At 59.1% G+C, this 106,219-nt stretch overlaps 1 protein-coding gene across 1 annotated transcript; it reads left to right on the top strand.

Moving 5' to 3' along the window:
• Positions 1-12,065: 12,065 nt before the first annotated feature.
• LOC125345310 (cilia- and flagella-associated protein 46-like) lies at positions 12,066-97,981 on the top strand. Its single transcript, XM_048337537.1, has 60 exons — positions 12,066-12,126; positions 13,531-13,655; positions 13,917-14,048; positions 14,436-14,500; positions 15,441-15,605; positions 16,415-16,538; positions 16,784-16,878; positions 17,487-17,597; positions 20,033-20,132; positions 26,033-26,131; positions 27,689-27,879; positions 29,140-29,368; positions 30,165-30,285; positions 32,974-33,097; positions 36,015-36,145; positions 37,896-38,023; positions 41,272-41,405; positions 42,615-42,827; positions 44,887-45,043; positions 46,093-46,242; positions 46,827-46,934; positions 47,224-47,390; positions 50,803-50,934; positions 53,418-53,580; positions 54,121-54,205; positions 55,629-55,767; positions 56,434-56,617; positions 56,901-57,083; positions 58,103-58,126; positions 59,343-59,507; positions 60,821-61,006; positions 61,500-61,649; positions 62,977-63,125; positions 63,778-63,876; positions 65,456-65,588; positions 67,433-67,579; positions 69,306-69,506; positions 69,676-69,782; positions 70,700-70,879; positions 71,884-72,019; positions 75,911-76,096; positions 76,544-76,732; positions 78,833-78,967; positions 79,046-79,225; positions 79,504-79,674; positions 82,998-83,095; positions 83,560-83,636; positions 83,834-83,934; positions 84,246-84,340; positions 84,740-84,819; positions 86,110-86,268; positions 88,276-88,340; positions 88,493-88,553; positions 88,623-88,658; positions 88,747-88,849; positions 89,945-90,057; positions 90,586-90,667; positions 91,032-91,168; positions 91,278-91,358; positions 97,708-97,981. The coding sequence occupies exons 1-60, from the start codon at positions 12,078-12,080 to the stop codon at positions 97,830-97,832; spliced, it is 7,755 nt and encodes a 2,584-aa protein (XP_048193494.1). The 5' UTR covers positions 12,066-12,077; the 3' UTR covers positions 97,833-97,981.
• The last annotated feature ends 8,238 nt before the right edge of the window (positions 97,982-106,219 follow it).

The raw sequence follows: 106,219 nt of genomic DNA, 5'->3' as shown, positions 1-106,219 counted from the left end.
GATGGCTGTGCATGTTGAGTGTGTGTCTCAGCTCGTGGTGTGGGACGGCTGTGCATGTTGAGTGTGTGTCTCAGCCTGTGGTGTGGGTGTGGGACAGCTGTGCATGTTGAGTGTGTGTCTCAGCCCGTGGTGTGGGTGTGGGACGGCTGTGCATGTTGAGTGTGTGTCTCAGCCCGTGGTGTGGGACGGCTGTGCATGTTGAGTGTGTGTGTCAGCTCGTGGTGTGGGACGGCTGTGCATGTTGAGTGTGTGTCTCAGCTTGTGGTGTGTGTGTGGGACAGCTGTGCATGTTGAGTGTGTGTCTCAGCCCGTGGTGTGGGACGGCTGTGCATGTTGAGTGTGTCTCAGCTTGTGGTGTGGGACGGCTGTGCATGTTGAGTGTGTGTCTCAGCCTGTGGTGTGGGACGGCTGTGCATGTTGAGTGTGTGTCTCAGCCCGTGGTGTGGGACGGCTGTGCATGTTGAGTGTGTGTCTCAGCTCGTGGTGTGGGTGTGGGACGGCTGTGAATGGTGAGTGTGTGTCTCAGCCCGTGGTTTGGGTGTGGGACAGCTGTGCATGTTGAGTGTGTGTCTCAGCTCGTGGTGTGGGATGGCTGTGCTTGTTGAGTGTGTGTCTCAGCTCATGGTGTGGGTGTGGGACGGCTGTGCATGTTGAGTGTGTGTCTCAGCCTGTGGTGGGGGACGGCTGTGCATGTTGAGTGTGTGTCTCAGCCCGTGGGGTGGGACGGCTGTGCATGTTGAGTGTGTGTCTCAGCCTGTGGTGTGGGTGTGGGACGGCTGTGCATGGTGAGTGTGTCTCAGCCCTTGGTGTGGGATGGCTGTGCATGTTGAGTGTGTGTCTCAGCTCATGGTGTGGGTGTGGGGACGGCTGTGCATGTTGAGTGTGTGTCTCAGCCCGTGGTGTGGGACGGCTGTGCATGGTGAGTGTGTGTCTCAGCTCGTGTTGTGGACGGTTGTGCATGTTGAGTGTGTGTCTCAGCCTGTGGTGTGGGTGTGGGACGGCTGTGCATGTTGAGTGTGTGTCTCAGCCCGTGGTGTGGATGTGGGACGGCTGTGCATGTTGAGTGTGTGTCTCAGCCCGTGGTGTGGGACGGCTGTGCATGTTGAGTGTGTGTGTCAGCTCGTGGTGTGGGACGGCTGTGCATGTTGAGTGTGTGTCTCAGCTTGTGGTGTGTGTGGGACAGCTGTGCATGTTGAGTGTGTGTCTCAGCCCATGGTGTGGGACGGCTGTGCATGTTGAGTGTGTGGCTCAGCCCATGGTGTGGGTGTGGGATGGCTGTGCATGTTGAGTGTGTGTCTCAGCTCGTGGTGTGGGACGGCTGTGCATGTTGAGTGTGTCTCAGCTTGTGGTGTGGGACGGATGTGCATGTTGAGTGTGTGTCTCAGCCTGTGGTGTGGGATGGCTGTGCATGTTGAGTGTGTGTCTCAGCCCGTGGTGTGGGACGGCTGTGCATGTTGAGTGTGTGTCTCAGCTCCTGGTGTGGGTGTGGGACGGCTGTGCATGGTGAGTGTGTGTCTCAGCCCGTGGTGTGGGACGGCTGTGCATGTTGAGTGTGTGTCTCAGCCCGTGGTGTGGGTGTGGGACGGCTGTGCATGTTGAGTGTGTGTCTCAGCCTGTGGTGTGGGACGGCTGTGCATGTTGAGTGTGTGTCTCAGCCCGTGGTGTGGGTGTGGGACAGCTGTGCATGTTGAGTGTGTGTCTCAGCCCGTGGTGTGGGACGGCTGTGAATGTTGAGTGTGTGTCTCAGCCTGTGGTGTGGTTGTGGGACGGCTGTGCATGGTGAGTGTGTGTCTCAGCCCTTGGTGTGGGATGGCTGTGCATGTTGAGTGTGTGTCTCAGCTCGTGGTGTGGGACGGCTGTGCATGTTGAGTGTGTGTCTCAGCCTGTGGTGTGGGACAGCTGTGCATGTTGAGTGTGTGTCTCAGCCCATGGTGTGGGTGTGGGATGGCTGTGCATGTTGAGTGTGTGTCTCAGCTCATGGTGTGGGTGTGGGACGGCTGTGCATGTTGAGTGTGTGTCTCAGCCGTGGTGTGGGACGGCTGTGAATGTTGAGTGTGTGTCTCAGCCTGTGGTGTGGGACGGCTGTGCATGTTGAGTGTGTATCTCTGCCGGTGGTGTGGGACGGCTGTGCATGTTGAGTGTGTGTCTCAGTCGGTGGTGTGGGACGGCTGTGCATGTTGAGTGTGTGTCTCAGCCCGTGGTGTGGGACGGCTGTGCATGTTGAGTGTGTGTCTCAGTCTGTGGTGTGGGACGGCTGTGCATGTTGAGTGTGTGTCTCAGCCCATGGTGTGGGACGGCTGTGCATGTTGAGTGTGTGTCTCAGCCTGTGGTGTGGGTGTGGGACGGCTGTGCATGTTGAGTGTGTGTCTCAGCCCGTGGTGTGGGACGGCTGTGCATGTTGAGTGTGTGTGTCAGCTCGTGGTGTGGGACGGCTGTGCATGTTGAGTGTGTGTCTCAGCTTGTGGTGTGTGTGTGGGACAGCTGTGCATGTTGAGTGTGTGTCTCAGCCCGTGGTGTGGGACGGCTGTGCATGTTGAGTGTGTCTCAGCTTGTGGTGTGGGACGGCTGTGCATGTTGAGTGTGTGTCTCAGCCTGTGGTGTGGGATGGCTGTGCATGTTGAGTGTGTGTCTCAGCCCGTGGTGTGCGACGGCTGTGCATGTTGAGTGTGTTTCTCAGCTCGTGGTGTGGGTGTGGGACGGCTGTGCATGGTGAGTGTGTGTTTCAGCCCGTGGTGTGGGACGGCTGTGCATGTTGAGTGTGTGTCTCAGCCCGTGGTGTGGGTGTGGGACGGCTGTGCATGTTGAGTGTGTGTCTCAGCTTGTGGTGTGTGTGTAGGACGGCTGTGCATGTTGAGTGTGTGTCTCAGCCCGTGGTGTGGGACGGCTGTGCATGTTGAGTGTGTGTCTCAGCCGTGGTGTGGGACGGCTGTGCATGTTGAGTGTGTGTCTCAGCCTGTGGTGTAGGTCGGCTGTGCATGTTGAGTGTGTGTCTCAGTCGGTGGTGTGGGACGGCTGTGCATGTTGAGTGTATGTCTCAGCCCGTGGTGTAGGACGGCTGTGCATGTTGAGTGTGTGTCTCAGCCCGTGGTGTGGGTGTGGGATGGCTGTGCATGTTGAGTGTGTGTCTCAGCTCGTGGTGTGGGACGGCTGTGCATGTTGAGTGTGTGTCTCAGCTCGTGGTGTGGGTGTGGGTTGGCTGTGCATGTTGAGTGTGTGTCTCAGCTCATGGTGTGGGTGTGGGTCGGCTGTGCATGTTGAGTGTGTGTCTCAGCCTGTGGTGGGGGACGGCTGTGCATGTTGAGTGTGTGTCTCAGCCCGTGGGGTGGGACGGCTGTGCATGTTGAGTGTGTGTCTCAGCCTGTGGTGTGGGTGTGGGACGGCTGTGCATGGTGAGTGTGTGTCTCAGCCCTTGGTGTGGGATGGCTGTGCATGTTGAGTGTGTGTCTCAGCTCATGGTGTGGGTGTGGGACGGCTGTGCATGTTGAGTGTGTGTCTCAGCCCGTGGTGTGGGACGGCTGTGCATGTTGAGTGTGTGTCTCAGCTCGTGGTGTGGGACGGCTGTGCATGTGGAGTGTGTGTCTCAGCCCTTGGTGTGGGACGGCCGTGCATCTTGAGTGTGTGTCTCAGCTCGTGGTGTGGGATGGCTGTGCATGTTGAGTGTGTGTCTCAGCTCATGTTGTGGGTGTTGAACGGCTGTGCATGTTGAGTGTGTGTCTCAGCCCGTGTGTGGGACGGCTGTGCATGTTGAGTGTGTGTCTCAGCCCGTGGTGTGGTGTGGGACGGCTGTGCATGTTGAGTGTGTGTCTCAGCCCACTGGGAGGCACAACAAATCTTTCCGGCTCTCAATGTACTATGGCCAGAAAGTAAACCAACAGGATAAAAAAAGACATCTCCACCTGGATCTTTTTAACGCTCTGGCGAATTACAGAGGCAGGGGTTACACCCGGTGCCCAGGAAATCCCGCAAGCATGGCGAGGAGAGCGGCACTGCTCAGGAAGTGGTCTACAGGGACATAGGGCAAAGGAAAGGCATGGGGTGGCCAGCATGGTGTTGGAGGGGGCGTCCTGAGCAGATGTCGCTCTGCTGCTGCTTGCTGCTGAGAACCCACAGGTGGGAAGCCCCTGGCAGATGGGTGGTGCCAGGCAGGGGCTCCGGGAGCCTGGCAGGGAGAGATCTGTGGGCACGCAGGGCAGCATGTCCCATGGTGCTGTCTCGGGCTGTGGGCCAGGCCTGGACCCCACGCAGGTTATTTCATCAGCTCTTTCCCATGACATTCCAAATCTCAAATGCTGACAGGCCCTCTGCTTATTTCCTCAGGGGACTCTGGCGAGGACTTCATCATGTGGTCTGCAGCCACGATCTTTAGCCTTTCATTGGCATAAAAACACTCCAGCAACCTGAGCCTCAGATGCTGCCTCACAGGCCAGGAACGCGAGAGAACAGCTAAGGCCGACGGCCAGCTCCAGCTCAGCCCCGCCAACACACAGGCACTTCATAAGAATGAAACAAGTGAAATTAGTGAGCCGGAAAACAGAAAATTATAGGATTGAGCTGAGCACCACTGGCTCCCGCCTATAGGCCTCCCTACTCTGAGGCTGAGATCTGATGACTGTGGTCCAAAGCCAGCCTAGGAAGGAAAGTCTATAAGACTTATCTCCAATAAAATCTCTAAGAAGGCTGAAGTGGCACTGTGGCTCAAGTGGTAGAGAGTTAGACTTGAGCTAAAGAAGCTCAGGGACAGCCTCTAGGCCCCGAGTTCTATCCCCAGCCTGGGCATAAGAAAAGAAAAAGAAAATGATAGGATCAACAAACAACTCCAAATCCAAAAGCTGATTCTTAAAACAATAAAATAGAAATCATTAGGAAATCTAACCAAGGAAGAGATATACAAAATAAGAAAATCAGGTAGAAGAAAAACCCAAACTGTTCCTCTGAGGTTTCTTCTTGGGATTCTGCAAATAAAACTGACAAAAGACAGATTAACAAGAGAAAGAAGAAGTTTGTTCACACACCCCTCACACACGCACACATGCACACACATGCCATGCACACACGTGCATGTGTGTATACACACATACCATCTGCACAAACACGAACACACACGTACACGCATACATGCACACATCTACACATGCCACATACACAATGCCATGCGTGAACACACATTTGTGCACGCATGCAGATATGCACATGCACACGCGCACACACACATGCACTTGTGCACGCACACACAGCTCATACAAACTTAGAATCAACGTCTTTGCCATCAGGCATAGCGGAAGAGATGAGACTTTGCAGACAGCAACTGCGGGGCGGGGCAACGATTGAGGGTGTTTTGGAAATGACTCGGGACATTGCCAGCTTGAAAGGTTGATTTTCCTTCTGCCGAGGGGCCTCTTGCAGCAAGAAGCCAGTAAGCAAACCCTGGGCCAGCAGCCGGCCCAACTTTTACGCCATTCATTCCATTGGTCAGAACTTAGGCTCACAATCTCGTGCAACTGGCTACTCTGAAAGGGGTTAAAAGTTGATCCAAGCAGTCAACCCAAACCAGGATAACACAGGAACTTGTTAGAACAACTATTCTCACTTAGCTAGTGTTCTACCACTTGAGCCACACCTCTAGCCCCCAGAAAAATAATTGACATGATGTGATTTTAACTAAAGTAACTTTGTGTAAGATGGCGGCTGCACTTAAAATGGTGAAGCTTAGGAAGCAACCATTCCCACAGGGAGGCCTCGTGAAAGACAGGCTGGCTTCTGCCCACACAATCTCTCTCATCTCAGCTGGAGGCACCCTTGCTTTCCCTGAGTGCTGAGGCATCCCTCGAAGGTGCTCATGGTAGCAGATGTGTTCTTGAATTGTTGACTGTCACCTCAGCACCTGCTGCTGTAGCATACACTGTGTCCATACACAAGCACATATCCAGACCTATGCACACATCCACACCCACACGCACATGCTTACACACAAAACCCATGCATACATGCACATGTGCACACAGACATAGACCCAGGAATCTGCTCCAAACAACAATGAATAGATGCAGTCCAGTTTCACAGGTCCTGACCCACCCAGACTATGGAAGCAGTACAACAGCGTAGGTATTTCTCAGACCGTGGTGTGCCCTCCCCCACCCCCTCCACGTTAGAGGCCTATCCATATCAATAAGCCTCACTTACCCATATGGAGACACAAATTCCAAGTCAATATCATCAACGAGAAGAACAAGGAAACTGAAGGGGAGATCACACCACGTCTGGACGGCGCACTGCACTGTCTGAGAGATGTCAGTCTCTCTAAAGTCATCTATACTTTGAATACAATCCCAGTAACAATGCCGACAGGATGTTTTCTGCTTTCTGGTTTGTGTGTGTGTGTGTTTTCTTATCTAGACCAGATTCACATAGAAATAAACATGCAAATACAGTCTTGAACGATGCAATGAACACAGGCTTCAAAGAGAGGAATGGCCTGACACAGCAGATGCTGAAACATATTGTAAATTGGAACAACCAAAACAGTACTGTGAGCTCTGCAGAGACAGCTTAAGCGCACGGGATGGCCCGAGCCAGGGGCTGACGGGATCTCCTAACAAGCAGGCCCATCAAAGATGGCCGTGCTGGAAAGTGAGACCAGGACGGCTAGACCCTCTCGGGAGCCAAGGCGGTGCTGCTAGGCGTGGCGTAGAGACAGCCTGAGAACTCAGCTGCATTTGACTGTGAAAATTCTTCTGACCAAGATCAAAGACAGCAACAGAAGTATGAGCTATAACTTCGGTATAAATCACAAAGTGGTAATTTCCTTAACATATAAAGTGTCAGACAAATCTACCTGACACCGCCAAGAGCTGGCTAAAGACCGTTTGTAAAAATTATGATGGCCAGCTGACAAGAAGGAAATGAAGTTGAGCCCTGCAGTTAAGACGCCTAAATTAGCTCCTAATAAAACACACTCACGTTAGAACTACAGAGGAAAGCTGTCCTCTCATCACGCTGGCCAATATTCAGCGAGTCTGACGGCAGCCTGTGTAGGCATGGTGTGAAGATACTCGGTGCTTGTTCTTGTCAGTAGACATGTAAATCAATACATCATCAGCAGAGAGTTCAACGATATTTGCAAATTGCTAGACACACAAGAACCTTACTGCTGTAACTCCAAGTGCAGGATCCTTGACAGACGGGCAGACAGACGGGCAGACTGTCGTGCAGATTGATGAGCAGTCAGGCTAACAGGCAGGCAGGCAGGCAGATGGTCAAGTACACAGACAGGCAGGCAGGCTGGCAGGCTGGCAGAGGGCAGGCAGATAGAGGGGCAGACAGATAGATGGACAGGCAGAGATAAGCAGGCAGATGTACAGACAGACAAGAAGGTAAGCAGACAGGCAGACAGACACTGATGATCAAAATGCACCCTTTGGCATGAGGACTACTTTGAGTGGAAGAAAATTGGGAGCTGTGGGGAAAGTGCTCAAAGTGCCCAGCCCACTTCCTGTCCACCAAGGCACAGAGGAAAAGCCTCGTCACCTGGCTGTCGGCGCAGGCGCGGTGGCTTCTTCACAGTGCTTAGGATAGGCACCGTCTGTCTTTCTGGGTTCCGTGAGCTCCTCCGGCAGGCAGTCCACACACAGGGGAGAGAAGTGTGGGCTCCTTGGGACTGGCAGTGGGGGAGGGGGGAGCGGAGTGGGGCAGCAAGGGTGGGAAAGCAGGGAGGGGCAGCAGTGGGGGAGGGGGTCAGAGGGAGCAGCGGGGAGGGGCAGCAGGGGACATGGGGGGGTAGGTACTGCTGGCCAGGGGGAGCCTGGGAACTCCTGCAAAGGACATGGACTTCTGGGGTTATGCATAACACCCTACAACCTCCATATTCAGTTCTCAGGCAAGCAAAGTAGGTTGGAGTGACTGGAGTGAAATACATCTAGCAAGAAAAATAGACATAACTTGTGTCCCAGTACTTGGTATTTATGACTATTGTATAATAAGAAAAAATGAGTTTTAATATTTAATGGTCTCAGATTCAGAAACTCTCTCACTGTATAATGTTTGGGAGATACTTCCTTGACAGAAGTAAATATTTAATCACATGGTGCTGAGAATCTTTATGAATAAACAAAGACCCACTTGAGAGCTGTCTTTGTGAATGAACAGATGCTGCATTAGTAGGGATTTGGGCATCGATCTTCAGGTTGGTGTGTTGCTCCAGAACCTGAAGCAAAGGGGACATACAGGTTTGAAAATGATACCAAGGACGACCCTGTTTTCTGACGTGTGCCACAGCACCACACTTCAGAAGGCAATCTTGACCTTTTCCCTGACCATAGCGTGCAGCTAGGCACGCGGGACATGTTGGAGGGCTCAGGCCACATCCCAGGCCAGCCCCCAGGTCAGTCCCAAGGCCAGACCCAGCTCATCCCCCAGGCCAGACCCCAGGTCAGTCCCAAGGCCAGCCCCCAGCTCATCCCCCAGGCCAGACCCCAGGTCTTCCCCCAGGCCAGCCCCCAGGTCAGTCCCAAGGCCAGACCCCAGGTCTTCCCCCAGCTTGGGGGGTGGGGGTGGGAGGGAGCTGGACACCACTGTGAGAGTCGAGGGTCAGGTGGAATCAGTATTTTGACTCATGATGCGTTCATCCAGATGTGAGCCCCTGTGGGTCACAGAATACCTACGCATGTAGCACATTATGTAGTATCCTGGTCACCCAGGACTCCAACTCCTGACAATCAAATCACCAGCACTCAGTCCAGCGGGTGAGGAGTCTTAAGCTGTGCACAGCGTCTGCTCCCCACCATCAGGAGGGTAAAGAACAGCAGGGAGCCACCGCAGGGCTGGGCAGGGCTGGGCTTTTAAAGGTAGAAGCTATGCATTCTACAGCAGGTGGCCACATAGCACAGACGCAGGGGGTCAATGTAGGGGGTCAGAGCAAGTCACAAACCGGTTAAGCAAGCCGGTCACGGAAGCACAGAAGCAGAATGTCTGCGGTCAGGCTGACCTAGTATCAACTTTAACAATTGTTAGCATGTTTGCCTAATATCAACTAAGCAAGCATGAGCAGGCTAAAACAATCCAGTACTCAGTCATAAGTGGACCAACCCGACAGTCACCGTGGCATTTTTATAACTACTATGATTACTTCTATAATCTATTACTATGATCATTTTCACAATCCACCACTACGGTTGCTACCTAGATACAGAGAGGAACAAGGGCTACATGTATTTCTAAATGTCAAACTACAAGGAACTAGTCTCACAGGTGGGGGTGCAGCCCTCTAGCATGGAGTCACCAAAATGGAGTTATGGAAGCCAAGAGCAAACTCTAATAAGACAGTGAAATTTTACAAGCCCTGTTTTTTCTAGGAGCTCGGGAAGAAGCTATACTTTTCCCTCGTTCTCACAATTTGTCACAAGTATACACGTGAATACATTTATATCTACATTACATCATGCATCACGTTTTTAGGAATTTAAGAGATTTTAAATGTAATAATCATCAGAGATCTGTTCTCCTCATTCCTGTGGGCTGCGTCTCAGGCTGTGACCTTCCTCATTGTCAGGGAAACATTCCTGCGGGAGCCCGGTAAGGGTCTCCACAGGAAGTCTTCCAGGAGACAGAAAGTGACCAAGGGGCTAACAAGATGAACATGGAGCTGGGTGTGGTGGGACATGCCTGTACTCCCCACACGTGGGAGGCTGAGATGGTGTGAAGTCAGCCGAAGCTACACAGAGAGTTTGAGAAACAGAGAAAAACAAGAGAGAGGGCAGGGAGTGACAGGAAGAGAAGAGTTTGTTTCTTCCTACATATAAGCATTTAGAACTAAACAGCTGCTGCATAGAAAGGGGACATAGATCCTTCATTCACACCATAGGAAGTTTCTAGGGGAAACAGATCCTTCATTCATATCATAGGAAGTTTGAGGGGACAGAGATCCTTCATTCACACCATAGGAAGTTTCTAGGACAAACTACAATATGTCCAGGATATTCTTAGGAGATAAAGTCACTTCTAAAGCTCATATGGACTTCAAGCAGCCAAAACAAACTTGACAGAAAACAATGCTGGAGGTATCACACTATCTGACTTCAAATTATGCCTCAGAGCCATGGGAACAAAACCAACATGGCACAAAAACAAACACATGAAATAGAAGGTCCAGAAATAACTCTGCACAGCTACAAATATTTCACTTTCAATAAATGTGCCAAAAAAACCAAAACCCTCTATGATGAAGAAAAGCTAGCCTCTGAAACCAATGCTGTTGGAAAGGCTAGATATCCAAATGGAAAGAAGACTGAAGAGAAACCCCTGTTTTCATCCTGTAGAAAAACCTCACTCAAACCAGGTCAAAGATCTTAGTGTAAAGGCTAAAACTCTGACACTACTATAAGAAAACATGGGAAGATCTCTGAAGGGAAGACAGAGGACCCCAATTGCCCAGGAAATAAGGGCAAGTCTGTGACAAGTGGAATGCATCAAATTAAAGAGCTTCTCCACAGTAAAGGAGGTTATCAGATTCAACCCCCAGAACGGGAGGCGATGCTCAGCAACAGTTAACAATTATGAAGGTTAGGGGCTCTGGAACATGGCCTAGGGGCCAGAGTGCTCGACTCGAATACATGAAGCCCTGGGTTCAATTCCTCAGCACCACATATGTAGAAAAAGCCAGAGTGGCGCTGTGGCTCAAGTGGCAGAGCAAAAGAAGTCAGGGACGGTGCTCAGGCCCTGAGTTCAAGCCCCAGGACTGGCAAAAAAAACCCCGAAAAACCCAAACCCCATAAAACAATTATTAGGGTTATAGCAATTGACAATCTATAGACACCCCCCCACAAGGCCACACCCCTTCCCAGCCACAGGCCCCGCCCCAGCCTCCCCCCACACAAGGCCACACCCCTTCCCAGCCACAGGCCCCGCCCCATCCTCCCCCCAAGGCCACACCCCTTCCCAGCCGCAGGCCCCGCCCCAGCCTCCCCCCCACAAGGCTACACCCCTTCCCAGCCGCAGGCCCCGCCCCAGGCTCCCCCCACAAGGCCACAGCCCTTCACAGATGCAGGCCCCGCCCCAGCCTCCCCCCCACAAGGCCACAGCCCTTCACAGCCACAGGCCCCGCCCCAGCCTCCCCCTACAAGGCCACACCCCTTCACAGATGCAGGCCCCGCCCCAGCCTCCCCCGACAAGGCCACACCCCTTCACAGTCGCAGGCCACGCCCCAGCCTCCCCCCCAGACAAGGCCACACCCCTTCACAGCCACAGGCACCGCCCCAGCCTCCCCAACCACAAGGCCACACCCCTTCACAGATGCAGGCCCTGCCCAGCCTCCCCCACCACAAGGCCACACCCCTTCACAGCCACAGGCCCCGCCCCAGCCTCCCCCCACAAGGCCACACCCCTTCACAGCCACAGGCCCTGCCCAGCCTCCCCCCCACAAGGCCACACCCCTTCACAGCCGCAGGCCCCGCCCCAGCCTCCCCCCCCACAAGGCCACACCCCTTCCCAGCCGCAGGCCCCGCCCCAGCCTCCCCCCCCCACAAGGCCACACCCCTTCCCAGCCGCAGGCCCCGCCCCAGCCTCCCCCCCACAAGGCCACACCCCTTCACAGCCGCAGGCCCCGCCCCAGCCTCCCCCACCACAAGGCCACACCCCTTAATAGCCGCAGGCCCCGCCCCAGCCTCCCCCCACAAGGCCACACCCCTTCACAGCCGCAGGCCCCGCCCCAGCCTCCCCCCCACAAGGCCACACCCCTTCACAGCCGCAGGCCCCGCCCCAGCCTCCCTGCACCAGCTTCCTCTCTTTACAGCCAAGGGCTGGGTGCCGGGCGCCCTGAGGCAGTGCTCACCTGGGTGGCTTTGTGTGGCTGCCACTCCTTTGCCAGCAGGCGGGAGAATGGAGGGAGGGTGAGTGGATGGAGGACGGCCTTCCCCAGCAGAGCCGGCCCCAGCCGGTTCACTCCCCTGATCTCCCGCCTCTTTCCGGCCAGCCGGCCAGGAGCTGCCAGTGTGGCCCCGCCCACCCGCGGTCCGCGTCCCGCTGGTCGCTAGGCAACCGCCGTTGGTCCACAGGGCAGTGGTGGACTGATCTTGGACAGAGGCGCCATGGACCTGGTCATCACACAGGAGCTGGCCCGCGCAGAAAGCCACCAAGGTATCCTTGGCACTGCTGTCCTCCTCCTCTTCAGAGGCCGGGGCCCTCTGACCCCAAATGGGAGGCCTAGGCCCCGTCCCCTACGCAGGCAAAGGGAGCCCTCTTTGAGGGCCGTATTTGATCAGAGCAGAGGGGAACCTGAGGCCTCCAGGGCTGCCAAGGCTAGACATTTGTCTAAGGACAGGCAGGGGGCTCCACAATGCCCCAGCTGGGTGGGACAGGCCGTGGGGTGGGGGGGCTCCACCAGGCCCCAGCTGGGTGGGACAGGCCGTGGGGGGGGGGCTCCACAGTGCCTCAGCTGGGTGGGACAGGCCATGGGGTGGGGGGGCTCCACCAGGCCCCAGCTGGGTGGGACAGGCCATGGGGGGGGGCTCCACCAGGCCCCAGCTGGGTGGGACAGGCCGTGGGGGGGTGGCTCCACCAGGCCCCAGCTGGGTGGGACAGGCCATGGGGGGACGCCATCAGGCCCCAGTTGGATGGCACTGTAATAACCCGAGGGGCAGGGACATCCCACCCCCTGCTGTGTCACTGTGTAGGAGGGGGCATGGCACTAGGCTGGATCAGGAGTTAGGGAGAGGCAGCCTAGGGAGCCCCGCCCCCCACAGCCATGGTGGCACTTTTAATTGGTCCAGACAGCCATGGTGGCACTCCAAATTGGTCTGGCGATTGGAGGGGGATGGGGCTAGAGAGCTCCCAGGGTGTATATAGGCTGCCTGCAAGGGGGGGGGGAGGAGAGGAGGGAAAGGGGAGGGGAGGAGAGGGGAGGAGAGAAGAGGAGGAGAGGAGGAGAAAAGCAACAGGAGAAGAGGAGAGGAGGAGGAGAAGAGCAAGGGGAATGGAGCGGAACAGAGCCCCCAAGAGGAGTGGAGCAGAGCCTGAGGCCTGAGAAGATTCCGGAGCCTGAGGACTGTGGGAGAGTCCAGAGCCTGAGGCCTGAGGAGGAGTCAGAAGCCCAAGGCCTGCTTGAGGCCCGCAGAGAAGCCTAAGGCCTGTGGGGAGGCTTGAGGCTTAGAGCTTGGGGAGAGGCCAGGCCTGCTGGAAGGAAGCTGCTCCTCTGGAGGTTTGGAGGTTTGGAGGCTGAGGTGGTTGGAGATAAAGGTGTGGAGGTTCCGAGTTCAGGTCAAGACAGGTCTCAGGTCTGGGTTCTGGGTAACTAGCCTAGGACAAGGAAGTCACGGGCTAGCATTTGGAGGTGGAGAGCTGCTCTGGTTCCAGGTTTTAGGTTGTAGATAAAATCCCTTTGTAAATAAGACCCCTTCCCACCTTAGATTGTGGGAGGCACATGGATTATTCTCGCTCTCGGAATATAACAGACACCTGCCGTGGGGCGGGGGGGGGGCTCCACAATGCCCCAGGTGGGTGGGGCCTTGGTCCCGACACCTAGCACCATCTCTGCCCTGATAGATGGGGAGGCCCTGGAACGAGCCTACCAGCTGATCAAATCTGCCAACCTGGGAAAGTCTGAGTTCGACCCTTCAGAAAGCTTCAGCCCAGACCTGTTTGTGCTGTGTGCAGAGCAGGCCCTTAAGGTGATGGGGCCCAGGGTCCAGGGTGGGAGGGCAACAGGTCCTGAGCGCATCCCTGCCCTTGGATGAGTCTAGCTGAAGAGGCCAGTGGGGGGGTGGGAGGAAGTGACCCATTGGGGGAAGGGAGGGGTCAGTGAATCTGTGAGGGAGGTAGGGGTGGGTGGGGGACAGGTGGGGGACTCTGTGGGGGCAGAGGGCCTGCACTTGGGCGGCCCCATCTGAAGAGTACCTTTCTGGCTCTTTTCCGGTCGTGCTGTCTTGCAGATGGGACGGCTCGAGGAAAGCGAGGACTGCATCCAGATGTACTTCAAGGTGAAGGGACCCATCACCCAGTTTCTGGGCAGAGCACACCTGTGCAGGGCCCAATTATGCGCCCCACAGTCGGCGGACAACCTGGTGAGAGCAGCTGGACCCCTCCTCAATCCTCCACGGGGGTGGCGGTGTGCATAGGTCTCAGAGTTGAATGGTGTTTTCACGGTGACTGCAGTCACTGCTCGTCGGATGAGTGACGTGTGTCCACGTGACCCTCCCGCCTTCCCATGCAGTGTGTTCCTGCCCTCTGTCCCTGCAGCTGTTTCCGAGGGAGCGAAAGGGAGCGAGGGAAGGCCGGTACCCTGGTGCAGACAGCTGGGTTTCGTGATCTCCTCACTCAGGCTTTCCCCACAGCACCCCCTCTGTGTGTAAACACCCCATCTTCAGTATGAGCGTCAACAGAAATGACAGCAGTGGCGGGTACTTAGGTGGCAAGGTCATTTTACTTGTGTGTTCTTTATGCTGTTTTAGGAGGAATTTGAAAATTGTGTGACTCAGTACATGAAGGCTATAAACTTTGCAAAAGGAGAGCCAAGGTAGGCCCTGGCAAGTTGCTGTCTCTAACTGGGTTTGTGCCAACACTTGCCGAGTGGCCCTATCTACGTGGTTTGATTTGTTTTAGTTTCTTTTGTCTTCTTTTCTTTTTTTGCCAGTCCTGGGGCTTGGTCTCAGGGCCTGAGCACTGTCCCTGGCTTCTTTTTTGCTCAAGGCTAGCACTCTACCACTTGAGCCACAGCGCCACTTCTGGCTGTTTTCTATATAGGTGGTGCTGGGGAATCGAACCCAGGGCTTCATTATGCGAGGCCAGCATTCTACCACTAGGCCATATTCCCAGCCCCTGTTTGTTTGTAAGGGTGTTTGTTTGTTTGTGTTTGTTTTTGGTTTTTTTGCCAGTCCTGGGCCTTGAACTCAAGGCCTGAGCACTGTCCCTGGCTTCTTTTGCTCAAGGCTAGCACTCTGCCACTTGAGCCACAGCGCCACTTCTGGCCATTTTCTATATATGTGGTGCTGGGGAATCGAACCCAGGGCTTCATGTATAGGAGGCAAGCACTCTTGCCACTAGGCCATATTCCCAGCCCCTGTAAGGGTGTTTGATCACAGGGGTGTCTTGTTAGAAGGGGAAATGACTCTGCTCACACAGATGCTCATGAGCCACACCTCCCTAAGGGCTTTCAAGGGGCTGACAACTCTGTAGAATGAATGAGAGCGGCCCAGTCCAGACTTGGGAGCCATGACAGGGTCATCACCCCAGGGGACACCACAGCTCAGGCAGCACGGGGTGGGGCGCAGGGTCAGGGGTGGGGCCAGGGTCAGGGGCGGGGCTAGGTCCTGTGCATGCTGGGTAGGTAAAGTACTTGAGACTGGACTCCACCTCTTTTGGCTGTGGGAGGCACCTGCTCTTTCTTGCGGGCAGGGCTGGGCTCTGGAGCCCCCGTGGGTGCCGCTCCTGACCCTGACCTGACTCCCTGCCCACAGGTATTACTTCCTGGTGTACAATGCATCGGTGCTGTACTGGCACATGGTGAGGCCATTCCTTAAGCCAGGCTATCATCACTTTGTGATCCCCAGCCTCTCTCAGATTGTCAACGTGTTAAATCAGACAGAGGAGGAAGACAAGGAGTGGCGAGCGGAGCTGATGATGTAAGTGGGGTACCCTGCCCTGGCCACTCAGGGAGAAAGGCCTTGTGCACCCCCTGGACTGCGATCTCGCAGGGTCAGGTTGTAGGTCCCCTGCTGTCTCTCCCACAGTGTCTTGTCAGAGGTGGTTGTTTCTTGGTGGAACCCCTGGCTGCCTCTCACTGTGACTCTTCTATAGACAAGAGAGCTGTGTCCGGTCTCCACGGAAAGGAATTGTAGCTCCATCTCTAGACCCAGCCCCCAGTTTGAGAATCTTAGTGCAGTGAATTCCTAGCTTAGTGGGCACGTTAGCAAATAGCTACGCCATGAGACAACATGGAGTGCCTGCATGCTCAGGAGGAGCTGAGCTTGCAGAGTTGCAGCCCTGAGAAGCCACAGCCTACACAGATAGAGCATCAGCACTGGCCTGGTCACTGTGGGCCAGCCTGGAAGGAGAGCTGTTCATGCAGGCCAGGGACCTGGCCAGTGTTAGCAAGAAGGGTCCCGTAGCACCCAAACCAGGCTCCACTCTTGAATCTCCCTCCATACTGTGGGCTCGTGGCCATTCAGAGAGCCTTTAAATGAAGTTGTCATGGATTAAAAAAAAAAAAGTTCCTTCAGGTTTCCTTTTTGAATGTCCCTCCTCATTAAGATGAGTCTTTTCCTCTCCTGCTGGTCCTTCCCGGGGAGCAGTCTGTCTTAGGGTCCTCGGGGCTCTTTCTAAAGATTGTGAACCACAGGACGGCACCTGCACAAGCCTGGCACTCGCGCTTGCCCCGGGAGGCTCCGGGAGGGTCCTGGGAGACTTGGCACTTGGGTCTTTGTGTTGCCAGGGAGCTTCTGGAGTGCTACCTGGAGGCAGGGAGAAAGGAGGATGCAGCCAAGTTCTGCACCATGGCGGCGCCATTCATCAAGGCCAGCGTGCCGCACAAGTACCGGCAGATCTACTCCCTCATGGTGAGAAGCAGCTGCTCAGAGACCGCTAACACACACACACACACACACACAGACACGCACACACACACGCATGCACTCATGCAAGCACCCACAAACAAAAGGAAGCCACACGAAGCCAGGCCGGGGCTTTCGCTGCCCTGCTATTGCAAATGTGCAATGTTACCATTTCTATCCACTTTACCTTACAGCTCTCTATCTAACTCCTCATTTGGCTCCAAATCAATACTCTGCTTATTTTATGTCAGGTTCGTCATGAGTTAATGGATGAACTCCAATTAAAGGAAGAAAAGAAAAGTTCCATTAACCTGTCTGTTTCCTTCCACATTAACACACTGAAGGCGTAAGTGGCCTGGGGACTGTCACCTCCCCTGGGGAGCTTAGGACTGTGGGGACAGGGACTCTGGGGGTCTGAAGCCACCCCACTTGCTCTGCCTCCCTGCTGACTGTGGAGAGGGGCCAATGAGGCCTCCAGCAGGAAGAGCGGGTCCTGGGGGGGTAGCGGGAGCCCCGGCTGAGCCTGGTGCTTCCTAGTGCATCTCGCCAGGTCAGGCTCCCGACAGATCACGCACTAACAAGTCCAGACTGCTCCCTGTGAGGCAGGGGTCATGAGTGGGGTCGGACCTCCCGGAGGACAGAGTGTGGCCTGTACAAGCGGGCTGTGGCCTGCGGCAGCCCTGCTCAGGCAGGAGGGGTCAGCACGGTGGAGGTCTGCGTGTTTGCTGAGGAGGGGTGAGGAGACTTCAGGGACTGCAGAGGCTGAGGGGACCGCGGAGGCCGCGGCGTGGAGGCCGAGGGCCTGAGTGGGAAGAACCCGAGGCAGGATGGGCCGTGGGGGAGCGGAAGGGAGCTGGGGAGGAAACTCTCTTGAGGAAGGCAGATTCACAGATTTAGCTTCCTTAGAATACTATGAACAAATCTGTCCGTTTGTTTTGTTTGAATTAATTCTAGAAAACTGGATAAAAATGAAGTTCCAGAAAACTTCAATGAAATTCTAGTAAGAGCCTATACAAATTTAAGCCACTACAATCACCAGCGCTTTCCTGCCGTCAAGGAAGAGAAGTGAGTGTGTTTCCACTTGACCATATAGAAAGTGCCAGAAGGTGTGAGATGATGCAGAACTTGGGGCCGTGGCCCTGTCTGGTGACTCTGTGACTCTGTCCATCAGGGGCCTGTGGTCATTTCTGCTGGCTTCATGAGCCTGCCCCTGGGGTCCCATGGCCCCGTCTGTCTGGAGGCTCCGTGGCCTGCCCCTGGGGTCCTGTGGCCCTGTCTGGAGGCTCCGTGGCCTGCCCCTGGGGTCCCGTGGCCCCGTCTGTCTCAAGGCTCTGTGGCCTGCCCCTGGGGTCCCGTGGTCCCGTCTGTCTGGAGGCTCTGTGGCCTGCCCCTGGGGTCCCGTGGCCCCGTCTGTCTGGAGGCTCTGTGGCCTGCCCCTGTGGTCCCGTCTGTCTGGAGGCTCTGTGGCCTGCCCCTGGGGTCCCGTGGCCCCGTCTGTCTGGAGGCTCTGTGGCCTGCCCATGGGGTCCCGTGGTCCCATCTGTCTGGAGGCTCTGTGGCCTGCCCCTGGGGTCCCGTGGCCCCGTCTGTCTGGAGGCTCTGTGGCCTGCCCCTGGGGTCCCGTGGCCCCGTCTGTCTGGAGGCTCTGTGGCAGCTTCTGCTGTGAATGGCTGCCAGCACATGGTGGATTTTCAAACCAGATGCTATGGGACAGTCTCCACAGGCACGGAGGCCAGGCACGGAGGCCAGGAGGCCCAGCCTAGTCTGTGCACAGCACACTCTCAGTTCAGCCTCACAGCCTGTTAGGAATCTTCATCTACAACTTGGTTCCTTCTCAAAGTTGGTTGGCCATACAGGCCTTTGGGCTCCCATATGCTCTTAGCGTAAGCCTGCCAGTTGCCGCTGAAAGCAATTGATGACATCTCGGATGTCGCAGGCACTGTCCAGGCAGAAGGCTGTCCCTCCCTGTGCTGTCTAGCCCCTCACCCGGCTGTCAGCATGGGTGCTGTGCAGGGCAGCATCCTGATGAACTTGTGTGGCCTCGTGCCACCCAGGGGTCCAGCAGGTGGTGGCCCAGCACGGAGGGGAGGGTGCAGAGCAGCCAGGCCTGCCCCAGAAGGAGGGTGGCCAGCACGACGGGCCCGGAAACTGGTCGGCTCATCTTATGTTGTTATTTCATGTCATCTTGTCACTCCTGCTTGAGTCCTGACAGAGCAGGGCTGTGTGTGAAGAGACAGGCTGTGTGTGCAGAGATGGGCAGTGTCCACAGAGATGGGCAGTGTGTGCCGAGATGGTTGTGTGTGCAGATGGGCTGTGTGTGTAGAGATGGGCAGTGTGTGCAGATGGGCTGTGTGTGAAGAGACAGGCTGTGTGTGCAGAGATGGCTGTGTGCACAGAGATGGGCTGTGTGCACAGAGAAGGGCTGTGTGCACAGAGACGGGCTGTGTGCACAGAGATGGGCTGTGTGCACAGAGACGGGCTGTGTGCACAGAGACGGGCTGTGTGCACAGAGACGGGCTGTGTGCACAGACGTGTTGTGTGCACAGAGACGGGCTGTGTGCACAGAGACAGGCTGTGTGCACAGAGACGGGTTGTGTACACAGAGATGGGCTGTGTGCACAGAGACGGGCTGTGTGCACAGATGGGTTGTGTGCACAGAGACGGGCTGTGTGCACAGACGGGTTGTGTGCACAGAGACGGGCTGTGTGCACAGAGACGGGTTGTGTGCATAGAGACAGGCTGTGTGCACAGAGACGGGCTGTGTGCACAGAGACGGGTTGTGTGCATAGAGACAGGCTGTGTGCACAGACACGGGCTGTGTGCACAGACGGGTTGTGTGCACAGAGATGGGCTGTGTGCACAGAGATGGGCTGTGTGCACAGAGATGGGCTGTGTGCACAGAGACGGGCTGTGTGCACAGAGACGGGCTGTGTGCACAGAGACGTGTTGTGTGCACAGAGACGGGCTGTGTGCACAGAGACGGGTTGTGTGCACAGAGACGGGCTGTGTGCACAGAGACGTGTTGTGTGCACAGAGACGGGCTGTGTGCACAGAGACAGGCTGTGTGCACAGAGACGGGTTGTGTACACAGAGATGGGCTGTGTGCACAGAGACGGGCTGTGTGCACAGATGGGTTGTGTGCACAGAGACGGGCTGTGTGCACAGACGGGTTGTGTGCACAGAGACGGGCTGTGTGCACAGAGACGGGTTGTGTGCACAGAGACGGGCTGTGTGCACAGAGACGGGCTGTGTGCACAGAGACGGGTTGTGTGCATAGAGACAGGCTGTGTGCACAGACACGGGCTGTGTGCACAGACGGGTTGTGTGCACAGAGATGGGCTGTGTGCACAGAGATGGGCTGTGTGCACAGATGGGCTGTGTGCACAGAGATGGCTGTGTGCACAGAGATGGGCTGTGTGCACAGATGGGCTGTGTGAGCAGCCATGCAGACTTCTTTCCTGAATCCTGCTGAGCCGGTGCCTTTTGTTGTTTCTTTCCAGGATATTTTTGCTTTTCGAATTAGCTCATCTTTCTCTGACCTTGAAATGTGAGGAAATAGCCTCTGACTGCATCTCAGACCTGAAGAAAATCGAAAACCAAGTAAGTGGCTTAATGGCAGATCATATGGGTAACACGTGGGAGCAGACACGCCAGCCCTCTTCACGTGTGTTGTGTGTGGTCATGTGTGCACTGTGTGTGGTCATCCAGCCCTCTTCACGTGTGTTGTGTGTGGTCACGTGTGCACTGTGCGTGGTCATCCCAGCCCTCTTCATGTGTGTTGTGTGTGGACACGTGTGCACTGTGTAGTCATCCAGCCCTCTTCACGTGCACCGTGTATGGTCACGTGTGCACTGTGCGTGGTCATCCCAGCCCTCTTCACGTGTGTTGTGTGTGGTCACGTGTGCACTGTGTGGTCATCCCAGCCCTCTTCACGTGTGTTGTGTGTGGACACGTGTGCACTGTGTGATCATCCAGTCCTCTTCACGTGCACCGTGTGTGGTCATGTGTGCACTGTGCGTGGTCATCCAGCCCTCTTCACGTGTGTTGTGTGTGGACACGTGTGCACTGTGTGATCATCCAGTCCTCTTCACGTGCACCGTGTGTGGTCACGTGTGCACTGTGTGATCATCCAGCCCTCTTCATGTGTGTTGTGTGTGGTCACGTGTGCACTGTGCGTGGTCATCCCAGCCCTCTTCACGTGTGTTGTGTGTGGTCACGTGTGCACTGTGTTGTCATCCAGCCCTCTTCATGTGTGTTGTGTGTGGTCACGTGTGCACTGTGTAGTCATCCAGCCCTCTTCACATGCGTTGTGTGTGGTCACGTGTACACTGTGTGGTCATTCAGTCCTCTTCACGTGCATTGTGCATGGTCACATGTTCACTGTGTGTGGTCATCCAACCCTCTTCACATGTGTTGTGTGTGGTCACGTGTGCACTGTGTGATCATCCAGTCCTCTTCACGTGTGTTGTGTGTGGTCACGTGTGCACTGTGCGTGGTCATCCCAGCCCTCTTCACGTGTGTTGTGTGTGGTCACATGTGCACTGTGTGGTCATCCAGCCCTCTTCACGTGCACCGTGTGTGGTCACGTGTGCACTGTGCGTGGTCATCCAGCCCTCTTCACATGCGTTGTGTGTGGTCACGTGTACACTGTGTGGTCATCCAGCCCTCTTCACGTGCACCGTGTGTGGTCACATGTACACTGTGTAGTCATCCAGCCCTCTTCATGTGTGTTGTGTGTGGTCACGTGTGCACTGTGTAGTCATCCAGCCCTCTTCACATGCGTTGTGTGTGGTCACGTGTACACTGTGTGGTCATTCAGTCCTCTTCACGTGCATTGTGCATGGTCACATGTTCACTGTGTGTGGTCATCCAACCCTCTTCATGTGTGTTGTGTGTGGTCACGTGTGCACTGTGTGATCATCCAGTCCTCTTCACGTGTGTTGTGTGTGGTCACGTGTGCACTGTGCGTGGTCATCCCAGCCCTCTTCATGTGTGTTGTGTATGGTCACGTGTGCACTGTGTGGTCATCCAGCCCTTTTCACGTGTGTTGTGTGTGGTCACGTGTGCACTGGTGTGTTGTGTGTGGTCACGTGTGCACTGTGTGGTCATCCAGCCCTCTTCACGTGTGTTGTGTGTGGACACGTGTGCACTGTGTGATCATCCAGTCCTCTTCACGTGCACCGTGTGTGGTCACGTGTGCACTGTGCGTGGTCATCCAGCCCTCTTCACGTGTGTTGTGTGTGGTCACGTGTGCACTGTGTGTGGTCATCCAGCCCTCTTCACGTGTGTTGTGTGTGGTCACGTGTGCATTGTGTGGTCATCCCAGCCCTCTTTACGTGCGTTGTGTGTGGTCACGTGTGCACTGTGTGGTCATCCAGCCCTCTTCACGTGTGTTGTGTGTGGACACGTGTGCACTGTGTGGTCATCCAGCCCTCTTCACGTGTGTTGTGTGTGGTCACGTGTGCACTGTGTGGTCATCCAGCCCTCTTCACGTGTGTTGTGTGTGGTCACGTGTGCACTGTGTGGTCATCCAGCCCTCTTCACGTGTTGTGTGTGGTCACGTGTGCATTGTGTGGTCATCCAGTCCTCTTCACATGCACCGTGTGTGGTCACGTGTGCACTGTGCGTGGTCATCCAGTCCTCTTCACGTGTGTTGTGTGTGGTCACGTGTGCACTGTGTGATCATCCAGCCCTCTTCACGTGTGTTGTGTGTGGTCACGTGTGCACTGTGTGATCATCCAGCCCTCTTCACGTGCGTTGTGTGTGGTCACGTGTGCACTGTGCGTGGTCATCCCAGTCCTCTTCACGTGCGTTGTGTGTGGTCACGTGTGCACTGTGTGATCATCCAGTCCTCTTCACGTGTGTTGTGTGTGGTCACGTGTGCACTGTGTGGTCATCCAGCCCTCTTCACGTGTGTTGTGTGTGGTCACGTGTGCACTGTGTGGTCATCCAGCCCTCTTCATGTGTGTTGTGTGTGGTCACGTGTGCACTGTGTGGTCATCCAGCCCTCTTCACGTGCACCGTGTGTGGTCACGTGTGCATTGTGTGGTCATCCAGTCCTCTTCACATGCACCATGTGTGGTCACGTGTGCACTGTGAGTGGTCATCCAGCCCTCTTCACGTGTGTTGTGTGTGGACACGTGTGCACTGTGTGATCATCCAGTCCTCTTCACGTGCACCATGTGTGGTCATGTGTGCACTGTGCGTGGTCATCCAGCCCTCTTCACGTGTGTTGTGTGTGGTCATGTGTGCACTGTGCGTGGTCATCCAGCCCTCTTCACATGCGTTGTGTGTGGTCACGTGTACACTGTGTGGTCATCCAGTCCTCTTCACGTGCGTTGTGTGTGGTCACGTGTGCACTGTGCGTGGTCATCCAGTCCTCTTCACGTGCGTTGTGTGTGGTCACGTGTGCACTGTGTAGTCATCCAGTCCTCTTCACATGTGTTGTGTGTGGTCACGTGTGCACTGTGTGGTCATCCAGCCCTCTTCACGTGTGTTGTGTGTGGTCACGTGTGCACTGTGTGGTCATCCAGCCCTCTTCACGTGTGTTGTGTGTGGTCACGTGTGCACTGTGTGGTCATCCAGCCCTCTTCACGTGTGTTGTGTGTGGTCACGTGTGCATTGTGTGGTCATCCAGTCCTCTTCACATGCACTGTGTGTGGTCACGTGTGCACTGTGCGTGGTCATCCAGTCCTCTTCACGTGTGTTGTGTGTGGTCACGTGTGCACTGTGTGATCATCCAGTCCTCTTCACGTGTGTTGTGTGTGGTCACGTGTGCACTGTGTGGTCATCCAGCCCTCTTCACGTGTGTTGTGTGTGGTCACGTGTGCACTGTGTGGTCATCCAGCCCTCTTCATGTGTGTTGTGTGTGGTCACATGTGCACTGTGTGATCATCCAGTCCTCTTCACATGCACCGTGTGTGGTCACGTGTGCACTGTGCGTGGTCATCCAGCCCTTTCACGTGTGTTGTGTGTGGACACGTGTGCACTGTGTGATCATCCAGTCCTCTTCACGTGCACCGTGTGTGGTCATGTGTGCACTGTGCGTGGTCATCCAGCCCTCTTCACGTGTGTTGTGTGTGGTCATGTGTGCACTGTGCGTGGTCATCCAGCCCTCTTCACATGCGTTGTGTGTGGTCACGTGTACACTGTGTGGTCATCCAGTCCTCTTCACGTGCGTTGTGTGTGGTCACGTGTTCACTGTGTGTGGCCATCCAGCCCTCTTCACGTGCGTTGTGTGTGGTCACGTGTGCACTGTGAGTGGTCATCCAGCCCTCTTCACGTGTGTTGTGTGTGGTCACGTGTGCACTGCGTGGTCATCCAGCCCTCTTCACGTGCGTTGTGTGTGGTCATGTGTGCACTGTGAGTGGTCATCCAGCCCTCTTCACGTGTGTTGTGTGTGGACACGTGTGCACTGTGTGATCATCCAGTCCTCTTCACGTGCACCGTGTGTGGTCATGTGTGCACTGTGCGTGGTCATCCAGCCCTCTTCACGTGTGTTGTGTGTGGTCACGTGTTCACTGTGTGTGGCCATCCAGCCCTCTTCACGTGCGTTGTATGTGGTCACGTGTGCACTGTGTGTGGCCATCCAGCCCTCTTCACGTGTGTTGTGCGTGGTCATGTGTGCATTGTGTGGTCATTCAGTCCTCTTCACATGCATTGTGCATGGTCATGTGTGCACTGTGTGGTCACACCAGTCCTTTTCACTTGAGATGCATGATCACATATGGTGTATGTAGTCATCTAGTCCTCTTCACGTGCATTGTGTGTGGTCACATGTGTTGTGCGTGGTCATCCAGTCCTCTTCCTGTGTGATGTGTGGTCACGTGTGGTGTATGTAGTCATCTAGCCCTCTTCACGTGCGTGGTGTGTAGTCAAGTGTGGTGTGTGTGTGGTCATTCCGACCTCAGCTGTGTTGTGCATGGTCACACGGAGGGGATGTCTGCCAGTTCCCATCTGCCCGTCCTGTGTTCCTGCATCACCAGCCCCCGCCCATGCCACCAGTGGCTCCTCTCGCTCACATCGGGGCATCGGAGGCTGAGTGCTCTTCCACAGAAGTGATGTATCACTAGCTCTCTAGCCTTGGTAACTGGACACTTCATTCCTATTTAACTTCTGCGTATCGCAGAAGGTTACGTTCAGTGCCGAGCTTTGAACTCAAGGCTTCAGGTTTGCTAGGCAGGCTCTCTACGACTTGAACCATACCCCCAGCCCTTTGGCTTTTTGGGTTGTCTTTGAGAAGGTCCAGTTCTCGCTGTCCAGGCTGCCCTTCTCTGTTGCTGCAATTACAAGCGCATGTCATCAGATCTGGGCCTCCCTGTGAAGAATCTCACCTACACAAACAACACTGCTCTCCAGAGGACATTTGAGAGCTTGCACCCCAAGTATTCAGAGCGCTCGCTTGCCTTGCCTGTAGCTTAGGAAGCCACGAGAGGCTCCTTGGAGTGCCGCGTGCTGCTCTGAGCAGGGGTGGAGAGGTCTCGAAGGCTGCAGCCCTCTTTCTGCTGTGCTCACTGGCCACCCGCAATGTGCCCAGTCCCGCATGTTGGGGGGGGGGGCGGAATACCAACAGGCCTGCAGAATCTGCTGCAGGCCAGCACGGGGGCTTGACACACAAGAAGCAGTGCACTCGGCAAGAGGGAGACCACTAGACCATCTGAGTGTGAACGAACGTATTGTTTCCATGGAAATGAAACTGTCTCTACCCTGGCCATCAGATAACACGTGGGCAGGGATGGACAGTGGCTCAGGGGAGGCCTGGAACAGTGCCCAGGCCCTGAGTTCAAGCCCCAGCACAAGCAAAGGAATTTAGAAACAAAGAAAGAAAATGTTATATTTTGCTGTATGTAATGTATATTTTAATGAAGCTATTTAAAAAAAGACTCACCCCCCCCAAAAAAAAAACTATCATTAGGTGAAAACTTCTGGTTGAAAGGTGGATGAAAGGGGTTGTGTTGATAAATGCAGGCAGCCTGTGGCGGGGCCCAGGGGTGCCTCACACTGGGTCAGAGTGCGAGCGGGGCCCGTCTTCCTGGGTGGCCCTCGCGATGGCTGGACATCAGGTCTGCTCCAGGAGTCCTTGGTGTTGGTGTTGAGCTGGGGCCCTCCCTGCCACTCCCTTATCGGGGGAGGGGGGGTGGCAGGAGCTGAAGGACTCCAGGCTTAGTTCCACAGCCCCCAGGGCCCCAGGCAGGAATTAAAAGGAGACATGCTGGCAAAATTGCTAGAAGGACTTTATCTGAGTCGTTTAAATTATTTAAAACTTCAAGGTCCATGGCAATCAACGGGCTTTCCCCTCCTATTGAAAAGGTAAAACAGTAACTACAAATTAGCTTTCTCACTGAAGTCTTTTGCGTCTTTTGGAAACCTTGAGCAATGCTCCTAAGTGTCTTTTCTCTCTCTCTTGAACTTCTGCCTCGTGCACCACCATGGTTTATGTGGTCCTTGTGTCAATGGACGCGTGGTGGCTTTCATGACAAGTCTCCTCCTTGCATCCACAGGACTCTGGGAAGCCAATTGAAATCGAATGTCTAGAATGCGAATTCGAGGCTCTGATCATCGAAAGCAGAGTTAAACTCTACATGCGAGGAGCTATTGAGGTAAAGCCGCAGACGCAAGAGTCTCTGTGTGCGGGGCACTGCTCTGCAGTTGCCCTGCGGCCTGCTTGCGGGGGGGGGGGGGGCGGGGGAGTACTGCATTGATGACAGGCTGAATGTGTCGCCAATAGAGCCTTGGCCCTGCTGCTGGATGTGGCCTGGCGCGCTGGTGCCCAGGACAGGGGCTGTGGGAGCGGGTGAGACCCGGTCCCCGGGCAGAGGCCTGGGTCACAGGGCCTCAGGAGGTCTCTGACGGCTCCAAGGCCACTGTGTTTTCTTAGTAGGTCGGGCTCATCCTCCTGCAGACTGACCAGAGCCTTCCACCCTTCCCGGTCCCTCCCTACCCCTGGCAACACTTGCTTGCTCTTGGGTGACCTTGGCCAGCCTGGCTCATGTTGAGAGGGAGCCCTCTGTGAGGCACAGGGCCCCTGGGCTGGTGGAGGGGGGGGGCTCCTGCTGCCCCGCCCCGGCTAGACATAGCGCTGCTCAGGGGGCCTGCGGCTGTCTCTGAACACACAGCCTCCTTGGGGAGACTAGGTTAAAGACAGGGTATGAAATTGCAAGCGCTGGTGAAAGTGGGTCTAGAAATCCCTGTAGACTCTTCTTCGATAAGAATTTGGCAGTCCACAAAAGGAAAGGCAAGGCTGTGGGAACGGAGAGTGCCTGGCAGCTCTGAGGTGGGCGGAGGCTGCTTTCCTGAGATGGCTGGGGGTTGGCACCAGACCCCCAAGCCACTGCTGCTGCCAGCTGCTGCTGCAGCCAGGGCAGCTGTCCCGCAGGTCCCCCGCACAGGAGGCAGGGGCCGGCCCACACCCAGCTTGCTCTCTTCTGGGCATCTGCCATCCCCTGGTGGGTTTGCCTGGGTCCACCTACTCCGGGCTGACTCCGCCAGGGTGACCACTGAGGGCTGGGGCTACCTGTGCTGCAGCCTGGCAGGCAGTGGGCCAAACTTGGGCTTGGTTTATGAAGCGCACAGGCTGCAACTGAGGCTGGCTGTGGATTGCGTGGTCGTGTCCACCACACCTCTGCTCACAAGGACTCTGAAGGGGCCCTGGCTTTGGTCTGCAGGCTTTGACAGACTCCTGGTCTGTCCAGACAGGCCATGAATCCCCAGCGTGAGCTCCACCCTGGGGCTCACAAGCAGCGAGAGGGAGAAGCAGAGGGGGGGCGCGTTGGGCGTTCATCTAGGGAAGGCCTGGAGCATGGCGAGCCTGTCCAGGTCCTGACACCCAGCCCACAGCCTCTCTATTGAGAAGGGCACAAAGCACAAACCAGAGTGGTTGTTACCTGGGTAATAACACAAGGAGAAGGCCCCAGTTAGACAAGATTAAGAAAGAGAGACTGTCTGTTCTCACGGGAGAGACACATTCAAGCCGTTGGGCAGGTGTCCTGGAAAGCATCTGTTCCCCGCCATGCAGGCTAGCTCGGACCTTGCCCAGGAGACCAGGGATCTGGTCTGACGCGTGCGGGCCCTGTGGGCGTGCACCTGCCCCTGCCCGCCGTCCAGGCCCCAGCACACGCGCGCTCGGCCCTGGCATCCAGCCTCGCTGTCCCCCGCAGGACCAGCTGAGCATCATCAAGAGGCTGGACTTCCTGCTGCAGCACGCCATCCGCCTGGGGGACCCCCAGGTCATCCAGGTGGTCTGCACCACCCAGTGGAACGTCTGCCTGCCCCTGCTGCAGCACAGCCTGCGGCACCACCTCCGGAAGCCGCTCACCAACGTCGCCGAGATCCTAGAGAAGGTGGACAGGTGGGGCGCGCCGACCTCGCGCTGTTCCCAGGGGCCCGTGGCCGGGGAGGGAGGGGCGGAGCCGCCGCCCTGAGCGTCATCTGCGGCCCGCACAGCATCCCCGGAGCCCCCGGGCTCACACGGCCGGCCTGGGGTCCTCTCCTCCCGTGGTCGTAGGCCCCTGGGGTGGGCATCTGCTCCGGGCCTGCAGTTGCCGTGGGACCTGCTGGGCGGGGTCCCTGCGCCCCGGGCCCCACGAGTCCCCACGCTCCGTGTCCTGGGAGAGTGTAGCCTCCCCTGGGAGGGCGCGTCTGTGTCTGGCGGTGGATGCTCCTCATCTCCCTCAGACCCGGGGTGAGCATCTTCCACCCTCTTAGCACGCTCACCTGTCTCCCTGCACAACATGCCTGCCGCAAAGCTCCCTTCTCCGTCAGGCTTGACACCAAGGCCGTGCTGCCTCTATAAAATGAGCTGTAACACGTCTTTCCGAAATCATTTTCCAACGTTCGTGGTCTACTTGTGGTTTTTCCCTTCGACATTGGGTAGAATTCAACAACAGAGCTGCCAGGGCGTTGGGTGTCGAGCCTCTTCATCCTCTTCCGTGGGGAATTGCTCAGGGGCTCCTAGCACACGGGCCCCTCCCTGAGTGCAGAGCCTGCCTTCTTCTGTGCCCTGGTTTTTGTCTGGTAGCTGTCACAACTAGCGACGCAGATGGGGGCGTTCTGTCCTTCCTCCCCTCGGCCCCTCTCTGGCTGTGACCCACACCCCAGCCACCTCTGGGCCCTCAGCTCTGGGGGCAGGGGCGGGGGGCAGCTGCATGGGGTGGTGTTAGGGTTCACGCTCCACACCCCTGCTGCTGCTCTGTGCTGTGCACGGGCTGCACGCGAGCTGCACATCCACCCTAGCTGGCTCCTCTGCCCTGAACACGGATGGGGCTCTTGGCCGGAGGTGGGGGGAAAGGGCTGCACTGCTCCCTCGTGGCGAGGATGTTGAGGGCCTTCCACAGCAGCTAGATGGTCCACGATGGCCCAGGCCCACTCGCTGCTTTTCAGCCCAAACCCAGGGCCCAGGGATCCTGCAGGGTGGGCTCTGTGTGTTCCAGTGGTCTGCAGAGACCATCTCTGCCCCTCTCCCCCAACTTGTGGCCCCTCAAGGCAGGGCGATGACAAGAAGGAGGCTAGCAAGCAGGAAGGCACTGGGTGCCACCCTCAGGAGGGCTGCTGGTCACAGCGCATGCCTGGTGCGCCCCCGAGGGCCTGCTAACACCTGTCTCCACCCCAGTCTGATGACCCTGCTGCGCTGCCAAGTCCACATGGAGCTGGGGCACATCGAGGAGGACGCAGACCAGCTGGAGACTGCCATGGAGCACCTGCGCAAGGCCTCCTCCCTGGACACCATGGGCCTCTACCAGGACAAGATCAGGATGGGCTTCAACCGGATACACCTTTGCACCATGCTGTACCAGTCCCCTGAGCGTGCCGAGGACAAGGCCAATATGGCCATCCAGCAGGTCAGGGCTCATCCCCAGGGTTGCAGACCCCAGAATCAGGCCAAGGGGCACCTGGGGGCCAGGCAGACCCAAGAACAGGGCCAAGGGGGGCCCAGGAGCCATTCAGATCCAAGAACAAGGCCAAGGGGGACTTGAGGGCCATGCAGACCCAAGAATCAGCCAAGGAGAACCCGGGGGCCATGCAGACCCAAGAACAGGGCCAAGGGGGACCCAGGGGCCATGCAGACCCAAGAACAAGGCCAAGGAGAACCCGGGGGCCATGCAGACCCAAGAACAGGGCCAAGGGGGACCCGGGGGCCATGCAGACCCAAGAACAGGGCCAAGGGGGACTTGAGGGCCATGCAGACCCAAGAACAGGGCCAAGGAGAACCCGGGGGCCATGCAGACCCAAGAACAGGGCCAAGAGGGACCCGGGGGCCATTCAGACCCGAAAACAAATCCAAGGAGGACCAGGGAGCCATGCAGACCCAAGAGCCAGACCAAGGGGCACCTGGGGGCCATGCAGATCCACGAACAAGGCCAAAGAGGACCAGGGAGCCTTTGTAGACCAAGAACGAGGCCAAGGGGACTCTGGAGTACAGGCACCTCAAGAACAAGGAGCAGGCTAGGCTGCAAGGCTAGGACTGAGAAGGGATCTGGAAGGACCCACCCACCAGGAGGCCCACAGTTAACTGTTGTGCCTGCCGAGGAGGAGCCACAGCCCCTCCTCCAAAAGTCAAAGGCTCAGAGTTCTCACAGGTCCCTGGAAGAGCCACTGTACACAGCTTGCTCCCCATATCAAAACTTCTTTCTGCAGGCAAAAAAAGCCATCCCAAAAGACAGTGTGAGGAAGAAGCGGGCACTCCTGGTGAATGCAGGGCTGGCCCTCGCCCCCGACACCTTCCAGATTGTGCTGGACAGCGAGAACGAGGCAAGAGGTGAGCAGTGCCCGGTGCCCTCAGAGGAGCCTCCTCAGCTCCAGAGCCTCTGTGCACTGGTGCTGTCTTGAGCCTGCCCTTCCCTCGTCAGCCTTTCCTCTCCAGACTCCACCTCCTCCCAAGTAAGGCTGCTGGCTGAGGGCCTGGAAGCATAGCCACTCTCAAGATGGGGTTCAGCCACGGCACGGCCTTGGGCTTCCCATCCAAGGTGGTTATCGCCTGGATCATCTAAGTGCTCCGCTCTGTCCCAGACCATTGCACACCCATTCACCCAGACCATTGCACACTCACCCACCCAGACCATTGCACACTCACCCACCCAGACCATTGCACACCCACTCACCCAGACCATTGCACACCCACCCGGACCATTGCACACTCACCCACCCAGACCATTGCACACTCATTCACCCAGACCATTGCACACCCACCCAGACCATTGCACACCCACTTACCCAGACCATTGCACACCCACCCAGACCATTGCACACTCACCTACCTCATTGTACACCCATTCACCAAGACCATTGCACACCCACCCACCCAGACCATTGCACACCCACCCAGACCATTGCACACCCACCCACTCAGACCATTGCACACTCACCCACCTCATTGAACACCCACCCGGACCATTGCACACCCACTCACCCAAACGATTGCACACTCACCCATCTCATTGAACACCCACCCAGATCATTGCACACCCACTCACCCAAACCATTGCACATTCACCAATATCATTGAATACCCACCCACCCAGACCATTGCACATCCGCTCACCCAGACCATTGCACACTCACCCACCTCATTGAACATCCACCCGGACCATTGCACACTCACCCATATCATTGAATACCCACCCATCCAGACCATTGCACATCTGCTCACCCAGACCATTGCACAGTCACTCACCCAGACCATTGCACACCCACCCAGACTATCACACACCCGCTCACCTAGCTCATCGCACACCCACTTACCCAGACCATTGCACACCCACCCAGACCATTGCACACTCACCTACCTCATTGCACACCCATTCACCAAGACCATTGCACACCCAATCACCCAGACCATTGCACACCCATTCATCAGTACCATTGCACACCCACCCAGACCATTGCACACCCAGACCATCACACACACACACACCCAGACCATTGCACACTCATCTACCTCATTGCATACCCATTCACCAAGACCATTGCACACCCACTCACCCAGGCCATTGCACACCCATTCACCAGGACCATTACACACCCATTCACCAGTACCATTGCACACTCACTCACCAAGACCATTGCACATCCACCCAGACCATTGCTCATCTGCTCACCCAGACCATTGCACACCCACCCAGACCATTGCACACTCACCTACCTCATAGCGCACCCACCCATCCAGAGCATTGCACACTTGCTCACCTACCTCATTGCACACTTATGCCCAGGTCATTGCATAACTACTTACCCAGGTCATTACTCACCCACTCCACCCAATCCATCGTATACCCACTCACCCAGGCCATTGTATACTTGCTTACACAGGTCATTGTGTGCCCACTCACCCAGACTATCACACACCCGCTCACCTAGCTCATCGCACACCCACTCACCCAGACCATTGCACACCTGCTCACCTAGGCCATATACATTTTTCCAGGGAGGTTCTAAAGAAGTGCTGGCATGGAATCGAGGGCCACACCATCCCTTGCCTGTGGCTTTGGAGCCCGGCTGTCCAGGACAAGCCAGCAGCTGGGGCGGTGGGATGGGGCTGCACCGAGCCGGGGTGTCATCTCCTCTAGCTCGTCTCTGACCTCATATGTGGATGGTCTGAAACAGAGCAGCCTCAGTCCATGTCATAGATCCGGCTGAGGGCAAGGAGCGGGGTGGGGGGGGGGGTGGGAGGGAGGTGGATGGGTCCCCGCAACCCCTCCCTGCTCCTGGAAGGCTCATGCCATGGTGGCAGCCCGGGAGGGCTGGGCCCGTTGTGCTGTGTCACCTCCTTGGTCCTTTCATCCTAAGGTGCCAGAGGATCCCCTGTAGATCTGTTGGCATCACCCCGATGCACGATGCATATATTTTTCCTTATTTTAGTCAAGAGGCAGGGCCTTACATCCCCTGTGCCCTGCAGGTGATCGTAGAGGTGCCGACGCATGGTGGATCTGCACCCTGTAGACGCTGGAGCCCAGCAAGGTCGGGGCTCCCAGAGGGGCTCTCGGAGCTGGTCAGCAGTGAACACTGGTGCTGCCTGGGACCGAGAGGAGGGCGTGAGGCTGGCCTGGGCCCTCTGTCCACAGCAGCGGCACCAGGCTGCTGGCCCTTGGTGAGGGGGAGAGCTCTGGGAGCTTGTTCTCTATCTAGAAAACAGGAGCAGCGGGTTCAGCAGGCGAGACTGAGTCTGCAGATGGTGATGGGTGTTGCCAGGGGCAGCGAGAGACAAGTCAGAGCCTGGTGCTTGTGATGGGAAGATGCCGGGCTGCTCTGTGAGGTGGTGGGAGCCAGGAGGTGCCGGCGTCGGTACAGGGACGCGGCAGGCCAGGGTGCCACACCTCACCAGCTCACTCTGATCACTGCCCAACGACACAGGCCCTGGGCGCCACTCACGCCTCGGGGACGTGCCCACCTCCCGGGACAGAGGCCCTCCCACCCCAGGTCCTCTGGTGTACGTTGTTTCTGCTTTCAGTTTCCACTGGGAAAATCAAGGGCCGGTTTTCCAGCCTGTGTGCGAAGGCCCGGCACCACATCATCAGCGTGGACAAGGCGGTTGGGCACCTGCGGCGTCTGGGAAATGAGAACGACAAGGAGAGGTGAGAGGGACTGTGGCTTCTCTGCAGAGGACAAGCCCAAGAGCCTGCCCATTGGGAGCCCTGGGGTCCTGCCGCTGTGTCCGCACCGAGTTGGTTCTTCATGCCCATCAGGACCTGAGCCCGTGAGGGCGACAGTGGCTCTCCCCAGACACACGCAGCGCCACTTTCCAGGCCGTAGAATCCCCAACCAGGCGCCTGCGGCACCACACCTTACCTGGGAAGGGAGCTGGGAGGGGCCTCTTCCTCAGGAGGAGGGGACAAAGCCACTGACACCAGACCTGAGGACCACCCAGCCCTGAGCACCTGGCCCCGACCCGGGGGACCACCCAGCCCTGAGCACTGAGCCCCGACCCAGGGGACCACCCAGCCCTGAGCACTGAGCCGTGAGCTAGGGATCACCCAGCCCTGAGCACCAGGCCCTGACCCTGAGGACCACCCAGCCCTGAGCACCAGGCCCTGACCCGGGGGACCACCCAGCCCTGAGCACTGAGCCCTGACCCTGAGGACCACCCAGCCCTGAGCACTGAGCCCTGACCCTGGGCACCACCCAGCCCTGAGCACTGAGCCCTGACCCGGGGGACCACCTAGCCCTGAGCACTGAGCCCCGACCCGGGGGACCACCCAGCCCTGAGCACTGAGCCCTGACCCTGAGGACCACCCAGCCCTGAGCACCAGGCCCTGACCCTGAGGACCACCCAGCCCTGAGCACTGAGCCCTGACCCTGAGGACCACCCAGCCCTGAGCACTGAGCCGTGAGCTAGGGATCACCCAGCCCTGAGCACTGAGCCATGAGCTAGGGATCACCCAGCCCTGAGCACTGAGCCGTGAGCTAGGGATCACCCAGCCCAGAGCACTGAGCCCTGGCCCGGGGGACCACCCAGCCCTGAGCACCAGGCCCTGACGCTGAGGACCACCCAGCCCTGAGCACCAGGCCCTGACCCGGGGGACCACCCAGCCCTGAGCACTGAGCCCTGACCCTGAGGACCACCCAGCCCTGAGCACTGAGCCCCGACCCGGGGGACCACCCAGCCCTGAGCACTGAGCCCTGACCCTGAGGATCACCTAGCCCTGAGCACTGAGCCCTGACCGGAGGACCACCCAGCCCTGAGCACCTGGCCCCGACCCGGGGGACCACCCAGCCCTGAGCACTGAGCCCTGACCCTGAGGACCACCCAGCCCTGAGCACTGAGCCCTGACCTGAGGGACCACCCAGCCCTGAGCACTGAGCCCTGACCCTGAGGACCACCCAGCCCTGAGCACTGAGCCCTGACCATGGGGATCACCCAGCCATGAGCACTGAGCCCTGACCCTGAGGACCACCCAGTCCTGAGCACTGAGCCCTGACCCTGAGGACCACCCAGCCCTGAGCACCAGGCCCTGACCCTGAGGACCACCCAGCCCTGAGCACTGAGCCCTGACCCTGAGGACCACCCAGCCCTGAGCACTGAGCCCTGACCATGGGGATCACCCAGCCCTGAGCACTGAGCCCTGACCCTGAGGACCACCCAGCCCTGAGCACTGAGCCCTGACCCTGAGGACCACCCAGCCCTGAGCACTGAGCCCTGACCCTGAGGACCACCCAGCCCTGAGCACCAGGCCCTGACCCTGAGGACCACCCAGCCCTGAGCACTGAGCCCTGACCCTGAGGACCACCCAGCCCTGAGCACCAGGCCCTGACCCTGAGGACCACCCAGCCCTGAGCACTGAGCCCTGACCCTGAGGACCACCCAGCCCTGAGCACTGAGCCCTGACCTGAGGACCACCCAGCCCTGAGCACTGAGCCCTGACCCTGGGGATCACCCAGCCCTGAGCACTGAGCCCTGACCTGAGGGACCACCCAGCCCTGAGCACTGAGCCCTGACCTGAGGGACCACCCAGCCCTGAGCACTGAGCCCTGACCATGGGGATCACCCAGCTCTGAGCACTGAGCCCTGACCCTGAGGACCACCCAGCCCTGAGCACTGAGCCCTGACCCTGAGGACCACCCAGCCCTGAGCACTGAGCCCTGACCATGGGGATCACCCAGCCCTGAGCACTGAGCCCTGACCCTGAGGACCACCCAGCCCTGAGCACCAGGCCCTGACCCTGAGGACCACCCAGCCCTGAGCACTGAGCCCTGACCCTGAGGACCACCCAGCCCTGAGCACCAGGCCCTGACCCTGAGGACCACCCAGCCCTGAGCACTGAGCCCTGACCCTGGGGATCACCCAGCCCTGAGCACTGAGCCCTGACCCTGAGGACCACCCAGCCCTGAGCACTGAGCCCTGACCATGAGGACCACCCAGCCCTGAGCACTGAGCCCTGACCCTGAGGACCACCCAGCCCTGAGCACTGAGCCCTGAGCTAGGGATCACCCAGCCCTGAGCACCAGGCCCTGACCCTGAGGACCACCCAGCCCTGAGCACCAGGCCCTGACCCTGAGGACCACCCAGCCCTGAGCACTGAGCCCTGACCTGAGGACCACCCAGCCCTGAGCACTGAGCCCTGACCTTGGGGATCACCCAGCCCTGAGCACTGAGCCCTGACCTGAGGGACCACCCAGCCCTGAGCACTGAGCCCTGACCTGAGGGACCACCCAGCCCTGAGCACTGAGCCCTGACCATGGGGATCACCCAGCCCTGAGCACTGAGCCCTGACCCTGAGGACCACCCAGCCCTGAGCACTGAGCCCTGACCCTGAGGACCACCCAGCCCTGAGCACCAGGCCCTGACCCTGGGCACCACCCAGCCTTGCCGTCTGTGCCCACCCCACCCACCAGGCTTTCCCACCTCAGCCCCAGGACAGCAGCACTGTGTCCAAGGTCGCTCTCGGGAACCGTCAGCCTGCCCTGCCGTTGTTGTTCCTTCCATGCAGTCCTGTAGCTGCTTTCTGATTTCTCCTCTGCTTGCTTTCCTCCTGTGTGGATTGTGGTGAGCAGAATTCAGATCTGGACAGACTTGGCCAAAGTTTCTCGGAAGCAGGGCGTGTGGGATGTTTGCCGGGCTGCCTGCCGCTTCTGCCTCCTCTACGACAATATGAAGTCCCGGAAGCCGATGAAGCTGAGGCGAGGTTGGACTCCCCACCCTGGCCCCCAGGTCTCACTGGCCCCCGGGGAGGGTCAGGCTGGGCCCCAGAGTCTCACTGGCCCCCGGGGAGGGGAAAGCAGGGCCTCGGAGTCCCACTGGCCCCCAGGGAAGGGCAGGCTGGGCTTTGGGGGTTCCACTGGCCCCCAGGGAAGGGCAGGCTGGGCTTTGGGGGTTCCACTGGCCCCCAGGGAAGGGCAGGCTGGGCTTTGGGGGTTCCACTGGCCCCCAGGGAAGGGCAGGCTGGGCTTTGGGGGTCCCACTGGCCCTCAGGGAAGGCAGGCTGGGCTTTGGGGGTCCCACTGTCTCCCAGGGAGGGGCAGGCTGGGCTTTGGGGGTCCCACTGGCCCTCAGGGAAGGCAGGCTGGGCTTTGGGGGTCCCACTGGCCCTCAGGGAAGGCAGGCTGGGCTTTGGGGGTCCCACTGGCCCTCAGGGAAGGCAGGCTGGGCTTTGGGGGTCCCACTGGCCCCCAGGGAGGGGCAGGCTGGGCTTTGGGGGTCCCACTGTCCCCCAGGGAGGGGCAGGCTGGGCTTTGGGGGGGTCCCACTGGCCCCCCTGGAGGGCAGGCTGGGCTTTGGGGGGGGGTCCCACTGGCCCCCAGAGATGGGCAGGCTGGGCCTCGAAGTCCCACTGGCCCCCAGGGAGGGCAGGCTGGGCTTTGGGGGTCCCACTGGCCCCCAGGGAGGGGCAGGCTGGGCTTTGGGGGTCCCACTGTCCCCCCGGGAGGGCAGGCTGGGCTTTGGGGGTCCCGCTGGCCCCCCGGGAGGGCAGGCTGGGCTTTGGGGGTCCCGCTGGCCCCCAGGGAGGGGCAGGCTGGGCCTCAGGGTCCCACCCTTGGGGGTTTCTTGCAGCTCTGAGAGTCTGTGGGGGCTGTGGCCCCCTGAGGTCTGCTCTGCAGAAGGGCACCCAGCAGAGCCTGTGTCACCCCCACGCCTGCGGCCCCCAGCAGAGGTCGGGACTGACCCTGACCTGCCCTAGCGGGCAGGGCCTCTGGCCTTGCACTTGGCTTCAGAGCCCCCTCTAGTGGAAATCAGGATTACACACCAACACCGTGTTCACCTCAGGAAGGGGAGGCTGTGCAGATCCTGTGGCGTTTTATCAAAGGGGCGTGGGCACTCTGGGCCTGGGGATCTTTGGGGCCCTGGGCCCAGCTCAGAAGGCTGACCCTCCATGGCACTTGTAGGTGACTCCAAATAGCAGGCCACAGTGACCATGACGACAGCAGTCACCACTGTTTCTCACCATTGCTACCCACTGCTGTGCTGCTTTGGCCCTGGGCTGCCAGCTTACTACGCTCCAACCATGATCACATCTGAGGGCCTCACGCTGTCCTTCTGAGTCCATCCGCACAGCGCTGGGCCAGGAATTCTTGGTTTTTGTGGGCTTGAAAAGAGGTCATCTTGATGGCCACGTAGAGTGGCTCAAGCCTGTCGTTGTAGCTGTTTGAGGCTTGGAGAGAGGGAGCTCTCAGTTCAAGGCCAAGCAGGGCAAAACGTTTCCAAGACTCCATGGCTCGGGGTGGCTGTTCACACACTATCGTCCTGGCTGCTTAGAGAAGCACAAATAGGATGGGAGTCTAGGCTGGCTCAGACTTTAATAGTCAATGCACGGAGGGCTGATGGAGGAGCTCAAATGGCAGGGCTCCTGCCTAGCAAGTGTGAGGCCCTGAGTTCAAACCCTAGTGCTGCCAAAAGGAGAAGAGAGAAGCATGATCTTCCCAATTGCTGCTCCGCAGGACGGAGGAAAAGAGGCACGGACAGCTCCATGCACGACATCTTGGGCCAGGCTGACGTGAGTCCCCAGAGGCAAATTTCCCAGGACCTGCTGAGAAAGTTCGCGGAGGTGGGGTTCATCAATGCTGAGGTACGTCCGTGGGTGGGGTCCATGGATGGGGAGGCGGGTTCCATGGATGGGAAGGTGGGGTTCATGGATGTGAGGTGGGGTTCAATGAGAGAAGGTGGGATCCATGGGTGGGAGGTTGGGTTCATGGATGGGAGGTGGGGTTCATGGATGAGGAGGTGGGGTTCATGGATGAGAGGTGGGGTTCATGGATGGGAGGCGGGGTTCATTGGTGGGTAGATTGGGATTCAATGAGAGGCGGTTAGTGTCATGGGTGGGAGGTGGGGTTCATGGATGGGAGGCGGGGTTCATGGATGGGTAGGCGGGGTTCATGGATGGGTAGGCGGGGTTCATGGATGGGAGGTGGGGTTCATGCATGGGAGGTGGGGTTCATGGATGGGGAGGTTGGGTTCATGGGTGGGAGGTAGGGTTCATGGATGCGGAGGCGGGGTTCACGGATGGGAGGTTTGCGGTTTATGGACAGAGGCTGGGGGTCACAGAGAGGAGGTGGGCTTCACCCATGCTGAGAGGAGTGTTCTTGTATCTGCAGGGCTAGGGCAGTTGCTGGTGGCAGATTCAGTTCCCACACCATCCGTGTCACCATGAACACTTCACAAACATTTATCCTAGAGCCTTACATTTTGCTTCCCAAGCAAAACTGTAATTGGAAGATTTCTGAGGAGAAAAATCCATCAACATGAAACATGATGTGTGTTGATATAAATTTTTAAATCAATTTACTTTGTTGTTGTTATAGAGCTGTTGTACACAGGGATTACACTCACATGTGTCGGGTAATGAGTACATTTCCTTTCCTGCAGTGTCTTCTCTTCCCTCACTCTCTCGCAGTCCCTCCCTCCCAGCTCCACCCTCCAGTTGTATAGTTTGCTTTCACCTATGTCCAGTGAGCTCCACTGCTGAAATATTCACCCTTTTCTCCCCAAATTTTGTACCCTCCCCCCACCCTCCCGAAGATATACACGTGAATATACCATACATACGGCAAAGAAAAGAATCATCAAAAATAAGAATATAAAAAGTAAAAGATAAAAAAGCAGCAAAAAGAAGATCCCTGGTTTCCATATCTTGGAGTTTGTTTCACCTTTGGTTTCTCTCCTAAGACTATCCTCTTTTGGTTTCTCTGTGTGTGAGTCTCTAGAATCCTGTATAATTTATCATATCCCAATGTATTTTAGATCTAATTTCTGCATATCAGAGAGAACATGCGCTGTCTCTCTGAGCTTGGCTTACCTCACTTGACATGATTTGTCGAGTTCCATTCATTTCCCGGAGAATGACATTACTTTATTCTTTCTGATGGCTATGTAAAATTCCACCGTGTATGGGTTCCACATGTTTTGGATCCTTTCATCTGTGGTGGGGCATCTGGTCTGCTTTCATGTCTGGGCTATTGTGACTAGTGCGGCAATGCGCGTGGATGTAGGTGTCCTTATAGCGTCCTGGCGCATGGTGTTCAGGGTAGAGGCCCAGGGGTGGTATGGCTGGGTCATGGGGAAGATCTGTGTTTAGTTTTTGAGGAACCTCCAGACTGCCGTCTAGAGTCGTTGTGTTAGTTTCCGTTCCCGCCAACAGTGGAGTAGGGTTCCTTTTTCCTCACATCTCCACCAACATTTGTTGTTTGAATTCACAATGTGGGCCAGTCTAACTGGGGTGAGGTGGAATCTCAGTTGTTTTGACTTGCATATCCGTTATGGCCAGGGTTGATGGCATATCCTCGTCTGTTTCTTTGCCATTCTTACCTCTTCTGAAAAATCTCTTAGCTTCTTTGCCCATTTGGTTTATTAGGTTTGGGAGGGGCTAGTTTCTTGAGCTCCTTACTGTATATATTAGATATTAGGCCTTTGTCTGACATATTGCTGGTAAAGATCTTTTCCCAGTTTGTTGACTGTCTTCTAGTGTAGTAATTATGTCCTTGGCTGTGCAGAAACTGTTTATTTTGATGTAGTCCCACTTGTTAAGTCTCTCTCCTATCTGTTGTGCCCCTGGGACTATTCAAGAAGCTTCTACCTCTATCTATAAGTTCTAGTGTTTCTCCTACTCTCTCTTGCAGTCCTTTCAAACTTTAGGGTCTGACCTTGAGGTCTTTGATCCACTTTGAGTTGATATTAGTGAATGATGTAAATTTTTTGTTAGAAATAATTTCTAAGCTGGGCACCCATGGGTCACATCTGCAATCCTAGCTACGGATGAGGCCCAGATCTGAGTCTCAGATTAAGGCCAGACAGGGCAGACAAGATGTCAAGATGCTTATCTCAAATAGCCAACAAAAACATGCAAGTGGAGGCATGGCTCACATGGTAGAATGCTAGCTATGAGAGAAGAAACGGAGCAAGAGTGCAAGGCCCTGAGTTCAAGTCTCCATATTGACAGAAAAAAGACAGACAGACAATTTCTGACCTGTGAGACCAAAGTCACTTGAGTGGAGCAGGCTTCACCCCCTCCCAGGGAGGAGGAAGTTGGAGCCAATGAGTGGTATCTAAAGGAGGGGCCCTGAGGACCTGGGTGACCTTTGACACCTCTGGATTCTTGGAGCCACTGGAGGTTGTTCCTCAGGGCTCAGTCCAGGGCACCAGGCCTAGGCTTGGGTCTCACCCAGCGGGAGTCCCTCGGGTCACAGGTATGACCGGGCCACCCCTGTGCCCTGTGCCCAGGAGATCAGGGTTGGAGCTGATACAAAAGAGCCATGAGGGAGACAAGGGTCTGTGAGTACAAGGGTCACCCACCCAGGGGCTGCCTGACCCTTAGCCTCTCAGTCCATCCACGGCAGGCGTGGAGGCTTCGGTGCTGCAGCACAGGTGTCTGAGGCCGTCCAGGACAACAGAGACAGCATGGAGGGGGGTGACGGCCACAGGCCGTGCTTGCAAGATTAGCCTCTCCCGAGACATTCACTCCTGAGATACCAGGAGCACTGTGATGAAGAGACAGGCCTTGGGGGGAGGGAGGGATTGGTGGGGGGGGCAGGCCTTGGGAGGAGGGAGGGGTTGGTGGTGGGGGGACAGGCCTTGGGGGGAGGGAAGGGTTGGTGGGGGGGGACAGGCCTTGGGGGGAGGGAGGGGTTGGTTGTGGGGGCACAGTCCGTGAGTGGAGGGAGGGGTTGACCACAGCATGGAGTTGGGGCTCACCATGTAGGCCTCTCTGCCTTGTATTAGCCATTCCAAAGGAAGACGTGAGGAAAGGCGCGTGGGCTCCGCGTGCGCTCCGCGTGGGCTCCGCGTGGGCAGACTCACCTCCTTCTGCCCACCATCCTGCAGGCCACTGTCCACTTGCTGCGTTCGGAAGGCGTGGAGCTGAATGACCCAGCGATTCCGCCGGAGGACACCAGTCAGCACCCAGCTGGCTATGTACCCGAGCCCCCAGACAGCAACCCGGAATGGATCACCTACAGGTGTGCCTGGCCAGCGGCCTCCACATGAGGCCTGGCTGTTCCTGTGCTCCTCCCTCAAGCTAAAGTTGGCTTTGATAATTCAAACACATATTATTAAAATAGAAAGCAGAAAAAAGTAATGCAACAAACACTATAATAGCGCACCAGGTCTACAGTTCTTAGTATCTTACCCTTGACAGAAAACGTTTGCCTGGCCTGGGGCAGATCTGTCCCCAAACCCTCAAACACTGCATGACGGTGCCTGGTCCCACCTGGAGAGTGGCCTGGAGCCTGCGTGTGAGGAGAAGGTGGCAGGCGCACCCCAGGGTGCCAAGGAAGCTGTGGCTAGGGTGGCTGCCAGGTAGATGGTGTGGGGTTAGCCCTGGCAGGGCCTCGGGCCAGCAGCTCCTCAGAAGAGGTGAGTAACAGGACAAAAGCTCAGGCCATGGACGGAGCTGAGGGACAAGGAGGAGTCTCAGTAGGAGGAGGACCTGGTACAGGGGAGAAAACGCAGAGACGGCCACAGAGGAGGAAACGCAGGGATGGCCACAGAGGAGGAGGAGACGCAGGGATGGCCACAGAGGAGGAGGAGACGCAGGCATGGCCACAGAGGAGGAGGAGACGCAGGCATGGCCACAGAGGAGGAGGAGACGCAGGGATGGCCACAGAGGAGGAGGAGACGCAGGGATGGCCACAGAGGAGGAGGAGACGCAGGGATGGCCACAGAGGAGGAAGTGCAGGGATGGCCACAGAGGCAGAGGAGACGCAGGGATGGCCACAGAGGCAGAGGAGACGCAGGGATGGCCACAGAGGCGGAGGAGACGCAGGGATGGCCACAGAGGAGGAGGAGACGCAGGGATGGCCACAGAGGAGGAGGAAGTGCAGGGATGGCCACAGAGGCAGAGGAGACGCAGGGATGGCCACAGAGGCAGAGGAGACGCAGGGATGGCCACAGAGGAGGAGGAGACGCAGGGATGGCCACAGAGGAGGAGGAAGTGCAGGGATGGCCACAGAGGAGGAGGAGACGCAGGGATGGCCACAGAGCAGTAGCCAGCCCAGATGTGGCCAGGGCAGTGCCCGGGGCACCTCCCCAGGCACTGTCTGAATCCCGGGCTGCACAGTAGACAGCACAGGGCAGATGGCCTCCAGGAGAGCCCACAGCACTAATGCCAAGGCTCATCTTGGAGAGGCGTGCCTCCAAGCTGAGGCCTGGTGGTGGTGTGTTTGCAGAACGTGGATAGAAAGCTTGTCACAGTATGCCATGAGTAGCTGGCTGCGCTCTGCGGACATCGGGCAGGAGATTGGGGAGGCCTGGATTGTGCAGAATGCTGCGGTCTACATCTTGAACCACAACCACCATCTCATCACCGCTAGGAGGCAGAAGGAATTGGTTGACGCCCTGACCCACCTCCTGGGTGCCATCAAGGTCACCGGCCACAATGGGTGGGTGTTGGTGCCACGCTTATCACAGGCAGGGGTCACTGTGGGTGGAGGGAGGCCCGCCCTGGCCTCGCACTGGGCTCCCTGTTGCTCCCGGGAGTTCAGTACGGTCTGTCCCAGGCCAGGCCTCCTGGTGAGCTGGCAGGAGAGAGAAGACACTGCCTGTTCTCAGCCTGGGTTTTGGTGGAGAGGCAGGGTCGGAATGGATCCGAGGGCTTCTTCTCCAGATCCGTGGGCAGTTGGGAGAGACCGATACGTATGCAGCTCTAACTAGGACTCAGTCTATGCCAAGTTGAATCAAAAATGAACTTCTAATGTGTCTTTTGTTGGTTTTCAGTCTGAACAAGGGGATTTAATTGTTTGACCTCACATCCCCAAGTAGGGGCTAGAATGGTGAGCAGCAGGGCCTTGTGGAGCTGCCCGCCATCCAGAACTTAGGAGGTGGAGAGGCCAAGTTTGAAGTTACCCTGAGCCACATAGCAGGATCTGGTCTTAAAACACAAACACCCCAGACAGAGTGCACTCATGTGCTCACTGTGCTGTGCTAAGGAAAAGGGACTCTGCCTTAAGTAACTGCTGGAACCTCCCCTCCCCGGGCGCGGTGGGGAGGGATGCTCCCTTTGCGGGCACGGTGGGGAGGGGTGCTCCCCCTCATGGGCGCGGTGGGGAGGGGTGCTCCCTTTGCAGGCACGGTGGGGGGGATGCTCCCTTTGCAGGCACGGTGGGGAGGGGTGCTCCTTTTGTGGCACAGTGGGGAGGGGTGCTCCCTTTGCAGGCACGGTGGGGAGGGGTGCTCACCCTCACAGGCGTGGTGGGGAGGGTTGCTCCCCATCATGGGCGCAGTGGGGAGGGGTGCTCCCTTTGCGGGCACGGTGGGGAGGGGTGCTCACCCTCACAGGCGTGGTGGGGAGGGGTGCTCCCCCTCGTGGGCGTGGTGGGAAGGGGTGCTCCCCCTGTGGGCCTGTTCGGGAGAGGTGCTCCCTTGCAGGCACGGTGGGCACAGTGGGGAGGGGTGCTCCCCTTGCAGGCACGGTGGGGAGGGGTGCTCACCCTCACAGGCGTGGTGGGGAGGGGTGCTCCCCCTCGTGGGCGTGGTGGGGAGGGTTGCTCCCCATCATGGGCACAGTGGGGAGGGGTGCTCCCTTTGCGGGCACGGTGGGGAGGGGTGCTCACCCTCACAGGCATGGTGGGGAGGGTTGCTTCCCCTCGTGGGCCTGGTCGGGAGGGGTACTCCCCCTCGCGGGCGCGGTGGGAAGGGGTGCTCCCCCTGTGGGCCTGGTCGGGAGGGGTACTCCCCCTCGCGGGCGCGGTGGGAAGGGGTGCTCCCCCTGTGGGCCTGTTCGGGAGAGGTGCTCCCTTGCAGGCACGGTGGGCACAGTGGGGAGGGGTGCTCCCCTTGCAGGCACGGTGGGGCGGGGTGCTCCCCCTCGCGGGCGCGGTGGGGAAGGTTGCTCCCCCTCGTGGGCACGGTGGGGAGGGTTGTTCCCCCTCTCAGGCGCGGTGGGGAGGGGTGCTCCCCCTGTGGGCCTGGTCGGGAGGGGTACTCCCCCTCGCGGGCGCGGTGGGGAGGGGTGCTCCCCCTGTGGGCCTGGTCGGGAGGGGTACTCCCCCTCTCGGGCATGGTGGGGAGGGGTGCTCCCCCTGTGGGCCTGGTCGGGAGGGGTACTCCCCCTCGCGGGCGCGGTGGGGAGGGGTGCTCCCCCTGTGGGCCTGGTCAGGAGGGGTACTCCCTTGCAGGCACGGTGGGCAAGGTGGGGAGGGGTGCTCCCCCTTGCAGGCGCGGTGGGGAGGGGTGCTCCCCCTGTGGGCCTGGTCGGGAGGGGTGCTCCCTTGCAGGCACGGTGGTCACGGTGGGGCGGGGTGCTCCCCCTCGCGGGCGCGGTGGGGAGGGCTGCTTCCCCTCGCGGGCGCGGTGGGGAGAGGTGCTCCCTTGCAGGCACGGTGGGCACGGTGGGGAGGGGTGCTCCCTTTGTGGGCGCGGTGGGAGGGGTGCTCCCCCTCGCGGGCGCGGTGGGGTCCACAGGCCCTCTTGCTGCGGGGTGCTCAGGAGTGGCTCCTCCAGGGACCCCGTCATGCTCACCATGCTCTGCAACACCCTGGCCCGAGGCCTCATCATCCACTGGATTCCCACCCATGCACACGAGAAGTCCAAGAAGTTTGTGCGTCCGGTGGCGGTTCACGCTCCGTTGGACTCCTCTGAGATCAGAACGGCCTTGGAGGTGCCGCCCCGGGGGCCTTGGGGATGGGACAGGGCGGGGAGGGCAGGTCACCCGGGTCCCGGGCGTTGTGTGGTGAGGCCGGGCCAGCCCCGGGACAGGGTGGGCTGAGGGCTGGGAATGGCGTGGGCCTGGGCCTGGGGTGGGGGGAGGCGAGGGGGGAGGAGCAGATGGGTTCGAGCCCCGGGTCTTGCTGGCCGCGCTGGGGCTGGGGCACAGTGATGATCACCCCTACATAAGGGGTGCTGGGGCACAGTGATGATCGCCCCTGGGTAAGGGGTGCTGGGGCACAGTGATGATCACCCCTGGGTAAGGGTTGCTGGGGCATAGTGACGATCGCCCCTACATAAGGGGTGCTGGGGCACAGTGATGATCGCCCCTGGGTAAGGGGTGCTGGGGCACAGTGACGATCACCCCTGGGTAAGGGTTGCTGGGGCATAGTGACGATCGCCCCTACATAAGGGGTGCTGGGGCACAGTGATGATCGCCCCTGGGTAAGGGGTGCTGGGGCACAGTGATGATCACCCCTGGGTAAGGGTTGCTGGGGCATAGTGACGATCGCCCCTACATAAGGGGTGCTGGGGCACAGTGATGATCGCCCCTGGGTAAGGGGTGCTGGGGCACAGTGATGATCGCCCCTACATAAGGGGTGCTGGGGCACAGTGATGATCGCCCCTGGGTAAGGGGTGCTGGGGCACAGTGATGATTGCCCCTGGGTAAGGGGTACTGGGGCACAGTGACGATCGCCCCTGGGTAAGGGGTGCTGGGGCACAGTGCTGAGATTCTCGTCCCCACAGCGCGTGAAGAGGTTCTGGGGCCCTGGGGCCCCATCCGCACCCCTTGCTGTTGCACACACGAGGGGCCGGGCCCCATGTGCGGAGCCCTGCTTCTTCCCACGTGCACCGGGGAGGGAGCACCGCACAAGGAGCGTGGGAGACCCTGCTCAGCACCTTGGCTGGCGCTTGGGGGGTTTGTGACCGGCATCCTGGGTGCTGGCGATGAGTCCCCGAGCCCCGCGGCAGCCCAGGACGGGAGTGGCCCTGCCGTTGCAGGTCTGCGAGTTTGCGCTGAACCTGGGGAACGGGACGGTGCCCGAGGAGGTGGTCCCCATCAACATGCGGCAGCAGGTCATCGCCACCTGGGTGAAGGCCAAGCAGCTGCTGCAGCAGCAGATCGGGCAGCGGCTGGGCACGGAGGAGCCGGTGAGGGGGGGCCCTGGGCGCTGGCCTGGGTCCTCCTCCACCCTCTGGGGGTCAGGCGCCTTCCCGGCTGCCCCAGACCTCGTGGGGGCGCAACACCTAGTCCCACGCACCCACCCAGGGCGGCCTCCTTGGCAAGGCGTCAGGGCCCCACGCTGCCTCGGAGTGGGGACCGGAAGAGCAAGCGCCAAGAGTGCCCCTGGTTCTCCAAGACTGAGCCCGGAGCCACAGCGGGGTCTGCAGGGGAGGGAGCTGCGGGAGGGAGCAGTGCGGGGGGGGGGGGGGGGAGTCAGGTGGTTCATGGGATTAGGGGCAGGGCTTGTGAACGGGCATAGGCCGGGGCCTCCGTGCCAGGGCCCGAGGCCCCCCTCACGCCTGCCCCACCCCAGCAGCCTGAAGATGCCCCCTTCATGCCTGAGGCCTCTGCTCCTTTGTTATATGAGAGGATAATACGGAAGTCAACTCCCAGAAATAGCCTGGCGCGTCAGTGCCTTCTCCGGCCAGCTCCCGCCGCACAGGGCTGAGGGGGGGCTCCCGTCTCTCTCCCCGTGGTGGGGGCCGATCTCGGTGTCTTTCCTGCCCTCCAGAGCACCGACGAGGACATCACCGGCATGACCAGAGTCCTCGTGGCCATCGAGATGTACTCGTGCAACGGGCTGGGCCTCATGGACTTCACCGTGCCCCCCCTGGCCCAGGTGGGTGCCGGAGGCACGCCGGGCCGTGGGCAGGGAGCCTTCACCCCGGGGGTCAGGGCTGGGGCGCCCCACCCACACCAGAGCTCCCCCGCCCCGGGTGGTTTCTTCCTGGGGTCTCGCCCCGGGGCGTGCAACCCCTCCCCCGCCACGGCCCCATGTGTCAGGGACGTTAGGACACTGGGGGGCCCCGGGGCCACTGCTGCCCATGGGCTTCGTGGGAGCACGGCTTGCTGGCGGCTGCGGCCACCCCAACACACCGCCCTTCTCGCCTGCCCCTGGCCGCTGGAAGGTGGTGAAGATGGCTTCCGAGTGCGACTGGTCGGACCCCCTGGTGGAGCTGCAGACCCTGACGCGCCTGACCCACTTTGCCCATGCCTCCCGAGACCACGACATCACCATGGCCTGCGCCCAGTTGGCCACGCAGATGGGCATCCGATACCTGAGGACGCGCGACAAGTAAGTGAACTGAACAGCGACGCCCACCAGCTACGGAGAGCGTCCTCGGAAGTACGCGGGGGCTGACCCTCTTGCCAGACATGCTGAGCGGGGCTGGTGAGCAGGTGCCTGGCTTGGCCCCAGGCCCCTGGCCGTCTCCACACTGCCATCCCCGGGCACAGACGGCCCTTGCCTGCTAGCTCCGCCCCCAGGGCCATGTGATCAGCAGGGCCGCGAGGCCACCCCCCCCCCCACCCCCGCAAGGTGCAAGGTTGAGACTCTCGGGCCCTGGGTGTGACCAGCACAGAAGGGGGGGGGGGGGTTCTGTGGTGAAATGCCACAGGCGGGGAGACCCCAACAACAGGAATGCGTGGTTCCTGGTGCCTGGGTCTTCTCCATGAGAACACCTCGGCCTGGCAGCCTCTCCTCCCCGGGTGGCCATGATAGGAAGACCATGGCGTCCGGTCCCACTGAAAACGGCACTGGTCCCGTTACCAGAACCACCCTTGCACCCTCCTCACTTCCCCAAGGCCCTACCTGGGGAGTTCGGGCTCAGCACCCCCCCCCAAAGTTGAGGGACACACAGCGGCTCTTGGATCGACATCTTCCTCTCCTGGCCCAGACAGCTTTGTTAAGCAGTTCTGAGTAGCACAGGACACACCCTGAGTCAGTCTAAAGTAACTGAAAGCATCGGTGGAGAAGGATGGTGGCCACCTGCTTGTTGTTGGGGGACGGGGTGCTCACCCAAGTGTCGGGACGCCCACAGACTGTGTCCTCAGGGCAGCACCGAGACATTCCCTCTTTCCTTTGCAGTTTCTACATTCTCAATTTTAGTGGTTTGCACTATTCCATGAATTGAGTCAATAGCTGTATGCTTAGTCTCCCCCCTTCACGAGTCTGAGTCTGTTTAACGTGAAGTGCTGTTGTAAACAGCACTGTTTTCTTGGGTGTCTCTCCCTCGGGCTGCTTCCCCGAGTCTCGTGATCCTGAAGGGTGGTATCACACCCTTGGGCTGAGAGCACGGGTTTTTTGTAGCCAGTGGCCAGTTTGATCAGCGGTCCCCAGGTCCGAGGAGCGCCTAGCCACGTTCTCCACCTGGGGCCATGCCCGGCACCGCGTCTCTGAGGCCCCCTGGTGCTTCCAACCAGCAGGACTTGGGTTTGGCGGTGTCTGGGCTAGGTTGGAAGATCGGCCGACAGGCGGCAGTGTGCTCGCCTCACTCCAAATGGCCGCCCGGCGGCTGTGCGCCGCTGGCCAGACAAACTGCCGCCGCCGCCGAGGCTGGAGGAAGCCAGGCTGCCGTGCTGTGGTGAGGGGCAGAGGTGGTGGGGACGGAGAGCAGAGCGGGAGCCAGGTGCCAGCATGAGCCGCCGATGGGGTTCCACGCCGGCCGGCCGGCCGGCCCGCCATCTCTGGAGCCCGCCGGGAACACGGCCAGCTGGGTGGGCTGGGTGGGCGGGAGGAGCTGCCCCCGGTGAGGATCTCTCCCCGAAGAGAAGAGGGTCCTGGGGGTGGGGGGGAAGGGGAAGGGGAGGGGCCAGTGGGGATCTGGGGGAGGCAGCCATTCTGGAAGCCATTGCTCAAAATTGCTCTTAGACCGGAACAGGCAGACATCTTCTCAGCCACCAAAGGGCGGGGGCGGGGCGGCTGGCCAGGCGGTGCGCGGGCGCGCCTGGCGGGTCCTGCAGCCTCGCTCGGTCCTCAGTCTCAGCTTGACTTCTGAGAGGAAATTCCCATAATAAATAAGGTAACTTTGTAGGTGGGCACTGGGGGATGGCGCCCCGGCTAGGGGCTTTGGAGATCATGTGTAGGCCGTCACTGCCTCCTGGTGGTCAGGGTTGAGATTGCACCTCCAGATCCTGGTCACCTGTTTTTATGTAGCGTTTCCTGTGGCTCAGCTCCCAGCCAATTGCTCAGAAAGTGGCCACCAATAGCACGGAAGTTTCCCCCTCGTGGTGGCCATCACACAGCCTCGTTTCCCCTTCAGACCACGGGTGCTGGTGGGCCAGCGGGTTCGGGCAGGCCAGGGCCAGCACCTTTGTCTTGTGGCTCGGCTGTCTGCCCCTGGCTTCCAGGCCCCCAGGCCCTGAAGGGGGCCTCCCCTCAGGCAGTGTCTTTACCACGGAGCATAGGCAGCTCCCCTCTGAGCTAAGTGTCAGGTAGGTGACCCCAGAACACAGGAAATGGGGGAGGGAGCCTGCTGGGGGCTGATGGCATGTACTGGTGTGTGGGGTTTGCCTGTGTCCAAACCATGACTGTGTGGTATCGGGACCCAGAGGGGCTGGGAGGAGCAGCCCCACCCCCCAGCTGCAGGCACAGACAGATGGCTGGCGCCGCCTGGCCATTGCTATATAACAAGCCACACAGTGAAAATTGGTAAAGAAAAAAACACAGTTAGTAGCTTGACATGGTGTTTCATGCCCGTAATCCCAGCTACCAGGGAGGCAGAGACTGGGGAGATTATGCTTCAAGGACAGGAAGGACAAAACACATGAGACCTTATCTGAAAAGTAAAGCAAAACAAGCATGGCTTAAGGGGCAGGGCACCTTTCCAGCAACAAAAAGACTCTGAATTCAAACCCTAGTGTTGCCAAAATTAAGATAAACTATTCATGATTGGGTGGACTGGACTCAGCCAGTTAGTTCTGGTTCAGGTCTTCCAAGGTCTCTGTCGGGACCAGTCCTGGAGGGCCACCAGTAACTTCCAATGTCCCAGGGCTCCATCCCGGAGCAGGCTCCGGCCCCGCCACAAGGCTATCCCGGCACCAGGGCTCTGATGAGCCTCCCTCACTTCTAGTGTCTCCTACCTTGTCCAGACACCCAGGCAGCTCCTGGGCCTTCAGCCAATGCTGCAGGCTTCTGGGGACCAGGGGCAAGTGTCCACGCGGGACGGGGAGGCCCCGTGGCCAGCCACAGACAGAGGGAAGTGAAGGACTGCTGGGGATGGATGGAGATGTGCCACCATCTTTTTTTTTTCTTTGCCAGTCGTGGGTCTTGGGACTCAGGACCTGGGCACTGCGTCTGGCTTCTTTTTGCTCAAGGCTAGCACCCTACCTCTTAAGACACAGCACCACCTCCAGCTTTTTCTGTTTATATGGTGCTGAGGAATCTAATCCAGGGCTTCATGCATGCATGCAGGGCAAGCACTCTACCGCTAAGCCACCTTCCCAGGCCCCTGCCACCATCTCTGTGTGCGCCTTGCAGGCCAGCAAGCTCTGATCCACTCCTCTAGGCTGTGTAGCCCTGTGTGTGTGTGTGTGTGTGTGTGTGTGTGTGAGAGAGAGAGAGAGAGAGAGAGAGAGAGAGAGAAAGCTCTGCTCCATTCCCCTGGGCTGTGGAGCACACTGTGTGTGTGCACGTGCACACACGCGTGTGCATGTACAGCGGCAGCGTGTGCTCTGCTCCCCCCACTAAGCCGTCCCCTGCCCTGCAGAGTTGAGATACCGCTGGTGGCTGAGATGCTGTGCACCGCCACCTGCATCCAGGGCCGGAGCATCATGGAGAACCTGAAAGGGCGGAAGCAGATGCGGCTGGCCGCAGCCAAGGCCTTCGTGGAGAGCGCCAGGTGGGTGGCTGTGCGGCTCAGGTCTGGAGCACAGTGAACATCGTGGGGTTGACACTCAGGTGCTGGGTGACCCCGGTGCCCGCCTCTGCTTACAGAGGCGGGCAGACCTGCAGGGGGCGCCACGGGGGCGGGGGCCGGCTGGAAGGGGCTCCTACGCAGCCAGAGCCTCAATAGGGGCAGGCGGATACCGCCAGGCCTAGGCCGGGGCCTGGCCTTCAGAAGGGCAGCAAGCCCTGTGGGGGTGGCCTCAGGGTGGGGGAAGGCCTCAGCAGGCCCCATGAAAGGTTCTCTCTGGCAGAGACCCATGGCACTCACTCCACTACCCTGACCTTGTCAGTGCCTCCTAAGCCCTTAACATTCCAGGCCCAGCCCTGCTGCCTCTGGAGCAGCCTGGGCCTGCATCCCTGTGGATGAGGAGTGCCTGGGGCAGCCTGGGGCAGCCGGGGCAGCCTGAGCCTGCATCCCTGTGGATGAGCAGTGCCTGGGGCAGCCTGGGGCAGCCTGAGCCTGCATCCCTGCAGATGAGCAGTGCCTGGGGCAGCCTGAGCCTGCATCCCTGTGGATGAGCAGTGCCTGGGGCAGCCTGAGCCTGCATCCCTGTGGATGAGCAGTGCCTGGGGCAGCCTGAGCCTGCATCCCTGTGGATGAGCAGTGCCTGGGGCAGCCTGGGGCAGCCTGAGCCTGCATCCCTGCAGATGAGCAGTGCCTGGGGCAGCCTGAGCCTGCATCCCTGTGGATGAGCAGTGCCTGGGGCAGCCTGAGCCTGCATCCCTGTGGATGAGCAGTGCCTGGGGCAGCCTGAGCCTGCATCCCTGTGGATGAGCAGTGCCTGGGGCAGCCTGAGCCTGCATCCCTGTGGATGAGCAGTGCCTGGGGCAGCCTGGGGCAGCCTGAGCCTGCATCCCTGTGGATGAGCAGTGCCTGGGGCAGCCTGGGGCAGCCTGAGCCTGCATCCCTGTGGATGAGCAGTGCCTGGGGCAGCCTGAGCCTGCATCCCTGTGGATGAGCAGTGCCTGGGGCAGCCTGAGCCTGCATCCCTGTGGATGTGGAGTGCCTGGGGCAGCCTGAGCCTGCATCCCTGTGGATGTGGAGTGCCTGGGGCAGCCTGGGCCTGCATCCCTGCGGATGAGCAGTGCCTGGGGCAGCCTGGGCCTGCATCCCTGTGGATGAGCAGTGCCTGGGGCAGCCTGAGCCTGCATCCCTGTGGATGTGGAGTGCCTGGGGCAGCCTGAGCCTGCATCCCTGTGGATGTGGAGTGCCTGGGGCAGCCTGAGCCTGCATCCCTGTGGATGAGCAGTGCCTGGGGCAGCCTGGGGCAGCCTGAGCCTGCATCCCTGTGGATGAGCAGTGCCTGGGGCAGCCTGAGCCTGCATCCCTGTGGATGAGCAGTGCCTGGGGCAGCCTGAGCCTGCATCCCTGTGGATGAGCAGTGCCTGGGGCAGCCTGAGCCTGCATCCCTGTGGATGTGGAGTGCCTGGGGCAGCCTGAGCCTGCATCCCTGCGGATGAGCAGTGCCTCGGGCAGCCTGGGGCAGCCTGGGCCTGCATCCCTGTGGATGAGCAGTGCCTGGGGCAGCCTGAGCCTGCATCCCTGTGGATGAGCAGTGCCTGGGGCAGCCTGAGCCTGCATCCCTGTGGATGTGGAGTGCCTGGGGCAGCCTGAGCCTGCATCCCTGTGGATGAGCAGTGCCCAGGGCAGCCTGGGCCTGCATCCCTGTGGATGAGCAGTGCCTGGTGCAGCCTGAGCCTGCATCCCTGTGGATAAGCAGTGCCTGGGGCAGCCTGGGCCTGCATCCCTGCGGATGAGGAGTGCTTGAGCCTGCATCCCTGTGGATGAGCAGTGCCTGGGGCAGCCTGGGGCAGCCTGAGCCTGCATCCCTGTGGATGAGCAGTGCCTGGGGCAGCCTGGGGCAGCCTGAGCCTGCATCCCTGTGGATGAGCAGTGCCTGGGGCAGCCTGGGGCAGCCTGAGCCTGCATCCCTGTGGATGAGCAGTGCCTGGGGCAGCCTGGGGCAGCCTGAGCCTGCATCCCTGTGGATGAGCAGTGCCTGGGGCAGCCTGGGCCTGCATCCCTGTGGATGAGGAGTGCCTGGGGCAGCCTGGGGCAGCCGGGGCAGCCTGAGCCTGCATCCCTGTGGATGAGCAGTGCCTGGGGCAGCCTGGGGCAGCCTGAGCCTGCATCCCTGTGGATAAGCAGTGCCTGGGGCAGCCTGGGCCTGCATCCCTGTGGATGAGCAGTGCCTGGGGCAGCCTGAGCCTGCATCCCTGTGGATGAGCAGTGCCTGGGGCAGCCTGGGGCAGCCTGGGCCTGCATCCCTGTGGATGAGCAGTGCCTGGGGCAGCCTGGGGCAGCCTGGGCCTGCATCCCTGTGGATGAGCAGTGCCTGGGGCAGCCTGGGGCAGCCTGGGCCTGCATCCCTGTGGATGAACAGTGCCTGGGGCAGCCTGGGCCTGCATCTCTCTAGTTGAGGAATGTCCTTTCAGGTTTGGGGGCGTGGCCGGCAGCAGTGCTCTGGTGATGTTGGCGGCACGACACTACTGGAATGCCTGGCTCCCTCTCCTGTCCTCCGCAGCCAACAGGAAGAAGGCCAAGAGTTCTGTCCAGAAGGTGATCAGCATCATCAACAGGACAGAGACCAGAAAGCGGGTATGTCCAGAGCAGTGGGGACATGAATGCTCAAGGACACTCCCACCGGCTGCAGTGTAGTATCCCAAGATCCCAGCAGGGTTGGGGCTCTGGGTGACCACAGTGCTGGCCTCTGACCTCACTGCCCCTGGTCAGAACCTCTCCCTTCCTGCCCCCTTTAACCAACTTTTAAACAGTAGGATTTCCTGGCTGGTCCTCCAGTCTTTCCCCTTCCCTTCCTCCAGCAACTCAGAGTTTGTTTGTCCTCCCGCCTGATGTCTTGAATGTTTAAGTTGACCCTTGCTGTGTAGTCTGTCCTGTGGTCCCAGGGACCTGGGGCTGGCCTTGAGCAGCTGTCCCCACCTCCCCAGTGACGGGTGTGCACGCCACAGCTAGCCCGGGAGCTTGTTCTCACGAGTAGAATGTGAGAAAACTTTTTGTGACTTTGCATTTTGGAAATGTTGCTACAATTCCTGAAGCTCATTAGAGACAGAGGAGAGGCAGCAGGGTGACGGAACTCTGGGCCACCTCTGACAAAGCCGCTGTCGGTTTTCACCTCAGGACAAAGGGAAGACCCTGCTCCTGCACCAGTGGCCCACAGCCGACTTCCAGGCTGGGTCCATGGCCGAGGGCCACTTTCTCCCAGGTTGGTGGCTGCGGGTTCGTGGGGCCCGGAGGGCTGGGGGCTGAAAGCTGCCTTCCAGGACACGGGGCGAGGGTTCCCACGGCGCTTCCGTGAGCAGGGCGCACGGCCCAGCACTCTGTGCCTGCCATGCACCCTTCCCGGGCACGGAGCTGCCCCGGTCTTTGCAAAGCTGCTTTCCTGGATTTCTGACAGAGCAATGCTGTTTCTCTACCGAATCGGCTTTCCTCTCACTACAGAGCACCCACGTAGAGGCGTGCTTGTGGGGCCACAGGAACCCGGCAGCACCAGAGCCGTCATCATCCTGTTGATGTTCACTGGGGGAAGATCATTGTCCCGTAGAGTAGCCCGCCCTGCTGCCCCAGAGCCCCTGCGCCCCACAGGTCCTCAGACGCGGGGGGCGGGGAGAGACAAGAGGCCCTGGCCCCGAAGACTGTGTCGTCCATTTAGAGATAAGGGGACTTAACTCAAGAATAAAAATACAGCAGTCGGAGTCAGTGAAAGTTGAGCAAGAGACCCCCACCCCGAGTCCAGTCGGGGCACTGCAGGCAGCACGCGAAGAGTGCAGAGCCCAGGCCCCAGGCGGGGTGGGCCGGCCCGTCCCGCGGGACAGGGTCGCTGGGGGGCTGCTGGCCGATAACCAGAGCTGGGGGCTGGAGCTCATGCTGCACTCCGCTCACCAAAATAAATGTCAGATAGGCTAGCCGTTTTTAGAAAAGTGTCCTGGAACTGGTCACCAGTGGCCCTCAAGAGGCTGAGATCTGAGGGCGGTGGCAGGGGAGGAGGGAGAGGCCCAGCAGAGCTAGCAGGCTGGACAGGTCTGGAGGGACAGTGGAGAGAGGGGAGCTGCTGGGCCTGCTGCCCAGAGGTGGTGTGGGTAGCTAGGCCGGGGCCTGAGGCATGAGGGAGCCCAGGGTTGGAAGGACCTGATAGACAGAGGGCAGGCTCACACCGTCCACGGAGCCGACCACTGAACCACGGCTGGGCACCTCCAGCCACACAGCGCTGCCTAGTGTCGTGGAGGCAGGATGTGTGCTAAGTTACAGCAGTGTGTGAGATGGCACCCATGCAGTACCTGAATACCAGTGCCCTGGACCTGGAGTGTGTCCTCAGCCCAGGACAGAAAACCCACCCTCATATTGACCTTTCCCATGTGCCAGAGGGTGTGTCGGGGATGGTGGGAGAGTGTCCCCCTGGGGGGGGGGGAGCAGGAGCCATTCCTTCAGACAGGCTGCAGGCAGGGACCGGCCCTAGCGCCTCTCCTCAGTCCTGCAGCACAGGCACCTGCTTTCCACATCTCTACAGCGAGGCTCCCATCTGGCACTATGGCGGTGTGGGGGCCTCAGGAGGTCAGAGGTCGGAGGGCATCAGGTAGTTAGCAAGGAGCCAGCTGCCCAGCCCCGCCCCCTCCTGCTCCCTCCCCTAGGGGCAGAGGATGACCTGTCTCTCAGAGCCGCGCTCTATGGCCTGCTGTTCCACAGCCACGCTGACCAAGATGACTGGGAGGGCGGCCTCAAGGTGCTGGATGAGGCCGTGCAGGTGCTACCCCGGACGGCCCACCGCCTGTGAGTGCCCTCGCCTGCCTGCCACCCACCTCCCTCCCCACCCTCCCCGAGTTTCCATGGTGTGTGTGTGTGTGTGTGTGTGTGTGTGTGTGTGTGTGTGTGTGTGTGCGCGTGCATATGCACGCAGTTTCACCCAGTCCTCCCCATGCAGCCCGAGTTTCTATGGGATGTGTGGGCACGTGTGTGGTGGGGGTGTACGTGTGTGTGCATGCATATGCACACCGTTCCAGCTGGTCCTTATGCAGCCTGAATTTCCATGAAGTATATATGTGTGTGTGCATGTGGGACGGAGGTATACATGTGTGTGTGCATGGGTGCATATGCATACAGTTCCAACCAGTTCTCCCCATGTAGCCTGATTTTCCATGGTGTGTGTGAGTGTGTGTATGTGTGCATGTGGGGTGGAGGTGTATGTGTGTGCATGTGGGGTGGAGGTGTATGTGTGTGTATGTGTGTGCATGTGAGGTGGAGGCGTGTTTGTGTGTGTGTGCATGTGGGGCAGGGGTGTACGTGTGTGTGTGTGTGCCTATGCATGCAATTCCAGCCAGTTCTCCCCATGTAGCCTGAGTTTCCATGGCGTGTGTGTGTGTGCATGTGTGTGGTGGATGGGTGTGTGCATGTGCAAACACACACACAGTTCAAGCATCGACTCTTGCTTTTCTTTAGCTTGATTTTCAAACACATGGTCATTGTGAAAGCGAAACTTGGGCAGAATTTCACCATGGAAATACAGAAGTTCAAGGATGAAAGCGAAGACTACTTGGCACACATGTGGCACCGCCTGGCTGTGAACTCCAAGAACATCCTAGGAGAGCTCACCTGTTACCAGAATGCCATCCAGGCCCTGCAGGTCCGTGCTTGTCTGCGCCGGCCACGGCGGCTGGGGCAGGAGAGCCTCCCCTGCAGGAGCACGGACTGCAGAGTTCAGGCAGACTTGGTGATCCAGGCACCCCCTCCAGTGCAGAGAGGGAGCTGACGGGTCAGGAGAGCCTGTGGACAAGTCTCCACGGTGACCAGGGGTGACAGGCACCATGGGACCCTAGGTGCCCTGGGAGGTTTCCTGGGTGCTGGCCCTCAGGCGCTGTCCTGGCCAGTGGAGCACCATCATGGTGCCTTTCTGTTGTGTCCCATAGAGACCAGAGAGCAGCCAGCAGAAGGTGGACTATATCCTGGAGTTCAGCGAGTGGCTGCACTTCAAGCAGTTTCCTCTTGAAGACGTCATTGCCCATCTCACGTGGGCAGTTGAGATCTTGCTGGTCATGAAACCCACCCAAGACACATCAGAGCCAGAGCTGGAGCCAGAAAGTGAGGACCCAGCTCCCCCACCCCTAATACCACCACACCCTGCAGGGTGCCCCGGCCCTGCTCCCCACACCCTGCAGGGTGCCACGGCTCTGATCCACCACACCCTGCAGGGTACCACGGCTCTGGTCCACCACACCCTGCAGGGTGCCACGGCCCTGGTCCACCATACACTGCAAGGTGCCACGGCCCTGGTCCACCACACCCTGCAGGGTGCCACGGTCCTGGTCCACCAGACACTGCACGGTGCCACAGTCCTGGTCCACCACACACTGCAGGGTGCCACGGCTCTGGTCCACCACACCCTGCAGGGTGCCACGGTCCTGGTCCACCACACCCTGCAGGGTGCCACGGTCCTGGTCCACCACACCCTGCAGGGTGCCACGGCCCTGGTCCACCACACCCTGCAGGGTGCCACGGCCCTGGTCCACCATACACTGCAAGGTGCCACGGCCCTGGTCCACCACACCCTGCAGGGTGCCACGGTCCTGGTCCACCAGACACTGCACGGTGCCACAGTCCTGGTCCACCACACACTGCAGGGTGCCACGGCTCTGGTCCACCACACCCTGCAGGGTGCCACGGCCCTGGTCCACCACACCCTGCAGGGTGCCACGGCCCTGGTCCACCACACCCTGCAGGGTGCCAAGGGCCTAGCCCATCACAGACCTAGCCCATCACATTCCTAGCCCACGGTCCTGGCCCACAGCCTCATCAATATTAAAGTGTGCTCCCAACAGAAGCTGGCTAGTAGTTTGTGCACTCAGGACCAGGCAGGCAATGTGAAGGCTCAGAGGACACTGAGAAGGTTCTGGACAGCCTGCCACGGCCCACCAGGGCTGCGGGTGTCTAAGCACCTTGGGCTGAGCAGCGCATGTCATAGCCAGTCCCAAGCTAGGCCTCTGGGGCCCTCGCTGCTGAGTCCTGTGCATGGTATAAGTCAGGAGGCCTCCGTGAAGAAGAGGCTGGGGGGAGGCGGGGGGGAGGCTGGGGGGAGGCGGGGGGGAGGCGGGGGGGGGAGGCAGGGGGGGAGGCGGAGGGCCTCACTGAGGCCACAGTCACTCTGGGCCTCAAAGGCTGCCCCCGCCTGCACACAAGCCCTGGGGACACCAGAAGACAGGATGCCCTAGGGAGCACAGAAGGCCATGGTGGCCCCAGTCATCCAGTAGGCCCACCCACCGTGGCACTAGAAGAGCTGAGGCCCATAGGTGTGAATTCTAGCCTCAGTGTACCTGGAGCTCAGTGGTGCTGGCCAGAGCCGGCACCATCCCAGTGAACAGAGGGGCCTCCTCAGGACTCTCAAGCCCTTATAGAGGGGGGAGATGTATGGATTGGGACAGAGCAGTTTGCTGGCCTCCCGCGCCCAGCAGCGCCCTGCTCAGGAGTGGATCCAGAGCCCTCAGAGTCCAGCTCAGGACCCTACCCATGGCAGGAGGTCTGGGGCAAACAGTTGCTCCACAGAGGGGAGATTTGGTGGACCTCGGTCTGCACAGCCCGCAGCCAGTGGGGTGAGGTCTCAATCAGAAGGATGGATGGGCCCCGTGGTCCTGACCCTGGGCCCACCTGCATGAGTGCCCTCTGCGGCTGGACCTACCTGTCCTGTCTGGTTCAAGAAAGGAAGAGCCGGGGCTGGGGATATAGCCTAGTGGCAAGAGTGCCTGCCTCGGATACACGAGGCCCTAGGTTCGGTTCCCCAGCACCACATATACAGACAACGGCCAGAAGCGGCGCTGTGGCTCAAGTGGCGGAGTGCTAGCCTTGAGCAAAAGGAAGCCAGGGACAGTGCTCAGGCCCCGAGTCCAAGGCCCAGGACTGGCCATAAAAAAAAAAAAAAAAAAAAGAGTAAAAAAAAAAAAAAAAAAAGAAAGGAAGAGCCAGGAAAGCACCCGCCTCCATCTGCATGTAAGAGCAGCAGAAAGACCTGCCCCCCTGGCGTCCAGCCCACGTGCCGGAGCAGGTCAGAGCTGGAGACCCCTGAGACACCACCAGACACTCCTGCCTGGCCTGGGCCTTCGCCTTCCCAGAGAGCGGGGCTTCTTGTCTTCCAGACCCAGGGAGAAACGTCAGGTGAAAGGCTGACAGCCCTGCCAGAGAGGCCGTGGCCCAGGCCAGGCAGAGGATGCAGGGTAGAGCAGCCAAGTCACCAAGCAGGAGAGTGGAGGGCCCGGGCCCACAGGGCGCCCCCGTCCAGGCATGCCCTGAGCCTCGGGCTCCCTCCTTGTGCAGGGGAGACCAAGCCTGCTGACGTCCAAGCGGAGGGGCCAGAGGCCCAGGCCCAGGACCAGGGGACGTTCTCCTTGGAGCAGTTACAGAGCCTGAGGCAGCTGGAGCTCCTGGCCAGAGTGCACATCCTGCGGGCCCTGATGTTGACGCCCAGCGCCGCCAGCTACCAGGACGACTGCCTCATGGCCTACACCTTCTTCAGGCACATCTGGCAGGTGAGGCCAACTGTGTGCTGGCTGAGGACCCCGGGGCCCTGCCCGCCTCTCCCCGGGCCAGAAACGACAGGCATCTCTTCGCTGCTTCCTCGGGAATATTGCACTGCTATTTAAAAACATCATCAGAACATTTTCTGATATTTTTCTTTCCCCCCTCTCTCTCTTTCCCCCTTCTTCCTCCCTCCCCCCTCCCTCTCCTCTTTCTTCTTGTACTTGCTTGTAGTACTGAGATTAAACCCAGCACCTCATTCTTCCTAGGCAAACATGCTACCGTGAGACATCCCTTTTGAGTGTTTATATTCTGTTTCTGGAATAAGTTTTTGCACTGACTTTGCCAAGGCTGTCCTCAAACTCACATTCTCCTGCTTCCACCTGCCAAGAACCTGGTTTACAGCCTGAGCCACAATAGCTGGCTGTTTTCCCAATATTTACGAGCCAAAGGCCTTCAAGAGATAGGCAAGGCGCTCCTGTGAAATCCTCCTTTTCCTCTCCCCAAAGCATCCTGTCCACGTTTCCCCACCCTTCCACGCTCCGTGTCCTCAAAGGAGCCCTGTGCCCCCCTAGGCCCATTCCGGCATCGCTTCCCTGGCAGAATCCAAGCTCCCACTGGAAGCCGCCATGCACAATACGCAGCACCTGCCGGACCTGCCTGCTCCTCCCCTCCCTCGCCCTCCCGCCCTCTCCCTGTGGGGCCCCAGGCAGTTCCCGAGGACCTAGCCTGTGCCTCTGTCCAGGTCCCGTGGGCAGTGCCCCGAATCCCAGGCCTGGGTACAGAGCAGCCCTCAGCGGTAGGAGGCCCAGGAACTCTAGCCGCCCCAGTGTGCAGGCCCAGCTGCCGCGGAGGATAGCAGTGCCGGCTCCTCCAGCACCCTGCCCGGGGCTGCCCAGATCTTGCCCAGGCCTGGGTCACGGATGTATTTCCTGTGCCTGAGCACCTCACCAACCCAAGCCCGGCCCCAGGGAGGGCGCCCTGAGGGAAGCAGGCCTGCCGGCAAGCAGTCTAAACGCCGGGGACAAGCAGCTGTAACTGAGGCCCTCAGGTTGAGCGCCACCTCCAGATTTCTGTGAGGACCACACGCACGCCCAGCGTGGTGTCTCCAGAGGTCCCTGGGGACCACACACCGAGTACCATGCCCCAAGTCCCCCCGTGTGCCTGTAGGCAGGGTGGTGGCCCAGGCCCTGGGCAGGGCGTCCCGCTCGGCAGGAGAGTCACGGCCAAGCCCCCTTGGATCTAGAGGTTCCTGGGAGGGCGCGGCAGGACGCGGTATGGGGTCTGTTTGAATGCCGTCAACACAAACTCTGCTCTTCCTCAGATTGCTCTGTCAAAAGGAGGAAAACTAATTCCAGAAAAGGCGGTAACAGCAACCAGCTCACAAATATTATTGCCTAAAAAAGAGAAGGAGAAGGGCAAGGAGAAGGAGAAGGAGAAAAGTAAAGAGAAAGAGAAGGACAAGGGGAAGGAGGACAAGGAGAAGGAGAAAGTGAAAGACAGCAAGCAGGTGCTCAGGGGTGGGCGACGGGCCCTGGAGGGCGAGGCCGCGTGGCCTGTCCCAACCCCCTTCGTCCCGGCCCAGACCCCTCACCTGCCGTCTCACAGCCCTTTCCTCGCTTCACAAATGGAAGGCGGGGGTTCCACCGTGGACTTGTGTGGTCAGCCCCCGGGGGAACCTGTGCACGAGCCAGGCAGCGCAGTGGCCTTGGTTGGCCAGCAGAGTCTGGGCGCGGTGTGCAGGGGTGGGGCTGGGATCCTCGGGGAGTGAGGAAAACGCTTCCCTAATATCCAGAAGCATGCAGAACGCCCCTGGAATCATTTCACCCTCACCTAGTAGCTCCTCCCACTGCCAAGGCAAGTCTAGAAACTTGGTGGGCCGGACGTGCGGGGCAGAGCTGGCGCCGTGCCCCACTGAGCCGTGAGGAGGGCCACCGCCAGGCTCCTTGCGGAAGGCCACGCCGGCACCGGGCGGCATCCTCAGGGCTCTTCCTCCCGCCCAGGCGCAGGCCCCCGCCACCAGCCGGCGGCCTGAGGAGTTACCCAGCAGCGTAGAGGAGTGGGCCTCCTACGTCTGCCCGGAGGAGCTGCTGTCCGTGTTCAGGCAGGACAAAAGCGACTTCACCATTAACTCAAAGAGCTTCCAGAAGCCGGTGAGGAGATGGGAGGGCCAGTCCCTGCCCCGAGGCCTGTGGCTGCCTTCCCCTGACTCAGTTTCCCCCACCCTGCTGCCCCCGCCTCTGGGGTCCCACGGCCCCTCAGCCAAATCCCTCTTCTCGGGACCCCTGTGCTTACACCGAGGGCACCTTCGCCTCAGGTGCTAGGGACTGGGTGGCCGCACACTTGGGGTCAGGTTCCACTCACCACCGCTTCCCGGCTGGGAGGCCGCTTGGGATGGAACTGTGCCTCGCGTTGCGGTTGGTTAGGCTTCCTTCACGCAGTGTAACGTGTGTGGGTTCTGCCGTCCTGGGCCCCCGTAGCCTCCTCCCGCAGTGCTGCCCTGCACCTGCAGCAGAGGTCGGGCCTGGCCTCACCGTCCGTGTGGAGCTGTGCCGTGTCTGGAACACAGGCCTCCAGGGAGGGGTGCTGGGCTGCCCTTGGGGGGACCCAGCAGCGGTGGTCCCTGGGGAGTCCCCCCGGGGAGTCCCCCCGCGGCCGAGATGGACCGCCTCCTAGCCATTGGTGATGTGCCGCCACCAAGGAGGCGGGCCCTCGTAGGCTTCCGGCGGTCCCCTGGTCGATCTTTGACCTGTTACGGGAGGAATCCTCAGACGGTCAGGTTGACCACCATTGCCTGGGTCAACTTCCACTTTGCGGTCTGCCTTCCTCTCTCGGTGGGTCTTCTGTGCGGGGAGGTGATTAGTTTTTGATACTAACAGTGAGCTTTTGCTTGGTGATTTGTGCTTTCTCGTGTCCTCAAAAAAAAGCCAAACCCTTATTTCCTGACAGACTGCCATATCATTCCTGAAAGGTGCCACCCATCCCCTCACGGTGCCGTGTTGGGGTCACACGCTGAGCTGCTCACCTCTCAGCTGCCTCTGCCGCCAACCAGCCCACCTTTCCATATGCCTAGTACCTTAACCGGAATTATTTTCTGCCTGGTTTCTAGATGAAAATAGTTTGCATTTCTTGCAGCACCTCTTGCTAGGTTTTGGCAAACCTAGTCCGACATCATGGAAGCGTTAGCTCTTCTCTCTATGTGCCACAAAGAAACTGGTTTTGATTATCAACAGGTGTTTTTGTGGAAAGAAAACATGATTTTTTTTCGAATAGACACGTAATTGGCGTTTCTCTTGTGATGATTTTGTTGTTCTCATGCTGATGGTGTCACGTCTTGTGCGCGTGGCAAAATGAAGTCTAACGATAATACATCCTCCCTTTGCGGCACAGACACCAGCGAGGGACCTGCTGTGTGCTGGGCACTGTGCTCTGCTTCCTCCCTGAGCCCTGTGACCTGGACTATCTGTTGTGTTTGTGCAGACATACACGCTGTACTATCTGGACCACCTGGTCAAGGCCTTGAAGAAGATGTTCCTCCACGAGCTCACCATCCCCCTCCTGCAGCTGGGGGTTCTCATTGCCAACGCCGTGGTGGACAGCAAGAGCCTAGCGGACCTCTACCACCTGAGGTTGGAGCCCCTTCTAACCTGGGCACAGCTGCTCAACAGGAAACAAAACAAGTTTCACTCTGTAGTGACTGTGCAGACAATGCAGTCCCCAAGATCCATACAAAAAATACTTGAATGTGAAAACAGTGTTTTTATTTTACCGTTCCCTCACTTTAGGGAAGCATCTAGCCCTCGGCTGAGGAGGAGGAGGAGGTGGCAGGGCTCACACTGTGGTGGGGGGGAGGGGGACGGGGGGGGGGAGGGAGGAAGAGGCGGGGAGGGGGGGGAGGGGGGAGTGACTCTTCTGTGAGGCTGAAGTCATGTCCAAAGGAGAGAGTCATCAACATGGTGCTGGCAGAGGTTCCTGCTGGAAGCTTTCCAGGCTCTGCCCCACCCCTGGGCCTGGCTTTACTGCTGAATGCCACAGAGACAATAGATGTGTAGTAAATAAAGTACACGAGTGGATGACTTAAAATTCCTCCACCTGAACCCTGCTACGGCCACCTGCTGTGTTTACCTAGAAGTGTTGCTCAGCTTTGGAAAGGATTGAAAACATGGAAGTGCCCAGTTTCTTCCTAGTTGATGACTCGGGTGAAGCGTGCCGCGCCCAGCCCACGTGGTCGTTTCCCGGTGGACGGTCCAGGTGACGGCTCCCCGCCACCCTTCCCCGCAGGCTCGCCCAGGTCTGCGCGGACCTGCGGCTCCGCGACGCCGCTGCCTACCACGAAGAGGCCGTTGGGCAGACGTACATTGGAGACATGGAGCAGGCCAGGTGCGTCTGGCTCGTCTCCAGTGGGCAGCGCCCACTCCCAGGCAGAGAACTCTCCTTCCAGGCTAAGCTCGCGTCCTCTGGCCCAGCCCCGCCCTTGGCTGGGTCCCCTCCTAGTGCTAGGCCCCCCGCAGCAGACGTGAGACCCCCCTGAGGCCCCGTGCCTGGAGGTGCTGACAAGGGAGCCCCAGGGGGAGCACACAGGGTTCCTCCTGGCTCCACTCATCTTGCTCAGGAAGGATAAAGGGGGGGGAGGAGGAGGGGAGGGCTGGGGGAGGCCCCCCTGGTCCCGGGGGAGGGGTGCACAGGGTTCTCCGGTTCCTGGGTCACTCAGACGCGCTAGAGATGATCAAGTTTCAATCTGCTAATGAGCCAACTGCCTGCTTATCATTTTTTGTGGAACCTGTGGTTGAGATTTAAGACCACTGGGAGGATTTCTGCGCTGCAATTATGCACAGCTCTAGCTACGTGCGTCTGCCATGTGGCTTTATTTTTTTCTTGATACACAAATGATGTATGTCATTGCACAGATTTTGGAAAACACAGATAAGGAAGAAGATAAATGTGGTCATCCCATCATTAGGCAGCAGCTGCCTTTGGAATTGTGGTGTATGCCCTTCTGCACATTTTCCACATTAGAAAACAATGCACACGACTTGTAGATGTTCCCCTGAGCCCCAGGTAGTGAGAAGCGTGGGGCTGGCACTCAGGGCTTGCCCTTGCTAGGCGGGGGCTCTGCCACTTGAGCCATATCTCCTTTGGTTTTGCTTTACTTTACTTTTTGTTTAGTTTTCTTGTTTGAGATTGAATTTTTGCCTCGTCTGGGAATGAAGTCTGACATTATAGGCATGCATTACCTCATCCAGCTGTTTTAGAGACAGGGTCTCACTGACTACCCACGCTGCCTTCAAACGGTGATCCTCCTATCTCTGCTTCCCTGGAGGCTGGGATTACAGGTGTGCCACACCATTGTGCTCATAATTGTAAGCATGGTTTATTTGCCCAGCCCTTGGTTGAATGTGTGACCCCAGTGCCAAGTTCCTGATATGGCAGGAGAACCTGGAGTGGGACTGCCCTCCGTGGAGAGGTTCTAGAAGTATGGAGACTGACCTCCTCAGAGAGGTGCTAGAAATGCGGTTGCTAAAGCCATGGGCCTGGCTGCCTGCTGCTTCCTGCTCCATGGTGCGTGTGACCTGAGCACTTGGGGGGCGGTGGGGAGAAGGAACCTGACCTCCAGATTATGGCCTGCGGAATGGAGCCCACCCAGGTGCTCAGGCTGCTGTGCTCTGGCCAATGTGTCTCTAAGTAGACAGCAGGGTCGTTTTGCTTTGGGAATGTGGAGTTTGAGATTGATATTAAACTTCTGAGTCCGTGTGCTAGATGATTCCAAAGAGAGAGCTGGTTGCCAGCGTTGCTCGGGGAGCCATGGCCCTGTGGATTCCAGCTGTGCTCGGTCTTCGTAAACAGGAGGGCAGGAGTGCTTCTCACGGCTGTTTTAGTTTACATTTCTTTGGAAATGGAACTGACCATCCGTAGCCATTGGCTCTTCTCTGATGCATGGTGTCTATTTTGCCTCCCATAGCTGCAGAAAAGAGATTACATTTAAAAAGCAGAAGATCAGGGAGCCCGTGGTAGATGAAAGTCTGCCTACCTTGATCCAGTTGTCAGCACCAGTCTGCCCAGTAGAGGTGAAGCCACTGATAGCCCAAGACAAGGTAAGCCCACTCTACCATGGCACCGAGTCGATAGCCAGGGGCGATAGGGACCTGACTGCCAATGCTAGCTTGCCCTGCGCAGTCATAGGCTGCGGCAAACCCAGAGGCCACCCCAAGCTGCCTCTGCCTGGGGCCCTGGAAGTCTCTCGGGAAGATGAAATTTGTGTGCCCCAGCTGACCACCCAGGGGCCGGCCTCCAGAGACCCAGCTGACCACCCAGGGGCCGGCCTCCAGAGACCCAGCTGACCACCCAGGGGCCGCCTCCAGAGGCCCAGCTGACCACCCAGGGGCCGCCTCCAGAGACCCAGCTGACCACCCAGGGGCCGCCTGCAGAGACCCAGCTGACCACCCAGGGGCCGCCTCCAGAGACCCAGCTGACCACCCAGGGGCCGGCCTCCAGAGACCCAGCTGACCACCCAGGGGCTGCCTCCAGAGACCCAGCTGACCACCCAGGGGCCGGCCTCCAGAGGCCCAGCTGACCACCCAGGGGCTGCCTCCAGAGACCCAGCTGACCACCCAGGGGCCACCTCCAGAGACCCAGCTGACCACCCAGGGGCCGCCTCCAGAGACCCAGGCGGTCCACCCAGGGGCCGCCTCCAGAGACCCAGCGGTCCACCCAGGGGCCGCCTCCAGAGACCCAGCTGACCACCCAGGGGCCGCCTCCAGAGACCCAGCGGTCCACCCAGGGGCCGCCTCCAGAGACCCAGCTGACCACCCAGGGGCCGGCCTCCAGAGACCCAGCTGACCACCCAGGGGCCACCTCCAGAGACCCAGCTGACCACCCAGGGGCCGCCTCCAGAGACCCAGGCGGTCCACCCAGGGGCCGCCTCCAGAGACCCAGCGGTCCACCCAGGGGCTGCCTCCAGAGACCCAGCTGACCACCCAGGGGCCGCCTCCAGAGACCCAGCGGTCCACCCAGGGGCCGCCTCCAGAGACCCAGCTGACCACCCAGGGGCCGGCCTCCAGAGACCCAGCTGACCACCCAGGGGCCGCCTCCAGAGACCCAGCTGACCACCCAGGGGCTGCCTCCAGAGACCCAGCTGACCACCCAGGGGCCGGCCTCCAGAGGCCCAGCTGACCACCCAGGGCCCGCCTCCAGAGACCCAGCTGACCACCCAGGGGCCGCCTCCAGAGACCCAGCTGACCACCCAGGGGCCGCCTCCAGAGACCCAGCTGACCACCCAGGGGCCCACCTCCAGAGACCCAGCTGACCACCCAGGGGCTGCCTCCAGAGACCCAGCTGACCACCCAGGGGCCGGCCTCCAGAGGCCCAGCTGACCACCCAGGGGCCGCCTCCAGGGACCCAGCTGACCACCCAGGGGCCGCCTCCAGAGACCCAGCTGACCACCCAGGAGCCGCCTCCAGAGGCCCAGCTGACCACCCAGGGGCCGCCTCCAGAGACCCAGCGGTCCACCCAGGGGCCACCTCCAGAGGCCCAGCTGACCACCCAGGGGCCGGCCTCCAGAGACCCAGCGGTCCACCCAGGGGCCACCTCCAGAGGCCCAGCTGACCACCCAGGGGCCGCCTGCAGAGACCCAGCTGACCACCCAGGGGCCCGCCTCCAGAGGCCCAGCTGACCACCCAGGGGCCGGCCTCCAGAGACCCAGGCGGTCCACCCAGGGGCCGCCTCCAGAGACCCAGCTGACCACCCAGGGCCCGCCTCCAGAGGCCCAGCTGACCACCCAGGGGCCGCCTCCAGAGGCCCAGCTGACCACCCAGGGCCCACCTCCAGAGGCTCCCTGGATGGGACACAGGTGTCTACGGGGCTTTTCAGCCTTGGCTGGCACATGTCGCAGAGCACGGGCATCCAGGGAGGGTGGCTTACGGCCCACGGTTTCTTGCAGATTTTGGAGGTAAATGGAGAGACTGGGAAGGGCCTGCAGGGAACCTCCTACCCCCGGCTGTGGATGCTCAAAGCCAAGGTGCTACTGGACATGGACCTGTTCCAGCCTGTGCGGCTGCTCCTGTCGGAGGCCCACCAGGCTTTCCAGGCAAGGAGCCTCCGGCCAGGCCAGCCAGGCCACCCCCTTCCCCTGCACATAATGGAGCCCTGGTGCTCCTTGCTCCCTTCACCCGAGCACACTGGGGAAATGGCCTGTCCTTTCAGAAGCATCTTTGTGTCTTTCCCTCCTAGAAAGTCCATGCCCCTCCCTGCCGTAGGAATGGGTTTCTCTTTCCTGGCAGGTCTCTCTTTCCTACCCCTTGCCTATCTTTTCTATTCTAGCTTACTGATTCTGGAGTTTTATAGTCCCAGTGTAACAACACTGTGTGGCCCATTTCTGATTCCGGGTTACATCCCGCTTCCCTGTTTGCTTCCTAATGTAATTCTGGTTGGGAGGGGAGGACTTTGGGAGCCATGTGGTGTCTTCTGCCAGCCAGAGAAACTTCTCTAGGAGGCAGACTCCCCATTGGCCACCGGGGCTGCCATCTTGGCCTTCCTCTGATACATCTTCAGCTTTGAGCCCCATGGCACTGTGGCCATTCTGGGTCTCCTCTGAGTCCCTGGGGAGGCTTGAGTTCCCCTCTGTCTGATGCACTGTGCTGTCTGCTGTTGCTCATCCCTGCTCCACCCTGAGCAGTGAGGAGCAGTTGTCCCAAGCTCCAGACTGGTGCAACGTGTCTGTCCTCCTGGGCCCTGCCCTGCCCGCCCCCCCTCCCCCCCCCCACCTGGATGGCTGACAGCAGGGAAACCTGGATGGGAGGAAGTGGCTTCTATTGCTCGAGGGCACAGCACCCCAGTTCCCCAGCACCCCAGCTCTGCAGTCCTCCTGCAGGGGCATGGCTCCGCCTCTGCCAGCCCCCATCCTGTCCAGGAGAACCAGATGGGTCCAGGCGTCCTTGGCTGTGGGACTTCTCACCCAGGGACGTTTCCTCCGGGTAGCTGGAAGCCCTGTCCACTCCACAGGGCTGGCACCAGGGTCCAAGCACTAACCTCTCTGCCCCACCCGCACAGGCCAAGCCCTGCCTGGGTCTATGCCTCCCTCCTCATCCTGCTCCTGGCCCCAGACACCCTGCGCGACCCATCCGCCAGGGCCAGCCCCACTTGGGCCTCAGCGTGGCCACAGGCTGGCCTGGCTTTCTGGGACGTCACCTGGCCTCTGGCTCTGCCTGGTGCCCTGTTTCCACCCATCTTAGAGCCTCGTGCCAGCTTGGCCAGATGCCAGAAATGCTCTTCTGCAGAAGAGAATCCCACCCCACCCCCAGGCAGTCCCTGGTCATCCAGCCTGCGGCAGCCTGTTTACCCAGTTCCACCGCAATGAACCTGTGCACAGCAAAACTGGCACACAGCACTCGGGAAGGAGCTGGTGGGCGGCAGGACAGAGGGCAAGCTGCTAGTGGGGCACTCAGTGTGGGAAAAACTAGGGACCTGCAACTCCCAGAGGACTCCTGTCCACCATGGTGGACACCCGTCTAGAGGAGACCCTGGAGGGACGGGGCTCTGCGGTTGTGCAGGGCTGCCTGACCACCACGGTGGACACCGGTCCAGCAGGGACCCTGGAGGGACAGGGCCCTGAGGGGACAGTGCGTGTGAAGATTTCACTCCTGGGAGCAGATGGGGGCTCTTTCTTTAGCAGCCAGGGGAGCCCAGGACCAGAGGGAAAGGCACGAGGCCCAGACAGTCTCAGAACTCACCCTCCACCCTCCTCACTCCACCTCTGCCTCCCCTACCCCCTACCTTGTCTCTGCTACGTCCATACGTCTGCTACGTACTTCCAGGAGCTCGATGATCCTTGTGCCCAGTCCCAGTGCCTGCTCCTCCTGGCACAGCTGGCCAACAAGGAGAACAACTATGGAGGAGCTAAGAGACTGATCGAGAAGGCCCAGCAGCTGGGTGGGAGCGAGGAGTTCTGGTACAAGTCCACCCTGACGCTGGCCCAGGCCATGCTGTCTTCAGAAGACGCAGGGAGAGAAGTGTCGGTGAGAGCCATCAGAGGTGCTGAATGGGGACAGCGGGGCGGGGGGGGGGGGGGGGAGGCTCTGTTCCCTGGGGTGGGTGGGGGCAACAGGAGGCTCTGTCCTCTGGGCTAGGGTCTCTGTCCCTCACCCCACTGAGTGGTGCAGTTATGTTGGTGCCGGTCACCCCCAGGTTTGCTGTCTGTATCAGAAACTCATCGATGTCTTCAGACTCCTCCAGAAAGAACGGCCTAACCAGGAATCCCTTCTGGAGTTCTTCATCATGGACCTTGATGCTAGGTGAGGTTGCTGGTGACTGCGCCCCGCCTGCCTGAGCACCTTCAGGCCCCCGGGGGCCCTCGCGGCCCCTCGGTCCCGAGCTGAGCGCCAGGGCCCCGCTTCCGCACTGGCTCGGGCTCTGGGCCTTTGCCTTGTTGGAGGGCGCGTGGGACTCATGGATGCAGGGCTCCCGCTTGCTGTTTTCCGCTGTGCACGGGGTCTGTTCGTTGGGCTTACTTCCGCGTGAGGGGGGAGGAGGGGCTCACGAGTTCAAGCTAGGGAGGGGACCAGGCCCCAAGGGCGTGGTCAGCATCCTGGGTGGGCACCGCTGGGCACGGCGGTGCTCGGCGGCTGCTGGCCCTGGGCCCCGCCCCTGAGGAGGCCCCGCCCCTGAGGAGGCCCCGCCCCGGAGGAGGCCCCGCCCCGGAGGAGGCCCCGCCCCGGAGGAGGCCCCGCCCCCGAGTAGGCCCCGCCCCCGAGGAGGCCCCGCCCCCGAGGAGGTCCCGCCCCCGAGGAGGCCCCGCCCCTGAGGAGGCCCCGCCCCTGAGGAGGCCCCGCCCCGGAGGAGGCCCCGCCCCGGAGGAGGCCCCGCCCCGGAGGAGGCCCCGCCCCCGAGTAGGCCCCGCCCCCGAGGAGGCCCCGCCCCCGAGGAGGTCCCGCCCCCGAGGAGGCCCCGCCCCTGAGGAGGCCCCGCCCCTGAGGAGGCCCCGCCCCTGAGGAGGCCCCGCCCCGGAGGAGGCCCCGCCCCCGAGGAGGCCCCGCCCCGGAGGAGGCCCCGCCCCTGAGGAGGCCCCGCCCCGGAGGAGGCCCCGCCCCGGAGGAGGCCCCGCCCCGGAGGAGGCCCCGCCCCTGAGGAGGCCCCGCCCCTGAGGAGGTCCCGCCCCTGAGGAGGCCCCGCCCCTGAGGAGGTCCCGCCCCTGAGGAGGCCCGGCCGGCAGGTGCGTGTACCTCCAGCTGCAGATGGCGCAGGGCTCCCCCGCCAGCAAGCCCCCCGAGGCGATGCTCCTGCTGACGGAGATAGACAAGCACCTGGTGGAGCTGGAGGAGAAGTGCGCTTCCACCTGCGGGTACCAAACGCACTGCATGGACGTACGAGTTGCCCGCGCAAAGCTGAAGCGGTGAGCGTCGCGGTGGGGCGGGGTGGGGCGGGGTGGGCAGGGCGAGGGGCCGCGGCCTTGCTGCCCTCTGACCTGCCGCAGCCTGCAGAGCCCTCCCAGGCGGCACCCCCTCCCCCACCTCGGGCACCCGCACACCTCTCCGCACGAGCAAATCCCGCCTCGGCACGACTCAGCGGTTACCAGGCCATCCTGACACCCGGAACGCAACCCTGCCCCGCGCATCGGCCTGGGCCCGGGGGAAGGAGGAAACCCGGGCGCGGGAATCAGCAGACGGCTGTGGGCTGCGTCACTGGGTGGCACCGGACCCCACCCCACCCCTACAAGCACAGTGTCACGCCAGGCCTACTGTGCACGCTCAGAGTTCCCACCTCTGCTGTAAGAGATAGCCAGCCAGGCGCCAGCAACCCTAGCGGCTCAGAAGGCTGAGCTCTCTCATCTCTAGCAAAAAGCCCAAAGTGGAGCGGTGGCTCAAGTGGTAAAGCGCTAGCCTTAAACGAAAAAGCCTAACGACTGCACCCAGGCCCTGAGTTCAAGCCCCAGGCCCGGCACAATAAATAAATAACATAGCATAAAACTTATTGAGAACATCTTCACGTGTAAAACATCCAGCTACGGCTGGTGCTGTGGCTCGCGCCTGTCATCCCAGCTACTCAGGAGGCTGAGATCTGAGGAGTGCGGTCTGAAGCCAGCCCAGGCAAGAAAGTCTGTGAGACTTTTGTCTCCAATAAATTACAAAAAAAAAACAAAAACAAAAAACCAAAAACCCAGAAGTGGAGCTGTGGCTCAAGTGGTAGAACACTAAGTTCAGGAACCACGCCCAGGCCCAGAGTTTAAGCCCCAGGATCACCCTCCCCCCACAAAAAAAAACTCATCTGACTATAAATTCTAAGTTAATAACAGATACAGTACAATTATCTGAAGATTATATATGACACATTAATCAGTACTAGTGACGTTTGCTTTAGCATCTTGGTTCTAAAACTCCACTTTCATGTTTCATGAAGGTTATGTGCCCAAAAGGAGAAAGATGAAGAACACAAGATGTCCTATTACCTGGATGCCTATGACGTGGCCCAGAAAGCTGTGGCTGAGGAGGAGGTGCTGTACTACCAGATCCAGGGGCTGCTGTCTCTCCAGGACGTACGTATCCGCCCTGGCTGCCTGCCCCCACCCTGTCCCCCACTCCCCTTCCTCCCCACTCCCCCCCCAGTCCCTCCCCCGCCTTCTCTTAAACCTGATGACCCCCACTCTGGCTGAGAGGGAGTGACAGAGGCTAGATGCCCTCTCCAATGCAGACAAAGACATGAGCCACTGCTGTGGCCAGAGGCTTCTGGGTGGCAGGGAGGGGAGCCGCGTGGACCCCCGGGGGTGCAGCTGGATGTTGACATGTACATGGCAGGCAGAACCCGGGAAGCAACGGCTCTTGCCATCCCTCCAGCCTGACTGGAGACGACCGTCTGTCCTCAGAGCAGCAGGCGGAAGACGCCTAGTATCTGGCCCCAAATTCTACCAGGTCACGTTAGTGAACCCAAGTTGGTGCTGCCTATTGTTTTAAAGCCTCTTTAAGCATAAAGAAGTAAGTAAGTTAAAAGTAAAAGGATGGGAGAGGTTTCCAGATGAAATCAGGGGTGGCTGTACTAACACCAGGCAGCCTTCAGCAAACATCTCATGGTGAAATGGATCAGGTACCCAAGACAGCACGGAAATCTAAACACGTGTGTACTTGATTTCAGAGTCTGAAACCATGAAACAAAACCTGATAAAATTGCAATGGAGATATAGACAAATCTGTAATTAGAGCTGGAAATGTCAATACTCCATTAGTTGAACAAGTAGACATAAAACACATACGTTAGCCAATTTGAATACTATTAACTAATAGCTATTTGTGTTTCACACAGTAATAGTGGAATATTATTTGTGAAGCATTCTCCAACATAGATCATATTCTGGACCATAAAACAAATCCTTACTTAAAATCCTTTAAATAAACGTAAAGGATTTGAGCCACACTGAGTGTGTTCTTTTGCCATAGACGTTAAAGACAACAAAGTAAAAGAGGTGAAGCCACAGACACTGAAAGCAGCCCCATGGTCGCCGGGAGGCAGAGTAGAGAGGGTGAGGTGTTTCCTTTAGGAATGATGTTGGAGATGTTTGGAAACTAGATAGAGATCATGATTCCGTACTGTTGTGAACTGAGTGCCAGTGAATTGCATAACTGAAAATCAGGAACATCTGATCAGAAACTCAAAGCCATGTGCATGGGAAAACTTATGTAGTGAAGGTAAACAGCATACATCATTGCAATGCCTGTAGTCCTCAAAAGAAGTCAGAGTGGAGGATGCGCTCCGTGAGAGGAAACATTACCAACAAATGTCAGGTGCCCAAAGTGGGTTACTCAACACACTCACTGACAAAAGAAAACAGAGCAGAGATCACTGAGCTCGCCTCTGCCTTTGAAATGTCTAAGCAAACTAAATCTGCAGTAAGTAACAGATAAGATAATGCTAAAAATTAGAGTGGAAATCACTGAAATCACAAAAAGGAGAATGTCAATAAAATCAAGCTGGCTCTTTGATAAAACTAATAAGTTGATAACCTTGTAACCAGACTGAGCAGACTAAAGGAAAGGACACAAGTCACCAATATCAGGCATGAATGCTGCCATACTGTCATGGGTCCTGCTGATTCTGAAAGGAAAAGAGACGAGTATTGTGGATTGTATCACTCAGTTGGCACGGGTTAACTCCTTGAAGGATGGGAACCACTACAGTCACTCAGGAAGAGGTGATCAGATGGTGCTGTGGAGTGAAAGAAGTTGAATTTGTCACTGAACGCGTTCTCACATAACCGACATCAGTGGTCTGCTAGGAATGAATCCTGTCAACACTTAAGACCACATCATACCAGTTCTGCACAGATTCTCAAGAAAATAAAAAAAGCAGATCCCCTTTTTTTCCTGAGACTAATATAAATTTTATTCTACAATAAGATGAAGACACCACAAACAAACAAAAGCTACGAATCAGTATTCCCCATGAACTATGTTCTAAACAAAGTTTTAGAAAAAAATCTGATGATACATTCTTTAAAAATAATACATAATGACCAAGCTGGGGTTATTATAGGAACAGGTTTACTTTTTAAAAAAAATCCATTTTGTTCACCATGCTATTTATTTTAAACTAACAAACAAGAACCATATGACCATCTCCATAGATGCAGGAAGGCTTGTGACCACATCCAACAGCTATTCCTGGGAAACCCCATGGTAAACCATTAGCAGAAAGAACTTCCTCCGTCTGATGAAGAGAACCTATGAGAGAAAGAGTGTGAATAATAGTATTCTTGCTGGTGAAGGGACAAGTACAATGCTGAACACTCCTTCTATGGTACATGTTTCTGTTTTATGCCAGTACTGGGGTTTGAACTCAGAGCCCTGGGTGCCCTCTAGGCTTGCTTGCTTATAACAGGTGCCACACCGCTTGAGCCACACTTATAGCTTGCCGCCTCCCTTCAATAAGGACTATGTAAAGGTGGTTTCCTCCCAGAAAATTTATTCAGCATCATTTGGGGAGTTTCAATCTATGAAATACACCTTGAAAAGAAAGGCATCTAGAAGGAGTACAAAAGAAGCAGAATTGTCTTTATACACAAATATCATGGTTTTTTAAAAAATTTCTTTTTTTGCCAGTCCTGGGGCTTGGACTCAGGGCCTGAGCACTGTCCCTGGCTTCTTTTTGCTCAAGGCTAGCACTCTGCCCCTTGAGCCACAGCACCACTTCTGGCTTTTTCTATATATGTGGTACTGAGGAATCGAACCCAGGGCTTCATGTATACGAGGCAAGCACTCTTGCCACTAGGCCATATTCCCAGCCCAAATATCATGACTATATAGAAAATAATATACAATGTACCAAGAAAAGAAAACTACTACTAGTGAGCCAAATTAAAGCTAATAAGTAAATTAAAGTTAGTGAATAAGTTTAGTTAAGTTGCAGGATGTAAGAACAATATACAAATAATGATTGTATGTCTTATATGCTAGGAACAATTAATTATATATTAAAATTCAAAACAGTAGCATTTATGGAAGCATAACAATTAAAAATTACCCACATTTTACCCAAAATGTATAAACTTGAACCCAGGAACTACAAAACATTGCTGAGAAAATTGAAGATGTAAATAATTGAAGAAGCATGTCATCTTTGCGGATCAGAATATTTAATATTATTTTGGTGTCGGTCCGAAGTTCTGATCAAGATCGCTGAAGCTTTTTAATGAGAAGTGACAAAATGACTTGCAAACTCATAAGAGAATGCAAAAGATTAACATTTCCCACACAACTTTGAAAAAGGAACAACCAAATTAGAACTCTGATAGTACCTGACTTTAACTCCTATTATTCAAGCCACAGGAATCAAGACTGTGCATTTAGTGTAAACACAGACAAACAGGTCCACAGAGCCCAGAAACAGCCGCCGAAGTGTGCGGGCAGCTGGTTTCGAGCAGAGGTGCACGGCAGCTCAGTGGGAGAAGGACAGCTGGACATGGCGCACATATCAGAAGGCAGGCCTTCAACTCACTCCTCACAGACCCCAACAGGGCTAGAACCATGCAACATGGATGCAGGAGAGGACCATGGTTCAAGGCCAGCACGGACAAAATTGTCTGTGAGACTGGTATGACTTGCACACCTGCGTTCTTAGTCATGTGGGATCAAGCTCCAGATCCTAACTGAAAAAATAATTAAAGTAAATGAGCTTGGTGTGTGGCTGGAGAGGTAGAGCACTTGCCTAGCCAGCGCAAGGCCCTGAGTTCAGACCCCAGAAGAAGAGGCACACAAAAAGGCAAATGGGAAGTTTCACCATCATGAATATTAAACTGTGGTAACTTTAATGACTAATCAGGTGCCCGCAGGTGGCTTCACACCAAATCTTCAGATCTCAGCCTCCTGAGTAGCTAGGGTGACGGGGCGCGCACGCTGTAGGATGTCCATCATCCCGCCTCAGCGCCCGCCCCTCTCAGTTACAGAACATCAACTCCCCCCTAATGCGGAGGCTGGCCCACCTTAAGCTCAGCCTGGTGAAGGCCTGCCTGGACCTGATGCAGTTCATGTGGCGCGAGAAGCTGGAGCGACACCAGGAGCAAGGCTCCATGGAGAAGCTGCTGGAGGAGTTCAAGCAGATCAGAGACTACACGGCCATCGGCTTGGTGACTGGGGACCGCCTCAGCCCACTCCCGGGGCGGGGGCGGGGGGGCATCTGGGCCAAGGTCCTGGGCTTTGAGTTTGCGCCGGAGTTCACAGGGCAGTGCTGAAGGGGGGCCTGGGGGCTGGAGGGGCGGGGCTGGAGGGGTCCCTGTGGGCTTCCGGGTGGGGCTGGAGGGGTCCCTGGGGGCTTCCGGGTGGGGCTGGAGGGGTCCCTGGGGGCTTCCGGGGCGGGGCTGGAGGGGGGTCCCTGTGGGCTTCCAGGTGGGGCTGGATGGGGGGTCCCTGTGGGTTTCTGGGGCAGGGCTGGAGGGGGGGATCCCTGTGGGCTTCCGGGGCGGGGCTGGAGGGGTCTCTGGGGGCTTCCGGGTGGGGCTGGAGGGGTCCCTGTGGGTAGAGCAGGTTCCAGGGCCTGGACAGCACGGTCAGTAGGCCTCCTTGTCCTCCTGAAGCAATGGTGCACACTGAAGCGGACCCTGGTGCACACGGCGCTGGTGCAGCTGGAGAGCATGCAGCCACTGTGCGTGGGCTGCGTGGAAATCCGTGCCAAGTTCCTGAGCCTGGCCGGGAGGGCCCTGCGCCTGCTGGCTGTGCAAACCGACCCTGTGCGCTCCTCCTACCGCTGGGAGGAGGGCCTTTTGGTAGGTGCCTGGCTCTTTACTCCGCTGTCGTCTGTGCCTGGGGAACACAGGCCTCCCGGGGCTAGCTACAAAATGCCTCACGTTCCCCCACTAGGACAGCCCCAGCCCTGGCATCTCCCCTGTGCCGTGAACAGCCCCCTACACCGGCCCCCTCACACAGCCAAGGAACCAGGAAGCAGTTTCCACTCCCAGTTGCCCGCTGCTCAGAGCACACAGGAGCCTCTGAGCAGGCCCAGCGTGGCCTTTTCCTCGCTCCCACTCAGCCTCAGTCAGAGCCAGTGTGGCTGATTCCTCACCCCTGCCCATCGGGGTCCTGCAGGCCCCGATACCCCCCGCCGACCCCCTTCTCAAACGTCGGCACCGAGGCAACACTTGCCCCAAGAGGCCAACCTCGGTGGTGGACCGTCCAACCCGGCTTAGCAGGCCGTGCGTCCCCTCAGCTCCAATCCCGAGCAGCTCCCAGCCAGGCCAGCCCCTAGGGAGGTTAGCCCTGAGCCCGTGGGGCCTGGGCAGGATGAGGCCTCTGTTGGGTGAACACACGCAGCTCCTCCGCAGCTGTGAGAAGCTTCCTGGGCAGCCACCCGAGCAGAGCCCGCGTGTCTTCACGGTAGGCTGGTGCTGGGAGGCACGGGCCCCGAGCTCGCGGGGCTCAGGCGGCTCCACGTAATGCGGCCGGTCCATCCCATGACCAGGGTCCCTTCTTTGCCCTGAGATGTAGCTTCCTGCTGCTGCACGGCTTCTGGAAACCAAAGCCCCCCAGCTTTGCATTGTCACAGGCAGGATCTTGCCTGTAAGCCCTGTTTTGACAGAGTCCCCTCATGTTGGTGTGCAGTGTTGTCGTTCTCCGTGTCTCCATGTCCACTGTTTGTTTGAGGGTTTTTTAGATTCCTTGACCAACTTGATGACTGTAAGGGCAGTGTTTAATTTCAAGGCAGGCTTGGTGTTCACTGACCTCTAGTATGATTCCACTGTGCTTTGAAACAAACTCTCGGTCCTTTGGCTTTTATGAGGCTGCGTGTGGCCCCAGCCTGAGTTCCGGTAGGTGCTCCCCATGGTGGGGCAGAACACCTGGGGGGCCCTGTGGCAAGCACAAGGGGCATTGTCCTCTGGGTCTCACAGCTGCCATGCCTCCGTGTAGATATACTGGCTTCCTACCCACATAGTCCGCCAGCGACTGAGACCACGGCAACATGCCCAAGGCCCTCCCCATCTCCACCCAACCTTTAGAGCCTGTTCCTCCCTTGCCATGCCCACACTCCCCTTCCCTCACTCAGTGTTTGTCTCCTGACCACACTGTGAGACTTAGGATGGGTGGGCACCTCACTGCTTAGTACTGACCACCCTGACCAACAGGGACGATGTTTCCAAAGAACTGGACAGTAGGAGCCATGGGGGTGGAGGGCCAGACGGGGGGGAGGGGCGGACAGCAGGAGCCACGGGAATGGAGGGGTGGACAGCAGGAGTCACGGGGGGAGGGGGGAGGCAGCAGGAGCCACGGGAATGGAGGGGTGGACAGCAGGAGTCACAGGGGGAGGGGGGAGGCCGACAGCAGGAGCCACGGGAATGGAGGGGTGGACAGCAGGAGCCACGGGAATGGAGGGGTGGACAGCAGGAGTCACAGGGGGAGGGGGGGAGGCAGCAGGAGCCACGGGAATGGAGGGGTGGACAGCAGGAGTCACGGGGGGGGTGGACAGCAGGAGACATGGGAATGGAGGGGTGGACAGCAGGAGTCACAGGGGGAGGGGGGAGGCCGACAGCAGGAGCCACGGGAATGGAGGGGTGGACAGCAGGAGTCACGGGGGGGGGGGGTTGCGGACAGCAGGAGCCACGGGAATGGAAGGCCAGACAGTTGGAACCAGGGGAATGATTGATTACAGGCCCGCAGTGCTGATCTGCTCCTCCAGAGAGCACTGCCACCACCCTGGCTGCCACCCTTAGTCATTGGAGCCTCTCAAGCCACGGCCCTTCCATGTCCACAAAGCTAGTCTTGGGCAGAGCAGGCCCCGTGGGCAGTGATAGGTCAGATTGTGGCCTGCCACGCCCTCCCCCGGCCTGCAGGCGTCCAAGAGCACCCAATGGCCTGCCCTGTGTGTGCCCTAGATGGGTGCCAAGGTGAGCCGACTGCGGTCCCTGGAGTTGGAAGCCGAGAGGAAGGGCATGGAGCCGTTGACCAAGGAGCAGCCAGTCGACAGGGAAGCCCCCAGGAAGCGCAGCAAGAAGGCCGAGGGCCTGAAGGTGGGTGTGGCTGTGCCCTCGGGTCCCTCCATGGGCTCCGCTCGGGGAGCCGGGGGCTGAGCCTTGTCTGGCCCGCAGAAGAGGATGGTGCTGGCCCAGCGGTACTTGGCCCAGGCCTCGGAAGTTCTGCTGCAGTGCCTGCACACGGCCCTGGGCGGCAAGCTCCTAAAGATCGCGGCCGCCGCCAGCCTGGAAATGGCGGAGTGCATGGGCACGCTGGATCCCGCCACCACCTGCCAGTTCCTGGCTCTGTCTCAGGTACGGCCCTGCCCCACGCACCTGACGAAACAAGAGCGGTCCCCCGTGCCACACGCTCCAGGGACTCGCAGTGAGTGCACCCCACGGTGGCCGGTGCGGAGACCCCGAGTCAAGGGCTGGCGTGAGCAGAGCCCCAGCCGAGGAAGCAAGCGCAGTCCATGTGTCTTAGGTGACCGGCACCGCCCGCCTGGCGCCTCTCCTGGCCCCGCGACGGCCCACCCGGCCCGGGGGCCCCAGGGATCCCCCTGCACATGGCCGCCTCCCCTGGCCTGTTTCAGAGCTGCTCGGCCTCGGAGATGATGCAGGAGGTACTGCTCAAGGCCACGGCCAACACCAGCAGCTCGCAGCTGGCAGCGCTGCTACAGCTCCACACGAAGCTGAAGACGCAGGAAAAGACTTCCACCAGCCTCTTTGCCAGCATGGAGCAGAGGCTGACCAACACCTTCAAGGTGAGGGGGGAGGAGGGAGGGTCAGGAGCTTCAGACCAGATCCCACAGGATCTCCAGGCCTCCATGCCCCCCACCCAGGGCCTCCACACCTCCATGCCCCCCACCCAGGGCCTCCAGACCTCCATGCCCCCCACCCAGGGGCCTCCAGACCTCCATGCCCCCCACCCAGGGCCTCCACACCTCCATGCCCCCCACCCAGGGCCTCCACACCTCCATGCCCCCCACCCAGGGCCTCCACACCTCCATGCCCCCCACCCAGGGCCTCCACACCTCCATGCCCCCCACCCAGGGCCTCCACACCTCCATGCCCCCCACCCAGGGCCTCCACACCTCCATAATCTACCCAGGGGCCTCCAGACCTCCATGCCCCCCACCCAGGGCCTCCAGACCTCCATGCCCCCCACCCAGGGCCTCCACACCTCCATGCCCCCCACCCAGGGCCTCCAGACCTCCATAATCCACCCAGGGGCCTCCAGACTCCATGCCCCCCACCCAGGGCCTCCACACCTCCATGCCCCCCACCCAGGGCCTCCACACCTCCATGCCCCCCACCCAGGGCCTCCACACCTCCATGCCCCCCACCCAGGGCCTCCACACCTCCATAACCCACCCAGGGCCTCCAGACCTCCATGCCCCCCACCCAGGGCCTCCAGACCTCCATGCTCCTCGCCCAGGGCCTCAAGACCTCCATAATCCACCCAGGGCCTCCACACCTCCATGCCCCCCACCCAGGGCCTCCAGACCTCCATAATCCACCCAGGGCCTCCAGACCTCCATGCCCCCCACCCAGGGCCTCCACACCTCCATGCTCCTCGCCCACTGCTGAGAGGACAAGGTTGAGGTCACGCGGGCTCAAGCACTTCCTGCTCTGCCTCTGTGGGGACGGCTCAGCCTCTCTGGGCCTCAGGCCCCTGTGGCGTCTGCTGGGATACGGCCTGCCCCCAGCTCCCTGGCACGGTGAGGCTGTGCTGTGACCCATTCTGCCCAGCGGGTGCCAGGCGCTGGTCCTTCCTCTCACGGGTCCATAAGCATCTGGTGTCCATGAAGTGATCCGGACATCCTGCAGAGCCATCCCAGCTCTGCTGTCATTGGAGACCTGCAGATGGACGACACGTTTGAAGACAAAACAAGCAGACGAAAAGCACAGAATTTCACAAATCATGGAGGATAGACAAGCCTCCTTGCCTCCCCAGTTCCTGTGCTGCCTCTGTTCCTGTGTCCATGCCTGTTTCCCACGCTGGGGCCGGGTCTGTTTGATGTTAGACAGTGTCACGGCCTGCACTCTGGCCTTTGTGACAACCAAAACCGTCTGTCGACATCACCAGTGGAGACCCAGTCTCCACCCCAAGATGGACACACAGTGCAGAGTGCGAGGCTGCCCTCCCCTGAGCACAGACCCAGGGAAGTGGTGCGCGGTGGCCCAAGGCAGCAGCCCCTGGCAAAGCCAGGCAGGTGGCACCAGCTGCAGCGGCCGCCAGAGCAAGTGATGTTCAGATGATGCCACCGGGAAGCGAATGACCTCAGCGCTGGGTCACTGGCCAAGGCGAAAACAGCGGAGACCTGGAAGTGTGCTATAGGGAGAGGCCACGGGGCGGAGAGGCCACGGAGATGCCAGCCGGGCTCTGCTGTGGCAGGGCCTCATGGACGCGTGTGAAAGCTGCTAGGAGGCAGAGAGCCTGGGGAGCACTGCAGACCTCTGGGGTCAGACAGTCCCTGACACAGCCCCAGACACACTGGCCTGGTCAGCACCCAGCCTGGGGCTTCAGAAGCGAAGAGCAGGGAAGTGCGGGCAGCCCAGACCCAGACCCAAGACCTCAACAGACCTGGAAAAGGCCCCCTGGGAGAAGACACAGGAGACAGAGGAGGGCAAGAGGCCAGGACAAGCCAAAGGCCAAAGGCACATTTCCTTGAGTCTTCAGGAAAGGCTAGGGACAAACTTCCCATGCTCATAAAATCCACAACCCACCCCCCCAGCATGTGAAAGCATGTACACAAACGCACGCGCGCACACACACACACACTACAGAGAGAGAGAGAGAGAGACCAAGAAAATCACCCCCTGGCACAAGGGAGCCCAGTGACAAACTTTGAGCATCTAAAGAGAACAGCACATTACCAGGCCAAAGGGAAAGAGCCTCCAGCCTCCAGAACTACTGTTCACACGGCTGGTGCTTGAAGACATTTCTAGGCAGACACAATTCCCAGGAAATCTGTGACCAGATAATAAAAGAAAAACCGAAAGGAGGCCCCTGGCCAGTCATCTCAGGCACTTATATCAACAGTCGGGAGAAGAGTGAGAATTGACCACGGGTGATGCACAAGGAAAACGTGCAGATAAAAGTGCCGTGGCATTGGAAACGGTGCCTGGCTTAAGTGGTGAGCGCTAGCCTTGAGCACAAAGAGGCTCAGGGACAGCGCCCAGGCCCTGAATTCAAGCCCTACAATTGATCCAAAAGAAAGTGTTATGGCATGAGCCATGACATCCTGTGAGCTTTGAATGGCATCACAGAGCCACAGTGGGAGGCAGTAAGTGTGCAAGGGTGAGAATGAGGGACAGACCGTGACACCCCAGGTCTGTCACCACCAGAGAACACACCTCAACACTACCAGAGAAATGGTAGGACTCGCAGGTCCTAGTGACTCCCTCTCCCCTAGGTCCCAGAGCACCAACCAAAATAATGTGTAACTAGGTTACCAAAAAGAAAACATTTTACAACAGTATTGTATCAATCCAAAAGACAACTAGAGAAAGGCAAATACAAAAACAGAGGGTCCCAGAAGAGGAAGAGCTCAAGACTGGTCACTCCTGGGCAACAATGGCTGGATTGGATGAAGAGGGGAAAATGTGACTGTGGGCTGTTTTAAAAGGGCTGCTACTCATAAGAGAAAGGAAAGGGAGAGCCAAGAGTCAAGATGAGGAGGAAGGCCAGGAGGTAGAGAGGAGGAGGAGGAAGAGGAGCAGGAAGGCTGGGAGGGAGGAGGAGGAGGAGGAAGACCAGGAGGTGGAGAGGAGGAGAAGGAGGAAGGCCAGGAGGTGGAGAGGAAGACGATGAGGAGGAAGGCTAGTGACAGGATTAACCCTGCAAGATGTCACCACACAGCAACGTGACTCTGAGATACAAAGACAGGAGCCTTGGGCCCAGGCACAGTCCTGGAGAGAAGCGGCTGGCACTCTCTCGGTCGCTGGCAGACTGGGGCAGGAACAGGAGGGGAGGGCGGGCAGGGCTGCGGCCCAGGACGGGAAGGGGCCACTTCCCACACTGGTGCCTGCCTCTGTCTCCCCCTTGTGGCGGCTTCCCCGTCGCCCGGTTTGTCGCTCACAGGCCTGGCAGAGCCTCTGCGTCACAGAGCAGCACTTCAACTTCCTGGGTGAGCTCCCGCCCACCATCCAGGCCATCTTCCTGTGCCACTCACAGGACAGGTAAGGACCTCGCCTCCTGCCTGTCCCGCCCCGCTGAGAGCCCGGAGGAGCTGCCCTCACCTCAGCTGGAAGTAGGCTGGACAGGCACTGCCAGCCATGCGTGGACACTCCGCGGGCCCCGGGACCTGAGATGGCCCTCTCTGACCCTTCTGGAAGACCAGGGAGAATTTCCTCCATGACACCAGGCTGGGGGACGGGGAGCTCCGTGGTCACGGCTCTTGGCACTCGAGGCCACCACAGAGATGGGGCAGAGAGGGGGCGGTGTGGACAGCTCTCATGGGGTCGGGGCTGTAGGGGCGGGAGGGTGCGCTCGCACTGGTGAGGGCCACCTGTTGACCACCTGGGCAGAGGCCCTCGTGGGCAGCGTGGCGGGGGCGGGGGCGGAGGCGGCAGGGCTCACTCTCCAGGGTCCTCGGGGACCCACAGGCCCGCAGGCCTGGCTCAGGACCCTGCGCCGCCCTCAGGTCCCGACTGTATGCCGCCACCTACGAGAAGCCCAAGAACACGCCCATAGCCAAGGGGAAACCGCTGCAGGCGGGCGGTGAGCTGGGGCCTCCGAGCAGAGCCTCCCGCGGGATGGAGCGGGGGACAACTGCCCCTGCAGTGTGCGGGCCCCCGACTTCCCACGGAGCACCGTTCCGGGTGGATGTGGCGCGCCCCGGGAGCAGCTTATACCGGGGTTGACCCCTGACCCCCACCCCAGCAGCTCAGTTCGGCACTCAGCCTGTGTCTCCACAGGCCACTGCAAGGTGATGAAGATAACGGTGACTCCAACGGCCTTCTCAGAGCTGCAGACCAGGCTCCAGCAGTTCCGGAAGCAGACCCAGACCCAAGCTCAAGTACACAGCACACCTGTGCCTCTGAGACTGGGGCTCCAGAATGCACTGCAGATGGCGGCCACCCAGGGAGAGCCAGGACCCTTGGGGGGCGGTCCCAGCCCCGGGGGGGGGGGGGGCGCACCTCTCCCTGGGCGGAGTCTGACTCTGGCCCAGCGTGTGTCCGCACTCCCCCCCAAGGGCCTGAGCTCAGTCCTTGCGAGGGGCGGCCTGCCTGCTCCCCTGAATGGGGTGGTGTGGGACCCTCTCACACACGGGCTGATGGGCTGTGGTTTGTATCGGTGCAGAAACTGGAGGCCTTGCCTAGTGAACAGAAAGACCTCTGTCTACAGAAGCTCAATGGTATTCTGGAGCCCATGGAAGATTACTTGCGGCCTATCTTTCCCCTGCTCAACTTTCCAGAAGTCAGGTACCACAGGGACTCGATTCTGAAAGCCGTGGTGGGGCCACAGGCCTTCCCACACGGAAGGCAGAGGGTTGTCCCCAGCGGGGGGTCTTATGAACGAGGGTGAAGGCGGTGCCTTTGGCATATGGAGACCAGCTCCGAGGGACACAGTGGTTTGGGCAGCCTGACTCCAGGGCTGCTTTCTTAGGAATCTCACTCCACCTGAGACTTGGAGCGGGTCTGTGGCTTCTCTAGCTCACTGCCTGTGCCCAGGACTCCTTTGGTGAAGGTGTCCTTAGCCCGTCCCAGTGACCTCCGTCACAAAGGAGTGTGTAAAGAATGCCCTGGCACACGTGCCTGGGACCATAGCGCCAATGAACACCCCGGGTACACCCCACCTGAGACCATGGCTTTGACTTTCAGAATTCCAGTTCCTGTGATTGTGGCTGACCCAGGGAAACCAAAGGGCAAAGAGAAGGAAAGGAAAATGTCCAATCCAACTGGTAGGTGGCAAGTGGCACAGTCCACAGGAGCGTGCCCCAGTGGGACGCGGTGGGCTGTGACTCCCGTTCCCGGCCCATTAAGGACAGCTTAGTGGGCTACGTTTCTAGCCAGCGGGATGCAGGTGTGGACAGAGGCTGTGGTTCTCTCGTCTTGGGCTCCCCTGTGTGCTAGGCACCCCAGCCAGATAAGATGACCTGAAAGTCCTGCTCACAGACGCTGATCAGGGCCTGGGAGAGAACACTGGATCATGTCACGTAGCCACCAGCCCCCCGGAGGCCAGTGGTCAGTGCCCACCGCTTGTGGGGCCAGCCTGCGAGCACAGGGACTCACCCTGTGCAGGAGATGAAGCCGGCCGCTGCCCAGGCCGGGCATCCCAGGTGCCAGAGCCGGCCTGAGAATTCCAGAGGGAGCGTGCAGCGGTGCCCCACACTCATCCTGCTGGGCCCACGCGTGGCTTCAGCTGTCCCTCAGGCCTGTGGCTACTCGCGGAGTGCACCCCTGGGCTTCTGACTCAATGCACAGGAAAATGCCAGCACGTGCTCAACGCGCGACCCCCAGGGTGTTAGGGGAGCACCTGTTCACTTCCCTTTCCTGGCATCGTTGAGTGTCCTAACCCCTCTCTTCATAAAGGGAAGTTTCATTTCTTTAATTCTCATTTGCCTTTGTATCTCCCACAAAGAATTGCCAAGTACGGAACCAAGGGGGTTGTCACTCAACCTGCCAGAAAAGAGCGTTGATTCCCCAAGGCGCCGCGTGCTTCCCCCGCATGCCACAGGCCCTTAGGACTGCCGGCCACAGCGGGTAGACCAGATGCGGGCTTCGGACCCCACACAGTCACTCCCATTTCGCTCCGCTGACAGCCCAGGTCTCTGCCAAGGCCCCAAACTAAACTGCGTTTCAGTCCTAAAAATGGACAAGATTCAGATAAGAAAGATGTTGCTTGGTTTTAAGCAATTGTGTTTTGCTTTGTGAATAAAGAAAATCCAGGGAGAGTGCCGATGGCGCCACGCAGAGCACTGGCTATGACCACGGGGGCCAGGCTCTGCTCCTCAGCCAGCAGCCAGCAGGGACGGCCGCTAGGCAGGCCTCCCTGTGGCCCTCCCGGGAGCCCAGCTGCCCGTCAAAGCCAGGGCCCACCACTGGCGCCCTGGGGGCTCTGCCCTGGGCCGAGGGCTGACCTCTCCCACACCTCCATGTTGGGACAGCCACACAGTCAGGACAGGGTCCCCCTCGCTGTCGGGAGCGGGTCTCCCCCGGAATGTAAGCTGCCATTATTTCTGTGTTAGCAGCTCAAGTGGAGACTATGGACACGGTCCTGATTGTTGACAGGCACCTCCTGGAGCTTCCCCTGGAGGGGCTCTCTGTGTTCGACCAGGGCACAACTCCGTCTCTGTCCCGAGAATTTTCCCTCCAGATGCTCTGCAACCGCCTCCGTAAGGAGGAGACAGGTAAGAGGTGATTTCAAATGGAAACATTCTCATTGGTAGTATGTGGACTCCTGTCCTGTCAGAGAAGAGCAATCGAGAGCCACTTGTAGAGGTGGACGGCTGTGATCCCAGCTACATGGGACATGGCGTCAGTAGGCTTGAGTTCCAAGGCTGGCCAGGGGGAAAGTATGAGACCCTGTCTGAAAAATAAACTAAAAACCACAACAACAAATCAGGGACTGGGATGGTGGCTTAGCTGTAGAGTGCTTGCCTAGCATACATGAAACCCTGGGTTCGATTCCTCAGCACCACATATATAGAAAGGGCCAGAAGTGGTGCTGTGGCTCAAGTGGCAGAGTGCTAGCCTTGAGCAAAAAGAAGCCAGGAACAGTGCTGGGGCCCTGAGTTCAAGGCCCAGGACTGGCAAAATAAAACAGGACTGGGAACATGGCTCACGTGGCAGAGAGCTTGCTCAGCAAGCTCAAGGCTCTGAGTTCAATTCCAGTACTGCCATAAAATAATCATAACAAGAGCAGACACCATCTTCTATTGTTTGCTTTTGCTCTAAGTTTTTGCTCAAAAATGTCTTGAAGGGGCTGGAAGTGTGGCTCAGGTGGCAGAGCGCCTGCCACAGCACTGGCAGGAAAGACAGGAGTGAGCCAGAGCCAGAGCCCCAGCGAGCAGGTGCACAGAGCTGGCGAGCAGCAGGCCACAGAGAGCGGCAGGGGCCTGCAGAGGCTCTGCCAGGCCGCCGGGCCACCAGGGCGGGGCCAGCGTGAGCACAGAACCCACTGAGGGCAGCCAGGCGGCCAGGGCGGGGCCAGTGTGAGCACAGAACCCGCTGAGGGCAGCCAGGGCGGGGCCAGCGTGAGCACAGAACACGCTGAGGACAGCCGGGGCGGGGCCAGCGTGAGCACAGAACCCGCTGAGGGCAGCCGGGGCGGGGCCAGCGTGAGCACAGAACCCGCTGAGGGCAGCCAGGGCGGGGCCAGCGTGAGCACAGAACACGCTGAGGACAGCCGGGGCGGGGCCAGCGTGAGCACAGAACCCGGGCAGGGAGAGAAACCGCAGTGCCGTGGTGGGAGGCGCACAGTGTAAAACGTGTCTCACAATCTCCTGAAGGTCTCTTTGAGACTGTTTTTGGTCAGAGACCAGGACTTGAACTCAGCAGTTGATGATTTCACTCATTGGCTGGCGCTCTACAACGTGAGCCACGACTCCAAACCCCTTTAAGCCATTTTTGAGCCAAAGCTTAGAGCGAAGGGACACAGTGGAGGTTAGTGTTAGTGTTGCTGTGAGTGTTGTGCGGTACTGAGTTGACAGCATGTAAATGGTGGCAGGAACGGAGCTGAGCAATGACTCCGCCGTTGGTGGTGTGATAAAGCTAGAAAGCACACGCCCTCTGGCAGCCACAAGCAACCACGGAGTCTCTAGCTAAGAAACCAGAAACCAGAAACGCGATGGTGCTGCCAAGACGCCCGCAGAGAGGATGGGCACACGGGCACTGAGTGGCACTGCCGCCGGCGCCACTGGAGCTGTGCAGGCCGGGAAGAGAACATGCCGGCCGGCTTCCCGTCAGAGAGCAAGCAGGCGCTTCCTGCGGGGACACGACGGGGGGCCGGGCCCCGTGTGCTCCCCAGACGCTGCAGTGGCCCGGCCCACGCAGACGGAAAGGGCAGAAAGGGCTCCACCCAGCTGCCCACCTCTGGGGAGTCCACACCCCAGGGACGGCTGGGGACTGGAGGCCCCGGGGTCTCCGGGGGGCTACTGCCCGGGCTCACCACTCAGTGCCCGGCGTGGAACGTCGGAGAAGCACACCCCTGCCTCAGCCTCCTTCCCGGCCTCTCCTGAGACCCTACAAACCCGCACTTGAGGAAGTATTTGTGTTCTGACTTGGTGGAAGTGAGACTCAATTGTCCTGTGTCTTGATGGAGACGGGACCCGTATCACATACATCTTAAGGCCAACAACCCAGCGGCATTTGGTGCCTTCTGCCAGCTCATAGCTGCGTCATCTTGCCTTCAACAGAAAGTGATGTGAAAAAGGAGGGGAAAAAGAAAGATGCAAAGAAGAAGGGGAAACGGGGCGGAAAGGTAGGCAGCGAGAGCGCGCGGGGGCTGCCCGGGGGGGACTCGGGGCCCCCGAGGACCGGCTGCCTCTGCCGAGGCCTCAGGCGAGCGACCGGGCCTGGCTGCACAGAGCCCATCCTCACCGCGCCCTGCGCCCTCCAATCCGTCTGTTACAGGGCATCCTGCCCCGGATAATCCCCCCAAACTGCATCACCATCCCCTCGGACAGCTTCAAGTGTATCCTTTGACGGCCATGGGTGCCCTGGCCCCTCCCTGTACACCCGTTTGCCCTTAACCCCGGTCCAGTCGTCATCGACCCCTACAAGGAGGCCCAAGGCAAAGGTGGGTGCCTCGCGTGCCGGCTGAGCCCTCGGCCGCCCACCGTGCCCGGGACCCGGCGCACCACGCCTGCTGATCCTTCTCTTTGCAGAATCCCTGAGCCCTGTTTTTGTGACCCAGGAAATTTTGGAAAGATTTCGAGATTCGTTTACTGATGAGTGGGAAGGGCACCTGGGCAACCAGAACTTTCCAAGGTTGGGATCCAGGTTTCCACGGCGGAAGTCCCTCGCGCTCCTCCGGGCATCGCGGGCCAGGCCCCTCCCCCAGGCCCAACAGAGGGGCCGGGCCTGGGCGGCCATGTCTGAACCCCCAAGGCCCCACAGGACCAGAGCAGCCCCCACACACATGCCACCCTCTCCCTTGGTGTGCGGACAGGCTTGAAGCAGGCATTTGGGGGACAAGGGTTTGTGTGGTGGGCATGCTGGGGGGTTGGCATGCTGGGGTGTGTGCAGGGGGTGGGCGTGCGGGGGGTGGGTGTGGGAGGGTGAGCGTGCCGGGGTTGGGCGTGTGGGGGTTGGGCGTGTGGGGGGTGGGTGTGAGGGGGGTGGGCGTGCAGGGGGTGTGGGCATCAGGGTGGGCGTGCGGGGGGGTGCGTGCAGGGAGGGTGGACGTGCAGGGGGTGTGTGCATCACGGGGTGGGCGTGCAGGGGGTGGGTGTGCAGGGAGGGTGGACGTGCAGGGGGTGGGCATGCGGGGGTTGGGCATGCAGGGGGTGGGTGTGCAGGGGGTGGGTGTGCATGGAGGTTGGGCGTGCAGGGAGGGTGTGCATGCAGGGAGTGTGGGCGTGTATGGGGTGGGCCTGCTGGGGGTGTGCAGGGGTTGGGTGTGCAGGGTATGGGCATGCAGGGGGTGTACGTGCATGTTGTTGGGCGTGCAGGGGGTGGGCATGCCGTGGGTGGGCATCAGGGGGTGGGCGTGCCGCGTAGGTGTGCAGGGGGAGCCTGCGCAGGGCAGGGTGTTGGGAGCGTGGACGGGCACTAGGACGGGGTGAGGGTGGGAATGCCAGTGTGGGTCCGGCCTCCTCCCAGTCTCCCTCTGGGGGCTCAGTGGACACCTTCTGGCCCTGGAGGGCCTGGCTGACAGGGAAACCCCTGTCCCCGCCGTCTGGCACCTCTGCTCCTGGGGGCTTTGTGGGGTGCTGGGGGGGGGCGGTGGTGGGAGGCAGTTTCTGCACTGGGCAGGGGCTGGGAGGCACTGGCGCGTGTGGCTCGGGGGCGTGGCAGGTGCTGGGAGGCCCGGTGGGTGGCCTGGTGCATGGCCGCAGAGCTCCTTCTGCTGTCCCTGTGCAGCCAGGCCGACTGGGAGCAGGTGCTGTCCAGCTGCAGCGGCTTCTTCTTCTACGGGATGGAGAGCTTCCTGACACACATCCTGGTGGAAAGACTGGCTGCCATGAATCTGCAAGGTGGGGACCCCTCCCTCCATCACCAGACCCCACCCCGCCCTGGAGGGCACAGTGCCCAAGGTGGCTGCCCCTGGCCACACTCAACCGCCCAAGGGGGTGAGGCCTGGGGTGCTTCGGGAACAGAGACGCACCCCGCTCCATCTCCTGGCCTCCTCTGGCCGCAGCCACAGGACTCTGATCTCAGGGGCTCCGCTGTCTTCAGCTCCCTCCTTGGTTCTTCAGAGGCCTCCGTTCCAATTTCCATTGCTTGAGGCAAGAGTGAGGTGTTGGGGTGCTGGTCTCTTCATCCGGGCCTTGGGGGTGGGAGCCACTGCTCCCCCCGCGTGCTTGGAGACCCCCACGGCCACCTCACGGCTGCCCTTTGAGCTCTGGCCCCACACTGCGCTTTTCCCTGCCTCCTGCACCCTGGCCTCTGTGGATCCCTGCGTCTCTGAAAAAGGCCTGGTGGAAGAAGTGTGGGTGCTGGGCTGATAGGACAGCATGCCCGAGGCCTCCAGGGCAGCCGCTGGACAGCTGCTCTCTCCACAGAGTGCCAGCTGATGGTCTTGCTGGACCAGACAACTTCCTACAAGAGCCGGCGGAGGAAGGCAGAGAGCTCTGAAAGCAAGAGGTGCTCGAGGTCCCTGCTGGGCCAGAATGAGGCTGGGGAGGGGTCAGCCCGCGAGCAAGGGGCACGCCCCCACCGGCCAGGCTGGGGCCCCCTCCCCCAGGGACCCTGTGGGCTTTAAGGGTGGACCTCACAGTAGCAACATGCACTGTCAGCTCCATCCTGGGGCTGGGAGCTGCTGCAGATGGGTCATACAAGCACCCCAAAATGCCATGTCATTCTGAGGTGAAGTGATTGCACAGCTGTACAGCATCCGTCCGAAACCGCATTCCCACATCTTGTGCAGTCTGGATGATGGGCGGGAAGGAGGGAGGGAGAGCCCACCTGGGCCCCCGGGTGCCAACCCACGGGAGCTGGGCCCCCACAGCATGGCGCAGCAGTCCCTAGATAAGCCCATTGAGACGGCCATCCTCCTGAGCCTGGTGGGCGTCAAGAGCATCGTGGCCAATCAGTGGCCAGCACTGCTGCAGGACAACGCGCAGAGGGCCAACATCCTGTGGGAAAGTGAGTTCCAAAGGCCCCTCTCCTGAGCCTGCTGGGGTGGCCGTGGCCTACGGGGTGCTTGTGCCCTCGTCCCGCTAGTGGGCCATCTAAGGAGACGCTCACGTCCTAGACCTGCTGCCCGTCGGCAAGACGGTTGGGAAAGCGGTCCGTCTCCTGCAGAAGATGAGATACACTGAGAAGCCCATGGAAGGTAAGGCAGAGCCAGCGTGCGCATCAGTCTGCTGGGACACACGTTGTCCTCGGAGCCCTGCAGCAGGGATTCCGAGACAGGAGCTCGGAGGGAGAGAGTTGGGACTGACCGTGCACAGGAAGTGCGGGGCTGACCATGCACAGGAAGCGTGGGGCTGACCGTGCACAGGAAGTGCGGGGCTGACCGTGCACAGGAAGTGCGGGGCTGACCGTGCACAGGAAGTGAGGGGCTGACCATGCACAGGAAGTGCGGGGCTGACCGTGCACAGGAAGTGAGGGGCTGGCCGTGCACAGGAAGTGAGGGGCTGGCCGTGCACAGGCAGTGCGGGGCTGACCGTGCACAGGAAGTGCGGGGCTGACCGTGCACAGGAAGTGCGGGGCTGACCGTGCACAGGAAGTGCGGGGCTGACCGTGCACAGGAAGTGAGGGGCTGACCGTGCACAGGAAGTGAGGGGCTGACCGTGCACAGGAAGTGAGGGGCTGACCGTGCACAGGAAGTGCGGGGCTGACCGTGCACAGGAAGTGAGAGGCTGACCGTGCACAGGAAGTGCGGGGCTGACCGTGCACAGGAAGTGCGGGGCTGACCGTGCACAGGAAGTGCGGGGCTGACCGTGCACAAGCAGTGCGGGGCTGACCGTGCACAGGAAGTGAGGGGCTGGCCGTGCACAGGAAGTGAGGGGCTGACCATGCACAGAAAATGTGGGGCTGACCGTGTACAGGAAGTGCGGGGCTGACCGTGCACAGGAAGTGAGGGCCTGACCATGCACAGGAAGCGCGGGGCTGACCGTGCACAGGAAGCGCGGGGCTGACCGTGCACAGGAAGTGAGGGGCTGGCCGTGCACAGGAAGTGCGGGGCTGACCGTGCACAGGAAGTGCGGGGCTGACCGTGCACAAGCAGTGCGGGGCTGACCGTGCACAGGAAGTGAGGGGCTGGCCGTGCACAGGCAGTGCGGGGCTGACCGTGCACAGGCAGTGCAGTGCAGCGTTGACCATGCACAGGAAGGTGCAGTGCAGCGTTGACCATGCACAGGAAGTGCGGGGCTGACCGTGCACAGGAAGTGCGGGGCTGACCGTGCACAGGAAGTGCGGGGCTGACCGTGCACAAGCAGTGCGGGGCTGACCATGCACAGGAAGTGTGGGGCTGACCGTGCACAGGAAGTGCGGGGCTGACCGTGCACAGGAAGTGAGGGCCTGACCATGCACAGGAAGCGCGGGGCTGACCGTGCACAGGAAGCGCGGGGCTGACCGTGCACAGGAAGCGCGGGGCTGACCGTGCACAAGCAGTGCGGGGCTGACCGTGCACAGGAAGCGCGGGGCTGACCGTGCACAGGAAGTGAGGGGCTGGCCGTGCACAGGCAGTGCAGTGCAGCGTTGACCATGCACAGGAAGTGCGGGGCTGACCATGCACAGAAAGTGTGGGGCTGACCGTGCACAGGAAGTGAGGGGCTGACCGTGCACAGGAAGCGCGGGGCTGACCGTGCACAGGAAGTGCGGGGCTGACCGTGCACAAGCAGTGCGGGGCTGACCGTGCACAGGAAGTGAGGGGCTGGCCGTGCACAGGCAGTGCGGGGCTGACCGTGCACAGGCAGTGCAGTGCAGCGTTGACCATGCACAGGAAGTGCGGGGCTGACCGTGCACAGGAAGTGCGGGGCTGACCGTGCATAGGCAGTGCGGGGCTGACCGTGCACAGGCAGTGCGGGCCTGACCGTGCACAGGAAGTGCGGGCCTGACCGTGCACAGGAAGTGCGGGCCTGACCGTGCACAGGAAGCGCGGGGCTGACCGTACACAGGAAGTGAGGGGCTGACCATGCACAGGAAGCGCGGGGCTGACCGTGCACAGGAAGTGAGGGGCTGGCCGTGCACAGGAAGTGAGGGGCTGACCGTGCACAGGAAGCGCGGGGCTGACCGTGCACAGGAAGTGCGGGGCTGACCGTGCACAGGAAGTGCGGGGCTGACCGTGCACAAGCAGTGCGGGGCTGACCGTGCACAAGCAGTGCGGGGCTGACCGTGCACAGGAAGTGAGGGGCTGACCGTGCACAGGCAGTGCGGGGCTGACCGTGCACAGGCAGTGCAGTGCAGCGTTGACCATGCACAGGAAGTGCGGGGCTGACCGTGCACAGGAAGTGCGGGGCTGACCGTGCACAGGAAGTGCGGGGCTGACCGTGCACAAGCAGTGCGGGGCTGACCGTGCACAGGAAGTGCGGGGCTGACCGTGCACAGGAAGTGAGGGGCTGACCATGCACAGAAAGTGTGGGGCTGACCGTGTACAGGAAGTGCGGGGCTGACCGTGCACAGGAAGTGAGGGGCTGACCATGCACAGAAAATGTGGGGCTGACCGTGTACAGGAAGTGCGGGGCTGACCGTGCACAGGAAGTGAGGGCCTGACCATGCACAGGAAGCGCGGGGCTGACCGTGCACAGGAAGCGCGGGGCTGACCGTGCACAGGAAGTGAGGGGCTGGCCGTGCACAGGAAGTGCGGGGCTGACCGTGCACAGGAAGTGCGGGGCTGACCGTGCACAAGCAGTGCGGGGCTGACCGTGCACAGGAAGTGAGGGGCTGGCCGTGCACAGGCAGTGCGGGGCTGACCGTGCACAGGCAGTGCAGTGCAGCGTTGACCATGCACAGGAAGTTCGGGGCTGACCGTGCACAGGAAGTGCGGGGCTGACCGTGCACAGGCAGTGCAGTGCAGCGTTGACCATGCACAGGAAGTGCGGGGCTGACCGTGCACAGGAAGTGCGGGGCTGACCGTGCACAGGAAGTGCGGGGCTGACCGTGCACAAGCAGTGCGGGGCTGACCATGCACAGAAAGTGTGGGGCTGACCGTGCACAGGAAGTGCGGGGCTGACCGTGCACAGGAAGTGAGGGCCTGACCATGCACAGGAAGCGCGGGGCTGACCGTGCACAGGAAGCGCGGGGCTGACCGTGCACAGGAAGCGCGGGGCTGACCGTGCACAAGCAGTGCGGGGCTGACCGTGCACAGGAAGCGCGGGGCTGACCGTGCACAGGAAGTGAGGGGCTGGCCGTGCACAGGCAGTGCAGTGCAGCGTTGACCATGCACAGGAAGTGCGGGGCTGACCATGCACAGAAAGTGTGGGGCTGACCGTGCACAGGAAGTGAGGGGCTGACCGTGCACAGGAAGCGCGGGGCTGACCGTGCACAGGAAGTGCGGGGCTGACCGTGCACAAGCAGTGCGGGGCTGACCGTGCACAGGAAGTGAGGGGCTGGCCGTGCACAGGCAGTGCGGGGCTGACCGTGCACAGGCAGTGCGGGGCTGACCGTGCACAGGAAGTGCGGGCCTGACCGTGCACAGGAAGTGCGGGCCTGACCGTGCACAGGAAGCGCGGGGCTGACCGTACACAGGAAGTGAGGGGCTGACCATGCACAGGAAGTGTGGGGCTGACCGTGCACAGGAAGTGCGGGGCTGACCGTGCACAGGAAGTGAGGGGCTGACCGTGCACAGGAAGTGCGGGGCTGACCGTGCACAGGAAGTGAGGGGCTGACCGTGCACAGGAAGTGTGGGGCTGACCGTGCACAGGAAGTGCGGGGCTGACCGTGCACAGGAAGTGAGGGGCTGACCGTGCACAGGAAGTGTGGGGCTGACCGTGCACAGGAAGTGCGGGGCTGACAGTACACAAGCGGCACAGTCTGTTCATCCCCCGGGTGAACATGGGCTGAGGAAGAGCATGAAGGCGCCTGTGCCATTGCAGACAGCTGGCACCTAGAGTTGCTAATTCATCTCAAACGGCTCAAGCACCCGAGGCAATGCTTTCGCAGCACCCCGTCCTCCACAGCTAAGGATTCGGAGGGGGTTAGCCAGGCAGGCTGGGAAGCCTCTGACCACAGTGTACCAGCGGGGTCCCCCTGGCCTCCATCGTCCCCATTCAGATGAGAAATCCTTGGGAAAATGGAGTCCTAAGCCAGGGGTGCGCCCTGGTTGAGTTATAGCCGTCAGCCCGTCTTCCCAGCTTCGAATTCCCCAACACTTGTCACGGTGACAAGCTCCAGATATCACTGTAAAACATGTGACCCAACGCCAGCCAACCGCTTTTAGTTGTACGTGAAATAAGTAATCCTCCACAACTCAAAGATGAACTCCAGGAGGGTTTAAAATCGAGAAACCTTCCATATAATGCAACTCAATAGTAAGTTAACCTTTGAAAACAATTATGTTTTCTAGTGCCTAGGATATTGTACCAGAAAATAATTAGTGAGTGAGTGAGTGTGCGAGTGGGTACACTACCAATCAACTGGCTCAAGTCCTTCTGCCCGACCCACACAGGAATTGAAGGGGGACGGGGGAGGGATGGGGGGGGCTGTTCAGTGTTAGCAGCTCCAGGCCTTTGAGTGCACACAGCCTGGGGCCAGACTGGAAGACCAGAGGCTCGCTGCTCCTCCGAGATGGAGGCCCACGGTGGCAGGGTTTAGAAACCGGGGACTTCTGGCTGTAGGTAATGAGGCTGGAGGCTTCAGCCACCAGAGGCCTGGGCACTTGGAAGCTGCCATCAGCCTCAGTCTCCAGCAGCTGTGAGGGGCAGCCCCTGATCGTGGTAAAACTCAAGAGGGGGCCTACAGAGGCTCAGGTGAGGGCCCTCCGGCCTAGTGGGTCAAGACCCTCAGCCCTGGAGACGCTCACCCCTCGAGGGCCCCCTGGAGCTCTTCCAGAAGGCAGAGCCTGGTTTCTCACCTCTGGCTCTCCATGGTCTTCAGTCTTTCCCCACCGTGTCTCCATGCCATGCCCTCTCTCTGTGTCTGCCGTTCCCCGCTGTCTCTGCCCCCCCCCCCCTGCCATTCCTGCCCCGCTGCTCTCTGGAGCTCTCGGGCAGCCTTCCTGCCTCTATTGCTCCCACCACTGCGGTGGGGCTATCGCCTCTGCTGCCGCCAGTTCATCCTCATCTAGTAATCGAAGCAAGAGCCAGGCACCAGGGGTTTACGGTAATCCTAGCTACTCGGGAGGCTGAGATCTGGGGATCATGGTTCAAAGCCAGCCCGAGAAGAAAACTGAGGAGCTCCAGACTGGAGGTAGGACTCAAGAGTTCCAGCCACACGTGAAAAAGTGAATCAAGAGCACAAGGCCCTGCGTTCAAACCCCAGTATCGGAACATACACATACATGCACACACACACAGCACATGAACAGAGAGTAGGCAAGCAAAGACCACTTAAGAAAAGTCTTATAGTAACCCTAATGTTGAAAAAGAGCAGGAGGAAGTACGGGAGGCATCTTCAAGCCAACTCCCAAAGTGAGCTGACAGGCCTGGTCACCTAGGTAGAAAGAGCTGCAGGACTCTGTGAGAAGCTTGGTCAGCCCAATCACAGCACTGCCTTTTGTGCAAATGAAAGATGTGTTTGTATCCGTCGCGGGCCTTCTGCTGGGGAAGTGTTGGGTAGGAATGGCTGCAGGACCGTCTATCGTCTCCTGAGGCTTGTGAGGAAAAGCCTGATGCGTGCTCCCCGAAAGGCAGGGCTGGAAGAGTGCATTCAAGAGCCAGACTTGTGCGTCATCAGCAAGCAGCCATGGTTGCTGGGTAGCTTCCTGTCCCCTCTGTGGGGAAAGCTCAAAGCCAGGCATGAGGTCGGGCCAGCCAGTTGCTTGACTGGCATTCCTTCACTCAAGGTAGCCAAGTCCGAAGGCCCTGGCTCCCAACATGTTAGCTTTTTTTAAAGGAAAAGAGATATTAAAAGGGATGCTTTCAATAAAGGCCTATCATGAACCTTTTCGGTGTTTAACAGTACTTAGCAGTGCTCGAGTAGTGCAGGACTCCCGCCTTAGCGCCCACAAGGGGTGAGTTCCTCTGATCCAATCGAGCACTGGAAAGACGGGTGTCCTAACAGACAAGGAGCGGGACCTGGCATACACACTTGTGCCACGCCGGGCACCCAGCTTGTTGCTGGCCAATGGATGGGGAGCGAGCGTAGCAGGCTCAGGGCCATGCCTGAACGTTGGTCTTTTGGCTCCTGTAACCTGTGCAGAAGCGAGAGCCCAACGCACCGGCACACATTCAGGAGGGAACCAGTTACCTCATCCTGTGATTGCTTTGCCAGGGCAAGGGCGCGGCTGGCTGCACAGAGGAGGCCCTGAGGCCCGGCTCTGGATTCTACCTACCGATGCCTGTTGTCGGAGGAATAGAGAGGACTCGGGTTCCACCCGAACTGTACAGTCCTGCCATTGCTAGCAGGAAAGCCGTAGCTTCTGCACTCCTGCAGCAGTGAGGAGCAGATTGTGCCCGTGGCCTCAGCTCAGATCTGGCTGCCTCTTGCCCTGTTCTCCCTGCACCCTGGTCCCGGTCCCTGGGAGCTGGATCTGTGCCAGACAGCCCTGCAGCTCACCAGCTCCATCTCACCCTCCACAGATGAGTCTCCATACGCCAACCCGGACGAGACGCCGTCGCTCGGGGCGGAGTCCCCCGGCTCGGAGCCGCACCCCACGGCCCTCAGCCTGGTCCTGTATGGGCTGCCGCACCAGGCCATTGTATGATTCCCCCGGAGTGCCCTCCCTCCCGGCTCTGCCCCTTTGGGGCCCAGGGCCGCTGTCCCCACCCCTGCCTCCCGGCACAGGGCTCCTGCTCTGCTCCTCACTAAGAAAAGTTGTCAGACTGCACATTTCTTGTCGATTTAAGCATTTTAATAAACAAGAACAAACCTGTGGTGTGGTTTCTCGACTTCAGGGGTACCAGCAATTTGTGTGGTGTCTCGGGTGGGGGGGGTACCCCTCAAGGAAACTTCTGGAACAAGGAGCTCCCAGACACTGGGCATGCCTGCCAGCAAGTGCTCTTCCCAGATGAGTCTCCTGTCTGTCTGTCGGTCGGTCCCAGCTCTTGTGGGCTACCTGCCGGAGGGCCCTGGGGAGGGGAGACCCCTTGCAGGCAGTCCTTCTGCAGGTCCCCGTTAGTTCCGTCCCTGGTGGGCTGTGCTTCGGGTGGCCGGCTCCACTCACCTGTGAGGCCTGAGCGTGGTGCCGGGCCCTCTGTGGGCGCCAGTGGCACGGAGCGGAGAAGGCCAAGGATGGTCCCACGGGGCAAGAGCTACATGGCCAGGCCACTGAGGTAGATACATTATTTCTTCTTTTGTTGCAAATAACACAATGGCACAGGCTGGAGAGGTTGGCAAGGATGGAGGCTTGCTGGGCTCCAGTGGCTCACACTTGTAATCCTGCTACTCAGGAGGCTGAGATCTGAGGATCATGCCAGCCCAGGCCGGAAAGTCCATGAGACTCCACTAACCAAACACACACACACACACACACACACACACACACACCACACCACACCACACCACACCACACCACACCATACCACATACACACAGAGCCAGAAATGGAGCTGTGGCTCAAGTGTAGAGCACTAGCCTCGAGCAGAAAAGCTCGGGGACAGCATCCAGGCCCTGAGTTCAAGTCCTATTACTGACATAAAACAAAAAGAGTGGAGACCCACTTTGGCTCATGGTTGTGGACTTGTAGGCAGAGTCCCAGGCTGGTTCAGGGTGTCTCGTGTCTTCTTGCAGGGTCAGATCAGGTTGATTGCTAGCGTGTGAAAGGCTGGATGGCAGGGAGGGGGAGACACATGAAGAACACCAGAACATCACCGTGGAGCTGTTCCTTCCTCCTTGGGTTGAGACACGTGGCAGAGCTGCCACATGTGCTGCTGTGTGTCCTGAGCCCTGTGGGTGCAGGGCCAACTCCACAGGGTCAACGTGAAGGAAACGGCCCTTCCCACCTTCCCTGCTGAGGGACACGCACCAGACTTCCTGGGTCAGGATGTAACCGAAACCAATCAGGAAAGTGCCAATTCATAATGATAAGAACGTTCTGCACACCTATAAGACAGCCAAGGTGAGAGAATAGTGTGGCAGGTGTGTGGTAGGCGTGTGGCAGGTGTGTCACAGGTGCGTGTCAGGTGTGTGGTAGGCATGTGGCAGGCATGTCACAGGTGTGTGTCAGGTGCATGGCAGGTGCGTGCCAGGTGTGTGGTAGGCTTGTGGCAGGCGTGTCACAGGTGTGTCAGGTGCATGGCAGGTGTGTGAGGTGTGTGGCAGGTGCATGGCAGGCACATGGCAGGTGTGTCACAGGTGTGTGGAAGGTGTGGCAGGTGCATGGCAGGGGTGTGGCAGGTGCATGGAAGGTGCATGGCAGGCATACATATGACAGATATGTGGCAGGTGTAAAACAGGTGTGTGGCAGGCGTGTGCATTCACATGGCAGGTGTGTGGCAAGTGTGTGGCAGGCGCATGGCAGGGGTGTGACAGGTGCATGGCGGGTGTGTGGCAGGAACGTGGCAGGTGCATGGCAGGCGTGTGGCAGGGGTGTGGCAGGGGTGTGGCAGGGGTGTGACAGTGCAAAGGAGCTACTTCACGGGTCTCTCCCAGGCACGCAAGGGGGTACGCCACTCACAAACGGACCTGCCATGCCCCATCTCCCAGCACCACTGGGGCCAGCGTTCCTTCAGAGAGCTGGAGTACCTGAGGGGGGAGGAGGCTTATTTGGCTCCCAGTTTGGAGTTTCAGTTCCTGAGGGAGTGGCCTGGGGTCTGTGGGGAGGCCGGGCATTGTGGTGTGATTCCTTCTGGGCCAGGGGTGCTTCAAGGGCGCGTCTGACAACCGACAGGCCCTGGATCCACCCCTGGGACCTGCCTTCCACACAGGGGCCGGAGCGGAGCCCCAGGTCCAGGCTGCGCAGCACTGAGCATGAGAACCGGAGAAACCGCGCATCACATCCCGGCAGACATCAGGGCCCGCTGAGCGACCAGTCAGGTGGTCTTTGGCCCATTTGTTGAGGGGGCCGTTGGTTCTTTGAGGATTTGTTTTAGAAGAATTTGATTTTTTGAGTTCTACGTATATTTTAGATATGAGGCCTTTGTCCGTTGAATGGCCGGTAAAGATCTTCTCCCAGTCTGTGGGCTTTCTGTTTATCTTGCGAGCTATGTCCTTTGCCTTGCAGAAGCTCTGCAGTTTGATGCAGTCCCATTTGTCCAACCTTTCTTTGATTAGTTGTGGTTCTGGGCCTTTATTAAGGAAGTTTTGTCCTGTGCCAAGGAGCCCAAGTGTTTCTCCTATTCCTTCTTGTAGTGTTTTCAGGGTATTTGATTTTACTTCGAGGTCTTTGATCCATTTGGAATTGATTTTGGTGAGAGCTAAAGAGAGACTTCTTTGAAGAGGAAATGAGAATGGCCAAGAGACACATGAAGAAGTGCCCTACATCACTGGCCAAAAAAGAAATGGAAATCAAACAACACTGAGGTTCCACCTCACCCCAGTAAGAATGTCTATTCTCAGGAAAACATAATAACAAATGCTGGAGGGGATGTGGCCAAAAGGGAACACTAATACACTCTTGGTAGGTGTCAGGATCTCTGAGGACCGGAGATGTTCCAATGTCGGTGTCTCGAGGACCCCTTCCCCCCCCCCATCTCCCGGGGGGAATGCCTGAACCTCAATTCTGTGGAAGAAACTCCGCCCTACCCCTCATACCGGCAGAAGGAGTAAGGCATGTCCTTTCTGGACTGCTCTAGGCTGAAGTGGGATGCCGAAATCCCTTCCTCGGCCCCCCATAATGTGTCAGGAACCGCAGGACAAAGATAACGGGGAGACGGCTGGATGGTTGAATGAGTCTCAAAGGATTTAATTGGGAGGGGGGTTTATATAGCGGCAATGGAGGGAAAGGGAAGGACTTGGGCCATTGGCTAAGCCGAGCTGCCCATCAGGTGATGTCACGAAACTTCCTTTGTGGGCTGGACAACCCTATCATGGTGGCACACACATGTTCATCCCCCAGGGGCGGGGGGCTTCTTTTCCCGTTGAGGCCGGAAGGTGGGAGGGGCTCCCTCCCACACTGTCCCAGGGCTGGGGGAAGGGCAGCGTCTCGCTCTTGGCGCCCTTCCCCCACCAAGGCCAAAACTGAGTCCCGAACAGGTAGGGTTGTGAACTTGCTCAGCCACTGTGGAAAGCAGTATGGAGATTCCTCAGAAGGCTAAACATAGAGCTCCCCTATGACCAAGCAGCCCCACTCTTGGGCATCTACCCAAAAGACCACAAACAAGAACACACTAAAGCCACCAGCACAACAATGTTCATTGCAGCACAATTTGTCATTGCTAAAATATGGAACCAACCCAGATACCCCTCAGTAGACAAATGGATCAGGAAAATGTGGTACATATACACAATGGAATTTTGTGCCTCTGTCAGAAAGAATGATATTGCCCCATTCATAAGGAAATGGAAGGACTTGGAAAAAATTATACTAAGTGAAGTGAGCCAGACCCAAAGAAACATTGACTGTATGGTTTCCCTCATAGGGAAAATTTAGTACCTGTTTAGGCTAATCATAGCAGAAGATCATAGTAGCCCAATAGCTATGCCCATATGAACCCATAAGATGATGCTAAGTGAAATGAACTCCACGTTATGGAAAGAAGTGTTATATCATTGTTGTACTTATTTTCAACATACCATATGTAACAGTATACTTTTTTCTGTAATACTCCCTTTCTGTGGTTTTACCCTTGCTGTCACTGTATCTGACCTTAGTACCCTGGATACTGTATATACGTGTATTAGAACTAGTGAAGGGAAATGGAATACCAAAATCAAAAGACAAAGGATAAAAAGACAAACCATTCCAAAAGCAATACTTATAAAACCATTTGGTGTAAACAATTGTACAACTCATTGGGGGGAGAGGGAAAGGGGGAGCGGAAGGCGGGGTGGGGGGAATGAGGGAGGAGGTAATAAGTTGAACAAAAAAATGTACTCACTGCCTTACATATGAAACTGTAACCCCTCTGTACATCACTTTGACAATTAAAAAAAAAGTCAGGTGGTCACATGATGTCGTCCATGCAACATTGCCAAAGTACAGCTGCCCAGATGAGTGTCCCAGGGGAGCTGGCAGGGGCTGGGTGGCAGGCAGCAGGGACCCTTCTGCCAGAATTCCAGAGCTGCACTTGCACACGCCCACACACACAGAAAGTGTGCAGACAGAACACAGGCTGGAGCATAGCTCACCAATATCTTGAGCCAACCCGTTTCCTTGTTTTGGCATTACTACAGGCATGCAAAACGTTGGGAAGTGTGAGGGGTCTCCTGCACTGTGCACACTGAAGTTGTTCCTCATCCTTGGCGGTGGGCGTTCACAGACCCTGTGGAGGCCTGAAGCCAGGGGTACCCAACGCCATAGTCCTCCAGGTTCATCGGTCCCTGGAGCTTCCTTCCTGTCCACAGTGGTGTCTTCAGCAAGCAAAGCTAAGCACGTCCCTACAGTCTCCGGCGGATCTGATGCCTGAGGTGTCGGCTTGCCGGCAGGAAAGGCAGAGCCAGGGCACACGTTCCTGCTGGGATGATGAGATCACGCTGCCCAGATCTCCTGGGCCATGTTCTCCAGCCCTGGCTGAACGTGGGGGACTGAACCCCTGGAGAGTGCAAAACGCAGAGGAGGAGGGACAGCTCTGCCCTTCCTGCCTGTGAGCCTGCAGTTAACCCCCCATAAAAAGCTAAGCGCACATCTTTGATAATATTGAAAGGGTTGTCTGACTCTATTCTGTTTGATTTTGTCTTTTTATTTTTTTGTCAAATATATAGTATACTTGTTCCGTTTAAAAAAAAAAAAAGCTAACTATGACCAGGGAATAAATTCCCAATCAGAGCAGTGCTGGAAATATGAGCTTTCTTGTACAAAGACGTTGGCATCCACCCAAACAACAAGAATAAAAGCTTCTGGAGATATTTCATCCGCCAGCACCCATTTCTCACCACATGGCGGCCTGCTCATGGGAGAAATATTAAACAGTAAGTGCTATTCCATGTATCAAAGGCTCTAAAATAACTTTCTGAATTATGTCCCAGCAACATAACAAATCACATTATCAATTAGCTTCTGTAGCACAAGTGCATTCTGTAATATATTCAAGCATGAAAAAATTGCATAGGTGAAATTTATGTAACCCTAAAAACTATAAGGAGAAAAAAGATCACGGGGGATTTATTGGTAATAATGGAAGACAGGATGTAATTCCGGTGGTGGATGGCCCCTGGGAAAGGGTGTCCAGTTCTCGAGCACTGTGGAGAGACGAGGCAGGCCAGACGCGGGTGCTGGGTACGGGGGCCCCGGGTGTGCAGGCGATGACCACCACCGCCCCGAGACTTCCCCGGCACCAGGAGGGGGAGCGGGAGGGGAGCCCCTGCAGGGAGGAGTCGACGCCCAGCTCCGCAGCCGAGGACTTACCCAGGCAGCCGTGGGGGCTCTGGAGCCGGCAGAGCCGGGCTTGACCTTGAGGAGGCACCGGGGAGAGAGCCGCGAGAGCCACGTCTGCTCCTCTGGAACGCGCACCACGTCTGGACTCAGGCCTGGTGGGGACAAGTGGCCCCTGACAAGACTGGGGGCCGAGGCGCGGCCTGGCCCTGGCCAGGCGCCTAGGCCTCAGCTCCAGAGACTCCGTGACCGTTTCCAAGGTGAGTGTCGGCCCCAGGCCGGCCGCACCCCGACGCGCTGCTCCCCACAGGTATTTGTAAAGCGTCCATTGTTTTCTTAACTTATGTACTGAAATTTTCCACGTTTAAAAATAAAGGCTTTCATTAACAAGATGTTTATTATAGGAAATTTGGACCCCCACCCAGAGTAGACTAGAGGGGAAAACCTCTCCATGTCCACACTGAGGCCACACAGGTGATCCTCTCCCGTCCACGCTGAGGCCACGCAGGTGATCCTCTCCCTTCCACACTGAGGCCACGCAGGTGATCCTCTCCCTTCCACGCTGAGGCCACATGTGAGGCTCCCTCCCATCCACGCTGAGGCCACACAGATGATCCTCTCCCGTCCACGCTGAGGCCACGCAGGTGATCCTCTCCCGTCCATGCTGAGGCCACGTGGGTGCTCCCTCCCGTCCACGCTGAGGCCACGTGGGTGACCTCCTCCCGTCCACGCTGAGGCCACATGGGTGACCTCCTCCCATCCACACTGAGGCCACGTGGGTGACCTCCCTCCCGTCCCATGCTGAGTCCACGTGGGTGGCCCCCCTCCCGCCCATACTGAGGCCACGTGTGTGGCTCCCTCCCATCCACGCTGAGGCCACGTGTGTGACCTCCTCCCATCCATGCTGAGGCCACGTGTGTGACCTCCTCCTGTCCACGCTGAGGCCACGTGGGTGGCTCCGTCCCATCCATGCTGAGGCCACGTGGGTGGCCCCCTCCCGCCCACACTGAGGCCACGTGGGTGACCCCTCCCATCCACGCTGAGGCCACGTGGGTGACCCCCTCCATCCATGCTGAGGCACGTGGGTGGCCCCCCTCCCGCCCCACACTGAGGCCACGTGGGTGACCCCCTCCCATCCATGCTGAGGCCACATGGGTGGCCCCCCTCCCGCCCACACTGAGGCCACGCAGGTGATCCTCTCCTGTCCACACTGAGGCCACGCAGGTGATCCTCTCCCGTCCACGCTGAGGCCACGCAGGTGATCCTCTCCCGTCCACGCTGAGGCCACGTGTCTGGCTCCTTCCCATCCACACTGAGGCCACACAGGTGACCTCCTCCCGTCCACGCTGAGGCCACGTGGGTGGCTCCCCTCCTGTCCACACTGAGGCCACGTGGGTGACCTCCTCCCGTCCACACTGAGGCCACGTGGGTGACCGCCTCCCGTCCACGCTGAGGCCACGTGGGTGACCCCCCTCCCGTCCATGCTGAGACCACGTGGGTGACCCCCTCCCATCCATGCTGAGGCCACGTGGGTGGCTCCCTCCCATCCACGCTGAGGCCACGTGGGTGACCCTCTCCCATCCACGCTGAGGCCACGTGGGTGGCCCCCCTCCCGCCCACACTGAGGCCACATGGTGGCAGCTCCTGACATTCCCTCACTGCAGAACGGCCCATGCTCCACCGCTTGCCGTTCTCCTGCCCCCCCAGGGGAGATTTCCCGCATCAGCGTCCTTTCCCTCCGCGGGTGGCACAAACCCCAACAGCGGAGCACAGTGCCCAGCCTCTGCACCCCGCCTTCGGCCCTGAACTCCAGGGCTGGCACTCAGCAGCATGAAAGCATGGCAGGCTGGTGGCTGGGGGTCTGAGGGTTCTTGGGGTGGCAGCCAAGTGCCCTGGGGCCCTGGGCAGGAACACAAGTGGCACAACCTGCCAACCTGGCCAGGAGCCAGGACTGAGAGGGTCAGAGTCTGGCTGTGCTCTTCCCATTCCAAGGTCAACCTTGCCCTGCAAGGGGTCACTGAGACCCCCACTAGAGAGAGGTGAAGGGAAGGACAGGCCCGCATGTGATGTCACTGCTCCTGTAGCCCCAAGCACAGCACCCCAGGGCTTCTCCATCTCCTCCACCAGCTCCAGCTCACCTCTCCCTTGCCCAGCTTCCTGACTCCTCCGCTGTCTTGCAGAAGGCCAGGCCGGGTCCACCCAGACCTGGGTGACCTCAGGTCACTGCAGGTCACCTCCCCGGCCACCAAGGGGGACCCCTTGCCTGCTCTCACTAATTGTGCAGACTGGGATCCTGGAGCGGCTGCCCCTCAGGCCTGGCCTGGGACCCCTGGAGGAGCACCCCTCCCTCCCTTCCCCTCCCCTCCCAGGGGTGGCCCCCCGCCCCCCCCCACTGGCCTGGCCAGGTCCCCTCTGGTCTCAAGGCTTTGAGCAGAGAAGTCACAGACACAGCCAGAGCAGAATTACTTTCAGATGAGCTGGATTAAGGAATTAGGCAGGTTAATAAAACTAAAATGCTCACAGACACTTGTATATAAATTTCTATTAAGTTGCCTCGTCCGGCTTAGGTCTGTAATAGTTTAATTTTCTGCATTAAATAATTAAAACTCTATTTTCAATTGCTGTGAACAATTGTTTTTCTTAATGATGTTCCTAGAGGAGCCAGTAATTTTATATCTTGT

The sequence above is a fragment of the Perognathus longimembris genome, unplaced genomic scaffold (assembly GCF_023159225.1).
Source record: "Perognathus longimembris pacificus isolate PPM17 unplaced genomic scaffold, ASM2315922v1 HiC_scaffold_5496, whole genome shotgun sequence".
NCBI classification, from domain to species: domain Eukaryota; kingdom Metazoa; phylum Chordata; class Mammalia; order Rodentia; family Heteromyidae; genus Perognathus; species Perognathus longimembris.
The sequence above is the reverse complement of the archived record's forward strand: the minus strand, read 5'-3'. Positions and strand labels throughout refer to the sequence as shown.

Excerpts from the sequence above, each read along its gene's own strand:
- LOC125345310 (XM_048337537.1), top strand. The coding sequence starts at position 12,078 with ATGGACCTGGTCATCACACAGGAGCTGGCCCGCGCAGAAAGCCACCAA. Across the intron at positions 53,581-54,120 it reads GGACAGAGACCAGAAAGCGG|GACAAAGGGAAGACCCTGCT; the intron begins GTATGTCCAGAG and ends TTTTCACCTCAG. Across the intron at positions 84,820-86,109 it reads GAAAATGTCCAATCCAACTG|CTCAAGTGGAGACTATGGAC; the intron begins GTAGGTGGCAAG and ends CTGTGTTAGCAG.